Below are 115069 nucleotides of genomic sequence, written 5' to 3'. Positions count from 1 at the left end.
TCAAACTCAGTGGGCCTAAACAGCCCAAGCATGGCAGCTGAACTCTGTGCCCTCCCCTCCAGTATGTTAAGCTGGGGCAATTGTGTACTGCAAGCACTCTCTTCTCTCAAGCTACCTTTTTGGTTATTTCCCAAATAAGGTGGTCTCAGAGCTGTAGCTGAATGGTCTTGCTTCTTTTTCGATTCCGAAATGGTGATGCCTTTTTCACTGCCTGAACAGTTGTAGCACGACCATCCCCAGAGACGTTGAGAGGCCAAAAAATAGATATTTTTTTTAAAAATCACCCTTCAGGGCTTGTTGCATGGCAGCCTACCCATAATCTAGTTGACTGAACAGGATTACAGTCTTAACGGTGATCCTCCTTTGTTTCTCCAGTTGCCTTGTGGGAAATGTGTCCCTCTCTGAAAAGGTATCACATGGTACACAACTAAGCAGGTAAGGTACACATCTTGGTAGTGATCCCCTTGGGTGGATAAGAGGTTAAAATGGGGGCCAGCTTGCATTTTTACCTTGGGTGGCTACTGTCTTTTGGAATGGAGTGTGTCACCTTTGGGACCAGTGGTTTTTAACATACCAGCGCCAATATTTCTTGTTACTGAGCACAATTAGTCATAGCACTGTATGTGAGTAAGGGCTGGAAACGGTTTGTACAAGAAGCACTTACCTTGCTGCTGGCAGCGGCGGCAGAACTAAAATTGCAGGGGCTTTCTTCTGAATGGGGACTGGCTGAGTTGGTTCCCGTTTGCTATCTAGCCTGTTTGTTAGACTTTCACTTGAACCCTTTGTAGGGAACGTTTAAGCACTGAGCTGAAGTTTACTCAACCCTCGACTGTTCTGCCAAATTGCCCCAAGACCTTTCTGAAACTGCACATTAAAAATATTTAAGTGTCTGTGGTTTCTGTCTTTCTTGCAGATGGCCAGTTTGATGCTGAAAATATTTCAGGACAAAGAGAAGGATAGCTGTAAATGAGGTTTACTTGAATCCCCGTCCGCTTGAGGGGGGTTGTTTCTTAAATCCTGTGTTCTGTGCTGTGCCGTCCTAGGCTTCCAAAGGGAACACACATTTTTAATTCACTTTAGTTTGCCCACAGATGCAAAGTTTTTCTGGAGAATGGCTAGTATTACTGTGATTCTGCAAGTGGTGTTTGACTGCAGTGCTCGGCTAGCCTGCCCCAATGATCAGGGATGAGAGTGAAGCACTGCTGTATGTATGTTACAAAAGGCTCCATTTGCCACAATTGTGGAGCACCTATATGAAACCATGAGAAGTGATCAGATGCTTTGGCAGGCAAATTCCTGATTCTACTTGGTGGTAGCAGCTGCAGCTCAGATGGGGGAAATAAAAAGTTCTATATACCGTATTTTTTGCACCATAACACTCACTTTTATCCTCCTAGAAAGTAAGGGGAAATGTCTGTGCGTGTTATGGAGCGAATGCCTACGGGTGGCAGGGGGGATCTGCAGTCGTGAGCAGAAGATCCATGGTTCCCCTTCCTTCCCTCCTCCGTGGCTCGCTTTGAAACAGCAAAGCGGGAGAAGAGCCGCTGAGTGGGGAGGAGAGAGGGACAGAGAGCCTGCTTCTTTAAAGGAGCAAAGCGGAAGAGGAGAGGAGCCGCTTACACGAGTGTAAGCGGCTCCTGTCCAGTTGGTTCCTTTAAAGCAAGCAGGCTCTCTGTCCCTCTCTCCTCCCCACTCAGCTCGCTACATAGCAGCAAAGTTTTTCAGCTTGTAAAGCCGGGGATGAGTGGGGAGGAGGAAGAAAAGCAGAGCCTGCTTGCTTTAAAGGAGCAAAGTGGGAGAGGAGAGGAGCCTTCTCCCCTTATACCCCTCTTCTTCATTATTAGCAGCATCCTTCTCCGCCCACCCCACACGTGCTGCTTCTCCCCTTAAACCCCTCCTCTTCATTATTAGCAGCATCCTTCTCCACACACCCCACACGTGCTCCTTGTCCCTTGAGTGCTTTTCCTTCCCTCCCCACTTAAAATGTGGTTACAAAGCACGGATCCTCATGGATCCTCAGTATTTTTGCACTGGGTCACCCCAAATTCACCATCAGATCACATAGCATGTCCATGGCTACATCTTGCACCAAAAAAGCACGCACCCACTGTTGCCTGGGGTCACAGTGGTGCAAAAACGTGGTTACAAAGCATGGATCCTCAGGATTTTTGCATTGGGCTGCTCCAAACTCACTGTCAGATCACATGTTTGTGGCCACAGCATGAACCACAAAAATCATACATCCACTGTTTCGTTTAGAATATTTTTTTTCTTGTTTTCCTCCTCTAAAAACTACGTGCGCGTTATGGTCGGGTGCGTGTTATAGAGCGAAAAATACAGTACTTTACAGAGCACCTTGAGGGAATTCCTTCCTACACACATGGATGTTACCCTGTGAAATTATGATGTACTCAGATATGCAATATAGATCACACATTCTCGGGGGGGGGGGGCAGGTTCAGTTTTGAAGCCGCACTTTAAAACATCACACCACAGCTAGTCCAAATTGGGGGTGGACAAATTTCCAGTCCCATCTCCCTTTCACATGTTTTTACCCATAATTCTGTTCCCACCTTAATCCAGTAAATTTTGTTTCAAAACATTAAGGCCCCAAATAATGCATTTAAATGTGTTTTCTCTCCAGCTATGCATTAAATCTGTATTTTTATACACTGCTGAAAATTGCTTCCCAACAACTGGAGAAATGTAAAATTAGTTGGGTAGGTTTGTTGCACCTGTATTCCGAAGACATACATATTAGAATTGAGAGAACAGTAGTCTGACTCAGTTAAGGCAACTTCATTTATTCATTTCATATAAATAGCTACATGTCTCCAAAACAACGCAATAAAAATTTTTCCATACAAAGTCATTTATAATGAAGTTAGCATATTAAATACTTTATCCAGTGTAATACAGTGAGGCAGTAATGTACAGTTTTATGCAGCATATTAAAGCATTAAAAAGTTGTTTAGTTAAAAATGTACACACATTTTAGCTCTTACACCATTCAGATAAGAACAGTGTTTTCACTTCCAATTAATTTCAAAGCAACAACTCTTTTATGCCTTCAGTAGTCAAAAATGAGCCAATATTGACCTAGTTTACACCCAAAAGACAGACTGAAGAATAAACCAGGCTTTTGCCAGAACTCTTCATTTTGCTAAATTTGACCTAAGAAAATAGGGCTCTGCATTTTTATATTAAACTTGTCAGTTACCTTAGAAGAGGTTTGCAACACCAACCCTTTTGCAGAAAAAAGCTCTGAGGCAAGGATGCAGGGTTCGTTAATCAAAGGAAGGGCAACTGAGATTTTCAGTCTGTTCAAGCGCAATGGAACAGTTTGAAAGACCCAGACAACCGATGCTTAGAAAAACCTCCAAAACCCTGTACTATGACTACCAACACCTTGTAGTTCCATCCAAAGATTAGGTCAAGAGTTTAACCTGCCTCTGTAGAGGTCAGGGCTGGTGAACCTGCGGCCCTCCAGATCCCTCCAACAACACTGAGGGCCATAGATTTGCCAGTCCAGATGTAGATTCCGGAAGTCCTGTTCTATTTGTGTGTCTGAGCACAAAAACCCAAATAAAAGCAGCAGTGATGTCACTGGAAAAATTGGGTGGTGCATGTTCACTCTCCCTTGCATGAGAAATACAGGCAGTGTGTATGTGTGTAACTACAGCTCTCGGTTGTTGTAACTTGCCAAACGCTACACTGTGAGCTGCATTTTCCAGTGGATATCTGGGTGCGGAAATCCATGAAGTGATCTTCCCTTTACATTGGAAAAGGGGTAGTCAGGTAAAAGGTAAGTTAGCAGCTTTGAATAAATGGAATGTGTGGTGGAACATTTTCTGCCCTGGTATTGGATATGCCGTTTGATTTTGATGGGAGAAAGGCAGAGAGGAGAGTATTTGCAAATTCAAGGGCATCATCACAGTCCATATGGTATGGTAAGGAGCTGGACTGACCAGCTTGGGTTGCGTTGGTCATCTGAACTCCTGGTTGAGTGAGCTTGAATTGCCATTATTGTGCTAATGGTGATCCAGAGATCACTGACTGCTCACCAGAGCGTTTGGATTACCAGCAGACCGTTGCTGAAACAAGTAAGATTTTGACCTTCCTTCAAATATTTCAATTTCAGTGTGGCTGCCAAAATTTTGCAAAGCCCAAATAAAGTGATCGCACCACAAGCAATGCATTAACTAAAATAACCTCCAGTATGTTTTAGCAGTACACAAGACTGTCTTTTGCAAGATGCTCCATGAATCGTAAACAAACAAGGAAATAATAAACGGTGGTAATTTGACATGAAAGGTTAAAGCACTTGGTTAAAAAATTGCACTGGCCCAAACAAGATTGGTTCTGGCAAATTCCTGGTTTTGGTAACCTTCAAAACACCTTTGTTTCTGGTCCCAGCAGGAGCAGAATTAACCTCTTGCCTCCAAAATGGTAAGTCCTCCTGTCCAGGAATAGAAAGTTGCATTTTGCATGAGGATGAGACACAAGGAACGGGAGTATTGCACCTGGAATCAAGTTGACTTCCTTCTGTCTGCAGCCTTCTCTTCAACGTCAAAGAACCATTCTTTTTCAAATGTCAATTTCAAAGAAATTGTGTCTTAAAAACCAAACATCCTTCCCATAGGAAAGACATACCAAAAAATGAAAAACCCAGCAGCGACAATTTCAAGTTCCTTCTCTTTCCAGCATCCTTTGCTAGGACAATGAATGCTGCTGTGCAACTCTCAGGAACTGTGTAGGACCTGCCAACTTGGGCGGAGTCTTATTTCCTTCTGGATGAATTTATAACACGACTGGAGATGGGAAAAAGAAGAGAAACCTTGAAACAGACTGGCACTCATTTGTAAGATTAAGATCATCCTAGATACACCAGAAATCTTTTGTGGCACCCATGGCAGAGACTCTCGGTGCTATGAAACCTCTCTTGGTTCTATGGTATACTTCTCTGAACCCCTCCCTGCTCTCTGGGGTAGCTCAGTTGGCAGAAAAAGGGACTTAATCTGAAGGTCATGGGTTCGAGCCCCAGAATCAACAAAAAATTGGACTAGATGACGCTTGTGCTCCCTTCCAACTATTCTATGATTCTAGCAATTATAGGAGTGGACCATTGCATTCATGTTTCGCTAGTAGAAGCCCCTGGGTGGCCAGTTTAGGAAATAATGTTATCAATTTTCCATCAATCTGATTTGACTGTTTTATCTACTGTCGCAGTCTACTCTTACTTTTGTCCTTACCTCGAGTGCTGTCAGCAGGAAGTCGTACATGCCTCCTTCATTTGTCGGGTCCATCAGATCTCTGATCAGGTGGATTTCTGCTCCTAAATGTTGTATACTGGTTTGTGGAGGGAAAGGCGAAATTATTCTGTTAGAACAGCAAAGTTTTATGACATATTAAAGACATCTTAAAGCTTTCATGGGCCAGAGTCCATTTCGCCAGATGTATAAAGGCACCATCCTCATTTGTACATACTGTACAGTGGCATAGATGCAGGCAAAAAGTATTCGTATTTTTTGCTCTATAAGACTCACTTTTTCCCTCCTAAAAAGTAAGGGGAAATGTGTGTGTGTCTTATGGAGCGAATGCAGGCTGCGCAGCTATCCCAGAAGCCAGAACAGCAAGAGGGATCGCTGCTTTCACTGCATAGCGATCCCTCTTGCTGTTCTGGCTTCTGACATTCAGAATATTTTTTTTCTTGTTTTCCTCCTCCCAAAACTAGGTGCGTCTTGTGGTCTGGTGCGTCTTATAGAGCGAAAAATACGGTAGTTGGTGAGGTCAAAGCCAACCTCCTCGCCCCCTAAAAAAAACACCCCAAAAAACCCCCCACCAGACTGTTAATTAGGTTAAATGTGCTAAGGATAAAACATCCTAGCATTGGTAACCTAATTAATACCTGTAGTGGAGTTAAAACCCATTATCTTGGTTTAGGCCAGGATTGAACTTCTTGACAAGTTGCTATTTGGTTAGGGTGACCAAAAGCACGAGGAATCCTGTGTCTTTAATAGTTGCACAGAAGCCATAATCTAGCAGGTATATATAGCTTGCATTGACAATCTCTCTTGGTTGCATATAGTATAGTTGCCTCCGACAGTCCAACAACCTTAGTGCAGGTAGCAGCTTACATTGTGTTTTGATCCAGGTTCTCCATCACATTCTTATAATAATTCTAAGGTCTCAGATATGGAATAAATGTTCATAAATGCACAAGGCAGACACATACGTAAGTATATAAACCACGTGTCTGAAATAGTACAGGAGAACAATCCAGAAGCCATTTTGTCTCTCCCAAATTGACCTCAAACATTTCTCTGCAAGGAGGAAGGAAATGGGGAAAGCTTTCCAATTGTCTTTGGACTGTTAGGGGCTTACACCTCCCTTTTCGAATACAGTCTGGCAAGTATCTGTTAAGCTGAGCACACTATCAATATACAGATAGGTAGCCGTGTTGGTCTGCCATAGTCAAAACAAAATAAAAAAATTCCTTCCAGTAGCACCTTAAAGACCAACTAAGTTAGTTTTTGGTATGAGCTTTCGTGTGCATGCACACTTCTTCAGATACACTGAAACAGAAGTCACCAGACCCTTCTATATAGTGAGAAGGTGGGGAGGGGTATTACTCAGAAGGGTGGTGGGATTGGGTGATTGGCAGATAGCTGTGATGAGCCTGTTGACGACTCTTAACGACTGCAATAGTGTGCATGCACACTTCTTCAGATACACTTCAGATACACAACTTAAGTTGGTCTTTAAGGTGCTACTGGAAGGAATTTTTTTATTTTGTTTTGACTATGGCAGACCAACACGGCTACCTATCTGTGACTGCAATAGGTCTTACAGGAAAAAGCAAGGGGTGAGAAGGTGAAAAATGGCTTTGTCATGTATAATGAGATAAGAATCTCATGAGATAAGAATTTTGCTTTTTCCTGTAAGACCTACTGCAGTCGTTAAGAGTCGTCAACAGGCTCATCACAGCTATCTGCCAATCACCCAATCCCACCACCCTTCTGAGTAATACCCCTCCCCACCTTCTCACTATATAGAAGGGTCTGGTGACTTCTGTTTCAGTGTATCTGAAGAAGTGTGCATGCACACGAAAGCTCATACCAAAAACTAACTTAGTTGGTCTTTAAGGTGCTACTGGAAGGAATTTTTTTATTTTGTTTACACTATCAATATGCGTAAGAGATTCAGGAACTAAGTATTTACCATCTCAAAGGAATGGCCAGGCTACCCAGAAAAGGCAATCAGATAAGGCATTATCAGGTATTCTGGCAGACAGGAGAGAAGCAACACACTCAAATTTCTGGTGGGGACCACCTCTTTCTGTGATGTATGTATGGTGTTTTTTTTTGGGGGGGGGGGGCTTGTGCGGGTGGCGCTGTGGGTTAAACCACTGAGCCTTGGGCTTGCCCATCAGAAGGTCGGCGGTTTGAATCCCTGCAACGGGTTGAGCTCCCATTGCTCAGTCCCAGCTCCTGCCAACCTAGCAGTTCAAAAGCACGTCAAAGTGCAAGTAGATAAATAGGTACTGCTCCGGCGGGAAGGTAAACGGCGTTTCCGTGCATTGTTCTGGTTTGCCAGAAGCGGCTTAGTCATGCTGGCCACATGACCCGGAAGCTGTACGCCAGCTCCCTTGGCCAATAAAGCGAGATGAGCGCCGCAACACCAGAGTCATCCGTGACTGGACCTAATGGCCAGGGGTCCCTTTTCCTTTACCTTGAGCTACAGGGGAGGCAATTTCAAAAGTCAATATAAGAGCTTGCACACCAATGTTCTGGGTTCCTCCTCCCTCCTGCATTGGGGGCAGGGCGTGCGCACCCTGTTGCAATCGATTAATAAATATCAGGCTTACTAGTTGGCCTCTGTTATTTTTCTCCTACCAATAGAGAACTTACATAAGGACTCTATATCGGCTCTTGGGTACCCCATAAGGAAAAAGGAGCAGTTTTTTTTCTTTTAACATCCCCAGCTCCCCAGCTGGGAAAAACCAGAATAAATTTACGATGCTAAGCTCCAAAACAAACCAGCAACTAATTTGAAAACAGGACAGTTCCGGAGCTATTTACACTCCGGTCTGCAAACACGGAAACGGACCCTCCTGAGGACCTGATCCAGCCACATTGGAAAGGATGAGCAAGGAGGAGACCGGGCTTTCCTTACCTTGCCCTCGTCACAACATACATCAGCAGTGGCAAGAGGTCGTCCATTGGCAGGCTATATTCCTTCTCCAGCACCCGGTTCACTGTCTTCTCAATTTCCTCATATGTCTTTTGGAGGATGTCCAGTTTTTCCCGCGGGTCAACAGTAGTGCTGCAAAAAAGGGAAGACCTGGTGAGCATCAACGTAAGCCCTAAAACACACAAACCAGAAAGCGTATGGAAATCCTTGGGGAGGTGGCTGCAAGGATACTTCTGGCTCAGAAACGGAAATCACAGGTGATGGACTATATGGAACTGGCTGAGATGACTGGCAGAATCCGAGGCCAAGGAGAAGAGTTGGTGGAAGAAGAGTGGAAGAAATTTAAAGTTTATCTACAGAAACATTGTAAAATTAAGGAATGTTAGAAAGATGTTGGGGGGGGGGAATTATGTGGTTTTAGCAGAAAGGATATAAAGGATTAAGTAAAAATGAATTGGTGAAAGAGAGAAGGTAAAATTATAATATGTTAAGATAAATTATCAGGATAAAAACAAAGTTGGAAGGATTTGCTGGAATATTTAACTGAATTAGAATACAAAAATGGGAGGCGTGAGGAAGTCAAGGAAATAAGTGAATGTCAGTAAGTGAGTTAAAGGTTCGACTTGTTTTTTTATCTCTTTTTTAGGTTTTCTGTTTTTTGATATGTATTGTTTTCTTTTCTTTTTTTTTCTTCTCTGTAACCTTTAAAATCTTAATAAAATTTATTTATTTATTTTAAAAAAACCAGAAACGGAAATCACAGGAGATTCCAACACTGGAAGAATGGTGGACTAAGATGGTGGAATACATAGAGTTAGCAAAGCTGACGGGGGAGATCTGGAATCAGCGTGACGAACTGTTTCAAAAGGACTAGAGCAAATTCATCTTCTATACGAAAGAACATTGTAAACATCTGAAAACATTTGTAGCTTTGAGTTGAAATGTTTTGTAATGAGAATATAAGGAACTGATTTACATTTAACAAGGGGAAATATAAAAATAAGAGAATATAAAAATAAGAAGGTAAAGGTAAAGAAGGTAAAACAGTGGTTATAGAAATGCCAAGAATAAAGCAAATATGTATGGAAGTCAGAAGGAGGGGCGGGAGGAGGTCGATGCTAGGATAGAGTGATGTTTGAGTTTATTGATTTATGTATGGAAATTGTGATTATGACAAAACTGAAAATGTAATAAAAATTATTATTGTTTTTCTAAAAAGGAAATCCTTGGGGAGGCGAGTGTGGGCTTAGTCCTCCTTGATTTGGATAGGACCTATGATCTGGTGCCTTGGGAATCTCTGCTTTCCTTTTGGTGAATGAGCAAGTCGCTAGTCCCTATGGAGGAATGGGGAACTTTGGTCAACCCGCAGTCATGCTGGCACGGATAGAGGGCAATAGGGGTGGGGGCGGCTGAGTTAAGAGAATCATGGCCCAACTGAGCTCATAGGAAGTTACTATTTCTCAACCGAACCCACCTCATAGGGTTGTTGTGAGAATAAGGAGGTGCAGAACCATGCAACCTGCCTCCAACACCATGGAAGGAGGAAAAATAAAATTAAAATTGGTTAAAGCTGACCAAAAGTCCAGAGGTACCATTATTATTATTATTATGGGACGCAGGTGGCGCTGTGGGTTAAAGCCTCAGCGCCTAGGACTTGCCGATCGAAAGGTCGGCGGTTCGAATCCCTGCGGCGGGGTGCGCTCCCGCTGCTCGGTCCCAGCGCCTGCCAACCTAGCAGTTCGAAAGCACCTCCAGGTGCAAGTAGATAAATAGGAACCGCTTACCAGCGGGAAGGTAAACGGCGTTTCCGTGTGCGGATCTGGCTCTGGCCAGAGCAGTGATGTCACGCTGGCCACGTGACCCGGAAGTGTCTCCGGACAGCGCTGGCCCCTGGCCTCTTAAGTGAGATGGGCGCACAACCCCAGAGTCTGTCAAGACGGGCCCATACGGGCAGGGGTACCTTTACCTTTACCTTTACCATTATTATTATTATTGCAGTCACAAAATTAAAAGATGCCTGCTTCTTGGGAGAAAAGCAATAACAAACCTAGACAGCATCTTAAAAAGCAAACACATCACCTTGCCAACAAAGGTCCGTATAGTAAAAGCTATGGTTTTCCCAATAGTGATGTATGGAAGTGAGAGCTGGACCATAAAGAAGGCTGATTGCCTAAGAACTGATGCTTTTGAATTATGGTGCTGGAGAAGACTCTTGAGAGTCCCATGGACTGCAAGAAGATCAAACCTCTCCATTCTGAAGGAAATCAGCCCTGAGTGCTCACTGGAAGGACAGATCCTGAAGCTGAGGCTCCAAGACTTGGGCCACCTCATGAGAAGAGAAGACTCCCTGGAAAAGAGCCTAATGTTGGGAAAGATGGAGGGCACAAGGAGAAGGGGACGACAGAGGACGAGATGGTTGGACAGTGTTCTCGAAGCTACCAGCATGAGTTTGACCAAACTGCGGGAGGCAGTGGAAGACAGGAGTGCCTGGCGTGCTCTGGTCCAGGGGGTCACGAAGAGGCGGACACGACTAAACAACTAAACAACAACGTCCTCCTACAGATTAAAAAAATTAATGGGTGGCAACTTACATCAGCTTCTGTAGACATTCAGTAGCAGAAAGAAAGCAGCGGTCTTTGACCAGTGATCGTCTCTAAAATATATACACACACATATATAGAATTATTGTTGTTCCTATTTATTTATTATCCACTTGCACTTGAGACCTTGTGCTTGAAAAGCAGATGTTCTGCTCTACAGCTGTGGTCCCTTCCCACGCTTGGAAGTAAGGAAGCTTCGTTATGCTGACTCCAGAACATTAGTCCATCTAGCTCAGTATTGCTTCAGACAGAATGTCTCCCTGCTCCACCCAGAGATGCCATTGAGGACTGAGCTTGGGACCTTCTACGTCAGGCATAGGCAAACTCGGCCCTCCAGATGTTTTCGGACTACAACTCCCATCATCCCTAGCTAACAGGACCAGTGGCCAGGGAGGATGGGAGTTGTAGTCTCAAACATCTGGAGGGCCGAGGTTGCCTGTGCCTGTTCTGCGTGCAAAAGATGTGCATTACTAGGAAATTGGAAAGCTCCTTTGTACCACCAGACCCTCTAAGTTATCTATATTAACTGGCTGCAGCTCAAGAAACCACAGAATTAAATTCCAAATATCGCTGAATTTGTCAATAACAACAACAGCAACCAGAGCTTGTTTCTAAAAAAATGTTTAGGGGTACTCTCATTTTCCTACTCATATTGAAATGTTTAGGGGTATGCGCCCCCCTGTGTCCCCCCAGAAAAAAGCACTGATGATGATGATGATCATAACAATAATAATAATTAATTTATTATTTATACCCCATCCATCTGGCTGGGTTTGCTGTTTTAGGGGTTGTTTTTAAAAGTCTGGAATGGATTAATCCATTTTGCATTACTTTCTATGGGAAAGCTTGCCTTGGTTTTGGAACACTTTGGTTTCGGAACAGACTTCCGGAATGGATTAAATTTGAGAACCAAGGTACCACTGTGTGTGTGTGTGTGTGACCACAGAAATGACCCTGGTTCCTTCTCCCTTCAAGGCAGCTCCTTCTCCATTGAGCCACGCCTGTGCTACTCAAATGAGTTTTACACGAGGGATCTGTTTCTATATTTTTTCAAGGAATCCTCTCGCTGTCATCTGCAGCGGTCCAGTCCCAGCTTACTGCATACGCAAACCAGAAGAGAACTGAGAGTAGACTTACCTGGTTACTTGTGAGCGTCAGATCTTTGAGGGGCCACAAATATCTGAAATGAGAAGAGGCCGGGGTCAAAGGGTGGAAGAGGGATTTGCGTCTGGAGCAGCAAGGCTTGCTTGTGGGCTTGCCAAAGGCATTGTGGGAAACAGGATAAGAACAAAACACAAGCCTTTTGGTATGAGCCAATAGCCCATCTAGTCCAGAATCCTGTTTTCACAGTGGCCAGCTAGATGGACTCAAGGGCATCCTGATCAAATTTGCAGATGACACCAAACTGGGAGGGGTGGCTAACACCCCAGAGGACAGGATCACACTTCAAAACGACCTTGACAGATTAGAGAACTGGGCCAAAACAAACAAGATGAATTTTAACAGGGAGAAATGTAAAGTATTGCACTTGGGCAAAAAAAATGAGAGGCACAAATACAAGATGGGTGACACCTGGCTTGAGAGCAGTACATGTGAAAAGGATCTAGGAGTCTTGGTTGACCACAAACTTGACATGAGCCAACAGTGTGACGCGGCAGCTAAAAAAGCCAGTGCAATTCTGGGCTGCATCAATAGGAGTATAGCATCTAGATCAAGGGAAGTAATAGTGCCACTGTATTCTGCTCTGGTCAGACCTCACCTGGAGTACTGTGTCCAGTTCTGGGCATCACAGTTCAAGAAGGAGACTGACAAACTGGAACGTGTCCAGAGGAGGGCAACCAAAATGGTCAAAGGCCTGGAAACGATGCCTTATGAGGAACGGCTAAGGGAGCTGGGCATGTTTAGCCTGGAGAAGAGGAGGTTAAGGGGTGATATGATAGCCACGTTCAAATATATAAAAGGATGTCACACAGAGGAGGGAGAAAGGTTGTTTTCTGCTGCTCCAGAGAAGCGGACACGGAGCAATGGTTCCAAACTACAAGAAAGAAGATTCCACCTAAACATTAGGAAGAACTTCCTGACAGTAAGAGCTGTTTGACAGTGGAATTTGCTGCCAAGGAGTGTGGTGGAGTCTCCTTCTTTGGAGGTCTTTAAGCAGAGGCTTGACAACCATATGTCAGGAGTGCTCTGATGGTGTTTCCTGCTTGGCAGGGGGTTGGACTCGATGGCCCTTGTGTCTCTTCCAACTCTATGATTCTATGATTCTATGCCTTATGGGTAACCCTGAGCATAAGAACTCCTCTCTCGCAGTTTCCAACAACTGGGACTCAAAAGCAATGCTGCTTCCAGCCGCAGATGCGCATTCTTCAACAACAACTTCGTTGGACTGGTCATGTTGTGCAGATGACTGATTATTGTCTTCCAAAGCAACTACTCTATTTCCAACTTAAAAATGGAAAGCGTAATGCTGGTGGTCAACAGAAAAGGTTTAAAGACTGTCTCAAGGCAAATTTAAACACCAACAATTAGGAAACACTGGCCTGCGAGCGCTCCAATTGAATAACAATACAGTGGAACCTTGGTTCTCAAACGCCTTGGTACTCAAACAACTTGGAACCCAAACACTGCAAACCCAGAAGTATGTGTTCCGGTTTGCAAACCTTTTCAGAAGCCAAACGTGCTCCCTTTTGAGTGTTACGCTTCCGATTTGAGTGTGACGCTGAGGTCTGTCTGTTTTTGCTATTTACAGTATTTTGCGTTTTTGTTTGTGTGGCTCTTTTTTTAAAAAAAAATGTGACTGTGTGGAACCCAGCTCAGCTACTGGTGGATTGATTGGGTGACTGCAGCACATTGTTTATTGCTTTCATTTTATGGATCCATGGTCTCGTTAGATAGTAGAATTCATGTTAAATTGAATTCATGTTAAAAGTCTGGAACGGATTAATCCCTTTTGCATTACTTTCTATGGGAAAGTGTGCCTTGGTTTTGGAACGCTTTGGTTCTGGAACGGACTTCCGGAACGGATTAAGTTTGAGAACCAAGGTGCCACTGTAATAAATTATTATTGTTATTGTTATTGTTATTGTTATTGTTATTGTTATTGTTATTGTTATTGTTATTGTTATTGTTATTGTTATTGTTATTATTATTTTAGGGTGTGGACAATACTCTGCTAGACTGACTGACCAAAGGTATGACGCGAAAGGGCTTTAGCTCAATGGTAGAACATCTGCTTTGCATGCAGGAGATAGAAAGGGAGGGAGAGAATTTCTACAGCATCCACAACCACTCACTTTTGGACCTCCAGGAATTCAAGCAGCTTAACATCGGGAAACAGGCTCAGATCCACAATCCCTTGGCAATACAGGTCATCCTCTTTCTGGTGGTAAAGCATGTAGAGCATTGAGAGTTCTGGGTAGAAACACGGCAGGATGAGGGGCAGCACGAGGGCCGGTCCGTTGAGGTCACTGAGGCAGAGGAAGCGGAAAGGGAAGTTTGTACAAAGGGCTGCAATCCAGATTGTGGCAGCAGTCTACACATAACAGCAGTCTTGAAAGACCTACATTGGCTCCCAGTACATTTCTGAGCACAATTCAAAGTGTTGGTGCTGACCTTGAAAGCCCTAAACGGCCTCAGCCCTGTATACCTGAAGGAGCATCTCCACCCCCATCGTCCAGCCCAGACACTGAGGTCCAGCACCGAGGGCCTTCTGGCAGTTCACTCCCTCCGAGAAGCCAAGTTACAGGGAACCAGGCAGAGGGCCTTCTCGGTGGTGGCCCCCACCCTGTGGAACGCCCTCCCACCAGATGTCAAAGAGAAGAACAACTACCAGACTTTTAGAAGACATCTGAAGGCAGCCCTCATTAGGGAAGCTTTTAATGTTTAACAGACTACTGTATTTTAACACTCTGTTGAAAGCCGCCCAGAGTGGCTGGGGAAACCCAGCCAGATGGGTGGGGTATAAGTAAAAAATTATTATTATTATTATTATTATTATTATTATTATTATTATTCACAGAGGACCTTGGGCTTGGTGCTTGCTTTTTGCAAACCAGCCTTGGGAAACAGAGCAGCGTAAAAAGGATTTTTTAAAAAAAAAATGCAGAGTGTCTATTTTGTAAAGACACCGCTTGATTGAAAACAAAATCTCAAATCGGATTAATGCATTCTAATCAATTAGCTGGGTCAGTATGGAGCCAACCATTGAGGGTAGGTTAGTGGGAGAGGGTCTTTTCCTGTAGGATCATAGGGGCAGGGACCTGTTTTCGATCAGAATCCCCTGTTGCTAAGCACACGGTGGGGTTTGATGGAACTCTAGAAGGAAAATAAAGTAGAATCTAAAAAGGTAAAGAACCCCTGACAGTTAATTCCAGTCACAAATGACTCTGGGGTTGTGGCGCTCATCTCGCTTTACACGCCGAGGGAGCCAATGTTTGTCCGCAGAGAGTTTTTCTGGGTCATGTGGCCAGCATGACTAAGCCACTTCTGGCGAACCAGAGCACCGCACGGAAACGCCATTTACCTTCCTGCCACAGCGGTACCTATTTATCTACTTGCACTTTGACATGCTTTCGAACTGCTAGGTTGGCAGAAGCAGGGACCGAGCAACGGGAGCTCATCCCGTCGCGGGGATTCGAACCGCCGACCTTCTGATTGGCAAGTCCTAGGCTCTGTGGTTTAGACCGCAGAGCCACCCGGCTCCCCAAAGTAGAATATAATTGCAAATAAATAGATTGCAATGCACTTTAAAATAGGACTAGGATGTAACCCACAATGGTGATTATTAACTGGGAGGGCAGGGGCTATGCCCATATTATAAGGTTTGTGGGTCAATGGTTGGGCATGTTCAAGGGTATCCTCAAGGGCATCCAAGTAGGGCTGAAAAACCTGGCAAGCTGCTGCCAGCCAGTGTCGACAATACTGAACTAGCTAGACCAAGGATCTGACTCAGTGCGAAGCAGCTTCCTGCATTCAAGAAGAAAGAAAACCATTCCATGCCACTACCTCTCCTCCATGCCTCCAGCAGACGGTTGACCTTTGACCTCCAACGCAAGACACAGCAAACCCCTGAATGGCAAAAACAGCAAATAAAAGGAAATTAGGGCCACTTAAAATCAGTGGGTGCTCACAAGCCAGACAGGATTGCTGAACTCAAATGGTTCTAACAAATCTATCAGCTAACCTCCTGCTTTGTACAAGGGAATGTGCTTTGCTACTAGCTTATTTCACTAGCTGGAATTAAGATTGCCGGAAGAAATATCAACAACCTCAGATATGCAGATGACACAACCTTCATGGCAGAAAGTGAGGAGGAATTAAAGAACCTTTCACTGAGGGTGAAAGAGGAGAGCGCAAAATATGGTCTGAAGCTCAACATCAAAAAAACGAAGATCATGGCCACTGGTCCCATCACCTCCAGGCAAATAGAAGGGGAAGAAATGGAGGCAGTGAGAGGTTTTACTTTCTTGGGCTCCATGATCACTGCAGATGGTGACAGCAGCCACGAAATTAAAAGACGCCTGCTCCTTGGGAGAAAAGCAATGACCAACCTAGACAGCATCTTAAAAAGCAGAGACATCACCTTGCCAACAAAGGTCTGTATAGTTAAAGCTATGGTTTTTCCAGTAGTGATTTATGGAAGTGAGAGCTGGACCATAAAGAAGGCTGATCGCCGAAGAATGGATGCTTTTGAATTCTGGTGCAGGTGGAGACTCTTGAGAGTCCCATGGACTGCAAGAAGATCAAACCTCTCCATTCTTAAGGAAATCAGCCCTGAGTGCTCACTGGAAGAACAGATCCTGAAGCTGAGGTTCCAATACTTTGGTCACCTCATGAGAAGAGAAGACTCCCTGGAAAAGACCCTGATGTTGGGAAAGATGGAGGGCACAAGGAGAAGGGAACGACAGAGGACGAGATGGTTGGACAGTGTTCTCGAAGCTACCAGCATGAGTTTGACCAAACTGCGGGAGGCAGTGGAAGACAGGAGTGCTTGGCGTGCTCTGGTCCAGGGGGTCACGAAGAGTCGGACACGACTAAACGACTAAACAACAACACTAGCTCACTAGCGTGAGCGAGGAAGGATAATATTTAATCTATATAGCCTCTCCTACTATCCTCAACATTCCCACCATTAGCTACCCGTGAAAAACTTTAAAGACTGGTCTGGTTTGCACCCAAGAATACTGGGAATTGCAGTTCACCAGCCAGGCTCTCCCAAGGGTGCCCCATTTCATACTCTCTCCCTCTGCCACCCAAGACTCAGCACCTATTGGCTACTGAGGATGCTCATTGGATTTGCTTCCTGTGAATTATTCTATTAAAGATTTCTTGTGCTTCTGCGAAACCCCAGGATTCCAATACTTTCTGAACCCTGTTTCTATCTTCGCTAAACACCTGCATTGGCTATGACAGGAACCATTATCACTCCCTCTAAACGGCAACCATATTCCAGGGCCCCATCCTTACTTATCTGCATATTGAAACTGAAATACTTTATTGTCACTTGTACAACTTGTATATAGTGAGATTACACAAGCACCCCCCACTCAGCTCTCTTAGTCTTAATTCCCCTTGTTTACTGACACACGCACACCAAACCCGAAAGTCAGTTGTCCTGTTGTTATATTTCCATTCAGCAGCCTAACAGCCCAGGATAGAAGCTGTTCTTTACCCTGTTGGTGCGACTAATCCTGCTTCTATATCTTCTGCCCGGGGACAGGAGATCAAGAAAGTGCCGGCCAGGGTCTGAATCATCCCTGAGAATTTTCCTCACTCTCCTGAGGCAACGTTCTTCCGCTATTTCATTCAGTGGACTCACGGGACAGCCCATAATATCTTGTGCTGTATTCACCACCCTCTGTAGGCACTTCCTATCAGATGATGTCAAACCAGCGTCCCACACTGTGATGCAGTAGGAAAGGACACTTTCTATTGTGGACCTGTAGAAGGAGATCATCAAATGTTGTTTGACATCGTTCTTCTGCAATACTCTGAGGAGATGGAGTTTCTGCTGGGCTTTCTTAACCACCTGGGTTGTATTTATTTTCCAAGTAAGGTCTTCACTGAGATAAACTCCTAGGAATTTAAAGGAAGAGACTCTCTCCACATATACAAAAGCCCTGGGGGTTTGGATTTCACTAGCACATCCTTGAAAAGAATCCCCTGGCAAAATTTGCTGCAAGGTAAGCTACGTAAGAGGTCACCTGCAAGGTGGATCCTCTTTGAGTTTCTCGGAGCAAAAACGACGATCCCAGAGGGGCGCCGCAGCGTGCAAATACGTACTGGTAGAATTCCCAAATCTTCTTTGCGTAATGCTTGACCTCCTCTTGCGCCATGCGGAGAAGATGCTTGTTTGCTCCGATTCCAGAGTAGCTGGCTTGGAACGCCAACGTCAGAGCCTTCAGGAATTTCCCTAGCGGGTGCAGAGAAGATTGCAGAGCCTGCGAAAGCGACAGGAAAACATAGCCTCTTCAGATTCAAGGCAAGATTCAGCTATTGGGAATTGATTTACAGTGGTACCTCTGGTTGCGAACGGGATCCGTTCCGGAGCCCCTTTCGCAACATGAGCAGAATGCAACCTGCACCTGCGGGTCGCGATTCGCTGCTTCTGCGCAAGCACATGACATCATTTTGAGTGTCTGCGCATGCGCGAGTGGCGAAACCCAGAAGTAACCCTTTCTGGTACTTCCGGGTCGCCGCGGGACGCAACCTAAAAAGACATAACCTGAGCCAAACGTAACAAGAGGTATGACTGTACAATGAAATGAAAAACATGTTTAAGACGTTTGTTAAAAAAAACAACCAGAAGCCTTTTTGTTAGGTATTACAGGACAGGACTTGCCAAAAGACTGGAAGAAGTTTTTCATGCATGCTACAACAGCGGCTAGGATCTTGCTAGCCCAAAAATGGAAAGATGAAAAGACACGAAAGAAGAGTGGCAAGCAAAACTTATGGAATATACCAAAATGGAGAAGCTTATTGGTAAACTTACAGATAAGGAAAACAGAGACTTTAAGAAAGATTGGGAACCGTTTATGTTGTACATAGAAAAATATTGTAAAGAAGTGGAGTCACTAGCAGGGTTTGAGCAAACACAATTAAGAAAACAAGTGTGAAAGTTAAGGAGCGATAACTGGGAAAATAAAGTGTAAGAGGTAATTTGGAAAGAATTGGTATAAAAATGATAAGAATATAAGAAGATTTAGTTAAAAGATTTCAGAATTAAGGTAAAATAAAATAAGCAGAAGAAGCAAATATTTAAAGAACCAGAAGAGGAATTTGAGAGAAGTCAAGGGTGGGTGTGGGTGGGTGGATATTAGGATTAATATATATCTTCTTGTGTTGGTGATGATTATGTTGAATATAAAATTGTACAAACAATTTAAAAAAAAAAAAGATTCAAGGCTAGGTTTGCAGGTTGGCAGAAGCTGGGACCAAACAAGGGGAGCTCACCCTGTCGCGGGGATTTGAACCGCCGACCTTCCAATCGGTTTAGACCACAGCGCCACCCGCATCCCCAATTTTGACATAAGGCATAATAAAAGTTAATTTGGGGGCTAAACTAAATTTGGGGGTGTTGGGTGGATATGCTAAAGATGGCCTTACTTGGGGTTATCAGGATCACACTCTAACCCAGTGTTTCCCAACCTTGGGCCTCCAGCTGTTTTTGGACTACAATTCCCACCATCCCTTGCCACTGGTCTTGCTAGTCAGGGATGATGGGAGCTGTAGTTCAAAAACAGCTGGAGGCCCAAGGTTGGGAAACACTGCTCTAACCAACCAAGCTATTATGCAAACAGCGTGGGACAAGTTACCTGGTGCAGGTAATCTTGCAGGGCATCCTTCTCCTGGTGTTCAATGAGTTCTTCAAGGTAGTCAACTTTCCTGGGAGCCTCTTCGGTCCCTCTGAGAGGACAAAGATTAACAGAGCGCAGTAGACCATCACCACTCAAAACGTCTCCTAATATGATTTGCCTCCCATTTTTTATTCTTATTTTTTATTTGGTTTTTCAGATTAATATTTTACAGCCACATAACCAACCTAAAAAACAAGATTCCAAGCAATCTCCTGGACTTCCCTCCTCAGCAGAAGTTTTATCATTAAGTTAGCTTGCTAGTTTATCTTTAACCAATCGATTATCGGGAAGGTTTTTTTTTATTTTCTCATTTTTGTGCAATGCACTGCTTTGCTGCTGTTAACAATCAGCAGTAAATTGGTATTTGTGACTTCAGAATCAAGTAGCCCAGAGTATGCAGAAATGGTGAAAGTTACCGGAAGATTAAGAAATCAAGAAGGGAGACTTTTTAAAAATTCAGAATAGGGACGATTTAAGGACTGTTTGAAGAACCATTGCCAACAGCTTAAAACACTGGCGGGATTGAATTAAAAACGAGCCAGGAAGCAATTTAAATTGAGTATACAGGATAAACAACAAATGGATTTAAAATGGATATGCAGTGATAAAAGATATACTGGTAACATAAGAGACCATAGAAAAAGGTGTGTGTGTGTGTGTAATTATTTTTGTTTGGTAATTTAAATTGGATGAGTAGATTTGTACTGTTTATAAACAAGAAAATGAGAAATAAAATAAAACAAATAAATAAATAAATAAGAATCCAGTAGCCTAAAGAGGGATACAGTGGTACCTTGGGGTAAGTACTTAATTTGTTCTGGAGGTCCGTTCTTAACCTGAAACTGTTCTTAACCTGAAGCACCACTTTGGCTAATGGCGCCTCCCGCTGCGCCTCCCAGCTGCGCGATTTCTGTTCTCATCCTGAAGCAAAGTTCTTAACCTGGAGCACTATTTCTGGGTTAGCAGAGCAGAGTCTGTAACCTGAAGCGTCTGTAACCTGAAGCGTCTGTAACCCGAGGTACCACTGTAGTTGTTTGTTTCCTTGACATATGATGGGAGGGTGTGTTGAATGGTCTCTTTAAATTTCAAGGTTCATTATTGTTCCACAAGATGTGCATGTGTTTAAGGGCCAGAGCAAATAACATGACCTAGTTTTACAGCTGTGAAACAGTATAGCAGGTGCTGCTAAGTTGTGTTAATGAAACTGTGTCAGCAATTAGGTATAGTATATAAAGAGCAGCACCATGCCCTAGTGTATGGGTCATGCTTGTTGATATGTTTAGTGCAGTGGCGTAGCGTGGGGGTGCAGGGGGGGCCAGCCGCACCGGGCGCAACATTTGGGAGGGCGCACGCTCGCACTTGCAGCTCTCTGCCCCTACCTGGCTCACTCACTTTCTCTCACTGCAGTGCTGGCTGTGCAAATCCGATCCGAGCTGCCGGGTCGCCGCCCACTGTGGAGGGGGAGGGTGCCAGGCGTGCGTTGCGGTGCGGAGCGGAGAGAGAGCGAGGGAGGGACTATCTGGCGGAGGGACAGTGCAGCGGCCGCCCAGCGCAGCACTGAGCGCGGGAGAGAACCACACCCGACCAGCCCAGGCAGCAGCAAGAAGAAGCTGGCAGCAGCGGCAGGTTAGGTGTTAGGGGCGCAAACTACTTGCCTTGCCCCGGGTGCTGACAACCCACGCTACGCCGCTGGTTTAGTGTAAAAGGAGTTTTTGTTTTTGTTATTAAAACCTAGCTAAAGTTATTTTGCGTTCCTTGTAATGTGTGGTCTCCCCAGCGTGCTTTCTGCAGCGCAACTAGTCTGCAAATAGCCAACAGGGTGTTCCACAGTGTGGGCACCACCACCGAGAAGGCCCTCTGCCTGATTCCCTGTAACCTCACTTCTCGCAGGGAGGGAACCGCCAGAAGGCCCTCGGAGCTGGACCTCAGCGTCCGGGCAGAACGATGGTGGTGGAGACACTCCTCCAGGTCTATTGGGCCGAGGCCGTTGAGGGCTTTCGAAGTCAGCACCAACACTTTGAATTGTGCTTGGAAACGTACTGGGAGCCAATGTAGGTCTGGACTGGGGTTATATGATCTTGGCTCCCTTTTCAAATGTGACCTGAGTTCAGGTTTCGCTCCAACCCCTTCTGCTCACCTGTGGCAGAAGAGATACTCCTGGGACTTCCTCAGCTCTTTGCTCGTCTGAACGTGGAAGCCCATGAAAGCCTCCTCTGTTTCCCCTTGACCGCCTGAGCGGATGAACTCCAGGAAGGGGCTGTAGAGGCCTTCCCATCTTTTCTCTACCGGGAATACTTCCTGACCCAGCTGGCTGAACAAGAAGAGAGAGGTTTCTCAGACGAGGTCTCCAAGAATCACAGAGTCGGAAGGGACACCGAGGGTCATCTAGCCCAACCCCCCGTTACCAGGTTAAAAACAAAAGAGGAATGCAAATGGGTAAAACCGATGGTAATTGCAGCCAGACAGGTTATAGCGAGTAATTGGGAAAATGCAGAAGAGCTAGGGGTGAACCAATGGAGGGAAAAACTGAATAATATTATAATTTTGGAATAACTAACTGTGCAGATACATAAAATGAAAGGGTTTAAGGTCAGCGAGAAAGAGGAGGTTTGGTTTGAGAAGATATTGAATTATTTGAAGAATTTGGGGCAATTAAAATGTTAAAAGTTAAATAAACCTTGTGGAAGGAGGAGTGTAAAGGTATATAGAACTGTACCTATGGTTGATTTGAATATGTTATTATTGAATAATATTAAATATGTATATTATTGAATATTGTATACTCAATGTATCATCTGCCTGGGGGTGGGGTTTCACTGTGTTTTGGTGGTTGGTATATATATATATATATATATATATATATATATATATATATATAATCTAGTCCAACCCCCTGCTATGCATTCAAATTCACACAAACTTCTACATTCCCGTCCCTTGACGGCTGCAGAGTAACGGAGGCAGCATTCCTGTGTGAATGAGCCAAGAGAGGAAGCATGGTGCAGTGGTTAGAGCAGCCTCTCTCAGATGTTCTTGAGCTACAAGACCCATCATCCCTTGACCACTGGCCAAGCTGGCTGGGGTGTGTGAGATAGGAGTTGTAGTTCAATGGCATCAAAGCTTGAGAAAGGCTGGATTAGGGACCTGGGAGACCCGGGTTCGAGTCTCCACCTTGGGTCAGTCACTGCCTTCTCCCTTTCTCCCTCTTAGGGTTGCTGTTGTCGTGGGGACTGAATGAGGAGGGAAATGGCCGTGTGTGCCATTTTAAGCTCCTCATTGGGGAGGAGAAAGGTGTGGTGTAAATGCAAGAAATAAATTAAGATCAAATCGCCACAAACGATCCATCACCCCAGGCAACGCTTCTCCATTCCCACATTTGTTGTCTTCTTTTAATTATATTTATTCCTCGGCCTTTCCTCCGAAGAGCTCAAGGGGGCAGCAAAAGCACAGACTCTAAACGTGTTTCCGTCGTGGTAAAACAATAACGAAATAATTGTAATAACCACGGTTCCCACTCGCCTCCGTTTTCACCCCCACAAAAACAACCTTGTGAGGGAGGTTAGGCTAAGAGGGAACGGCTGGCCCAAGATCTGCTGCAATTCCTGTGTGGAAGGGGGTTGGACTAGATAATAATAATAATAATAATAATAATAATAATAATAATAATAATAATTATTTATTTATATCCCACCCTCCCCAGCCGAAGCCGGGCTCTGAGCGGCTAACAACAGTAACAGGTTCCCTCCTGACTCGACAAGCCTATTAAATGGAGGCAGAAAGTTGCCCACGCTTTAGGCCAAAGCACTGGTACTTAAGAGGTTAACCAGGTTCTCTTTTTATTAATCAATCTGTCTATATAATTTTTATTAAATTTTCTGTCTGCGATTCAAAGTCTGGGGCTGCTCTAGCAAAATAATCAAAATATAATTTTGATTACGTTTTCTGTTTTACCATTTAGAATATTCATTTATACAACCTTAAAATATCAGTTACTTCTTCCCTTTCCGTGGTTCATTTTACATATCATAAATCCCTGCAGATTTTCCATAAACGAAACCATTCAATATTCCATTATTACTTCCGTCAAAACTTATTTGCACTGTTGAATTTATCCTAAGCTGCCAACATTTTCAAGTATACACAAATCCCCCCATATAGTCCATAAACATTGTCCAATCTTCTCCAAACATGTTCTTCTTGTCCTTTTATTCTATATGTTATGCTCGCAAGCTGCGCATATTCCGTCAGCTTAAATTGCCATTCTTCTTTGGTTGGGACCTCGCTCGTTTTCCATTTTTGGCCCCGGGCCGCCATAGTGGCATACATAAATAACCCTTCTTGACACCTGAGAATTTCCATCTGAATTATCCCCCACCAAAAAAAGGACTCTGGCTTTTGGGGGAAAGCTGCTTTTAAACATTATTTTCACTTCATTATAAATTATTTTCTGGCCCATGTAGGACCAGTCTGGATAGTTAGCCTTGGTGAAGACTTAACGTTTTAATGCCCCAAAAGGTTTTTGAGTTTCTGCTGAAATGAGGATGCATTTTAATGTTGTATTTTAATCTTTGTTTTTTAAGTTGTATTTCAATCAATTGTTTTATATCTGGTGTCAGCCGCCCTGAGCCCAGTCTTGGCTGGGGAGGGCGGGCTATAAATAAAATTATTTACAGTGGTACCTCAGGTTAAGTACTTAATTTGTTCCGGAGGTCCGTTCTTAACCTGAAACTGTTCTTAACCTGAAGCACCACTTTAGCTAATGGGGCCTCCTGCTGCTGCCGCGCCACCGGAGCACAATTTCTGTTCTCATCCTGAAGCAAAGTTCTTAACCTGAAGCACTATTTCTGGGTTAGTGGAGTCTGTAACCTGAAGCATATGTAACCTGAAGCGTATGTAACCTGAGGTAATACTGTATTATTATTATTATTATTATTATTATTATTATTATTATTTCCCAATACTCCTTTACCCTTTTACAAGTCGACCACATATGAAAGAACCTTATTTCAGACGTAAACCACGCTATCGACTCCCACTCACAGTTTCTCTGCGGTGTCATCCTGTTCGCCGGACGTGTCCAGGATTCCTTGAGTTTGCAGCCCGTGGGTTGATTTGCTGCTGAACGTGCCCTCCAGGGTGAATCCGTTTGGGAAGGTCAGCTTGCCCTGAAAACCATCCCCAAAAGCCAGAGTTAATTTTTCATTCATTCATTCGAAACCATTCATACCCTGGATTGTATAGCGGCAGCAGAATTACAGGTAGCCTAGAATTATTGACAAGGAGCAGGCGGGTTAATCGACGGATGGCATTTCCCCTGGCAAATTGAGATTCCTGCTTTGCGGAGGGAATGGGAAAGCCTTATCTAAATCATCCCTATTGGGCCATGGTACGCGCACCTCTGCCCCCACTGTTCTCCAGGCAGAGTAACTCCAAGAGCAGGGGTTGTCAAGACCTCGTCCTGCACTCGAGTAGGACCCTGGCAGAGACACATGCCCAAATGGCATGTTCTCTCCCTCCTGGTCGATCGTTCGGGAGCTTCAAAAGCTTTCTTCAGCCTGAACATCCCAGCGACTGATGCCAACAGACAATGCACACTTAGGGATCTGCAGAGTCTTCGCAGTTGCATAACAGACCTCAGCAACTCAGCATTTTGGCTAATATATTTTATTTACCATATTATTTGCTCTATAAGACTCACTTTTCCCCTCCTAAAAAGCAAGGGGAAATGTGTGTGCATCTTACAGAGTGAATGCAGGCTGCGCAGCTATCACAGAAGCCAGAACAGCAAGAGGGATCGCTGTGCAGTGAAAGCAGCAATCCCTCTTGCTGTTCTGGCTTCTGAGATTCAGAATATTTTTTGTTGTTGTTTTCCTCCTCCAAAAACTTGTGGTCTGGTGCATCTTATAGAGCGAAAAACACATATAAACACACACGGAGCACTGCAACATGGCTCCCTCTCTCTCTAGCATCAGACAGCAAAGAGAAAAAGAACAAAGGACAAGAGTCCCACTTCACGGAACACAGTAACACAAACATCCTGTCTCCGTCACTTCCCACTCTGTGGAGTCAAAACATACATTGTCATGTGATAGACAAAAATCCCATGACTGCAATCATGGAGCAAGAATTCTAACAGGGGTCAGCAATTTTTTTCAGCACGGGGCCGGCCGGTCCACTGTCCCTCAGACCTTGTGGGGGTCAGACTATATTATTTTTTGGGGGGGGGGATGAACAAATTCCTATGCTCCACAAATAACCCAGAGATGCATTTTAAATAAAAGGACACATTCTACTCATGTAAAAACACACGGACCATATGTGGGCCGGATTGAGAAGGCGATTGGGCCGGATCCGGCCCTCAGGCCTTAGTTTCCCTATCCATGTCCAAGAGCAAAACAGGTCTCCATGTGAAGCTTAAATACCCCAAGGAAGTGACACGGCAGCAAAGGGGAAAAGGTAGAGGAAGGAAAAGGAAAAAGAAGCAAACACGAAGTTCTTCATGTTACGAGGTTCTCATGATGACCAGAGAGCAGTGTCGGATTTACATATAAGCTAAACAAGCTATAGCTTAGGACCCCACTCTCCTGGGGCCCCCCAAAAAAATTAAAGAAAAAAAAAACCACTGGATGTACATTTCCAAAATATAAGATAAAAAAACAAATAAAATGTCTGTAGAAACCTATTAGGTCCATAAATTACCATATAGCATATATTCAGCACAAAAACAGCGACAAATTGTTGTTGACAAAGGACAGCTGGACATCGAAAGGGCCCCATGACCTTCAGTAGCTGAGGGCCGCATCAAATCTAAATCCAGCCCTGCCAGCATCTTAAAAGCATGGCTTTAGGAATATATTCCAATCAGCACACTGTTTCCCCGCTCAAATGTGGTCAGTCAAGCTCAGTTTGCAGCTTTTAAACCCAGAGCAATCGAAAAGCCGAGCCCGCAACTCACTTTGCCGACAAAAGTCAAGTCTCTTGTGAAGTTTCCCACAAAGATTGAGTCGTCTTCCAGGAGGAGCGTCCCAGGTCCCTGCAGATCGTAGGAGAGAAGGGGAGGTAAATTAGCAAAATATGCCTCCTAACCATAGCTGTCAAGTGTCCCTTATTTGAAGGGACAGTCCCTTATTCCAGCGCCGTCCCGCTGCTGTCCCTTATTGATGGATGTCCCTTAAATGTCTCTTAAATGATGTCCCTTAAATTTCAAAGGAAGCAGCTCCTCTCCCTCCCTCCCGGCCAGGGAGGAGGGAGGCTCCAACTGTGTTGCTTGGCTGTGTTGCTCACCCAATAATAAGTCTAAGAACGACTGGGGGATGGAGCTTGCATGCCTTGTGTGTGGCTAGTTAATGCAAGCTGAGGAGGTTTTTGAATGCTGGACGCCATTTTGTTGCATGTGCTGCTGCAAACTTTGCAGTGCAAAGCCAGGCCGGGGAGCCATCTTAAGCTGAGGCTGCATAGGCCTTGTGGTGCATGTGATTCAGATTCTATTCAGTTGAACCACTGGTTACAAAGTTGGTTGGACAGTGTTCTCGAAGCTACCAGCATGAGTTTGACCAGACTGCAGGAGGACAGGAAGACTGGAGTGCCTGGAACAGGTGAGGCTGCAGGTCCCTTATTTTGGCTGCTAGTCCCTTATTTTCAAGGCTGCTGGTCCCTTATTTTCAAATCTGTAAGTTGACAGCTATGCTCCTAACTGTGCATACTCAACAAAGGAAGGTGGAATTATGAAACCCATACAACACTGTGCAAACTTGACGAACTCAAATGACTTTTTATTTTGCAGAAGTTATTCTGATGGAACTCTTGAGTCCAGACAATCCTCCGCCTCTGCAAGCGTCTATTTGCACTCATATGGGCTAGAAACTTTTCTTCCCTTTTAAAAATAAAAAGTAGAAGGAAGAGTGAGGTTCTGCTGGTTCAAATTTCTCCTAGGTCCTTGTCTCTCAGCTTCCATCCTTGCAATGATACTGGACCGCCTTGCAGGGATGTTCATAAGACTTGCTTTGGCACAGCACTTGAGTAAATTGGCAAAAATCCAAATCAAATACAGTAGTACCTCAGGTTAAAACCTTAATTCGTTCTGGAGGTCCGTTCTTAACCTGAAACTGTTTTTAACCTGAGATACCACTTTAGTTAATGGGGCCTCCCTCTGCCGCCGCACAATTTCTGTTCTCATCCTGAAGCAAAGTTATTAACCCGAGGTACTATCTCTGGGTTAGCGGAGACTGTAACCTGAAGCGTATGTAACCTGAAGCATCTGTAACCCGAGGTACCACTGTAAGTATAGGAAATGTAAAGAGAAAGAAGGTTCTTTTTATCATATGTGATGGTCTTGTAGAAAGGGTAAAGCTCGCTGAGAAATGATATAGAGTGGTACCTCGGGTTACAGACGCTTCAGGTTACATACACTTCAGGTTGCAGACTCTACTAACCTGGAAATAGTACCTCAGATTAAGAACTTTGCTTCAGGATGAGAACAGAAATCGTGCTTTGGCGCCGCAGCAGCAGCAGGAGGCCCCATTAGCTAAAGTGGTGCTTCAGGTTAAGTACAGTTTCAGGTTAAGAACGAACCTCCGGAACGAATTAAGTACTTAACCCGAGGTACCACTGTATAATGAATTGGAAAATGTGTTTAAAATAACATTTGTAAAAAACAAAACAAAAAAACCAGAAGCTTTCCTACCCAAACTGTATAGAAATTTATTCATTTGTGCAGCCACAGTGGCAACAATGACCGCTCCCCACTTAAAACGGGGGGCGCCTTTTGCGTGGACGCGTGCAGCCCTGGATCTGGAGTGGCCCCGTCAGCATAGGCTTTGCCTTCCCTCAGGTGGGATACCTGGAGGTCCCCGCCTACCCCAGTGAGTTGTCCAATCCCACCTGGGGGAAGCGTTGCCAGGGAAACCAGGCCAGGTAGGGGGAGGGATTACCTGCCCACACAATAGAGGGAGGATCTTACCTGGTAATCCTCACTTGGCTCCAGAGCTTCTCCCACCCTACCCACCCTCAGTTAATGTCTTCTTTTGCAGGTTAACTTTTCTTCATAGGTTTTGCAGGTTAACCTGTCTCCACAGGTATGCGGGCGCTGCTACGATAAGGTCGCTGTTAAAGGGCCGGAAAGGAATTTCCCTGCCTTGGCAGGTTTCGCCTTTCCCGTAGCAAAACGTCACAACTTTGGCGGTATCAGGCCTTGGGCGGAATCCTTTAGTCCATCTTCCTCTTTGCGGCGGCGATACCAGGGTTCCCCGTTAAAGGGGTTTCTGAAGGGAGGCTTTGGCCGTACGCCGAAAGGTCGTCATTGCTCTCCCCTGCGGCGGCAGTGGCGTAACGGGGGCGGCTATCTCTGCTTGAACATATGCTCTCCAGAGCCAGCCCATCGCCCCCCACACACACACTGGATAACCCTGATGCTCCCTAGGTCCACGGCTGGGGACTGGGGAGGGAGAACGCCCAATGCCTGAGCCAAGGTCTACCCACATTTGAAATTTAATAAAGTTGTGGCCAATTTAATCCCATAGCACGTTGTCTAGCGTCGTTATTCCACATGACGGGGGGGACCACTCGGGATCTGGGGACTCCGCCTGTCCATGCAATGCTACTCGCCCCAAAATGGAAGGAAGCAGAAGTCACAGCACAGGAAGAACGGATACAAAAACTTATGGAATATGCAGAAATGGCAAAACTTACCAGAAAAATAAGAAATCAAGATAACAAACTTTTTTATAAAAGAATGGAAATGGTTTGTTGAATATTTACAAATAAACCATAAACGGATAAGAACATTGGCAGGATTCTTGTAATAACCTGCAGTTTTATAAAAGAGTATATATTTAAAGTGGATGAATATATGAGCAAATTAAGCTAATTTGCATATGCAGAAACTATGAAAAATAAATTGAAGGAACCGCAGAGAGAGGGGGAAGGAAGTCAAGTTTTGAAATATCAAAATGACTGTAAAATTATCGACATGTATAAAATTGAAAATCATTATTTATTTTTAAAGAAAGCACTTGATGAAGGCTACCTGAGAAGCCTACATGAGAGTTCAAACATTTTATTTCCTGGTGATCCTTACCACCATTTTATCCATGTGGAAAGTTCTCTGATAGCAGACGCCTGATTGCATGAGCACAAGCCCCGGTCCATGTCTCTGGTCTTCCTGCCACATCCCAATGTACCTCTCTCCTCTGAAATAGAATGAGAGGAATCACAGAATTGTAGAGTCAGGATATGCCCCTGCCAGAATATCAGGATGAAAGCTGAATAAATCATTCCAAACATATTCTCTTTCTGCAAACCTCATTACAGTGGTACCTTGGTTCCCAAACTTAGTGCATTCCAAAACCAAAGCGTTCTAAAACCAAGGCACGCTTTCCCATAGAAAGTAATGCAAAACGGATTAATCCGTTCCAGACTTTTGAAAACAACCCCTAAAACAGCAACTTAACATGAATTTTACTATCTAACGGGACCACGAAGGGGATGGCAGAGGACGAGATGGTTGGACAGTGTTCTCGAAGCTACCAGCATGAGTTTGACCAAACTGTGGGAGGCAGTGGAAGACAGGAGTGCCTGGCGTGCTCTGGTCCAGGGGGTCACGAAGAGTCGGACATGACTAAACGACTAAACAACAACAACGAGACCACTGATCCATAAAATGAAAGCAATAAACAATGTACTGCAGTCACACAATCAATCCACCAGTAGCTGAACTGGGTTCCACACAGTCACAAAAACAAAAAACAACAGAGCCACAAAAACACAAAATAAATAGCAAAAACAGACAGACCTCAACGTAATACGCAAAACGATGAAAAGTGAAATGCAATAATCAAGGTAAAGGTAAAGGGACCCCTGACCATTAGGTCCAGTCGTGACCGACTCTGGGGTTGCGGCACTCATCTCGCTTTATTGGCCAAGGTAGCCGGCGTACAGCTTCTGGGTCATGTGGCCAGCATGACTAAGCCGCTTCTAGCGGACCAGAGCAGCGCATGAAAATGCCATTTACCTTCCCGCCGGAGTGGTACCTATTTATCTACTTGCACTTTGACATGCTTTCAAACTGCTAGGTTGGCAGGAGCAGGGACCGAGCAACGGGAGCTCACCCCGTCGCGGGGATTCGAACCGCTGACCTTCCGATTGGCAAGCCCTAGGCTCTGTGGTTTAGACCACAGCGTCACCCACATCCCTAATAATCAATGTACTGTACTATAAAATAAATAAGACAGTATTGTAGATGATAATGGTTTTTTTAAAAAAAAAATCTTACATGCACTGATGGTAGTCATTGTTTGGATGGAGGGCTTTTATCCATTTCTTCAGTCACACAAACAATCAGTCAATTAGTAGCTGAACTAGGTTCCACACAGTCACAAAAACAAGTCACAAAAACGAAGTCACAAGCCGCAGTCACAAAAACGAAGACACAAGCCACAGTGACAAGTCAGTCCCATAAAACAAAGAACAAGTCACAGTCAAAAAAAATGAAAAAGCCACACAAACAAAAACGCAAAAATAAAATAAAATGCAAAAACTAAAGCTCCAAATATCACCTCTGCGTTGCATGAGTGCTCAGGACTCAGCAGCTGACAGCCTCAACAGGAAGCCTCTGATTCATAGCTGTCAACTTTTCCCTTTTCTTGCGAGGAATCCTATTTGGAATAAGGGAATTTCCCTTAGAAAAGAGAAACGTTGACAGCTATTATGCTCTGATTAGCAATGGGGGACTCAATTTAATAATGGAACACACTCAACAGAAAGCAGAACATGTTCAGCTTCCAAGGCAGATGTTTGAGACTACAATTCCCATAATCCATGACCACTGGTCCTGTTAGCTAGGGATGATGGGAATTGTAGTCCCAAACATCTGGAGGACCGGAGTTTGCTTATGCCTGTTCCAAGGCAAAGTTCACAAACCAGAACACCTACTTCCAGGTTTGCAGCATTCTATTTCAAAGTTGTTCACAAACTAAGCTGTTCTAAAACCAAGGTACCACTGTATATCAGGTGGCTTAAAGAAACACGCTCCAAATATATGGGTGACTTACCTCTCTTTGTCGTCCCAGACGCCATAGCCGTGTTTCTTGTCATTTTCCCAGTGCCCGGAGTACTTAAACGGCTGCTCAGCATCCGAAGCATTCTCCAAGATGCCAAACCCCTGGCGTACGTTGTCCTTGAAATACCCTTTGTAGACCATCTCGTCGCCATACCTGGGAAAAATGCACGCAACATCTATTTTGGATGATATTTTGCAACTTTGGAACTCCCTGCCAATTGATTCTAGAGTTGTAACTGCTTCTGGTGCCAGCTAAAAGCTTAAGCAAGCCTACCCAGACATTTAAATGGGACATGCATTTTAATACATAAATTTCAATTCATAGTGTGCATTTTTGAAACTGCTGGTTTTATTTTGAAAAATTGGGAGGGGGTCAACTCATCGTTAGCGTCTGATTCCACTGGGAATTTGCATGTATAGTTTCTATAAGATGCTTAAGGATTGTGATGATTATGCAGAATAAAATCATGGAATTGTAAAATTGGAAACAGCCAATCCACTTGCAGATGTGAGCATGGAGGAGGTGGAAACAACCTCTTTTGCAAGGCTTAAAAAAGGTAAAGATGCTGTCTAGGTTTGTCATTGCTTTCCTCCCAAGAAGCAGGCGTCTTTTAATTTTGTGGCTGCTGTCACCATCTGCAGTGATCATGGAGCCCAAAAAAATAAAATTTCTCACTGCCTCCATTTCTTCCCTTCTATTTACCAGGAGGTGATGGGACCAGTGGCCATGATCTTAGTTTTTGGGGTTTTTTTTTGAAGTTCAACAATTACTTTCATAAAATACATATCTTGTTATGTGCAATCGGCTTTAGATACCTGTTAGGTCCATAAATTACCATATAGCGTATATCCAACACAAAAAACAGCAACAATTTGTTGTTGACAAAGGACAGCTGGATGTATAAAGGGCCCCATTACCTTCAGTAGCTTAAAGGTAAAGGGACCCCTGACCATTAGGTCCAGTCATGGCCGACTCTGGGGTTGCGGCGCTCATCTCGCTTGATTGGCCGAGGGAGCCGGCGTACAGCTTCCGGGTCATGTGGCCAGCATGACTAAGCCGCAAACCAGAGCAGCACACGGGAATGCCATTTACCTTCCTGCCGAAGCGGTACCTATTTATCTACTTGCACTGGTGTGCTTTCGAACTGCTAGGTGGGCAGGAGCAGGGACTGAGCAACGGGAGCTCACCCTGTTGCGGAGATTCGAACCGCCAACCTTCTAATCAGCAAGTCCTAGGCTCTGTGATTTAATCCATAGCGCCACCCGTGAACCCCATAACCTTTGCAAAGCTTACTCACTCGCAAATCCCATAACCGCTCATCTTGCCTTCTCGCCAGTGACACTTGTAGCAGTCATAGCGGTCCTCGGAGGCGCGAGGGATGAGGCAGATGCCAAACCTACAGCCAGGAACAAGATGATCATAGAACCACAGAACTGTGGGGCTGGAAGGGACCCCCAAGGCTCATCTAGTCTAACCCCCCTACAATGCAGGAATGACAGCTCAAGAACCAACCCTTGAGATATTTCCATCCAACCTCTATTTTAAAACCTCAAAGGAAGGAGAGTTCACCATCTTTCAAAGGAGACCGTTCCACCGCTGAACAACTCTCACCCTCAGAAAAGTTCTTCCTGATGTTTAGTTGGAATCCGGGTGGATAAAAATCAATGATTTAAAAAAACAAAACAAAAAATGGATGTTTAAAATTTAAATTCGATTTTTAAAATTTAAATTGGATTTTTTTTATTTAAATCGGAGGAAAAATCTTTTTCTATTTAAGTTACATTATAGTCCAAAGGCTATTCATCAGGAAATAAGGATTTGTTTTAAGATTTTCATGCATGCTAAAACTCAGTCTAAGTTTAAAAATAAAATAAAAAATTGTTTAACCACATCGGTTAACAAACATGGATACATATGCTATAACGTTATTGTTTTAGTTAAATAAAATGTTTAAATTTTTATTAAGTAAATGATTGTTTTTCTCCTTCCAATAAAGTGCAGCAGAAAAGTTGTCCAAATATAAACACTAATTTCATAATTATCTATGTATTTCTGATAGTATAACCAAATCAGTAATTTTTGACACACCTGTAAAAACTACTCTGAAAATTTATTACCCCGAAAACGAAACCTTCATCTGGGTGTAAATATTAAGAAGATGCCAGCAAGGTTGAACCTTTATGTAAAAAATAATGATTTAAATCAAGTCTTACTGACTAGTGTTTTAAATCAATTTGATTTAAATCAAATCCACCCTGGTTGGAATCTCCTTTCATGTAACTTGAGGCCATTTTTTCGAGTCCTACCCTCCAGAGAAAACAAGCTTGCCTCTATGTGACAGCCCTTTCGATATTTGAAGATGTCAGTCCTATCTCCTCGCAGTCTCTCCTTTCCAGGACAAGCAAACCAGACACCCTCAACTGTTCTGCTTAGTTTCCAGACCCTCAATAATCTTCATCTCCCTCCTCTGTACACCTTCCATCTTGTCAACCTCCTCCTTAAATTGTGGCGCCCAGAACTGGACTCAGGACTCTGGGTGGGGTCTGACCAAGGCAGAATAGAGCAGTACCATTTACACACCATCGAGATGTGCAATTCAGGGTGGACCAAAGCTCTTTCCTCTGCACACCTGACAGGTGAGCCCGGGAGCACCCTTACCCATGTTCCATGCCTTCCTGGAAGTCCCCGACATAATTCCGACCATCTGGCCATGTCAGCGTCCCTCTGTAAAGAAGATAAACCCATTATGGCCAGAGGAAAGCCAAGGTCTGACTCAGTTCAGGGAAGCAATCTCTGTGTATTGGAGCAGGGTCAGCAACTATCGGCCTGCAGGCCCAATTCCGCCCATTTAGCTGGCTTGTCTCTCTCCTCCCTTTTTTTTACAAGTTAAAAGTGTGATGTAAAATGGAAGGATCGGAGGGAGGGAGGGAGAACACAAACGGGGGTTATGGACTTACTTGCCGTGGGGTTTACTCAGCCGCCACTCTCCCTCGTAGGTCGCACCCTTCAACCTTCCTTCCTCCCGGAAAGTGAAGCTGGAGAAGCGGCAGACCGGCGGGTCTCTGCCTCGGCCGGCCTCGCCCCACAGAGGGAAGTCTCGCTTCCCGCTCAACGCCTGGCGCACGGCCTGGTTTAGCTTCCACTGCCACACGGCCTGCGGGAGGGAAAGAGGAGGAGAGCAGGGAGGACGAGGGGATTAAGCAAGGAAGCAGAGATAGAGGAGGGGGCTTCAGTTGCAAAGTTTGCATCAACCCATTGCTGGGAGGCACAAAAGTGCCCGCTTCACCTTCTCATTTTTCCAGCCTTGCATTCAGCTCTCTGCAGCTCCATGCCTGTTTGCCTGTCAAAACGCACCCCGCAGTTTGCCAAATTGCCAGTGCAGACCCCTTGCTCTCATTATATACAGTGGTACCTCGGGTTACCTTCGTTCCGGAGGTAAGTTCTTAACCTGAAACTGTTCTTAACCTGAAACACCACTTTAGCTAATGGGGTCTCCCGCTGCTGCCACGTGATTTCTGTTCTCATCCTGAAGCAAAGTTCTTAACCCGAGGTACTATTTCTGGGTTAGTGGAGTCTGTAACCTGAAGCGTCTGTAACCCGAGGTACCACTGCACACTCATACCTCAGGTTAAAGTACATTCAGTTTAATTCTTTTCAGGTTGCGACCTGGAAGTAACGGAACGGGTTACTTCCGGATTCTGCCACTCGCGCATGAGCAGGCGCAGACGCTCAAAATGACGTCACGCGCAGAAGCGGCAAATCGCAACCCATGCACGTGCAGTGTGGTGTAGTGGTTAAGAGCGGTAGACTCGTAATCTGGGGAACCGGGTTCGCATCTCCGCTCCTCCACATGCAGCTGCTAGGTGACCTTGGGCTAGTCACACTTCTCTGAAGTCTCTCAGCCCCACTCACCTCACAGAGTGTTTGTTGTGGGGGAGGAAGGGAAAGGAGAATGTTAGCCGCTTTGAGACTCCTTAAAGGGAGTGAAAGGCGGGATATCAAATCCAAGCTCCTCCTCCTCCTCCTCCTCCTCTTCTTCCTCTTCTTCTTCTTCTATTCAGGATGCGAACAGGGCTCCAGAACAGATCCCGTTCACATCCAGAGGTAAAGGTAAACTTAACTCTGCACGGTTAAGTCCAGTCAAAGGCAATTGCTCATCTCGCTTTCAGGCCCAGGGAGCCGGTGTTTGTCTGCAGACAGCTTTCCGTGTCATGTGGCCAGCAGGAATAAACTGCTTCTGGCGCAACGGGACACCGTGATAGAAACCAGAGCGTATGGAAACGCTGTTTACCTTTCTGCCGCAGTGGTACCTATTTATCTACTTGCGCTGGTGTGCTTTCAAACTGCTAGGTTGGCAGGAGCAGGGACCGAGCAATGGGAGCTCACCCCGTCGTGGGGATTCAAACCACCAACCTTCTGATCAGCAAGCCCAAGAGGTTCAGTGGTTTAGACCACAGTGCCACCCGTATCCCATGCATTTGTCTACACATTCCTTGACAGGAGAACTGCATTGCCAAATTTGGAGAAGTGTGAATCTCAAAGGACGACTGTGCTTCAGTTCATGTAAAAAGGTAAAGGGACCCCTGACCATTAGGTCCAGTCGTGGCCGACTCTGGGGTTGTCTATTGGTAGGAGAAAAATAACAGAGGCCAACTAGTAAGCCTGATATTTATTAATCGATTGCAACAGGGTGCGCACGCCCCGCCCCCAATGCAGGAGGGAGGAGGAACCCAGAACATTGGTGTGCAAGCTCTTATACTGACTTTTGAAATTGCCTCCCCTGTAGCTCAAGGTAAAGGAAAAGGGACCCCTGGCCATTAGGTCCAGTCACGGATGACTCTGGTGTTGCGGCGCTCATCTCGCTTTATTGGCCAAGGGAGCTGGCGTACAGCTTCCGGGTCATGTGGCCAGCATGACTTAGCCACTTCTGGTGAAGCAGAGCAGCTCACGGAAACGCCATTTACCTTCCCACCAGAGCAGTACCTATTTATCTACTTGCACTTTGATGTGCTTTCGAACTGCTAGGTGGGCAGGAGCAGGGACCAAGCAACGGGAGCTCACCCCGTCGCGGGGATTCGAACTGCCGACCTTCTGATCGGCAAGTCCTAGGCTCTGTGGTTTAGACCACAGTGACACCCGTGTCCCTTCAGTTCATGTAATTAGGTCCTTTAGAGCCAAATTTCTCCCTCGCATCCCAGACTGATCTGTTATGTACCGAAGTTCTCACCCTGGGCCAGCAGGGGGATACTGTAGATAGTTATACAAATGAAGGATCGAAAGTGACGTTCAGTGATTGGATAGTTTGTATGCAAATGAAGGATCGAAAGTGATGTTCAGTGATTGGCTAGTTACAGAAAATGGTTACTATTGCATTGTAGTGGAGCTCTATATAAGCAGGCTGACTGAGCTCCTTAGTTCAGTTCTGTTCCAGCTTACAAATAAAGAGCTGCTTTGGAAGAATCGCTGCGTCGTCTGATATGTTCGCCCACAACTTTTAACCACCAACATCTACTCCTGGGCAGTGAGTCCCACACAGCTACATACCCGTGACTCTGGTTCTTTGGCCAAGAGGAAGAACATGCCTTCTGGGGTGTTGATGCGGAGGGTGTGCCTTGAGAAACAGCAAGCAAAACAGAGAGCGGAAGGAAAAATATTTCTCAAGATTTGTATTTAAGTTACATTATAGTGCAAAGGCTATTCATCAGGAAATAAGGATTTGTTTAAAGTTTTTCATGTGTGCTAAAACTCAGTCTAAGGTGGTTTTTTTTTACATTGTTTAACCACATCAGTTAACAAACATGGATACATATGTTATAATGTTATTGTTTTAGTTAAATAAATTGTTTAAATTGTTATTAAGGAAATGATTATTTTTCTCCTTCCAATAAAGTACAGCAGAAAAGCTGCCCAAATAAACAATAATTTCACAATTACCTGTCTATGTATTTCTAACAGTATAATCAAAACAGTAATTTTTGATACAACTGTAAAAACTACTCTGAAAATCTATTATTCCATAAATGAAACAGTCATCTGGTTGCAGATATTAAGATCATACCAGCAAAAATGAGTCTTTCTGTGAAAAAATGATTTAAACCAAGTCTTACTGACTAGTGATTGAAATCGTGATTTAAGTCGTGATTTAAATCGATGGGATTTAAATCAAATATACCCTGTTTGGAAATACAGTCATACCTCGGGTTACAGACACTTCATTTTCGGGTTGCGCACAGCACTGAACCCGGAAGTACCGGAACGTGTTACTTCCAGGTTTCGGCGCTCGCGCATGCAAAGCACTAAATCGCGCTTTGCGCATGCACAGAAGCGCCGAATCGTGACCCGCGTGTGCACAGACGCGGCGCTGAGGGTTGAGAACGTGCCTCCTGTACAGATCACAACCCGAGCATCCACTGTAAATCCACTTCTGAGCTAGGGAGGAGATGGGGTTGCGGGCTTCACGCCTCTCCCCACACTCACGGCTCCAGCCCCACGCGATAGCAGGGAATCCTCAGCTGCGTCATACCCCGTGCCAGCCAATCGGCTGGCGCGGGGGGCGTGGCCTCGCCTACTTAGGTCTGGCGCGGCCGAGGACCTCTCTCTTTCCCGCGCCGCAGCTGACCTGGTTTCCCCTTCCCTCCCACCCGTTAGACTAGGTTCTTTGACGTTGCTATGAATCTCGGTTGGTCGCCGTCAAGGGGCCTGGTAGGAATTTTTCCATCTGGCAGATTGGCTCCAGCCATTTGTAATTCGCCTACCTCGTAGCAAACCGTCACAACTCCACGGTATTGGCAGTAGGCATTGGTGGGGCTACAGTCTATTGTTATGCAGATGAAGGGGGAGAAGGAGCGCCGTCACCTTCTCCCAAATAAAGGGTAGTCCGGTAAAGGATTCCGGGGGGCGTGGCCTCGTCCTAAGCCTATGGAGTGTGGGCCCACGGCACGCCCCCACGCGGTGACCCCGGGGGAGGTCCTAGTTGACGTGCCTCAGCGGGACTCCTCCCACTGGTAGTTAACACTCATCGGCCTATGAGCCGGTTAGTAGTTAGGACCAATGCCTAAGCCAATAATAATAATAATAAATAATAAATTTTATTTATATCCCGCCCTCCCCAGCCGAAGCTGGGCTCAGGGCGGCTAACAACAATCAAAATAATCCAACGATTCTAAAAACATTTCATTATAAAAATTAATTAAAATCAAATTTATGGCAACCAATAAGCAAAATTCTGTGCAGATTGCAAGAGGATGGGGGTCAGGCTGCGCCCTGACCAAAGGCCTGGTGGAACAGCTCTGTCTTGCAGGCCCTGCGGAAAGATGTCAAGTCCCGCAGGGCCCTAGTCTCTTGTGACAGAGCGTTCCACCAGATTGGAGCCGCGGCTGAAAAGGCCCTGGCTCTAGTTGAGGCCAGCCTAACCTCCCTGTGGCCTGGGATCTTCAAGATGTTTTTATTTGCAGACCGTAAGTTCCTCTGTGGGACATACCAGGAGAGGCGGTCCCGTGGGTACGCTCAATTCCTGTAATCATAGAATCCTAGAGTTGGAAGAGACCACAAGGGCCATCGAGTCCAACCCCCTGCCAAGCAGGAAACACCATCAGAGCACTCCTGACATATGGTTGTCAAGCCTCTGCTTAAAGACCTCCAAAGAAGGAGACTCCACCACACTCCTTGGCAGCAAATTCCACTGTCGAACAGCTCTTACTGTCAGGAAGTTCTTCCTAATGTTTAGGTGGAACCTTCTTTCTTGTAGTTTGGATCCATTGCTCCGTGTCCGCTTCTCTGGAGCAGCAGAAAACAACCTTTCTCCCTCCTCTATGTGACATCCTTTTATATATTTGAACATGGCTATCATATCACCCTTAACCTCCTCTTCTCCAGGCTAAACATGCCCAGCTCCCTTAGCCGTTCCTCCTAAGGCATCGTTTCCAGGCCTTTGACCATTTTGGTTGCCCTCCTCTGGACACGTTCCAGTTTGTCAGTGTCCTTCTTGAACTGTGGTGCCCAATAAAGTTGTGGCCTAATTTGACCCATTAACTCGAATTCTTGTGTCCTGTGTCTTTATTTCTATGGGCGGAGGCGGGAACTCGCCAAGCAAACAATTTGCCAGCAGCAGAACACAAGGAGAGCCTTCTGGATCAGGCCAAGGGCCCACCTAGTACAGAATCCTGATCTCACATCGGTCAACCAGATGCCTTTGGGAAGCCTGCAAGCTGGACATGAGTGCGAGAACACTCTGTTCACCTGCGATTCCCCGGCAACAGGAATTCGGAAGCATTTCTGCCTCTGAGAGCGAAGGCAGAGCCATTGTGGCTCGGGGTGTTATGTACTGAAGTTCTCACCCTGGGCCAGCAGGGGGATACTGTAGATAATTATGCAAATAAGGGATCGAAAGTGACATTCAGTGATTGGATAGTTTTAGAAAGTTGTTACAGTAACGTTGTACTGGAGCTCTATATAAGCAGGCTGACTGAACCCTTCAAGTTCAGTTCTGTCCTGGCCTGTGAATAATCAAGAGCTGTTTGAAGAATCGCTGTGTTGTCTGATATGTTCACCCACAACTTAACACGGAGGAAGTCCACTTACTTTCCTGTTTCCTTGAAAGTCGCGTCCACCCAGGTGAGCTTCAGGTCAAAACTCTGGAAGGTGTTCCCCTAGAAAACGTTGAAATGCAGAATTAGATAAATTAACAGGAAGGATTCGAAACCTGCGGGACCAGAGATTTTTAGAGGACTGGAGTAAATATCTGAACTATTTGAAAAGTAATTGTAAAAAACAGATCACGCTAGTAGGACTGCAAGAAGTTCTGTAAGGAGGACTATGCAAAATATTGCAAGGAAGACTATGAAAAGAATTATTTGTTAATGATAATTAAAAGTAATAGAGAAATTAAGAAAGGCAGAATAAGTGATTAAGAATGGAAAATTTTCAGAGGTTGATGGAAGTCCAAAATATTGTATAAGGTAAGAAAGTATGTTAAAGGACTGTTGGAAATGACATGTTAAAAATCAATAAAAATGTATATAAAAAAGAAAGAAAATGTTTAAATAATTTTCATTGTGGGGGAACTGAGGACTTGCTCACAAATTTATTGACAGCTGCAGAAATTATGATAGCTAGGAATTGCAAGGGGCAAGCAGTATATAAAATGGAAGAATGGCATAAAGAGGCGTGGGATATAGCTACTAATGCTAAATCAACATGTGCCATTAAGAAATAATTTTGAAGCAATATGGAGGGTGTTTGTAGAATTGGTACTGTTAAAACGGAAAGGGTTCAAACCATCGCAAGAGGGGTTGAAATTTTGGGAGATTGGATAGTTACAATGGAACGGTCTCGGTGGTGGGGTGCACATTTTTATTCTTATTTATGTATGATTATTTCTTTGTCAAAAATATAAATAAAGAAATAAATAATAAGGGGGGGGGACCACAAGAGCAAGCACAGCATTGGTCTCAGCGAGGCAAAGGGCCAAAGAGATTTGATCACAGAGATACTCAGCTCTAAATGTGGTTTTTTTAAAAAAATAAAACGGGGGGGGGGGGAGTTGTGTAAGCAATGGAGTGACAACTTAAACTGTAAAATATATAAAAAATTGATGATTGGAAAAGTTGCTTTTTACATAATGGACATGTTTGTAGAATGTTGCACTATTTTATTGTTGTTAGCCGCCCTGAGCCCGGCTTCGGCTGGGGAGGGCGGGATATAAATAAAATTATTATTATTATTATTATTATTATTATTATTATTATTATTATTATTAGCATCAGTTCTTCAACACGCCCTCAGCAACATCAAGGGCGCTTTATAAATTTAATAAATAATAATAATGAGAGGCAAAGCTGGTGTTGTGTGTTGAACCATGGGCGATTTGTTCCAGGAGCTCTGCTGGATACTCAAGATAACCCACAACTGGTGGAGCAGTCTCCCTTGAGAGGTTCCTTGGAGGTTTTTAAGCAGAAGATGGATGACTGTCTATCAGGGGTGCTTTTAAGTTGAGATTCTTGCATTGCAGGAAGTTGGAGCAGATGATCTTCCAATTCTATGAGAAATTGGAATTCCACCTAGCTGCCTTGAAAACAGCACACCAGAACGCAGGGAATGCAAAATATGAATCCCATTGACCAGGCGAAGGATGCAGAATCTTTGGCCCTGTAGAAGTTGCTGAACTATAAAATGCAGGAAGTATCAACAGTGGAAGAATGATGGAATTCTTGGAGCTAGCCAACCTGATTGGAAGAGTCCGTGACCAGAAGGAGGAGGAGTATCAGGAAGAATGGACGAAATTCAACGACTATTTAGTTAATTGTTAATTGATTCAATATGTTGAATACTGAACTGGTTAGAAAGAAAGATGTTAAGTGATTAAGTAAATTTTATAAGAATACTGAATTGGAAAACTGTTAAAATGATATTCATTGAAACCCAAACATGGGGATACGAGGAAGTCACTTAACAATGTTCATTAGATTAAGGCTCAAAAAGGCTATGATTTATGTTTCTTTATTTGTTTATGTGTTTGTTTATCTGTTTGTGTGCTTAAATATTTGTGAAAAAACCAATATTTTTTTTCAAAAAGAAAAGAAAAGAAGTTGCTGAACTATAACTCCCATCAGCACCAACGGACATGGTCAATGGCCAGGGATAACGGGAGCTGTAGTTCAGGAACATCTGGAGGCCCAAAGATTCCCCATGCCTGGGTTAGGACCATCGTTCCCTCCATTTCCAACGTTCAAGTTGTGGGTGCGAATCCTTACAGAGAGGAAACAGCGCCACGTGAGCATAGGAAGAATCTCACTCAGGTTTGTAGGAGGGCAAAAAAGCTTTAGCAAAAGCAACGTTAAGGAGAAGGAGGGCACCAAAACACTGGCAACAACCAGTGGCTTCAGAAATCTGACTGGGAGGGAATGGAAAAACAAGATGGAGGAGAAGGGAATGGGAATGCTGAATGGGGAACGCTCCACACGGCAGCAATGTTTGGCACAGGTCAAAGTACACCTGGACTCCTTACTTGAATCAACACAAGGATGTCGTTGAAGAGCAGAACCCGGTCAGATCTTCCTGTGCTGGGATAGAGGGCAAGATTCCGGCTGTCTTCCAGCAGCCTCCTCTCAGAAACACAAAGAACATCCTGGAATGACAGAGTTATTTCATCATTGCACAGTATACTTAAAGGAGCGTCTCCACCCCCATCGTCCAGCCCAGACACAGAGGTCCAGCTCCAAGGGCCTTCTGGCGGTTCCCTCATTGTGAGAAATTTCAGGGAACCAGGCAGAGGGCCTTCTTGGTAGTGGCGCCCGCGTTGTGGAACGCCCTCCCTGTTAGAATTCCTGCTCCGTGATTGCAGTCATGGGATTGTTGTCTATCACATGACGGTGTATGTTTTGACTTCACAGAGTGGGAAGTGAGGGAGACAGGATGTTTGTGTTACTGTGTTCTGTGAAGTGGGTCTATTGTCCTTTGTTCTTTTGCTCTTTGCTGTCTGGTGCTAGAGAGAGAGGGAGCCATGTTGCAGTGCTCCGTGTGTGTTTATATGTAAATAAAGTAGATTAGCCAAAATGCTGAGTTGCTGAGGTCTGTTGCGAAAGCTGTGAACACTCTGCGGATCCCTAAGTGTGCCGATGTCTGTTGGCGTCAGTTGCTGTGATGTTCGGGCTGAAGAAAGCTTTTGAAGCTCCCGAACGAACGACCAGGAGGGAGAAAACATGCCAGTCGGGTCCTACTCGAGTGTAGGCTGAGCTCCTGACACTCCCGTCAGATGTCAAAAGTGCAGGACTAGTGGCGACATGTAAAATAGTAAAGGAATTCTGGGAAATGATATATAATGAATTGAAAAAAGTTTCTGAGCCGTTGAAACTTTGAAATGTTTTGTGTAGGGGAGCCCTTAGACCTCTCCCAACCGTTTTCCCCTCTGTGACGCACCGTGAACTTGTGGCCCAGGGACTTCCAGAGGTTCCGGGTGAGGTTGGCTTCATCCAAAGCTTGGCAAATGAACAAGTGAAGCTTTGCAAACCCTTCAGCAGCTTCGCTCACTTCTTTAACCAGGTTCTGTGAGGTGGGGATAAAACAACAACAACATAGCTCTTCAGAAATCTTTCCTTTTTTAATAAAAAAAAAAATCACCAAAAAGGCAGATCTATGCCCCCAGAAAAGTGCATGTTATTCATATTATATTATATATTATATTATATTATATTACATTATATTATATTATATTATATTATATTATATTATATTATAGTTGTTTGGTTTGCATAGTAGCATATAACTTCTATCACACTCCTTGAGAATCTAGTGTACATCTTTGTTGGAAGCCGCCCAGAGTGGCTGGGGAAACCCAGCCAGATGGGCGGGGTACAAATAATAAATTATTATTATTATTATTATTATTATTATAGCTCAGGAAAGATGCTGAGAATTGTTAGGAAGTACACTGAAAAGGATATACCAAGAGCTCTGGCCAAAAGTTTCAATACAAGGAATAATTCCTACTCGAGAGTTGAAAAGAAAAACGTGTATATTCTGCTAAGAATAACAGTTTTAAACTAATAGTAAATTTAAACACAACGTATATGTGCGACAGTTTTAAAATAATAGTAAATTTAAACACAACGTTTAAGTGCAGAAATAATGTAGTTTCAAATATGCAATAATATAATATAAAATACCAGTACACAACAATTGTTTTATACAAGTCTCAATGGCAGTCAAAAAGAGTCCATGTTATATAAAGTCAGAATAAAGAATCAAATAGGGCCAAAAAGAAGATCCGGAGTATGAATTAGATGTACGACTCAGTCGTGGTGACCAGGACAGGGCCCTGTTTCGGAGTAAATGCCTTCTTCAGCTCGGTTTTTTAAGGAATATAAATCTGTTGGAAGTCTGTATCATTCAATTCTTTTGTGTTTCTTTTTCAACATGCATCTTAGATAAATGAATCCAAACTTCTTTTTGGCCCTATTTGATTCTTTATTCTGACTTTATATAACATGGACTCTTTTTGACTGCCATTGAGACTTGTATAAAACAATTGTTGTGTACTGGTATTTTATGTACCTTTATATTATATTATTGCATATTTAAATCTACATTATTTCTGCACTTAAACGTTGTGTTTAAATTTACTATTATTTTAAAACTGTCGCACATATACGTTGTGTTTAAATTTACTATTAGTTTAAAACTGTTATTCTTAGCAGAATATACACGTTTTTCTTTTCAACTCTCGAGTAGGAATTATTCCTTGTATTGAAACTTTTGGCCAGAGCTCTTGGTATATCCTTTTCAGTGAGAATTGTTAGGAGACATCCCACCACCAGTCCTCCACTTTTGGCACCATGCATAAAATTGCAACCTATCCATTCCTCACTTACAAGAAATCAATTTTTTACCCTGTGGAACTCCCTGCCCATTGACATTAGGCAGGCATCTTTGCTATACTATTTCCCAGCACCTGCTGAAACCTTTTCTGTTTTGGCAAGCCTACCCCGGATGCATAAGCTAAATACAATTTAGTTTTTTACTGCTATTTCTAACTCCTTGTATTATTCATATTATGATTTTTCTTAGGCCACATCATTTTAAACTGCTGGTTTCTGTCCAAAAAAAAATGTACATTATGTAAACCATTTGGCAGTTTATTTACAAATACAGTGGTACCTCGGGTTACGCTACCAAAATAAAATAAAATAAAATAAAATCATTTGCACAGACAAGTCTAACAGCTTATTTTTAATTATTTTTATATATCCTTTATTTATTTATTATTGAATTTCCTCCACGGAGCTCAAGGTGATGCGACGTGGCTCTCCCCCTCCTCAATTAAGCCCCCAAACTTGCAACGCTGACCCTGCGAGATGGGAAAGGCTGAGAGGTGGTGACCGAGCCAAGCTCACCCAGTGAGCTTCAGGGCCAAGTTGGGCATGCGAACCCAGGTCCCCTGAATCCTAGGTCCCAGCGCTCTAACCACTATGCCACACTGCCTAGTGGAAGGCGTGCAGGATCCGCTACCTGGCCATGAGCTTCCTTGAGCTGGGAGAAGACCAGGCTGTACTTCTGGAGGTGCTCCCAGAAGGGCTTGTGCAGCACAGTGTGGAGAGCGACAGCGATGGACGTCCCCGGGGAGAAGTCGGTGAGGAACTGCTGCAGCGACGGCTTGTGGCTCTTCCAGAAATCGCTGCAACGATTCAGAATTGGCAAGACAGAAACAAGCTGTGAGTGGTGTGGGATGTGAAACACAACAGCAGTCAAGTACAACACTCCTAGAGTGAACATGTTTACGCATGGGGAGGAAAGTTTGTCCAGCCAGCAGGTAAACTTCCTGTTTCCTTCTGGGCTGCGACAGACTTCCTCTGCATGTGACTAGAGGTGGGCGTGGCCTCACCTGTGCAGGTAACGACAAAAGCACAGGGCAGGGCAGCCATCTCTCTCTCTTTGACTACATACATTGAAGAAGCAACATCTGCTTAGCCAAAGATGCTCTCTTGGCCTCCAGCCAAGAGAGGACAAAGGGACTGTCTCCTTATGAGATAGTTTCCATGTGTATGTTACTTTTCTAAGCTACCGGTAAGTCTGCCTTCTGGGATCCAATTGTGAACTGAATGATGTGTGAGTAAACCTTTTTATACTTTTATAGAAGACTGTGTCGTGTCTTAAGTTTTATGAGGGAATAAGACACCTGCTTCTTGGGAGAAAGGCGATGACAAACCTAGACAACATCTTAAAAAGCAGAGACATCACCTTGCCAACAAAGGCCCATATAGTTAAAGGGGAATCCTAAGGCTTCTTCACACAGAATGCTTTTGTAAGAACATAAGAATAGATCGGGCCAGTGGCCCATCGAGCCCAGAATCCTATTCTCACAGTGGCCCACCAAATGTCTGTGGGAAACCAGCAAGCAGGATTTGAACACAAGACCTCTCCTCTCTTGTGGTTTCTAGCAACTGGTCTTCATAAGCATCATTGTCTACCAGCTCCATCTGGTACGCAGGCTGAGACCCTCGCTGCCTGCAGACTATCTCGCCAGAGTGGTGCATGTTCCGATTATCTCCCGCCTGGAATACTGCAATGCACTCTACGTGGAGCTACCTTTGAAGGTGACCCGGAAACTACAACTAATCCAGAATGCGGCAGCTAGACTGGTGACTGGAAACGGCTGCCGAGACCACATAACACTGGTCTTGAAAGACCTACATTGGCTCCCAGGACGTTTCCGAGCACAATTCAAAGCCCTAAACGGCCTCAGCCCAGTATACCTGAAGGAGCGTCTCCACCCCCATTGTTCTGCCCGGACACTGAGGTCCAGCTCCGAGGGCCTTATGGCGGTTCCCTCCCTGTGAGAAGCCAAGTTACAGGGAACCAGGCAGAGGGCCTTCTCAGTGGTGGCACCCGCCCTCTGGAACACCCTCCCATCAGATGTCAAGGAAATAAACAACTATCTGACTTTTAGAAGACATCTGAAGGCAGCCCTGTTTAGGGATTTTTTAAAATGTTTGATGTTTTATCATGTTTTTAATATTCTGTTGGGAGCTGCCCAGAGTGGCTGGGGAAGTCCAACCAGATGGGCAGGACATAAATAATAAATTTATCATCATCATCATCATCACCACTGCCTCCAACTGCAGAGGCAGAGAACGGCAATCCTGGCTAGTAGCCATCATTAGACTTCTCTAATAAATAATAATAATAATTATATATATATTACTACTTATACCCCGCCCATCTGGCTGTGCTTCCCCAGCAACTCTGGGTGGCTTCCAACAAAATATTAAAATACAGCAATGCATCAAGCATTAAAAGCTTTCCTAATTAGAATTAGAATTGACTAATTCTCTTTTAAAGTCATTTAAAGTGGAAAGAGAAAGGTCTTTCTCCCTCTTTCATTACCCTAGAACTTGTGGACATCCGATCAGGCTGAATGTAGGATTATTCAGGACAGATAAAAAGAAATTACTTCTTCGTGCACTGCAGAGTTAAAATATGGAACTCCCTGCCACAGTGATGGCCTCCAACTCTTGCGCTCAGATCCTATTGGTGGGTTTCCCATAATGGGCATCTGGTTTACCACTGTGAGAACAGGATGCTGGACCAGATGGGCCATTGGCCTGATCCTGCAGGCTCTTCAAGCACACTACAAGCCACACTCACCTTTTATTCCTGGCAGCATGGTCAAAGACTTGGGTCACGACACAACTGGCGAAAGTGGAGAAGTACCTGTTTAAAATAAATTGGGACAAGCATTAGGCTGTGTGTCTGAGCTCCCCGGGACTGAAGGAACTTTGCAGACGTTTTGCAACGCTCTTTTACCAAATTTTGATGGGAAGGTCAGGGCAAGCGAACAGGTATCTAAAGCCATTTGCACATAATAAAACATGTATTTTATCAAAGTAATGCAGCGAAGAAGTATATTAATAGTGAAATACAATGAAGAAGAAGTATATTAATACAAGTGGTACCTCGGGTTACATACGCTTCAGGTTACAGACTCCACTAACCCAGAAATAGTACCTCGGGTTAAGAACTTTGCTTCAGGATGAGAACAGAAATCGTGCGGCGGCAGCAGCGAGAGGCCCCATAAAGTGGAGCTTCAGGTTAAGAACAGTTTCAGGTTAAGAACGGACCTCCGGAACAAATTAAGTTCTTAACTTTAGGTACCACTGTAGTGAAATAATTATTAAGCTCTTATTTAAAATGATTTTTATTCATAGCAAACTTAATAATGCAAACACATTGGCATTTGGCAATAACAAAAGTTATTTTGATAAAATATGTATTTTGTTATGTGCAAATGGCTTTAGATACCTGCTAGGTCCATAAATTACCATATAGCATATATTCAACACAAAAACCAGCGAGTTTGTTGTTGACAAAGGACAGCTGGATATATAAAGTGCCCTATTACCTTCAGTAGCTAAGGGCCTCATCAAACCTAAATCCGCCCTGGTCTCACAGGTCCTAGTCCGACACTCTTAACCCAGAACTTTCCAAACTCTGTGTCACGACACGTTAGTGTGTCGGCTGCGTGTGCAGTCGTGCAAACGCCCTTTGTGCTCCTCCCGGGGCTGGAAAGAGAGCGGGCAGCCAGCCGGTTTGCTAGCCAAACTGAATTCCTGCGTTGCAAATTGATATACGTCTAAAAAGTGTGTCGCCAACAGGAAAAGTTTGGAAAGCTCTGCTCTGACCACTATGCCACGCTGCCTCCACGGGTTTGCGGTTGTACTCACTGGATGTAAGTGTCAAGGAACAAGTCGGCTTTCTGGGCAAGGTACAAGTCTTGGATGCTGACGGATTCTGACACGCCGAAGGTTTGCTTCAGAGTTCTGTAGCTCTCCTCCGTCAGGTCCCAGATGACTTGGAAGCGGTTGTTCAGCTCGTCCAAGAGCTTCGCGTTCTCAAAAGACCCTTCGGCGCAAGCAGGGAAGGTAGGGCAAGGAGCAAACGTTAAATCAGGGGTCAGCTAACTTTTCCAGCAGGGGGCCGGTCCACTGTCCTTCAGACCTTGTGGGGGGCCAGACTATATTTGAAGGGGGGGAAATGAACGAATTCCTATGTACCATAGCTGCAATACCCTGCTGTCCGTACGGCATACATAGCAGTGCACACGCATGCGATATACATAGTGGCAGTGTGCATGCGCTGCTGGGTGGTTTGCCCCGCCCCTCGACACACCGCACCGGGTGCCGGAGAGCCTTCCTTCGCCCCTGGCACAGAGTGTGAAATTTCTTATTATATATATATATATATATATATATATATATAATATTTTATTAAGTTTTAACAATAATGAGGTTATAAAACAACAAATAAAAAAGACACAAGAAAAATACATAAATACAAAAATACAAACATTTAACATAGGAAAAAGAGGGAAAAAAACAAAAAAACAAAAATCCCTCTTTTTAATTTCTCCTCTTTAGTTAACTTATTTTCCTGACTTCCTCACGCCTCCCTTTTTTGTATTCCATTTAAAAATTGGTTCAGCAAATTCATATCCTGTTAGTTTATCCTTAATTATTTTTCTTCACATATTATAGCTTCAGGTTTTCATCTAATATCACTCCAATCTTACATTTTACCTTATTACTAGAACCCCTTCATTTCATTTCAATGTCATCAACATTCAAACATTTTACAATATTTCTGTAAGTAGATTTTAAATTTCTTCCAATCTTCTTCCACCATCTCTTCTCCCTGGTCTCGGATTCTGCCAGTCATTTCCGCCATTTCCATGAAATTTCAAGGCCAGGATGCCTATGCCACGTTCGCCCTCTGTGCTCACCTGACTGCAGGAGGGGCTGGAGCACGACGCTGTTGATCCGAGCAAGGCAGGAAGAGAAGGAATCCTCTGTCCTAAGCAGTGAGGCAGCGACGTCTGTGATGCTCATGTCCTGCCAGGGATCAGGAAATAGGAGAGAACACAAAAGACTCCAAATTAGACCGGAGCTGCAAAATGAAAAGAAAAAAAAACAGCCACCCAGCTTGCTGTTTATGAAGCCCCAATCCCAACCCAAGCAGCCTGAAACACGTTGAACAAATCAAATTCGCAAATCTTTATTGGCATATACAGTGGTACCTCGGGTTAAGTACTTAATTCGTTCTGGAGGTCCATTCTTAACCTGAAACTGTTCTTAACCTGAAGGACCACTTTAGCTAATGGGGTCTCCAGCTGCCGCCAGAGCACAATTTCTGTTCTCGTCCTGATGCAAAGTTCTTAACCCGAGGTACTATTTCTGGGTTAGCGGAGTCTGTAACCTGAAGCATATGTAACCCGAGGTACCACGGTATACCAGATTCCAGCAGGGTTCGGAGCAATAAAAGAACTCAGCATAATCTGCATTGGACACTTAAGTTAACGTTGTGTAACATTCACAAATCCTCATTGCGCGTTGCAGAAAGCTCCATTTTTCAGAGACACGGTTGATGGACTCTTTCGAGGAGTTGGAGATGGCGTTTATAAGTGGTCCACGTTTCACAAGCATACAGTAAAGTTGGTAGTACAATAGCTATGTAAACAAGCATTTTGGTTTCCCGGCGAATGTCCCGGTCCTCAAACACGCTGCACTTCATTCGGGAGAAAGATGCAGTCGCAGAGCTCAGGCCAGGCATAGGCAAACTTGGCCCTCCAGATGTTTTGGGACTACAACTCCCATGATCCCTAGCTAACAGGACCAGTAGTCCGAAAAACATCTGGCGGGCCAAGTTTGCCTATGCCTGGCTCAGGTGATGATGGATTTCGGCATCAGTGTTGGCCCTCGTGGAAAGATAACTGCCCAACGAGTTGAGGAAGGGGGACCTTCACATTTTCCATCTGGCACAGAGCCACTTCCTTTGTTACCTTAATCGCCCATTGCCTCACCAGGAAGCTAACATGGCTATTCCAGGGATTTCTATCCCTGCTTAGATTTTAACACTTGCTGGATACAGGGATTAGAAGGAGCCCAAGCATACAACCTAAACACCCTTTTTAAAAAAGAACAACAATAAGGACTGGCAACACTTTTTCAGAAATGAATATTTTCCTATTTCAGTGTTATAAGCCTAGCTCCCCCAATTTGGCGCCCTCTGGGTAATGTTGACCCTTTGACCGTGCTTACTGACAGCTGATGGCAGTCATAGCTTGACAAAATCTGTAGGGGAGAAGGCTACTGGGGAATCCTATTGCAAAACCCAGCTAAAGAAATACCGCTGATTCAGTGCCATTTTTAGAAAGCTTTTTCTCCAGAAGTGGTATGATTAGTGTGGGAAACAGGAAGCCGCAGCTATGATGGTCAGCTGATAAATTAACTTTCATTCTCCCCCACGGTTTGCCACCGAAAGGATATCGGGAAGGCCTTTGGGGTGAGCGAAGGCAAATCTAACAGGATGGGAGGAGAGATATTTTTGCATATTTAGGGTACCAGTAAAGGAAATGAACTACAATGCCATGATTTCCCCCCTCCCTGCTTGCTTCTACTTAGTGGGTTCCCAAATTAGTCCTCAGTAGCTGCAGTTTCTGTGTGCAAAAGCCTTTGACTGTGTCGACCACAGCAAACTATGGCAAGTTCTTAAAGAAATGGGAGTGCCTGATCACCTCATCTGTCTCCTGAGAAATCTCTATGTGGGACAAGAAGCTACAGTTAGAACTGGATATGGAACAACCGATTGGTTCAAAATTGGGAAAGGTGTACGACAAGGCTCTATATTGTCTCCCTGCTTATTTAACTTATATGCAGAATTGATCATGCGAAAGACTGGGCTGGATGAATTGCAAGCCGGAATTAAGATCTCCGGAAGAAATATCAGCAACATCAGATATGCAGATGACACAACCTTGATGGCAGAAAGTGAGGAGGAATTAAAGAACCTTTTAATGAGGGTGAAAGAGGAGAGCGCAAAATATGGTCTGAAGCTCAACATCAAAAAAACGAAGATCATGGCCACTGGTCCCATCACCTCCTGGCAAATAGAAGGGGAAGAAATGGAGGCAGTGAGAGATTTTACTTTCTTGGGCTCCATGATCACTGCAGATGGTGACAGCAGTCACAAAATTAAAAGACGCCTGCTCCTTGGGAGAAAGGCAATGACAAACCTAGACAGCATCTTAAAAAGCAGAGACATCACCTTGCCAACAAAGGTCCGAATAGTTAAAGCTATCGTTTTCCCAGTAGTGATATGGAAGTGAGAGCTGGACCAAAAGAAGGCTGATCACCGAAGAATGGATGTTTTTGAATTCTGGTGCTGGAGGAGACTCTTGAGAGTCCCATGGACTGCAAGAAGATCAAACTTATCCATTCTGAAACGCTGAATGCTCACTGGAAGGACAGGTCCTAAAGCTGAGGCTCCAAGACTTCTTCATGAGAAGAGAAGACTCCCTGGAAAAGACCCTGATGTTGGGAAAGATGGAGGGCACAAGGAGAAGGGGACGACAGAGGACGAGATGGTTGGATAGTATTCTCAAAGCTACCAGCATGAGTTTGACGAAACTGCGGGAGGCAGTGGAAGACAGAAGTGCCTGGTGTGCTCTGGTCCAGGGGGTCATGAAGAGTCGGACATGACTAAACGACTAAACAATAACAGCTGCAGTTTCACCTGCCCTGCACCGAAAGGGTGTCAGAGAATTGCATCAGAAACAGAAACAGGGGTGGAAATCACTTATGTTCCCTAACTCCTCCTATTTCTGGAATGCAAGTCAGTCCAACAGATCTGCTGATATCTGATGCTTTTTTTTCTTCCCTTCTTTTTTGGTCTTGTTGACTTGTTAACAGAAGAAGCGTGCAAACGTTACAAAAAGAAACAGAAAACAAAGATTCGATCTTTTAAACCAGAAAGCCCCACCGCCTGGAAGGACAAATGTACAAAGCAGAAGGGATAATGAAATATTGATTCATAACCATTTTTTGTTGTTGAAAAATTATCCAAAGAGTGGGGTATTTGTAGAGTTCATGTAATAAGAACACTCCGTCTTGATTGAGCTGCAGTGTGTTAATAGGTTAATGGTACAAAACAAAATTTATAGTAACTCAAATAATATGGAGAAAGCAAAGTTTAAGTGCGTGTTTAAGGGATTTAAATCGAGAATGCAAGGGGAAGATCAGAGGTCTTGACAAATTTAATTACAAATGGATGTACAAAGCAAGTATTAAGTTAAAGCATGGGTAGGCAAACTAATGCCCGGGGGCTGGATCCGGCCCAATTGCCTTCTAAATCTGGCCTGCGGACGGTCTGGGAATCAGCGTGTTTTTACATGAGTAGAATGTGTCCTTTTATTTAAAATGCATCTCTGGGTTATTTGTGGGGCATAGGGATTTTTTTATTAATTTTTTCAAAATATAGTCCGGCCCCCCACAAGGTCTGAGGGACAGTGGACCAGCCCCTTGCTGAAAAAGTTTGCTGGCCCCTGAGTTAAAGAATGAATAACTGTTTATTTTTATTTCTCATTTTGCCTATAATATCTATTGTAAAAGGTAAAGGGACCCCTGCCCATTAGGTCCAGTCGTGGCCGACTCTGGGGTTGTGGCGCTCATCTCGCTTTATTGGCCGAGGGAGCTGGCGTACTAAGGACTAAGCCGCTTCTGGAGAACAGAAACGCCGTTTACCTTCCCGCCGGAGCGGTACCTATTTATCTACTTGCAGTTTGAAGTGCTTTCAAACTGCTAGGTGGGCAGGAGCAGGGACCGAGCAACGGGAGCTCACCCCGTCGCGCGGATTCGAACCGCCGACCTTCTGATCGGCAAGTCCTAGGCTCCGTGGTTTAACCCACAGCGCCACCTGTGTCCCTTAATATCTATTGCACACTTCTGTTATAAAGTTTTCCATCAGTAAAGCACTCAAAAGACTCATAACAAAGACTCATAACAAAGATTCCCTTTAAAAATAACCAAGATATAGAAAAAGAAAAGTCTCATCCACTTGTGAGTTCCATCATTCTTGAGAATACAGGTTCTATATAGTCTTAAATGAGACAGGCATTTGCTTATACTGGTGGCCTTGAACGACCAGAGGGGACCAGGTTGGTGATACTAGGTTGGCTATTTTTCCCTCTCCCTTTTCCTGCTGGGGAAAAAAAAAAAGCATCACCCATTGTTAAGGCACAAGAGACTTCTCTTCCAGGAAAGATAAAACAAAAAACTCAACAGGTATTCAATCTCATTCAAGTCTGGTTTGAGTTTTAAACACAGGAAACCAAACAAAGCCAGGTGTGATGTAACAGGAAAAAATGTGCAACAAGCCCATTCATAAGAAGCAGCTCAATGCGTACACCGGCCTTTCGCAAAATGGGGAACTTTCACAGCGGCCGTCATTTCATTCATTCACTTGTTCCATTCTTTCAGCCTTCCGCTAGCCGGTCCCAGTCAGATGTTGCTGGAAAACAACTCTCATCATCCCCAACTGTTGGGTCATGCTGTCTGGGAGCTAAACAGGGTCACTAACAGTCCCTGTCGGCAGGCTAGCCATCTAATAGATGCAGCACAAAAGGAAAACGGAACTGGGAGGGAAGAGGTGAGAAAGCGAATTCAAGCTAAAAGAAAAAAGAAAGGGAAATGATGAAAGGATGATCTGCATCTACAGGACAGAAAGGGAGAAAGAACAAAGTCTTTTTAGGAAGAAAGAGACCTTGGGATGGTGGAGCTGGAGGAGCGAATATTCTGGGCAGTGAGCTTAGCACGAAGTAAGTAAGTTTGCCTGCCATGTAAGGGATCTGGCACCCTCTCGACTGTGCTGGACCACAAATCCCATTAGCCCTGACCATTGAGCATGCTGGCTGGGGGCTGGGGGGAGTAGGGACCCAAAATCTGGAGGACACCAGGTCAATGAATGTTGAATATTTCAACAGTCACTGTTCAGACTTGACAGCAGAAAGTCACCCCCAGTCCAGTATGTGACAATTTTTTTTGGGGGGGGGGGATCCCGTGAGTCAAGTTTCAGGGGAATGATCGTCAATTGCCATATTTCGAAAAGTAAAATTCCTGACACCCGCAAAGTGTTGAGCTTTTTGGGGGAGACCACCCCTCAATATTACTTTTACTTTGGGAGCTGTTCTCGCTGCTTTTTCCATTGCATTGCCATACACCCGGGTTTCCCCTGACATTTTGCCAGCAAGATTCCCCCCCTGACCCCATTTACACACCCGAAAACCAGAACATTTTTCTTATTCTATATTAGACCCATAGCAGGAAGGAATATTAAGTTGGCTCTTGTAACAGCTGTTGGCTAAAATCAGGAAACATGCCAGATGTTAACCATGTCGCTAGAGTTGGTGAGACCCGTCTATGGTCCAGATCTTTATTTCTTTAACATTTTTTTTTGGGGGGGGAACCCTCAAGAAATTCACCTCCCCATCTCAACTAAAAGCAGCTTACAATAAATGGGTTTTCAAGGCCTGCTTTAAAACGTTAATAGTGATGGAACCAAATGGGTATCACTTGGGAATCTGGAGCCAATACCACTGACCTTCAAAGTGCAATCTTTACAACAACCCTGCAAGGTAGATGGGCATTCTTCCTCCATCTCCAGTGGTAGGCAAAAGGCTGGGGGAAGCCACAACCTCACAGCCTAAGGCCAAAAGCAACTTCATGGCAGAAGACAGATCTGCCACTGGGGACCTCTTGAATCAGAACTAGCCTTGAACACCACTCCGGATGATATCTTCCTATATGCATAGAAATGTAAGGCTGTCGTCACGCAACACCCATTTGAGCATCTGTAGTGCATCTTCTGCACTACTCTGGCAAATAGAAGGGAAAGAAATGGAGGCAGTGAGAGATTTTACTTTCTTGGGCTCCATGATCACTGCAGGATGGTGACAGCAGTCACGAAATTAAAAGACGCCTGCTTCTTGGGAGAAAAGCAATGACAAACCTAGACAGCATCTTAAAAAGCAGAGACATCACCTTGCCGACAAAGGTCCGTATAGTTAAAGCTATGGTTTTCCCAGTAGTGATGTATGGAAGTGAGAGCTGGACCATAAAGAAGGCTGATCGCTGAAGAATGGATGCTTTTGAATTATGGTGCTGGAGGAGACTCTTGAGGGTCCCATGGACTGCAAGAAGATCAAACCTCTCCATTCTGAAGGAAATCAGCCCTGAGTGCTCACTGGAAGGACAGATCCTGAAGCTGAGGCTCCAATACTTTGGCCACCTCAGGAGAAGAGAAGACTCCCTGGAAAAGACCCTGATGTTGGGAAAGATGGAGGGCACAAGGAGAAGGGAACGACAGAGGACGAGATGGTTGGACAGTGTTCTCGAAGCTACCAGCATGAGTTTGACCAAACTGCGGGAGGCAGTGGAAGACAGGAGGTTTTAGGTTATGCTATGCTTCTAATAGGTTGTGTTATATTCTGGATTATGTATGTTTTAATAGATTATGTCTGAATAGGATGAGAGTGTTGGAGATACGTGCAAATGTGTATGTGAATCCGGTCTTGGGTGTTTGATTTTCGTTGTTGTGTATACTGTGTATATACGGACAATGACAATAAATTTATCTAATCTAATCTAATCTGGTCCAGGGGGTCACAAAGAGTCGGACACGACTAAACAACTACACAACAACAACAAAGTGCATCTTTAGAATCCAGGATTTGCATGAAGTCAGGCAGGGGAAAGGAAAGGGGGGAAAGGCAGGTTGCAAAGTGGGTTAATGTAGGGTAAAACATAGGGGGCTGGTGAATAGAGCAGACAGGGGTGTAGCCGTGTCTTTGTTTGTGTGTTTAGCTGCCGTTCTTGCATTGCCATGGGTTGGTCTAGAATGGGGTCAGCAAACTTTTGCAGTAGGGGGCCGGTCCACTGTCCCTCAGACCTTGTGGGGGGCCGGACTATATTTTGTGGGGAAAATGAACAAATCCCTATGCCCCATAAATAACCCAGAGATGCATTTTAAATAAAAGGACACATTCTACTTATGTAAAAACAAACTGATTCCCGCACCGTCTGTGGGCCGGATTGAGAAGGAGATTGGGTTGGATTTGCCTACCCATGGACTAGATGACTTTCAGGGTTCCTTCCAGCTCTCGTTTTTATTACACATTTTGTATTTCTGTCTTGTATTTTTATGCTGTGAACTGCCCTGAGACAGAATCCTAGAGTTGCTGAAATAAATGAACTCTCCCACGATATTCTAATTTTTCGAGTTTCACCTGTAGAAACCTTCACATACTCCTATCATACGGCTTGCAATCTTCAGTCTAGGATCCCAGATATTATTTTTCCACTTGCAGGAAGTTTTATATAAGTATTAAGAAGTCGTTCTTCCATCCCCATGCAGTCTGACTTGGTACACTCCTCTGGGAGTTTCCCCCCCACACACACCCCTCCACCTACAAGTATAGGCTGGTCCCCACTTATAACCCCAAAGTGAATCCTCGAGTCTCTGGCGAATGAACAAGCATTTCTCCCAGCCTTCCGGCTTAAGCCTCCCACCTGGTCCAGCCTTCCAGGGACGCCAGTCCCTCCCCATGACTAACTCTCCTGGCATCTGTTTATGCTGCAAGAGTTAAGGCTGGATTCCTTGGCCTAGCCGACCGCTTCCATTCAAGCCCAAGGAAAGAAACGAAAGAGGCAAAAGGGAAGAAAAAGCAAGTTTCAGCACAAACAAAAACTGCCCCTTTCCGTTGCCAGGAAAACCTCAGAGTTCAAGCCCAAGGAGGGCGCCCCGCTGTCTCCCGGTTCTGAATGGGAGTTTCGCCGCTCCGGCACGATTCACATCGTAGGGAACGAAATGCAAAACACAGAGAGTTTCAGTCCTGCCACAGGTTTCCAGCAGAAACATTACTGCCTCCAACCTGGGCGGCACAATAGAAGCGATCGATAGCGCTCTCCTCCTCCATTAATTTGTCTAAACCTCTTTTAAAGCCATTCAGGCCATCACTGTTTCCAGTGGCAAGGAGTTCCATAGTTTGACTGCACTGCATTAAGAACGACTTTCAGTTCACTGTCCTGAATCTTCCAACGCTCATTGTCCACAAGTCCTAGTGTTATGAGAGGGAGAAAAGAGTTTCTCTATACAGTGGTACCTGGGGTTACATACGCTTCAGGTTACATACGCTTAAGGTTACAGACTCCGCTAACCCAGAAATAGTGCTTCAGGTTAAGTACTTTGCTTCAGGATGAGAACAGAAATCGTGCTCCGGCGGCACAGCAGCAGCGGGAGGCCCCATTAGCTAAAGTGGTGCTTCAGGTTAGGAACAGTTTCAGGTTAAGAACGGACCTCCGGAACGAATTAAGTACTTAACCCAAGGTACCACTGTATCCGCTTTCTTTGTGCCATGCATAATTCTATAAACTTAGAGTACATCCCCTCTGACTCCAATCCCCCCCCCCCGAAAAAAGCTGCAACTTTTTTCATAGAGGAAACTGCTTCATCCCTGTGATTGTTTGGGCTGCTCTTTTCTGAACAGAAAGCGTCGGTGCCCACCAACTGAACCCAAACGTCACAGCAGCACACTTCCTATTTGTGATTCTCAGAAAGTGCAGTCCAGAGGAACGCCGCCTTCAATTGACTGAGAGACTACTGCAATGTGCTCTACGTGGGGCTACCTTTGAAGCTGACCCGGAAACTGCAACTAATCCAGAATGCGGCAGCTAGACTGGTGACTGGGAGCGGCAGCCGAAACCACATAACACTGGTCTTGAAAGACCTACACTGGCTCCCAGTACATTTCCGAGCACAATTCAAAGTGTTGGTGCTGGCCTTTAAAGCCCTAAATGGCCTCAATCCAGTAGACCTGAAGGAGTGTCTCCACCCCCATCGTTCTGCCCGGACACTGAGGTCCAGCTCCGAGGGCCTTCTGGCGGTTCCCTCCCTGCAAGAAGTGAGGTTACAGGGAACCAGGCAGAGGGCCTTTTCGGTGGTGGCACCCGCCCTATGCAGCGCCCTCCCGTCAGATGTCAAGGAAATAAACCACTATCTGACTTTTAGAAGACATCTGAAGGCAGTCCTGTTTAGGGAAGTTTTTAATGTTTGATGTTCTATTGTGTTTTTATTATTTTGTTGGGAGCCGCCCAGAGTGGCTGGGGAAACCCAGCCAGATGGGCAGGGTATAAATAATAAATTATTATTATTCGAAGGAAAAACACACAACAACAGTTCCACCCGACCTGTCAGGAATTGCTTTCTGACTTCAGATATTGGCGACCCCACACCAAAGAATCAGAGGAAAACCCACCCAACTCAATCATCTCAAACAGGGAACCTTCCTAATTGCAATGCCACACTGCTCAGTTCCTTGAATGCCGCTGTCCCCGATGCCTCAGAGGAAATGGGGGAAATCTATTTGGTGCTCCAGTGAGCAAGGCGCAAAATACTCGTCAAAACCAGGGTGTAAGTTGGCGTACACAAGGGATCCTTGAAAAGGTTGTCAAGGCTAGCTTGTGAGGTTTTCTGCACGTATTTTGTTTTAGAATTTGTAGTTCTCACAGGCAGAAACCCAGACATACAACCAAGTTCCCACACTGCAAATACACATCCTTTGCTTCACCAACTCTGCATTACCCCATGTGTAAAGGTAAAGGTAAAGGGACCCCTGACCATTAGGTCCAGTTGTGGACGACTCTGGGGTTGTGGCGCTCATCTCGCTTTATTGGCCGAAGGAGCCAGCGTACAGCTTCCGGGTCATGTGGCCAGCATGACGAAGCCGCTTCTGCCGAACCAGAGCAGCTCACGGAAACGGCGTTTACCTTCCCGCCGGAGCGGTACCTATTTATCTACTTGCACTTTGATGTGCTTTTGAACTGCTAGGTTGGCAGGAGCAGGAACCGAGCAACGGGAGCTCACTCCGTCACGGGGATTCGAACCGCCGACCTTCTGATCGGCAAGTCCTAGGCTGTGTGGTTTAACCCACAGCGCCAGATGGCCTAGAAATGGTGCTTTAGATGTCAATAAATTAATTGTAATAATAATAATAAATAACTACTACTACTACTACTTTACAACACATCAGGTGCAAATGTAAGATGCATACATACCATATATTCAGAGCACATTTTTCACCCCCAATAATCTTGGGAACGGTAGTTTACCCCCACAGAGCTATAATTACCAGCACCCATGATTCTTTTTTTTTTGGGGGGGGGGTTGAAATGTATGATGTAGATGCATCCACAGGGTTAGGGGGGCAAATCTGCCAATTTCCATTTCTTTTAGGTCCGTCCCCCCATTTTTCCAGTCTTAAATTTAGTGTTCCACACTGCTGCAGCAGCTTGCAGATTTTTAAACGCGTCAGCATTTTCCAAGCACACACATTTGTGCTAGCAATTCCCCCTCGTACAATACATTTCTGCTTATTATTTTACCATACTCTCCCATAACATATCCATTTTGGCACACATTTCCTGGCCAAACAGCTGCACTGCAAAATGGAGAGGGAGGGCACCTGTAGTTTCATGTTACGGTGCAAACAGAATTGAATTTCGACCCCCTATCCCCGTGTAGATGCCAGGCACAAGGTAGGGTGAAATATCACATGCTTCAAAAATAACAAAATCCAATAGCAATAGATGGAGAGCGTGTCCTTTTCTCCCAGAATCCTAGAAACTCAGCAAAGCTGATGGGCAGAAAAAAGTCAAGGACTCCTCTGCGCAATGCAGAATGTGCGGAACTCACTGCTACAAGGTGCGCAGTTGGTGACGGCTACTAGCTTGGAATGCTACAAAAGGGGACGAGGCAGAATTCACAGAGGAGAGAGTATGTTCCATCTCCATGCTCAAAGTCCACTGAATTCCAGGAAGTTTGTTGCCTTCATGTCCTGCCAAGGACATCTATAAGGTCTTGGTGGTAAAAATAAAAAAGTAAAGGACCCACAGACGGTTAATTCCAGCCAAAGGCAACTATGGGGTTGTGGCACTCATCTCTCTTTCAGGCCGAGGGAGCCGGCGTTTGTCCACAGACAGCTTTCTGGATCATGTGGCCAGCAAGACTAAACTGCTTCTGGCGCAACGGGACACCGTGACGGAAACCAGAGAGCACAGAAATGCCGTTTACCTTCCCGCTGGAGCGGTATCTAGTTATCTACTTGCACTGGTGTGCTTTCGAACTGCTAGGTTGGCAGGAGCTGGGACAGAGCAACGGGAGCTCACCCCATCGCATGGATTTGAACCGCTGACCTTCTGATCGGCAAGCCCAAGAGGCTCAGTGGTTTAGACCACAGCGCCACAGTCTTGGTGGATGAGGCCAATGGCTCCTCTATTTCAGCATCCTGTTATTGCGGTACCCAACGAGATGCCCATTTCCAAGAAGGCAGCAAGCGACAACCAGCTCTTCTTAACGCTTCGCTCCCTCTGGAATAGCCATACAGCCAGACTCCTCCTTTAACAATGCAATCCTCTCTGTGAGTCTACTCAGGAGCAAGTCACCTGAATCCAATTGGAGGAGGTATACTCCCAAGTAATTATCCTTGTTCCCCTCGCAAGCACTGGTTAAACTGGGATACACATTTAAGCCAATTCGGTCAACCTAGACTGCATCATCCCACGCTTAAAAATAACAGGAAAACCGTCTTTGATTTGAAATAGCGCATTGTAAAAGTTTTTAAGAAAAGGAACCAGCTAGGCAAACCAGCCTCCTTTGCGTCCACATCCTAGGTGGCTCCTATTTCAAGCAGTCTGCAGGCTGCCTGTTCATCAGAAAGCAGTCTGCGCATGCTCTACAGTCCTGTTACTTCGGAAGAAGACAGGCTTGAATCAAACTAGGGCTCCTTGCCTTTGAGAACAGAGGGCAGTCTAATTCACAGATGGCCCGATTTCACAGGCCGAGGCAGTGAGGGGTCTCAGTTGCTACTGAAAAATCCCAGCTGGTCAAAAGGGGGTTGGACTAGATATCCCCTGGGGCCCAACTCTACCATTCGAAAAAAGAAGACGGAAAAACAACTTGCCTTATATTGAAAGCAACATAGCTTGCGTGGTTCGTTGCCGGCGGCACCTCTGAGCAATTCTGGGCTGCTTTTCATGCCTGGCTGTTTAAGAACCTGCGATGCCACTCCCGCCTGCCTCCCACTGCCAAATTTCCTTTTCTGTTCAGCTGCAGATCCTGCTTCCTGGATGACACACACACACACAACACACACCCGTCGCAGCCCAGAGGTACGATTACAAAACCATCCCAGGCAGAAGGTTTCAAGCACAATTCGTTTCCTCCTTCGTCCCGCCTGTTTACAAACAAGCCCTACTGTCTGCAGCCTGGCGAAGGGCAAGGATTTAGTTTTAAAAGATGGGGAGCCTGGGAGAAAGATTTAGGCCACGGGTCAGCAAACTTTTTTTTTTAAAAAAGAAGAAGATTGGAACATGTCCAGAGGAGGGCAACCAAAATGGTCAAAGGCCTGGAAACGATGCCTTATGAGGAACGGCTAAGGGAGCTGGGCATGTTTAGCCTGGAGAAGAGGAGGTTAAGGGGTGATATGATAGCCATGTTCAAATATATAAAAGGATGTCACATAGAGGAGAGAGAAAGGTTGTTTTCTGCTGCTCCAGAGAAGCGGACACGGAGCAATGGTTCCAAACTACAAGAAAGAAGATTCCACCTAAACATTAGGAAGAACTTCCTGACAGTAAGAGCTGTTTGACAGTGGAATTTGCTGCCAAGGAGTGTGGTGGAGTCTCCTTCTTTGGAGGTCTTTAAGCAGAGGCTTGACAACCATATGTCAGGAGTGCTCTGATGGTGTTTCCTGCTTGGCAGGGGGTTGGACTCGATGGCCCTTGTGGTCTCTTCCAACTCTAGGATTCTAGGATTCTATGGGGGTGGGGTTGTGTATATTTGAAAACATTGACAGCATTAAGATCAGTTCCGTGTAAAGAAGTTCTGATGGATGTAATAATGGAATACTGAATGGTTTAGTTTATGTAACATATGCAGGGATTTATGTTATGCAAAACAAACCATGGAAAGAGAGGAAGGGAGATCATTTATATTTTAAGGTTGTTTAAATGAATACTCTAAATTGCAAAACAGAAAGGGAGCTAGTCCACTGTCCCTCAGAACTTGTAGGGGGCTGGGGGGGGGAATTCCTATGTCCCACAAATAACCCAGAGATGCATTTTAAATAAAAGCACACATTCTACTCATATAAAAACACCAGGAGGCCCCACAAATAACCCAGAGGTGCATTTTAAATAAAAGGACATATTCTACTCATGTAAAAACACGCTGATTCCCGGACCATCCGCAGGCCGGATTGAGAAGGCGATTGGGCCGGATCCGGCCCCCGGGCCTTAGTTTGCCTACCCATAATCTAGGCTGTGGCTAAACTGCCAAGCCAAGGCGACTGAGGAATTTACAGAGGGGTGCATCTCGAACAAAGGAGCTTTGAAAACAGAGGCTGGCATTTTAAAAAATGCCAGTGTGAAAAACGCTGAATTGAAACTTATCGAGAAGAGCAGTTTTGTCAACTCTGGCCAGAGAATCGGGCCAATGGCCCGTCTCGTCCGGTATCCTGTTCTCAAAAAGTCATCCAGAGAGGGAAACCCGCAAAAAGAATCCCAAAACAAATGCACAGTCTCCTTCTGCAGTTTTCAGAAACTGGTACAGTGGTTCCTTGGTTCTCAAACGCCTTGGTACTCAAACAACTTGGAACCCAAACAATGCAAACACGGAGGTAAGTGTTCCGGTTTGCGAACTTTCTTCGGAAGCTGAACGTGCTCCGTTTTGAGTGTTTCGCTTCCAATTTGAGTGCCACACTTCTGTTTGGAAGTCTTGTCTGTTTTTGCTATTTATTTTGCGTCTTTGTTTTTGTGGCTCTTTTTTGTTTTGTTTTTGTGACTGTGTGGAACCCAGTTCAGCTACTAATTGATTGTTTGTATGCCTGCAGTTCATTGTTTATTGCTTTCATTTTACGGATCCAGTGGTACCTTGGTTTTCAAACTGCAAACATGCATTTTATATCTAACGGGACCACTGATCCATAAAATGAAAAGCAATAAACAATGTACTGCAGTCACGCAATCAATCCATCAGTAGCTGAACTGGGTTCCGCACAGTCACAAAAACAAAAAACAAAAGAGCCGCAAAAACAGAAATGCAAAATAAATAGCAAAAGCAGACAGACCTCAGCGTAACACTCAAAACGGAAGCATAAGACTCAAAACAGAGCACATTCGGCTTCCGAAAAAAGTTCGCAAACCGGAACACTTACTTCCTGGTTTGCAGTGTTTGGGTTCCAAGTTGTTTGAGTACCAAGGCGTTTGAGAACCAAGGTACCACTGTAGCCAAATTCGTGGGCTATCAAGAGCAAGAGAGGGCTATCTAGAGCAGGGGTCAGCAAACTTTTTCAGCTGGGGGCCATTCCACTGTCCCTCAGACCTTGGGGGGGTACTATATTTTTTTTTGGGGGGGGGGATGAACGAATTCCTATGCCCCACAAATAACCCAGAGATGCATTTTAAATAAAAGGACACATTCTATTCATGTAAAAACACTCTGATTCCCGGACCGTCCATGGGCCGGATTGAGAAGGCGACTGGGCCAGATCCGGCCCTCGGGCCTTAGTTTGCCTACCCATGATTAAGAGCTACAGTACTAGCCTGGATGGCTGTTCTCTGTCTCCACAGTTAGGGGCAGCAATGCTTTCACTTGCGGGAAACTGCTGAAGGAAAGAGTGTTGAAGAACTAGGAGTTCCTTTGATCTTAGGTTTTTATTTCTTGCAAGCCAATTACGGTCCCACACAAATCCATTCCAGCTCCACAAACCCGCTTTGCCAGAGCACCCCGAGGGCAAACCGTGTTCTGTAAAACTGTAGGCTAAATGTTTAAAATGACATTTGTAAAAAAAAAAAAGAAGAAGCATTTTTGTTAGGGATTGTTGGACAAGACCTGCTAAGAAAAATAAAGGATTTGTTTATGTAAGCAAGGACGGCGGCAAGAGTCTTGATAGCACAAGGATGGAAGAACGAGAAAACCCCGACAAAAGAACAGCGGCAAGAGAAATTAACGGACTATGCAGAACTGGCGAAACCGACGCGTAAATTGCAAGATAAAGACAACTGTGACTTTAAAGAAGAATGGGAACTTTTTACAACCTATTTAAAAAGACAATAAAATGAACTGGACTCCTTCGCAGGTTTTGAATAAACATACACAAATTTATTGGATTAATATGGTGGATAGATAATATAAGGATGTATACCATTTTTTAATATGCGGAGAACAATATGGGATAAGAAATCAGAGAGCAGCTGAGGGAAATCCTGGGGGGGGGGGGCGGGGGAGGGAGGGTATGTTGGGGAGGTGGGAGGGGAAAAATGGGAGGGGGAAACAATGAAGATGATTTGTATTGTTGATTTGTTATGTTGAATTTGTTAATATATATTTTTTAAGTAAAACTATAGGCCAAACCTATAGGGACACGGGTGGCGCTGTGGGTTAAACCACAGAGCCTAGGACTTGCCAATCAGAAGGTCGGAGGTTCAAATCCCCGTGATGGGGTGAGCTCCCATTGCTCGTTCCCTGCTCCTGCCAACCTAGCAGTACGAAAGCACGTCAACGTGCAAGTAGATAAATAGGTACCACTCCGGCGGGAAGGTAAATGGCGTTTCCGTGCGCTGCTCTGGAAGCTGTACGCGGGCTCCCTCAACCAATAAAGCGAGATGAGCGCCGCAACCCCAGAGTTGGCCACGACTGGACCTAATGGTCAGGGGTCCCTTTACCTTTACCTTATAGGCCAAACCAGTTAGCCAAAGAATGCAAAACCCTCTTCTCATGTGCTGTAGCCGCCAGGCGTTTGGTCTCTGGCAAGAATGCAGCTCAGCAAAAGCATCCTAGAGACTCCCTCTGCTTCAGGGAAGCGCTAAAGGAGTCCTAACAAAAGCCTTTTTCTATTCTCAGGCGCTCTTTGCTCTCCGTAGGCGAGGAGATGCCAAGCCGATCCTCCTTTGCTTAACGGACCAAGCCCAGCGACCTGGGACAGAACATTCCAGGCCCAGCCAGCCAGAACCGGAGCTTAGGTGGGAGACGGAGGAGGGATAAATGATGCACACAATTTATTCTAGGGCTCGGAAACCTCCAGCAGCTCTCCAAGGACATATAAGAGCATGGCGGCTAACAGATTGAGGTTGAATCTTGACAAGACAGAAGGACTGTTTTGGGGGGACAGGAGGCGGGCGGGTGTGGAGGACTCCCTGGTCCTGAATGGGGTAACTGTGCCCCTGAAGGACCAGGTGCGCAGCCTGGGAGTCATTTTGGACTCACAGCTGTCCATGGAGGTTCAGGGGAGTTCTGTGCCCACTGTACTGGGAAAATGAATTAGATAGCACGCTGTAAATTTTAAATTGCTTTTCCATAATTCCTCCCATTTTTGTAGCTCTATTGAGTATCCAAAATCCTGGTACACATCACCACGTCTATCAGCAAACCACAGATCTCTGGCATTCTCCCCAGAGCTCCAAAGCTGCTCTGTGTGGGACACTTGGGTGAATGTGACACAGCTCAAAGCAGTCTTAAATTTTCCAGGCAGCAATGAGTGTCTTCTAACTTCCTGCTAGATGCACAGAATTGATGAGTGGCATGGCTTAGGAACTGCTGAGGTGGCCATTTTTCGGTCAGTGACCAGGAACAGCTATTTAACTCGTGACAGGGAATAACCTTGAGAAGTTATGGAAACCTTAGATGCTTGGTGCACAACTGCCTGTTCTAATGGTAGCTTCTTGCAGCTGAAAATGGAGAACACCAACTGCAGGGTGTGTGGGGTTTTAGGGAAGGGGTAGTATCTGGATGGGACGCAGGTGGCGCTGTGGGTTAAAGCCTCAGCGCCTAGGACTTGCCGATCGAAAGGTCGGCGGTTCGAATCCCTGCGGCGGGGTGCGCTCCCGCTGCTCGGTCCCAGCGCCTGCCAACCTAGCAGTTCGAAAGCACCTCCGGGTGCAAGTAGATAAATAGGGACCGCTTACCAGCGGGAAGGTAAATGGCGTTTCCGTGTGCGGCTCTGGCTCGCCAGAGCAGCAATGTCACGCTGGCCACGTGACCCGGAAGTGTCTCCGGACAGCGCTGGCCCCTGGCCTCTTGAGTGAGATGGGCGCACAACCCCAGAGTCTGTCAAGACTGGCCCGTACGGGCAGGGGTACCTTTACCTTTACCTAGTACCTGGATAGGGGATGCGGGTGGTGCTGTGGGTTAAACCACAGAGCCTAGGACTTGCCGATCAGAAGATTGGTGGTTCGAATCCCCGCAACAGGGTGAGCTCCCGTTGCTCAGTCCCTGCTCCTGCTAACCTAGCAGTTCGAAAGCACGTCAAAGTGCAAGTAGATAAATAGGTGCCGCTCCTGCGGGAAGGTAAACGGCGTTTCCGTGCGCTGCTCTGGTTTGCCAGAAGCGGCTTAGTCATGCTGGCCACATGACCCGGAAGCTGTACGCCGGCTCCCTCGGCCAGTAAAGCGAGATGAGCGCCGCAACCCCAGAGTCGTTCACGACTGGACCTAATGGTCAGGGGCCCCTTTACCTTTAGTACCTGGATAGGGGACACGCCGTGCTCCTTCTGGGGTAGTATGTTCACTGTTGGTCCCCATTCTGCACTCAGCTCTCACCTGGGGCTCCTAGAAGCTGTCTGCATGTGACAGCGGCTACATTCCTGGGAAACGGCTTCAACTGGTTGGTTAATCCCAGCGCCGGATTTACGTATAAGCTAAAGAAGCTATAGCTTAGGGCCCCACTCTCTTGGGGCCCCCCAAAAAAAATTAAAGAAAAAAACAACGACACACATTTCTAAAATATAAGATAAAAAACAAATAATATAAAATCCTACATACAGCAACAGTGTTTTGTGTTGTGTAGGCTCCTAGGATGTAAGTCAGGCTTCCTCAAACTCAGCCCTCCAGATGTTTTGAGACTACCATTCCCATCATCCCTGACCACTGGTCCTGCTAGCTAGGGATCATGGGAGTTGTAGGCCAAAACATCTGGAGGGCCGAGGCTGAGGAAGCCTGATGTAAGTCATGGGCCCCACCTGCTAGCCTGCTCCCTAAAATATCACTGGTATGCTCATTTCTATATACAGTGGTACCTCAGGTTAAGAACTTAATTCGTTCCGGAGGTCCGTTCTTGACCTGAAACTGTTCTTAACTTGAGGTACCACTTTAGCTAATGGGGCTTCCCGCTGCTGCTGCCACATGATTTCTGTTCTCATCCTGAAGCAAAGTTCTTAACCTGAGGTAATATTTCTGGGTTAGCGGCGTCTGTAACCTGAAGCGTCTGTAACCCGAGGTACCCCTTTATGGGGTGCCTACATTATGCATGGGCAAATGGCTTGAGATACCTATTAGGTCCATAAATTACCATCTAGCATGTTGTTAGAGCTTAATAATTATTTCACTATTAATATTCTTCTTCTTAATTGTATTTCAGTTCAATAATTACTTTGATAAAATACATATTTTATCAAATGCAAATGGCTTGAGATACCTATTAGGTCCATAAATGACCATCTAGCGTATATTCAACAGAAAAAAACAGCGACAATTTGTTGTTGACACAGGACAGCTGGACATATAAAGGGCCCCATTACCTTCAGTTGGGACGCGGGTGACGCTGTGGGTTAAACCACAGAGCCTAGGACTTGCTGATCAGAAGGTCGGCGGTTCGAATCCCCACGACGGGGTGAGCTCCCGTTGCTCGGTCCCTGCTCCTGCCAACCTAGCAGTTCGAAAGCACGTCAAAGTGCAAGTAGTTCTCCGGCGGGAAGGTAAACGGTGTTTCCGTGCTCTGGTTCGCCAGAAGCGGCTTAGTCCTGCTGGCCACATGACCCAGAAGCTGTACGCCGGCTCCCTCGGTCGGTAAAGCGAGATGAGCACCGCAACCCCAGAGTTGTCCGCGACTGGACCTAATGGTCAGGGGTCCCTTTACCTGTTTACCTTCAGTAGCTCAGGGCCTCATCAAACCTAAATCCGGCACTGGTTAAACCAAATGAGCACAGCCAGTGGTCTCAAGCCCTCAGTGAATTAGGGGCTTCCTATGGAGGCAGTGGAGGACAGGAGTGCCTGGCGTTCTCTGGTCCATGGGGTCACGAAGAGTCAGACACGACTAAACGACTAAACAACAACATGTGTGCAAAGACAGGATTGGGTAGACTGAGCAGACGAGACAAATCGCGGTTCCAACGGTCAAGAAGGCGGTCTCTGCATATGCCATAGAGAGAAGTGAGGGGCAGATGGGGTTTGTCCACCTGGGAAAGGAACTGCTCTAGAAGAAGGAAAACTCTGATCCTAAACCTCCACTGCCTTGAGGGATATCTTCGGGAGAAGAAAAGGCTCACTATACAAATCCAAAATGGAGTTCCACCTGCAGCCAAGCTGGGGCCAAACATCTTCCTCTGCTTTCCTATGGACCCCATCAGCAAGGCTGAGGGGGGGGAGGTCTTGTCATCTGGGCAGCCCAGACACACTGCTAGGGGTTTAATTGCTGTACCACCGGGCGTATCGGTTGTCGGACTACAACTCCCATCATCCTTGTCCATTGGTTAAACCAACTGTGGACGATGGGAGTTGTAGTCCAACAACATTTGGGCACCCGAGGCTGGTGAAATCCCTGTTAGAAGGCCGGTGTGGGAAACAAGAGCTTGGAAAGCAGAAGCAGCAGTATGACAAGATCCTGGAAGGTCAGAGCTGGTCCTGAATGGGGCAACTGTGCCCCTGAAGGACCAGGTGTGCAGCCTGGGAGTCATTTTGGACTCACAGCTGTCCATGGAGGCGCAGGTCAATTCTGTGTCCAGGGCAGCTGTTTATCAGCTCCGTCTGGTATGCAGGATGAGACCCCACCTATCCGCAGACTGTCTCACCAGAGTGGTGCATGCTCTAGTTATCTCCCACTTGGACTACTGCAATGCGCTCTACGTGGGGCTACCTTTGAAGGTGACCTGGAAACTGCAATTAATCCAGAATGCAGCAGCTAGACTGGTGACTGGGAGCGGCCGCCGAGACCATATAACACCGGTCCTGAAAGACCTGCATTGGCTCCCAGTCCGTTTCCAAGCACAATTCAAAGTATTGGTGCTGACCTTGAAAGCCCTAAATGGCCCTGGCCCTGTATTCCTGAAGGAGCGCCTCCACCCCCATCATTCTGCCCGGACGCTGAGTTCCATCTCCGAGGGCCTTCTGGCAGTTCCCTCACTGCGAGAAGCAAAGCTACAGGGAACCAGGCAGAGGGCCTTCTCGGTAGTGGCACCCGCCCTGTGGAACGCCCTCCCATCAGATGTCAAAGAGAACAACTACTACCTGACATTTAGAAGTTTATAATGTGTGACATTTTAATGTATTTTTAATCTTTGTTGGAAGCCACCAGAGTGGCTGGGATTACCCAGCCAGATGGACGGGGTACAAATTTATTATTATTATTATTATTATTATTATTATTATCAGAGATCATCCAATCCAGCTCAATGCAGGATGCAACTGCAGTCTTCAGTTGCAGGTGAGCACCCAGCTGAACATCAATGTGTCCATTCAAGGAGGGCCCACAACCTCACAATTTCCACTTTCCTTCCCTGCTTTGGGGCCAAATCATCTGTTCTTTGCAGAGAACCACATTCTTGAGAAAACCGTAATGGGGACACCTAGTGGCCAAATGGCACAACTACATCGGAGCATTGGAATCAGGCTTACAGACACACTTCAAGCCCTTTCCCCAGGGGCACCGTATTTTTCGCTCTATAAGACGCACGAGACCACAAGACGCACCTAGTTTTTGGAGGAGGAAAACAGCAAAAAAAATATTCTGAATCTCAGAAGCCAGAACAGCAAGAGCGATCGCTGTGCAGTGAAAGCAGCGATCCCTCTTGCTGTTCTGGCTTCTGGGATAGCTGCGCAGCCTGCATTCGCTCCATAAGACACACACACATTTCCCCTTACTTTTTAGGAGGGGAAAAGTGAGTCTTATAGAGCAAAAAATACGTTTAGAGTTCCCAGGATATATATTTTTGTGTGGGGGGGGTGCTTTAAATGCATGGTGCGTACACAGCTGGAGTCAGACTATCTAGCTTAGATTCACCAATAAAGAGCAAAACTCGGGATTCATAGGATTGCGAAATTGGAAGGGACCCAGTGGGTCATCTAGTCTAACCCTCTGCAAGGCAGGTGGGGCATTCGCAGCCCCACCTTGAGCTCCTGGGCTTGGGGTTTTTCCATGCAAAGCATTCCATGCCGCCTTAGAAAATGCACATGAAATGTGTTCTCATCACCAAACATGGCAGGCAAGCTTATTGCCAAAGGATTTTGCCCTTTCTCTCTTTTTTGCCCTGCTTGGACCATCCTCCTACCATTTTTAAAGTTTTAAGACTTGGCATCTGATCTTGCTTTTTTCCTCATCCCTCCCAGTTCTGCTTTCCTTTGCTGCTGCATCTCTTAGACTTCAAGTAGGGACTGACTCGTTTTTTACTTGTCTGCACGCAGGCCGATCTGGGAGTCTTGTTTGGCTAAATAATAATAATTTATTATTTGTACCCCGCCCATATGGCTGGGTTTCCCCAGCCACTCTGGGCGGCTTCCATAGAAACCAAAAATACAGTAAAATATCACAGATTAAAAACTTCCCTGAACAGGGCTGCCTTAAGATGTCTTCTGAATGTCAGGTAGTTATTTATCGCTTTGACATCTGATGGGAGGGCGTTCCACAGGGCGGGCGCCACCACCGAGAAGGCCCTCTGCCTGGTTCCCTGTAGCTTTGCTTCTCGCAATGAGGGAACCGCCAGAAGGCCCTCGGCGCTGGACCTCAGCGCCCGGGCAGAATGATGGGGGTGGAGACGCTCCTTCAGGTGTACTGGGCCGAGGCCATTTAGGGCTTTAAAGGTCAACACCAGCACTTTGAATTCTGCTCAGAAACGTACTAAAGAGCAGGCTGCAATTGCAAATAAACAAATAAGTCAGCAGCAATGCCACACCTCTGACTTCTCTCAAACACCTCCTCAAAAGATCCATCTTTAACCTCAAGCCTTCCACGGGCAAACTCTCAGTCTCTATGTCCTACTGTAACTAAATACAACAAGGCATTACGTCCCTTGCCTCCACTCCCTGCTTTTCTCTGTTGTTGTCTTTCATGCTGTAATCTCCTGGGGATAAAAAAGCTTTTAAAAATTAAATGATCAAACCCAGCAGTTATTTCTCACTTTCTTCCTAACACAACTTTCTGCCCTAAAACGGCCATATCTACACAAAACATTGAAGGCGCATTACAATCCCCAGAAATCTTTTTGGTTTGGGGGGCTGCTTTACCCCCTGCAGAACTACCACTCCCAGCACCCTTAACAAACTACAATTCCCAGGATCCTGGGTGTGATGGGGGAGCCGTGCGCTTTAAAATATGTTCTAAATGTACAGTGTGGATTTGACCGCACAGGAAAACATCCAGTCCTTTGCTAACACAGTATCAAGTCGAGAAATTTCTGTACCTTTGACAAGAGTAAATCAACAGCTCAACACAAGATCTACCCACCCAGGAAGAATGGCAGACGAAGGTGATGGACTATATGGAACTGGCTGAGATGACTGGCAGAATCCGAGACCAAGGAGAAGAGTCGGTGGAAGAAGACTGGAAAAAATTTAAAGTTTATCTTCAGAAATATTGTAAAATTAAGGAATGTTAGAAAGTTGTTGGAATAGAATTATGTGGTTTTAGCAGAAAAGATATAAAGGATTAAGTAAAAATAATTTGGTGAAAGAAGAGAATGTAAAATCACAATATATTAAGATACCGGTAAATTATTAAGATAAAAACAAAGCTGGAAAGGATTTGCTGAAATATCTAACTGAATTAGAATACAAAAATGGGAGGTGTGAGGAGGTCAAGGAAGTAAGTGAATGAAAGTAAGTGATGTAAAGGTTGGATTTGTTTTTTGTTTTGTTTTTTCAATTGTTTGTATTTTTTCTGTACTTTCTATTTTTCTTTTCTCTTTGTAATTTGTAAAATGTGAATAAATATCATTTTTTTTAAAAAAAGAGTAAATAAAGAGCTCAACAGCCACATCCTCCTAAAGTTGAATCTCAGCAGATTGTGCATAGCACAGAGCTGACCCCTCTCTGTCTCTTTGCATGCTCTGTTCTTTCCCTGACACTTTTTGGACAGCAACGGGCAGGGGAGAAATTTATAGAGAACGTTACGATACGATAATCTTTCTTGACATTGTCCCATACAGAACAACGAAATTGAAAAAAATCTACATCAGACATTCAAAAACCAACAAGCCTGCTATGGTTAACCCCCTAAAAACTCTGACACCCCATAATTAAATACAATATACTCCCATAGAGACTACCTTACACTGCGTTTAAAACCAAAATCGCATTTGGATAGAAAATGTTTCTCAGGCGGCTAGTCCTAGTCTTTATAACCCCGTATCTTCTTCCAGAGGGACGCGAGTGGCGCTGCGGTCTAAACCACAGAGCCTAGGGCTTGCAGATCAGAAGGTCGGCAGTTCGAATCCCTGCGACAGGGTGAGCTCCTGTTGCTCGGTCCCTGCTCCTGCCAACCTAGCAGTTCGAAAGCACATCAAAGTGCAAGTAGATAAATAGGTACCACTGTGGCGGGAAGGTAAACAGCATTTCCATGCGCTGCTCTGGTTCGCCAGAAGTGGCTTAGTCATGCTGGCCACATGACCCGGAAGCTGTACGCCGGCTCCCTCGGCCAATAAAGCGAGATGAGCGCCGCAATCCCAGAGTCGTCTGCGACTGGACCTAATGGTCAGGGGTCCCTTTACCTTTACCTTCTTCCAGAAGGCAGAAGCTGAAAGAGATCATTTCCGGGGTGCGCACTATCCTGCACTATCCCTGCAGTTTTCTTATGACACCTGGAAGCATAGATTTGATCCAAGGTGGGAAGAGTGCACCCAATTATTCTCTCTGCAGTCTTTACAACCCTGGACAGCATTGTTTTTCCCCTGACCGTGCAGCTCCCAAACCACACACACAGACCATAAGTTAACACACTCTCCATAGTACAATGGTAAAATGCCATCAACAGGTCCTTTGAGAGATTGTTTTTCCAGAGGATTCTCAGAAAATATAACCTCTGCTGTGCTCTCTTCATCAGGTCTTTGCTGTTTTTCTCCCCAGGTTAGGTCACCTCTCAACTCCATTCCCAGAAATCGAAACACCGAGACCTGTTCCACACACTTCCCCTCAATAATGAGTTTCGAGTTTCGTTCAGTCGCCCACAACTCACCCGCAGGGAAGACAAAGACTCATTCTGCTAGAAGGTGGGGTCAGGCGATACCAGCAAGGCACGGCCACAGGGCAAGGACCTCAGCTGAGCTGCGCATCGTTTTCCTCTGTAAAACACCGATGGCCTTTGCTCCCCTGTCTGGCCCTTCCCCAAAGTCCCAGCCCTTCAGGAGAATTCTCAGGCTCACATGGTCTCCTGTTGACGGAAGTCTTCCAGGCCAACCCTTCGGATTTGCTCTCCAAAGGAAGAAAAAAAAAGAGAGAGGCACATCTCTGCCTCCCAGGATGCACTGCGAGCGCATTCCTGGTGCTCATGGAAACTGCTTGAACGGCAGCCAAGATCTGTACGCCTTGGCAGAAGGCCGCAGCGGCTAAGCTAGCAAGCATTTGAGAGAATTAAGCAGCAAGGATACATACATCACGGCTGACAGCTCTAAACTGGAAAGCTGACACCAGGTTCAGCATCCGGGACAGGAAAAACAAGACATTGTTCTGCAGCAAGGATAGGAATGGTCCTTGCCCCCAAGGAGCTTACAATCCAACTGGCAGAGGACAGGAAGTTTGGATGGTTACACAACCGCACACTCAAACTTGACATTTTGAAATGTGAAATTTAATTGCGAGGGATCTGTTTGGCATCCACATTGTTCCCTAAACTGAGTTTGTGGCCTGCCCCGGAGGAATGCAAGGCAGAGGATATTACTGAGGGTGCAATAGCGTTTATGGAGGAGTACATTTTGCTCTAGGGACACGGGTGGCGCTGTGTGTTAAACCACAGAGCCTAGGACTTGCCAATCAGAAGGTCGGCAGTTCGAATCCCCGTGACGGGGTGAACTCCCATTGCTCAGTCCCTGCTCCTGCCAACCTAGCAATTCAAAAGCACATCAAAGTGCAAGTAGATAAATAGGTACCACTCCAGCGGGAAGGTAAACGGCATTTCTGTGCGCTGCTCTGGTTCGCCAGAAGCAGCTTAGTCATGCTGGCCACATGTACGCCGGCTCCCTTGGCCAGTAAAGCGAGATGAGCGCCGCAACCCCAGAGTCGGTCACGACTGGACCTAATGGTCAGGGGTCCCTTTACCTTTACCTTTACCTTTACATTTTGATCTGCTCCTCAATGCAAATCAAAACTCAGCATCCCACCACGACTGGTCACCCCACCACCACCCCAGAGTTCTCTACCCTGGGGAAACCCAGCCAGATGGGCGGGGTATAAATAATAAATTATTATTATTATTATTATTATTATTATTATTATTCCCTACCCTTTTTCAAAAGAGGGAAATTGGGTGGTGTTGGTGATGGGAGAGATAAGCAACCCTCTTCCAGCGTAAATCAGCTTCTGCGTCTGGTTGCCTGGAGGACGTCGCTGCTCGTCATAGGCGAGCGGCCGTTCCACAGCTTGCACAGCCCAGGCAGGTGCCCTTCTCATTTACCCATCTGTGCAATCAGGAGGAGGAAACCAGGCGATTCAGACCCGGTTCCTCCGCCGGAGAGAAAGCAGGCCTGGGATAAGTTAATAAGCCGGGTCTCCGGGGAGCCAGGCAGAAGCAGCCAGCGATATCATCCCGCTGCCAACCTGGGAGATCGCACCCATCCATCCCGGCTGCTCCCCGGACCAAGGCTGCAGAGTGTAAACGAACCCAGCCTAATGAATTAATTAATGCCTCCCCAGGGCTGCCTTTGTGGCTGCGAGGGAAGCGGCCGCAGATTGCTGGAGGGTGCAGAGCCATCGCCGGCAGATGTTGGGGGGGGGTGGCTGGTGGCAAGCAGGCGATTGACAAGACAGCTAGCAGCCAGCTAGCCGGACCATCCATCAGCCGCCCTTCTCAGGCTCCGCTTCGCAGAGAGACAAGACGAGCAAGACACAGACAGGGGAAAAGATGGCGCTGGACCACCCCATGAGACCGACACTTTGTCCCTTCAGCGGGTCGCCCTCCTTGCTGTTATGCTACTCCCGGACCGCTCTGAGTCAGCTGATAGAGGTAAGGAGAAAGACCCCTCAGAAAAAAAAAACCCTGGACAGAATGGAATTATTATCCTTTAACTGTGTCTGGCACCAGGGCAACTCAGAGACCTTGTTTGGGTTTCAGGTGGCAGCAGCAAGCCAGAGGGGCTTGGTTAAGTTAGTTTTCTTCCTATGATGATCCGGACTCTGAATTTTGCACCCCGAGAGAGACAGCTGGTTTGTCTGTACCGGGGGAGACCTAGGGGAGAAAAATCAAGTTTCTAGCTCTCATGGCCGAGGTTTAATAATAATAATAATAATAATAATAATAATAATAATAATTTATTTATACCCCGCCCATCTGGCTGGGTTTCCCCAGCCACTCTGGGCGGCTTTCAACAGAACACCAAAATACAATAACCTATTAAACATTAAAAGCTTCCCTAAACAGGGCTGCCTTCCGATGTCTTCTAAATGTCAGGTAGTTGTTGTTCTCTTTGACATCTGGTGGGAGGGTGTTCCACAGGGCGGGGGCCACCACCGAGAAGGCCCTCTGCCTGGTTCTCTGTAACTTGGCTTCTCGCGGCGAGGGAACCGCCAGAAGGCCCTCGGAGCTGGACCTCAGCGTCCGGGCTGAACGATGGGGGTGGAGACGCTCCTTCAGGTATACTGGACCGAGGCAATTTAGGGCTTTCAAGGTCAGCACCAATACTTTGAATTGTGCTCAGAAACGTACTGGGAGCCAGTGTAGATCTTTCAAGACCGGTGTTATATGGTTTGTAAGAAAGCTTGCCCAAGTCGGAGAAATGTGGTGCTGTCGTTTGTTTGGGGAATGCACAGCGCATGTAAGAGAGAACTTATTTTGAAAACGTGCAAAGACTACTTCTATCATCGCCATGTAACTAAAGCTCCCCCCCCCCCCCATATAGAGTGTGAGCTGCCAAATCAGTGGGTATTTTCTTCCAGATAGGGTTAAGCCTCGGCGGTTGTGTATTTAAAGATTTGCCCTGGACCCCATAGAGAGGGCAGGTGCTGTCCTCCCTCTTTGTCCTGGGGCAAGTCTGTCTGTCTTGAACGGAAGGAAAAAGGAGGGGCGATCCTCAATAATTATATTTTCTTTCAAATTAGTGTGCTGTTCTCCAGGGGTGGAGATGCCCTGGTCACTAAGGCTGTATAGAGAAGAGGGCTATTAATGGATATTTGACACAAATGCAGATGACACAACCTTGATGGCAGAAAGTGAGGAGGAATTAAAGAACCTTTTATTGAGGGTGAAAGAGGAGAGTGCAAAATATGGTCTGAAGCTCAACATCAAAAAAACGAAGATCATGGCTACTGGTCCCATCACCTCCTGGCAAATAGAAGGGGAAGAAATGGAGGCAGTGAGAGATTTTACTTTCTTGAGCTCCATGATCACTGCAGATGGTGACAGCAGCCACGAAATTAAAAAACGCCTGCTTCTTGGGAGAAGGGCAATGACAGGCCTAGACAGCATCTTGAGAAGTAGAGACATCACCTTGCCAACAAAGGTCCGTATAGTTAAAGCTATGGTTTTCCCAGTAGTGATGTATGGAAGTGAGAGCTGGGCCATAAAGAAGGCTGATCGCCGAAGAATTGATGCTTTTGAATTATGGTGCTGGAGGAGACTCTTGAGAGTCCCATGGACTGCAAGAAGATCCAACCTCTCCATTCTGAAGGAAATCAGCCCTGAGTGCTCACTGGAAGGACAGATTGTGAAGCTGAGGCTCCAGTACTTTGGCCACCTCATGAGAAGAGAAGACTCCCTGGAGAAGACCCTGATGTTGGGAAAGATGGAGGGCACAAGGAGAAGGGGGCGACAGAGGACGAGATGGTTGGATAGTGTTTTCGAGGTTACCAGCATGAGTCTGACCAAGCTGCGGGGGGCAGTGGAGGACAGGAGTGCCTGGCGTTCTCTGGTCCATGGGGTCACGAAGAGTCGGACACGACTAAACGACTAAACAACAACAACAGTGTTAGAAACTGAGATAGAAAAGCTAATCGCCAAATAACACCTTAAACCTGGGTTACGGTCAGCACAACAGAATGTCTAGGTGCCTTTTCCACTTCAGTGAGAGTTGCTGTTGTTGTTAATTTTATATACTGTTTTGTATTTTAAAGAAAAAAATCCCCTTGCAGTTTACAACACATTAAAACATCAAATACAACAATCCAGAATTAAACAAATTCAAGCTTCAAGGAAAATATTTCGGATCCTTCTCTAACGGATAATTGGCTTTCCCTTTATAGTGGTACCTTGGTTCTCAAACTTAATCCGGAAGTCCGTTTCAAAACCAAAACGTTCCAAAACCAAGGTGCACTTTCCCATAAAAAGTAATGCAAAAGGGATTAATCCATTCCAGACTTTTAAAAACAACCCCTAAAACAGCAATTTAACTTGGATTTTAGTATCGAGACCATTGATCCATAAAATGAAAGTAATAACCATTGCATTGTAAATAAGACAGTATTGTACAGTGGTACCTCAGGTTACATACACTTCAGGTTACAGACTCCGCTAACCCAAAAATAGTACTTCAGGTTAAGAACTTTGCTTCAGGATGAGAACAGAAATTGTGCTCCGGCGGTGCAGCAGCAGCAGGAGGCCCCGTTAGCTAAAGTGGTGCTTCAGGTTAAGAACAGTTTCAGGTTAAGAATGGACCTCCGGAACGAATTAAGTACTTAACCTGAGGTACCACTGTAGATGATAAAAATTAAAACTTTTTTTCCCCTTACCTGCACTGATGATAGCCATTGTTTGGATGGGGGGGCTTTTATCCATTTCTGCAGTCACACAATCAATCAGTAGCGGAACCGGGTTCCACACAATCACAAAAACAAATTAATTGAAAAAGCCTCAAAAACAAAAATGTAAAATAAAAAGCAAAAACAAAAGCACCAAACTTTATCCGTTCCAGAAGTCCGTTTGACTTCCGAAATGTTTGAAAACCAAGGCGCAACTTCTGATTGGTGCAGGCGCCCCGGAAACAATAGCCGACAGCCACATCGGACGATTGGCTTCCGAAAAACATTACAGTGGTACCTCGGGTTAAGTACTTAATTCGTTCCGGAGGTCCGTTCTTAACCTGAAACTGTTCTTAACCTGAAGCACCACTTTAGCTAATGGGGCCTCCTGCTGCAGCCGTGCCGCTGGAGCACAATTTCTGTTCTCATTCTGAAGCAAAGTTCTTAATCTGAGGTATTATTTCTGAGTTAGCGGTGTCTGTAACCTGAAGCGTATGTAACTTGAAGCATATGTAACCCGAGGTACCACTGTACTTACTTCCAGATTTTCAGTGTTTGAGAACCAAAGCGTTTGAGCACCAAGGCATTTGAGAACCAAGGTACCACTGTATTTGTTTACCTGCTTAATTTTTAGAGCTGCCCTATAGCAGAAGAAGGGACGCAGGTGGCGCTGTGGGTTAAAGCCTCAGCGCCTAGGGCTTGCCGATCGAAAGGTCGGCGGTTCGAATCCCTGCGGCGGGGTGCGCTCCCGCTGCTCGGTCCCAGCGCCTGCCAACCTAGCAGTTCGAAAGCACCTCCGGGTGCAAGTAGATAAATAGGGACCGCTTACCAGCGGGAAGGTAAACGGCGTTTCCGTGTGCGGCTCTGGCTCTGGCCCTGGCCAGAGCAGCGATGTCACGCTGGCCACGTGACCCGGAAGTGTCTCCGGACAGCGCTGGCCCCTGGCCTCTTAAGTGAGATGGGCGCACAACCCAAGAGTCTGTCAAGACTGGCCCGTACGGGCAGGGGTACCTTTACCTTTATAGCAGAAGAACTCTAGGGCGGAAGTGTGGTATAGTGGTTAGAGTGTGGGATTAGGACCTGGAAGATCAGCGTTCAAATCCCCACCCGGTCCTGAAGCTCACTGGATGACCTTGGAGTCAGTCCCAGTCTCTTCACCTACCTCGCAGGGTCGCTGTAGGGATTAACTGAGGAGGGGGGTGAATAAGGTGGGAGATAAAGGCAAAAAATGAGCTCTTCTGCTGACCTGCTTAAGAAAGCTGGAGGGGTCAGCCAGATGGAGGGGTCAGTCACAAACCAGGCATCCCGAGATCTCAGCCCTACTTTTGATGAACAGGTTCTCTCTCCAGCATATTGGCTTGGTTATGTACTGAAGTTCTCACCCTGGGCCAGCAGGGGGATACTGTAGATAGTTTTCACTCAGGTCCACATATGCAAATAAGGAATTGAAAGTGGCGTTCATTGATTGGATAGTTACAGAAAGATTGTTACTGTTGCCTTGTAAAGGTAAAGGGACCCCTGACCATTAGGTCCAGTCCTGACTGACTCTGGGGTTGCGGCGCTTTATTGGCCGAAGGAGCTGGCATATAGCTTCCGGGTCATGTAGCCAGCATGACTAAGCCGCTTCTGGCGAACCACGGCAGCACACGGAAACGCCGTTTACCTTCCCGCTGGAGTGGTACCTATTTATCTACTTGCACTTTTGTGCTTTCGAACTGCTAGGTTGGCAGGAGCAGGGACCGAGCAGCGGGAGCTCACCCAGTCACAGGGATTCGAACCGCCGACCTTCTGATTGGCAAGTCCTAGGCTCTGTGGTTCAACCCACAGCGCCACCCGCGTCCCTACTGTTGCCTTGTAGTGGAGCTCTATATAAGCAGGCTGGCTGAACTCTTCAGTTCAGTTCTGTTCTGGCCCGTGAATAAACAAGAGCTGTTTGAAGAATGGCTGTGTCGTCTGATATGTTCACCCACAACCTAACAGGCTTCATGTTTTATTGTTGTTTTCGCCCACTTGTTGATTTTAAAATGAATTGATTTTAGAATGCTGTGTTTTATTGTTGTTAGCCGCTCTGAGCCCGGCTTCGGCTGGGGAGGGCGGGATATAAATAAATTTTTATTATTATTTATTATTGCTTGCATTTTATTGTTTGCTGCCTTGATTAATTTTTTTCTTTTATGGGAAAGGAGGAGACAGCTGTTGAAAATAAGTAAAGGAATAACCAAACACGCATGTCTGAATTAGCTCTTGTCCAATTTTAAAACTCCCAGAACGCCAGTTCCCTAGTGCTCCCTTAGTACCAAAGGAAAAAAAACAAGGACATTTTAGCAAATTCAAAAAACCTGCCAGAACAGAAAACTTACCCCTGAAAAAGAGGACATGTCCTGGAAAAAGAGGACGTATGGCAACCCTAGGCCAACTTGCTCTTAACTCCGGGTGAATAAAAAGCTACAAATCTGCCCATGAGCTTGCCAACTTGGGCAGGTAAAGCCCCTCAGTTATTTGAGGCAAATTCAGGCCAGTTCTTAATCCAAGCATATCCCAAACTTCCCATCTCAGAAGCAAGTTTGCAAAACCTGCTCCAGATTCAGACCATCATTTACAGCAATTAGCTCCGCCCATCGGCTCACCATCGCTGAATATTTAAAGCAAGCACCAGTTGCAAACACAGAAGGGGAAATTGGAGGTACAGTGGAACCTCAGGTTAAGTACTTAATTCGTTCCGGAGGTCCGTACTTAACCTGAAACTGTTCTTAACCTGAAGCACCACTTTAGCTAATGGGGCCTCCTGCTGCTGCCGGGCCGCCGGAGCACAATTTCTGTTCTCCTCCTGAAGCAAAGTTCTTAACCTGAAGCACTATTTCTGGGTTAGCGGAGTCTGTAACCTGAAGCGTCTGTAAGCTGAAGTGTATGTAACCTGAGGTACCACTGTATTGTTCAAAATATCATTATCACCACCATTATTTCATAAAATTGATACACCTCTTGATGGTAAAAGGAATAAAACAATATAGTTACCACTAAGTAATAATTTAAGACATTTGAAAAATTATAACAACAACACGCTAAAAAGAGGTGAAAACTCACATCAACTTTCTAAACACCTGGCATATTTAACAAAAATGTTTTTGGCAGGTGCCGAAAACAGTATAGTGATATCAATAGGAAAGGAGTTCCAAAGTGCAGACGCTTCCACACTAAAAGACTGGATTCTTACAACCCATACAGCACTTTTTAAGAAGTTGCCCTCTGAATTTGCTTGCCGGAGACCTTTTGCCATGATTATTAAGACTCCCTGGTCCTGAATGGGGTAACTGTGCCCCTGAAGGACCGGGTGCGAAACCTGAGATTCATTTTGGAGGTGCAGGTCAATTCTGTGTCCAGGGCAGCTGTTTATCAGCTCCGTCTGGTACACAGGATGAGACCCTCCCTGCCCGCGGACTGTCTCGCCAGAGTGGTGCATGCTCTGGTTATCTCCCGCTTGGACTACTGCAATGCGCTCTATGTGAGGCTACCTTTGAAGGTGACCCGGAAACTACAACTAATCCAGAATGCGGCAGCTAGACTGGGGACTGGGAGCGGCCGCCGAGACCATATATCACCGGTCCTGAAAGACCTAGATTGGCTCCCAGTACATTTCCAAACACAATTCAAAATGTTGGTCTGACCTTGAAAGACCTAAATGGCCTCGGCCCAGTACACCTGAAGGAGCGTCTCCACCCCCATCGTTCAGCCCGGACACTGAGGTCCAGCTCCGAGGGCCTTCTGGCAGTTCCCTCATTGCAAGAAGCCAAGTTACAGGGAACCAGGCAGAGGGCCTTCTCGGTAGTAGCACCCGCCCTGTGGAACGCCCTCCCACCAGATGTCAAAGAGAAAAATAACTACCAAACTTTTAAGGTAAAGGTAAAGGTACCCCTGCCCGTACGGGCCAGTCTTGACAGACTCTGGGGTTGTGCGCCCATCTCACTTAAGAGGCCAGGGGCCAGCGCTGTCCGGAGACACTTCCGGGTCACGTGGCCAGCGTGACATTGCTGCTCTGGCGAGCCAGAGTCGCACACGGAAACGCCGTTTACCTTCCCGCTGGTAAGCGGTCCCTATTTATCTACTTGCACCCGGAGGTGCTTTCGAACTGCTAGGTTGGCAGGCGCTGGGACCGAGCAGCGGGAGCGCACCCCGCTGCAGGGATTCATCTAAAGGCAGCCCTGTTTAGGGAAGCTTTTAATGTTTAATAGGTTATTGTATTTTAGTGTTTTGTTGGAAGCCACCCAGAGTGGCTGGGGGGACCCAGCCAGATGGGCAGGGTATAAATAATAAATTATTATTATATTATTATATTGTTATATTATTATATTATTATAGACAAAGCACCTCTGTCTACCAGGTCTTAAGAGGCAAACAGGGAAAGATGGGTTGCAACACACACTTCTTGTCTCAGAGAGCAAATATTGTCTTAACCCAAGTCCCAGATCTGACTCCCAGAGGCAGTGCTTAAGTAACACACAAGCTGCCTCCAAAAGAACACATTTTAACCACAAGTTTGCATGCAAGACATCTTCACATCTTGCTATCCAGGTGTCACACATCCTACCTGACCTTTGTCCTGGGTCCCTGGTCAAATCTTGGAAGCCTCTTCTTTTCTAGGCCACTGTGTCCTTTTGAAAAGCTTGTTTTCCCCTTCCTTCCCTTTCCCTCTTTTTGCTTCTTCAAGAAAGACTTTGCTTCAATTTCCTCTTTTTATAAAGCTCCCATTTGGAGAGGAGGCGGGTCTAAAAAGCAGCAGCTCTGCCTCCTAGCCAAACTGACTGACAGTGGAACTTTGCAAAAGATGGAGGCCAGTGAATGGGGAGAGGAATTCTCTTGCATGAAGCTAGATGCCTACATTTACCTGGGAGTAAGTCCCATTCAACTGAATGGGGCTGAATGCTGAGTAGAAAGTGCAGTGTAAAGACTTCCTCGTGGGCTAGAGGTTCACTGGGGTTTGAGAAATGAAGAAGAAGAAAAGGAGAACTGTTTACTCCCACCCACCACCAAGATCTGCAGAAAAGAATGTGTGTTAAAGATTCCTGTAAAATTCCTAAGGTTGCATAACTAGCAATAGCAAGGTTGCCAGCTGCTTTTAACTGGAGAGCTCCTGTCCCTTTAATATTTGGACACTGGGAGGAAAAGCGGCTTTTCTACTCAAAGGGCTGGGAATGGACTATTGGACGCCTAAGGAAGATGAATGTTGGAAGATTCAGGCCAGAGAAAGAAATGATTTATTCACACAGTGCTTTGTTAAATCTGCAAGCGCAGCTTTCTCCCGATTGAAACGCAGAGTGTTTGAGGACCAAGGCAGGGAAACCAAAATGCTTGTTTGCAAAACTATTGTACTACCAACCTTACTGTACGCTTGTGAAACATGGACCACTTATAAATGCCATCTCCAGCTCCTCGAAATATTCCATCAACGGTGCCTCCGAAAAATCTTACACATCACTTGGGAAGACAGGTGAACTAATACCAGTGTACTGGAAGAAGCAAAGATCACCAGTGTTGAAGCAATGATTCTTGAACATCAGCTTCGTTGGACTGGTCATGCTGTGCAGATGCCTGATTATCGTCTTCCAAAGCAGCTACTCTATTCCCAACTTAAGAATGGAAAGTGAAATACAAAAGAGAACAAAAGAGGTTTAAAGACGCTCTCAGGGCAAATCTTTTAAAATGTAGTATGAGCACTGATAACTGGGAAACACTGGCTTGCGAGTGCTCCAGTTGGAGAACAGCGTTTATTGAAGGTGTCATGGGATTTGAAGACACTCGAACTCAGGACGCAAGGGAGAAACGTGCTAAGAGGAAGGCATGCCTGGCAAATCCACACCGTGATCAACTGCTGCCTGGAAACCTATTGTCCGCACTGTGGAAGGACGTGTGGATCCAGAATTGGCCTCCACAGTCACTTTCGGACTCACTGTTAAAACAGTGTTTTATGGAAGACAATCTTACTCAGGTCCAGCTCCGAGGGCCTTCTGGCGGTTCCCTCCCTGCGAGAAGCCAAGTTACAGGGAACCAGGCAGAGGGCCTTCTCGGTAGGTGGACCCGCCCTGTGGAACGCCCTCCCACCAGATGTCAAAGAGAACAACTACCAGACTTTTAGAAGACATCTGAAGGCAGCCCTGTTTAGGGAAGCTTTTAATGTTTGATGCATTACTGTATTTTAATATTCTGTTGGAAGCTGCCCAGAGTGGCTGGGGAAACCCAGCCAGATGGGCAGGGTATAAATAATAAATTATTATTATTATTATTATTATTATTATTATTATTATTATTAAAAGGTAAAGGTACCCCTGCCCATACGGGCCAGTCTTGACAGACTCTGGGGTTGTGCGCCCATCTCACTTAAGAGGCCAGGGGCCAGCGCTGTCCGGAGACACTTCCGGGTCACGTGGCCAGCGTGACATCGCTGCTCTGGCGAGCCAGAGCCGCACACAGAAACGCCGTTTACCTTCCCGCTGGTAAGCGGTCCCTATTTATCTACTTGCACCCGGAGGTGCTTTCGAACTGCTAGGTTGGCAGGTGCTGGGACCGAGCAGCGGGAGCGCACCCCGCCGCAGGGATTCGAACCGCCGACCTTTCGATCGGCAAGCCCTAGGCGCTGAGGCTTTAACCCACAGCGCCACCTGCGTCCCTGCTATTATTATTATTACTGATCGCCAAAGAAGAAACTGCAGAACTCCCTCCAACAGGAGGCAGTGATGCTACCAAAGCAACTTCCGGCCTGCCCAGGAGGTGGGGTTGTGGGCTTCACGCCCACCCCCACGTGAGCGGGGGCTTGTTTCAGCCCCCGCGAGAACAGGGGAATCCCGGCCGGGTCTGCCCTATTTAGGGCCGGCGCAGAGGGGGCTCGCCCTCTTTTCGCCGGCTAGCCCTCACGTTTTCCCACCCTCCCTCCCTTTAGGTATGCTTTAGGTAGGTCTTTGATTTTGCTATGGACTTCGGTCTGTCGCCGCAAGGGGCATGGTAGGAATTTTTCCCAACTGGCAATTTGTAGCCTTTTGGTTTTTCGCCTACCTCGTAGCAACTCGTCACAACTTTTCGGCATTGGCAGTAGGCATTGGTAAGAAGGGGTTAAGAGGATGTGGGGGGGGGAGGAACACCATCACCTCCCCCCAGTGAGCGAAGGGTGGTCCGTTAAAGGACTCCGGGGGGTGCGGCCCTGTCCGAAGCCTATGGAGGTGTGGGCCAAAGGCACGCCCCAGAGCGGTGACCCGGGGGAGCTCCTAGTCGATGTGCCTCGGCAGGAGACTCCCCCGATAAAGTGTTAACCCTTCCCCGTGTCTCCAGCAAATGGGCTGGAGCCGGATAGTCGTTAGGACCAATGCCTAAGCCAATGCCTCTCATTCCTGAATTCAATAAAGTTGTGGCCTAATTCGCCCAATTAACCTTAATTATGGTCCGTTCTTAACCTGAAACTGTTCTTAACCTGAAGCACCACTTTAGCTAATGGGGCCTCCCGCTGCCGTCACGCCGCCGGAGCCCAATTTCTGTTCTCATCCTGAAACAAAGTTCTTAACCTGAAGCACTATTTCTGGGTTAGCGGAGTGTGTAACCTGAAGCGTATGTAACCCGAGGTACCACTGTAGATATAAGACCTTAATATTTTTTTATTTTAATATACTGAGGAAAATGTAAATAATGTAACACAATTTACATCTTTTTACGACTGGGTGTCCCATCTCTTGGGGTTTATTGAGATGTGATTCCTGCGCTCTTGCCCACCTGAAGAGTCACCCATCACTGGGAGGACACCAGGTGAACCTGGAGGGATAACAGCCCTACAAGGATGTGATCGGCAAGGCTGTGTTTCAGCAAACCCCATGCACAGTGGCTGCTCACATGGATTCTGCCTTTTAACAGCAGACACACTGCCTTCCGAGGGGGAGACAGAAATGCAAGCCTCCCACAATGGATTGTCAAGGGAGTTTGTTTTGTGTGGATGCAGCGAGAGGCTGAGCATGGCTGAAAGATGGGCTTCTGCTGCCCAAAGATCCATCAGCTGTAACCCGAACCTTGCTAACCCTCTTCCCTAAGAATTAGCTGGCAGCAACTGAACAGGAGATCAAATAACAGGCATTAAAATTCCCTAGAAAGCAAGTCTGCCTAGCAGAACTGCAGCTTATCTTCTTCCCTCTGGTGTTGGTGCTGACCTTGAAAGCCCTAAACGGCCTCAGCCCTATATACCTGAAGGAGCATCTCCACCCCCATCGTTCTGCCCAGACACTGAGGTCCAGCTCCGAGGGCCTTCTGGCGGTTCCCTCCCTGCGAGAAGTGAGGTTACAGGGAACCAGGCAGAGTGCCTTCTTGGTGGTGGCACCCGCCCTGTGGAAAGCCCTCCCGTCAGATGTCAAGAAAATAAACAACTATCTGACTTTTAGAAGACACCTGAAAGCAGCCCTGTTTAGGGAAGTTTTTAATGTTTGATGTTTTTAGCAGTCCATGGGTGGCGCTGTGGATTAAACCACAGAGCCTAGGACTTGCCGATCAGAAGGTTGGCGGTTTGAATCCCCGCAATGGGGTGAGCTCCCATTGCTTAGTCCCAACTCCTGCCAAACTAGCAGTTCGAAAGCACATCAAAGTGCAAGTAGATAAATAGGTACCGCTCCAGCGGGAAGGTAAACGGCGTTTCCGTGTGCTGCTCTGGTTCACCAAAAGCGGCTTAGTCATGCTGGCCACATGACCCGGAAGCTGTACGCTGGCTCCCTTGGCCAGTAAAGCGAGATGAGCGCCGCAACCCTAGAGTCGGCCACGACTGGACCTAATGGTCAAGGGTCCCTTTACATTTACCATTTAAAACCCAGCCAGATGGGCGGGGTATAAATAATAAATTATTATTATTATATTTATATTATTAAAAGAAACAAAGCAAGCAAGTTCCTAGCCCTCATGGGTTTGCAGAGAAAGGGTTAAAATGGGCTCCGCTGACCCCAGCAGAGGGCTGAATAAGCAGAGGGAGCTGGTCACGTTTCGGCTATTTGGTGACATTATACAAGCCGGCTCCCAATTTGTGTGTACGCAAATGCACATAGGGAGGTGCCAAACTGGGTCTTTGACCCGGGTGAAATACAGTGCTACCTTGGTTCTCAAACTTAATCCATTCCGGAAGTCCGTTCCAAAACCAAAGTGTTCCAAAACCAAGGCGTGCTTTCCCATAGAAAATAATGCAAAAGGGAATAATCTGTTCCAGACTTTGAAAAACAACCCCCCCCAAAAAAACAGCAATTTAACATGAATTTTACTCTCTAACGAGACCATGGATCCATAAAATGAAAGTGATAAACAATGTGCTGCAGCCGCACAGTCAATCCATCAGTAGCTGAACTGGGCTCCACACAGTCACAAAAACAAAACAAAAAGCAGCAAAAACAAAAAGGCAAAATACATAGCAAAAACAGACAGACCTCAGCATAACACTCAAAACGGAGGTGTTGTACTAAAATCAGAAGCGTAAGACTCAAAACGGAGCACGTTTGCCTTCCGAAGAAAGTCTGTAAACCAGAACACTTACTTCTGGGTTTGCAGTGTTTGGGTTCCAAGTTGTTTGAGAACCAAAGTACCACTGTAAAGCCTAATTTCGCCCCTTAAACATTAAAAAATGTTTTAATGAGCTTTTAATGGACTTTCTCCTCTTTATCTTGTAATTTCATATTCAAATAAGAAAGGGGAGAGAGTAAAGCAATGCAATAAGTGTTTTGCAAAACCCTCACGTTCCTTTTGATCCCTTCGAGGACTGCACCAAGCGATTGCAACTTGCCTGCCAATGGGAGTATGAATTAAAATGCATTGGGGAGGGATTTCTTTTTGGGGGTGGGGCTTGTTTTTAGAAATACCGTTTTGCTTTTTAATTTCTCTTTGGATTTACAATTGCACCAAAAGTTCAGTCAGCTAGAAAGTAACTGTTTAAAATCAAAAGCGAAAATGCATCTTAAATTCCGATAACCTGCCCCTCCCAGTTTGCGTTTCCTCAGTTGCAGTACGCACTCTGAACAGCAAGCGGCGCTGCAACACAATTTAATTGGCATCACAGACTGTTGCTAGCAACATTATTTGCAAATGCAACCGCGTATTCCAGCAAGATACGGCTGGAAAAAATATTTTTATTAGCTTGCTCTGAGCTTGATTCCGTCTTGAATCCTCACTTGTGCAAAGATCTAAGGGCCTTCAAAGGGTTTGCTGCCTTTGAAGTTGCTTTTTTAAAACATTAATTACGGGGCGCTCTAATCTTCCTAGGGATTGCCAACTTATTTGCTTCGCTCTCTTGTTTCTGCTCCTCTGCTCTGCTTTTCCTAGCAGCTTTTCCTCTACCAGTCATGCTTACTTCCAGGTCGGGAGAGTTGCTGCTGTTTAATTTGTAACCACTGAGTGCCCAGATTGACTCCTAAGCCGCTTACAAAATTTTAAAAAAGAATTGCACAGCATTGTCAAAATACAGAATCTCGTTTCCTAAAACAACAACAACAACAAACCTCATAATTAAAATACATGTAAAAAAAGATTGCAATTGAAACTTTCAGGTGTAAACGACCACGATTAAAAGGTGCAGAGGAACAACACCATTCAACCGTCGCAGTGATAGAAACCAGAGACACTGGTGGAATCTAGACGCATATAAAAAACACTGTGAAAATGCTTTGGGGGAAAAAGGGGGGGGGGGGTGTTGAAAAATATATTGAATTTGCCATAAGCTCATCATCGCCATCTAGTGTCACATTTGTATAAAACTTAGGGAACAAGCTGTACTACCAAAATGACTGAGGTTTTAAATGACAATTTTAGGTTATATTTTAGTGATCAAGATTTTATATATATATATATTTTTACTGCTATATCTGTATTGTCTCTATTACAAAGTAAAGGGTAAAGGGACCCCTGACCATTAGGTCCAGTCGTAACCGACTCTGGGGTTGCGGTGCTCATCTCGCTTTACTGGCCGAGGGAGCCGGCGTGCAGCTTGCGGGTCATGTGGCCAGCATGACTAAGCCGCTTCTGGCGAACCAGAGCAGCGCACGGAAACGCCGTTTACCTTCCCGCTGGAGTGGTACCTATTTATCTACTTGCACTTTGACGTGCTTTTGAACTGCTAGGTTGGCAGGAGCAGGGATCGAACAACGGGAGCTCACCCCTTCGCGGGGATTCGAACCGCCGACCTTCTGATCGGCAAGTCCTAGGCTCTGTGGTTTAACCCACAGCGCCACCCGCATCCCTCTGTTATACCCAATTGCAATTCAATGTATTCCTGTTGTGTTTTACGATTTCCCTGATATTGTAAGTGAGACGGAACTGGTCTGTGACCGTAATAATAAAATTCACTTATTCAATGCGCTTAAAATGTGGTATTTGCAGCTGTATAGCTGAGTCCTCAGGTTGAGAGATGAAAGGAACTATGTATGCAGATACATCTTCAGAAGCCAGAATTGGTGGAACCTTTATAATATTGTCTTCACTCGGCGCCAGAAAGCCACCAGATGGCCACACACTTCATCACCTTTCCTCCCACAAACTCAAAGTGGTGTCCATAATTCTCTTCCCAATCCTTGTTTTATCCTCCCAACAGCCTTGCGAGGTAGACAATCTTAACGGCCGAGTGGAGATTTGAACCCGCATCTCCCAGATCCTATTCTGACCATCAAATCGCTACATTGCACTGGCATTTAAAGACACTGCAAATCTGGCCTCTTAATATCCAACATGCAATTTATGGTTTATTTGTGCGCTAAACTGGTTTGACCTCTTTTCATGCAGCAAAATAAGTTTTTATGTTGCGGCTGATTGTATTTTATTCTTGTGAGCTGGAGAGAGAACGTTATCCGATAGTTCAGCCGATATAACGGTAGTATAATACTAGATTTCGGAGCCGTGCAATGAAGCTGCAGGTTGAAAGATTCAGGGCAGACAAAATAAAGCTTTTGTTCCCGAAGCGCATAGTGAAACTGTGGAACTCACTGCCACAAGATGTAAGGCTGTGCGCATGTAAGAACATCCCCCCATTTTATTTCATCTCTGAATTCCTTTTGCGCAGTTAGAGCTCTGCAATCTGAAATCTGTGTACGAGCCTTACTAAACCCATCTAGTTTTTAATTTTCAAGTTTGCAGATGATACTACCATAATGGGTCTAATTCCAGGAGGAGATGAATCAGTGTACAGAGGAGAGGTTCAAAAAGTATCTACATGGTGCTTAGAGAATAACTTGCACCTAAATATTAGCAAGACAAAGGAGATGGTGTTGGACTTTCGGAGGAAGAGAGGGGAACTAGCCCTGTTGTATATTGGTGTGTGTGTGTGTGTGTGTGCGTGTGGAGAGAGAGAGAGTCTCTTCCTTTAAATTCCTGGGAATTTACCTTAGTGAAGACCTCACTTGGAAAAACAATATAACTCAGGTGGTTTTGTTGTTGTTTAGTCGTTCAGTCGTGTCCGACTCTTTGTGACCCCCTGGACCAGAGCATGCCAGGCACTCCTGTATTCCACTGCCTCCCGCAGTTTGGTCAAACTCATGTTCATAGCTTGGAGAACACTGTCCCACCATCTCGTCCTCTGTCGTCCCCTTCTCCTTGTGCCCTCCATCTTTCCCAACATCAGGGTCTTTTGCAGTGAGTCTTCTCTTCTCAGGAGGTGGCCAAAGTACTGGAGCCTCAGCTTCAGGATCTGTCCTTCCAGTGAGCACTCAGGGCTGATTTCCTTCAGAATGGAGAGGTTTGATCTTCTTGCAGTCCATGGGACTCTCAAGAGTCTCCTCCAGCACCATAATTCAAAAGCATCCATTTTTTGGCAATCAGCCTTCTTTATGGTCCAGCTCTCACTTCCATACATCACTACTGGGAAAACCATAGCTTGAAGTATACTGACCTTTGTCGGCAAGGTGATGTCTCTGCTTTTTAAGATGCTGTCTAGGTTTGTCATTGCTTTTCTCCCAAGAAGCAGGCGTCTTGTAATTTCGTGACTGCTGTCACCATCTGCAGTGATCATGGAGCCCAAGAAAGTAAAATCTCTCACTGCCTCCATTTCTTCCCCTTCTATTTGCCAGGAGGTGATAGGCCTAGTGGCCATGATCTTAGTTTTTTAGATGTTGAGCTTCAGCCCAACAGATACTTCATTTCCTCAGGGTCTTGTGAAAGAACAATGTTAAACAACAACTGATGAACTCCTTTTACCGGTCCACAATTGATAGTGTCCTCTCGTATTGTATCACAGTGTGGTATGTTGGCTTGACAGCCATGGACAGAAAGTCTTTACAAAGGGTGGTGAACACAGCGCATGATATCATGGGCTGTCCCCTGAGCCCGCTAGATGACGTTGCAACGGATCGTTGCCTTAGGAGAGCAAGAAAAATTCTCAGGGACGATTCACACCCCTGCCAGCTCCTCTTTAATCTTCTACCCTCAGGCAGGAGATATAGAAGTATAATCAGTCGTACCAATGGGCTACAAAACAGTTTCTATCCGTGGGCTGTTAGGCTGCTGAACAGAAAATAATATAGTGCAACTGACTTTCGGGGTTGGTGTGTTGCGCGACAAGCACACAGAGTGCAATGAGATTGAGTGTTTTTTTTGGGGGGGAGGCTCGGTTAATTTCATTTTACACAGGTTGTACATTGACAATAAAGGTATTAGTTACAGGTAGGTAGCCGTGTTGGTCTGCTGTAGTCAAAACAAAATAAAAAAATTCCTTCCAGTAGCACCTTAGAGACCAACTAAATTTGTTATTGGTATGAGTTTTCGTGTGCATGGACACCTCTTCAGATAATAAAAGGTATTCTTATAACATTAAGCATTAGCAATTAACTCCAGCAACGCTTCTGATGTTTGATCACACGGCATTAGCCACAAGCCACAAGTATCCTGCATTCCTCAAGAAATACCACAGTTTCATCAACCAGCTTTCATCCAATATTAAAATATAAGTTGCAATTAAGCTGAGGTGTGTACGCCGAGGATAGTAATTGCACATGCTCAGAAGATAGGAGTTTGGTCCATCCGGCCCAGGCAGGAAGTTAAGACTATATCCTTCCACAGCGGTTAGTTGAGAACGATTTTTAACTTTTCTATATGGTTTGTATTATGCTTTTATTGCTGTAAACAGCTTTGGTCTATACCTTTAATGGCCTCAGCGGCCTATGTATGAGACCTGCGACCTGCAAGTGTAGGGCAGTATATCTTTATATTTATATATTTTTTGTTGATTAAATTTATATACTTCCCTACACACACAGGTCGCAGATCTCATTCATAGGCCACCTGGGCCATTAAAGGTATTGACCAAAGCTGTTTAAGTTGTTGTTGTTGTTGTTGTTGTTTAGTCGTTTAGTCGTGTCCGGCTCTTCGTGACCCCCTGGACCAGAGCACGCCAGGCACTCCTGTCTTCCACTGCCTCCCACAGTTTAGTCAAACTCATGCTGGCAGCTTTGAGAACACTGTCCCACCATCTCGTCCTCTGTCGTCCCCTTCTCCTTGTGCCCTCCATCTTCCCCAACATCAGGGTCTTTTCCAGGGAGTCTTCTCTTCTCATGAGGTGGCCAAAGTCTTGGAGCCTCAGCTTTAGGATCTGTCCTTCCAGTGAGCACTCAGGGCTGATTTCCTTCAGAATGGAGAGGTTTGATCTTCTTGCAGTCCATGGGACTCTCAAGAGTCTCCTCCAGCACCATAATTCAAAAGCATCAATTCTTCGGCGATCAGCCTGCTTTATGGTCCAGCTCTCACTTCCATACATCACTACTGGGAAAACCATAGCTTTAACTATACGGACCTTTGTTTAAGTTAATGATATATTAATTCCAATGGGTCTACTCTGAGTAGGGCTTAGCTGCGTATGATCCCTTGACCCTTCCGCCTGTATGCGCTAACACTTCCTGTTCTTTTTTTTTAGGCCACCACCGAGCCGCCGAAAAAGAAACCAGACCCCATCACATCGGAGACTGTGGTGATCTGGGGCTTGCGCCTCTGGCAAGTGGTTGGGATCTTTGCCCTATTTGTCATGAGTGTCAGTAAGTCTCACCTCTCTGCCTTCCATCCTAACCCCAAGAGCCTCATTCCAGCATTAGAAACTCAGCTATACAGTGGTACCTTGGTTCTCAAACTTAATCCATTCCGGAAGTCCGTTCCAAAACCAAAGCGTTCCAAAACCGAGGCGCGCTTTACCATAGAAAGTGATGCAAAATTGATTAATCTGTTGCAGACTTCTGAAAGCAAGCCCTGTAACATAACTGTCTACTTTTCCCTTTTCTTGCGAGGAATCCTATTCAGAATAAGGGAATTTCCCTTTAAAAAAGGGGAAAGTTGACAGCTATGCCCTGAAACAGCAGTTTGACATGAATTTTACTATCTCATGAAGCCATGGATCCGTAAAATGAAAGCAATAAACAATGTACTGCAGTCACACAATCAATCCATCAGTAGCTGAACTGGGTTCCACACAGTCACAAAAACAAAAAGTGTTAAGTTGTGGGTGAACATATCAGACGACACAGCGATCCTTCAAACAGCTATTGTTTATTCCCAAAACAGAACAGAACTGAACTGAAGGTTTCAGCCAGCCTGCTTATATAGAGCTCCTCTACAACGCAACAGTAACCACTTTCTGTAACTATTCAATCACTGAACGTCACTTTCAATCCCTTATTTGCATGTGTGGACTTGAGTGAAAACTATCTACAGTGTCCCCCTGCTGGCCCAGGGTGAGAACTTCAGTACATAACAAAAAGAGCTGCAAAAAGAAAAATGCAAAATAAATAGCAAAACCAGACAGACCTCAGCATAACACTCAAATCGGAAGCGTAACACTCAAAACGGAGCATTTCCGGCTTGGAAAAATTTTGCAAACTGGAACACTTACTTCTGGGTTTGCAGTGTTTGGGTTCCAAGTTGTTTGAGTACCAAGGCATTTGAGAACCAAGGAACCACTGTATAAGCTAGGCGCCAAAGGACTCCTTAAACCAGGGTTACAGTCGCCAAAACGGAATGTCTGGTTGCCATTTTGGGGGACGGTGGCTTAAAATTTATATTTTTCAATTTTTGGTTCCTGAAATTCATTCTGATGGCGTAGATAAAATAGAACAGATAGAATTCTGCAGGATGCGTTCCTAGTGTGTGAAAACAGCCAAGATCCCCAGGCTTGTATCTCAGGATGGTGGAAAGGTCAGGCGCGATCCTGGCAACTGGGCATCTTTACTTGGTTGCGAGTGGCTGATAGCCGGGTGCAAAATGCGCCTGGCGAATTTCGAAAGCTGAATCATTCACACAACAAGGTGTGAATAGTGCACAGAGAGGGGCGTGGTCTTGCTGGTGGATGGCCCCGCCCCTGGCCCCACCCCTTGCTCATTCAGAAGCATAGCTGTCAACTTTTCCCTTTTTAAAATGGAAATTCCCTTATTCCAAATAGGATTCCTCGCAATAAAAGGGAAAAGTTGACAGCTATGTTCAGAAGAAGCTATGGTTTTCCCAGTAGTGATGTATGGAAGTGCGAGCTGGACCATAAAGAAGGCTGATCGCCGAAGAATGGATGCTTTTGAATTCTGGTGCTGGAGGAGACTCTTGAGAGTCCCATGGACTGCAAGAAGATCCAACCTCTCCATTCTGAAGGAAATCAGCCCTGAGTGCTCCCTGGAAGGACAGATCCTGAAGCTGAGGCTCCAAGACTTTGGCCATCTCATGAGAAGAGAAGACTCCCTGGAAAAGACCCTGATGTTGGGAAAGATGGAGGGCACAAGGAGAAGGGGACGACAGAGGACGAGATGGTGGGACAGTGTTCTCGAAGCTACCAGCATAAGTTTGACCAAACTGCAGGAGGCAGTGGAAGACAGGAGTGTCTGGCGTGCTCTGGTCCAGGGGGTCACAAAGAGTCGGACACGACTAAACGACTAAACAACAACAACAGAGGAAGTCCTGCTGATGCACATCAACTAGGAACTCCCCTGGGGGTCACCGATAGGGGGTGTGCCTTAGGCCCTCACCTCCCCAGGCTTCGGACAGAGCCACCCCCCCCCCCGGAATCCTTTATCGGACTTCCCTTCAATATGTGGGGCAGGTGATGGCGCTACCTCCCCTATTCCATCTACAGAACAATGCCAATGCCTAACCGCCAATACCGAGGAAGTTGTGACGATTTGCTATGAGGCTCACTGAGTGCTCACTGGAAGGACAGATCCTGAAGCTGAGGCTCCAATACTTTGGCCACCTCATGAGAAGAGAAGACTCCCTGGAAAAGACCCTGATGTTGGGAAAGATGGAGGGCCCAAGGAGAAGGGGACGACAGAGGACGAGATGGTGGGACAGAGTTCTCAAAGCTACCAGCATGAGTTTGACCAAACTGCGGGAGGCAGTGGAAGACAGGAGTGCCTGGCCTGCTCTGGTCCAGGGGGTCACGGAGAGTCCGACAAGACTAAACGACTGAACAACAACAACAGCATGTTCAGAAGACCGGACAGGAATGAACCCATGGAGGTTAGGAGACCGTGGCTGCCGATACAATCCTGCTCACAGAGGCCCTCTCAGCAGAATGTAAATGTCATACTGGATCAGGCCCAGGGCTCAGCTAAGTCCTGATTGGCCGTCCAAAGTGGCCAATCAGAAGGCCAAAAGCAGTACCTGAGTGCAACAGCAACTCTCCCCCCATTGGCAGTTCTGAGATGCATGTTACTCATAAGTAATTCCCTGGTTTTAAGTGGCATTTGCTTCCCAAGCAACAGCTGCAGAACCGTGAACAAAACTTATTCTTCAGGTTAGCTCAGAAATCATCTCTGCTCTCAAGCAAGAAGGCTTAGGCCCCTTCAGGCAGCCAGCATAGGCAGGTCTACTCGGGAGTAGGTTTCCAAGATGCTCAAAGACCAGGGTTGCCTATCGCTCCCTTCTTCTGAGAGGTGATTCACGGACACACAAAAATACTTCTTCATATAGAGGTTTATAAAAATGCATGGCATGGGGAAAACACATACAGTGGTACCTTGGGTTAAGAACTTAATTCGTTCCGGAGGTCCGTTCTTAACCTGAAACTGTTCTTAACCTGAAGCACCACTTTAGCTAATGGGGCCTCCTGCTGCCTCTGCGCCGCCAGAGCACAATTTCTGTTCTCATCCTGAAGCAAAGCTCTTAACCTGAAGCACTATTTCTGGGTTAGCGGAGTCTGTAACCTGAAGCGTCTGTAACTCGAGATACCACTGTAGTTAAATAGTGCTATTTTTGCAAAACACAATAATAGGAATGTCATCACAAGCATAATAATCTCTAGAACTTGCGGAGGCCCAATGAAGACGAATGTTGGGAGATTCAAGATGGATAGAAGAAAGTTGTTCTTCACGCAGCACATTGTTAAACGGTGGAACTCCCTGCCACAAGAGGCAGTGATGGCCACAAAGCTGGAGAGGTTTAAAAGAGGATTAGAGGAGAGGGCTATCGATGGCTGCTAGCCAGGGCTGGGCCATGTCTCCACAGTTAGATACAGTGATGGTTCTAAATCCTACTTGCTGGGAACTACAGGAGGGAAGAGGGATCCTGTGTTCGAATCCTGCTTGCTGGTTTCCGAAAAAGTGCATCTGGTTGGCCGCTGTGAAAATAGATGGACTAGATGGGTCACTGGCCTTACCCAGAAGTTCTGTTTACATTCTTAAATTACCTCAGAGGGCTGCCTATCGCTCTTTTATTCTGAGAGCTGATTCACATTTTTAAGCACAATATTCAGAGTCCACTGGATCCCAGCAAAACTATACCAGAAGAAAATAACAAGGGCAGACAACTGCTGGAGATGTGGGAATAAAAATGCGAACTTAGTACATATGATGATTAACTGCCCGGTGATAAAATCATTTTGGTGCGAGGTGAGGATGTTTATAGTAAGAGTAATAAAGAGAAATTGTTATTTAGGGGAATTGAATTTAATTCTAAATTATATTCCGGATACGTGGGAGATTTCAAGGGGTAAAAAAAATAAAAATGGATGTACCGTGCTATATTAGAAGCAAAAAAAAAACTTGTTTTGATTAATTGGAAGAGCCACAAAAAGATTCCATTGAGCACATGGAATGATAATATTGACAGATTAGCTACATATGAACGAATTGCATGTCGACGCAAATTAAGAATGGATAAATATGAAGAAATCTGGAAGGAATATTTAAGCGATAAGGCAGACAATACTGGGAGGAGAGAGAGGTGGGAAAATATTGTTCAAAGGGTGCAGTCATAGGTATATCAGTGTATTTAAATCTGAATTGTCAAATTGTGTTATTGTTACTATGACTTTTGTTGTAGTGTTTTTTGCGGTTGTTGTTTGTATTGAAAAAATGATTATTATTATTTTTTTTTAAAAAAAAGCATGCGTCACCCCAAAAGTAACATGGGTATAAGAGACAACCTCACGCCTTTACTCATTTCGCTCTCAAGTCAGCAATCGTTTGGTGCAGCAAACAGAGTGGAAGGATCTTTTGGCTAATTTCATTTACTGTTTTCCCACCGACAATGCTATTTATCTCCAGGAGCAGAAAGGGAATCTATCATTTTTAGAACAAGCCAGCTGAAGGCTGACTTTGGAGAATACTTGTAATTGTTTTCAAAATAAAGTGAGGTTTGTGTGTGATCTATAACCTCAGAGTAATGGCAATGGTATCCAAAAAGCCAAACTTCCATTAATTCATACCCCCCCCCCCAACATTTCTCCTGTGAAAATAGGGATGTCCCATTCCATTGTGATTATTTTACTCTTTATACCCCACACATCTTACTGGGTTGCCCCAACCACTCTGGGCAGCTTCCCACAGATGTAAAAACATAATAAAATATAATAAAAAAAATAACATTCCCTATACAGGATTGCCTTCAGGTGGTTCGGGAGGTCAGATAACTCTATACCCTCTAACATTTCTCCGATGAAAATAGGGACGTCCTAAGGAAAAATGGGACATTCCAGGATCAAGTGGCTTCTCAAAATCAAGGACGTCCCTGGAAAATAGGGATCCTTGGAGGGTCTGTTAATTTTGGCAGCCATAATGAAACACAAAGAGATACATTGGTACCTCAGGTTAAGTACTTAATTCGTTCCGGAGGTCTGTTCTTAACCTGAAGCACCACTTTAGCTAATGGGGCCTCCCGCTGCCACCACACCGCCGGAGCATGGTTTCTGTTCTTATCCTGAAGCAAAGTTCTTAACCTGAAGCACTATTTCTGAGTTAGCGGAGTCTGTAACCTGAAGCATATGCAACCCAAGGTACCACTGTAATTTTATCTTTATCATCACCTCCCAAGGAACTAGTTGATACAATTCAACAGCACAGCACTGAGTTCCGACTTGCACCCCAACTGACTTTGGAGGAGACCCCTGACTTGCACGCCTGATGTGGCTCACTGTGCCATTTTTGGTCAACTTGGCAACCCCGGCCAGGCCTTGGGTTTGACCCTGATGCCTTGCGATGATCAACTTACCATCTAGAACAGGGGTTGGCAAGGTTTACCAGCCATGGGCTGAGGGCCTTCTGGAGGTTCCATCGCTGCGAGAAGCCAAGTTGCAGGGAACCAGGCAGAGTGGCACCCGCCCTGTGGAACGCCCTCCCACCAGATGTCAAAGATAAAAACAACTACCAGACTTTTAGAAGACATCTGAAGGCAGCCCTGTTTAGGGAAGCTTTTAATGTTTAATAGGTTATTGTATTTTAATATTCTGCTGGAAGCCGCCCAGAGCTGGACCTCAGTGTCCGGGCAGAAAGATGGAGGTGGAAATGCACCTTCAGATATACTGGACCGAGGCCATTTAGGGCTTTCAAGGTCAGCACCAACACTTTGAATTGTGCTCGGAAACGCACTGGGAGCCAGTGTAGCTCTTTCAAGACTGGTGTTATTTGGTCTCGGCGATCGCTCCCAGTCACCAGTCTAGCTGCCGCATTCTGGATTAGTTGTAGTTTCTGGGTCACCTACAAAGGTAGCCCCACATAGAGCACACTGCAGTAATCCAAGCAAGAGTTAACTAGAGCATGCACCACTCTGGCAAGACAGTCTGCTGGCAGGTAGGGTGTCATCTTGCATACCAGATGGAGCTGATAAACAGCTGCCCTGGACACAGAATTGACCTGTGCCTCCATGGACAGCTGTGAGTCCAGAATGACTCCCAGGCTGCACACCTGGTCCTTCAGGGGCACAGTTACCCCTCCACACCTGCCCGCCTCCTGTCCCCCAAAAACAGTACTTCTGTCTTGTCAGGATTCATCCTCAATCTGTTAGCTGCCATCCATGCTCCAACCGCCTCCAGACACTCAAACAGGACCTTCACCGCCTTCACTGGTTCTGATTTGAAAGAGAGGTAGAGCTGGGTATCATCCGCATACGCAAAATAACTGAGCAAGTATTAGAAGTCACCCCAGAACTGGCCCTACTAAGATAATAGAACAAGGATGGGGAATTTATAGTCCTCCAGATAAAACTGGACTCCAACGCCCATCAACCCTGAGCATTAGCCATGCTGGCAGGGGCTCATGGGAATTGGAGTCCAAGGACGTCTGAAAGTCCACAGGTCCCCCGCCCCTGAATTTATGCAAAATTTGCACGACAGTATTGAGCCTCACAACTTACCACCTGTCCGCGCAGAGGAGGGGACCCCATCTTCTTAGGGCTCGAAGCTCACCGTCCCCAGGAAGAAAGGTAAATAAATGGCAGGACTTTGCGGGTGAAAAAAGGTGGCTCTTTGGCTGAATGCAGAGTTCCTTCCTCCAGAATGCATAACCAGGATTTGCCCAGCATCAGATCTGGAGGGCTAAGAAATTCTTGAGACAGGCCTGTCTGGCCTGAGAGGTCCTGGTTTCAGTTCAGAGCAGGGAGATAAGGCAAGAAATTTCATGGCGACAGGATAGTCCTCTTATCTTCATCCCTGAAATGCTTTGAAGTTTTCCTGAAGGCGGGATCCGAGAAAGGGGCTGTTCTTTGACCATTCATGGGATGACCAAACCCTAATTCTGGAGGAGATCAAAGACCTCTGAAGGCAGCAGTAGAGGTGTAGATTCACAGAAAGCCCAGCCAGGTAAAGGACCCTTTTCTGTGTTCCCCACCAAGCATTCCTATGAGGGTGTCTGAAGACCTCAGAGCCTTGTTCGTTTGCACTGTCCTTCAGGTAGTCTGTGCCTAAGCTTAAAGCCATAAAACCATGCGTAAAAAGAGTGGAAAACAGCTTTTTTAAGCATGCGAATGGCCGTTTAAATCAGTGATAAGCTAAGAGCAGCTTGAAACGCATGCAGATAGTCTACATATCTGGGTTGGTATGCAGGGATTGTCCGAAGACCTTTGCTCAGATAGGAAGAGGCAGGTCAAACATTGTTTAAGAGTGATTCATGCTGTTTTCTGACGGATTTCAGGAAAGAAAGAATTTGATACTCCAGGGAACTTCCCGGTCTCTGCAGCCTATGATGAAAAGAAGGAGTTAATAGGATCTGGATCATTTTAGAGTCAGGGTGGGCTGGCTTTAGCCTGTAGAATCATAGAATTGTAGAGTTGGAAGGGCACCCCCAAAAATCATCTAGTCTGTCATCCACAAAGGCCGACATTGATGCTAAAATCCAGCATCGCCTGAGCTCTGTGAGTGCGGCTTTCTCCCAATTGAAGCGCAGAGTGTTTGAAGACTGGGACATTCGCAGGGAAACCAAAATGCTTGTTTACAAAGTTATTGTACTACCAACCTTACTGTATGCTTGTGAAACATGGACCACTTATCAACACCATCTCCAACTCCTCGAAAGATTCCGTCAACGGTGTCTCCGAAAAATTTTATGCATCACTTGGGAAGACAGACGAACTAATATCAGTGTACTGATCAAAGATCACCAGTGTCGAAGCAATGATTCTTCAACATCAACTTTGTTGGACTGGTCATGTTGTTCGGATGCCGGATGATCGTCTTCCAAAGCAACTACTCTATTCCGAACTTAAAAACGGAAAGCGTAATACTGGTGGTCAACAAAAGAGGTTTAAAGACTGCCTCAAGGCAAATCTTAAAAAAGGTATTATAAGCACCAACAACTGGGAAACACTGGCCTGCGAGCGCTCCAGTTGGAGAACAGCCTTTACCAAAGGTGTGATGGGCTTTGAAGACACTCGAACTCAGGACGCAAGGGAGAAAAGTGCTAAGAGGAAGGCACGCTTGGCAAATCCACACTGTGATCAACTCCCACCTGGAAACCAATGTCCCCACTGTAGAAGGACGTGTGGATCCAGAATTGGCCTCCACAGTCACTTACGGACTCATTGTTAAAACCGTGTTTATGGAAGACAATCTTACTCGGCTATGAGGGATCGCCAAAGAAAGAAGAAGAATGCAAGGCAGCCCTGTTTAGGGAAGCTTTTAATGTTTGATCCATTACTGTATTTTAATATTTTGTTGGAAGCCGCCCAGAGTGACTGGGGAAGCCCAGCCAGATGGGTGGGGTATAAATTATTATTATTATTATTATTATTATTATTATTATCATCATCATCATCATCATCATCATCACAGCTAAAGAAACCCTGGCATTGATGCCATCCAACCTCTGCTTATAAACCTCCAGTGAAGGCGTATTATTATTATTACCTTTGAGTATTTTCCTTGTTTTACCACTCCCTGCATGTTTAGCTTGATGGGTTTTTACATTTGTAAAGGAGCAGGGGATTTGATTCCTGGGGAGAGAAATGTGCGCTGTCACGGGCACTTTAAAATGGCAAACATTCAATTGCTCGGGCCATTAAATTCACGCTGGGATGCACCGTTCCAGCATTATGGCTCTAATTTCACCGCTGGCATCTGAAGTAGGAAGGAACAGAGCTGTGTTTGGTGTGGAGAGGATTTGCACGGTTAAATAAGCACAAATGCTTCTATCTGTATGCCTGTCTATCTCTATCATCTATCTATCTATCTATCTATCTATCTATCTATCTATCTATCTATCATCTATCTATCTATCTATATCTATCTATCTATCTATCATCTATCTATCTATCTATCTATCTATCTATCTATCTATCTATCTATCTATATCTATCTATCTATCTATCTATCTATATCTATCTATATCTATCTATTTATCATCTATCTATCTCTATCTATCTATCTATCATCTATCTATCATCTATCTATCTATATCTATCATCTATCTATCTATCTGGGACGCAGGTGGCGCTGTGGGTTAAAGCCTCAGCGCCTAGGGCTTGCCGATCGAAAGGTCGGCGGTTCGAATCCCTGCGGCGGGGTGCGCTCCCGCTGCTCGGTCCCAGCGCCGGCCAACCTAGCAGTTCGAAAGCACCTCCGGGTGCAAGTAGATAAATAGGGACCGCTTACCAGCGGGAAGGTAAACGGCGTTTCCGTGTGCGGCTCTGGCTCGCCAGAGCAGCGATGTCACGCTGGCCACGTGACCCGGAAGTGTCTCCGGACAGCGCTGGCCCCTGGCCTCTTAAGTGAGATGGGCGCACAACCCCAGAGTCTGTCAAGACTGGCCCGTACGGGCAGGGGTACCTTTACCTTTTTATCTATCTATCATCTATCTATCTATCATCTATCTATCTATCTATCATCTATCTTTATCTATCATCTATCTATCATCTATCTATCTATCTATCATCTATCTATCATCTATCTATCTATCATCTAATCTTTCTATTTTAAAACCACCCTCTTGCCTAGCAGCTAGAAAGGGGGAGGGCTTCAATGTATCGTATTTTTTGCTCTATAAGTCTCACTTTTTCCCTCCTAAAAAGTAAGGGGAAATGTGTGTGCGTCTTATGGAGCGAATGCAGGCTGCGCAGCTATCCCAGAAGCCAGAACAGCAAGAGGGATTGCTGCTTTCACTGCGCAGCGATCCCTCTTGCTGTTCTGGCTTCTGAGATTCAGAATATATTCTTTCTTGTTTTCCTCCTCCCAAAACTAGGTGCGTCTTGTGGTCTGGTACATCTTATAGAGCAAAAAATACGGTAGTATTTTCCGTTTCATACGGCAGACAGACTGACAATTGCAAGGGAATTACAGTGGTACCTCGGGTGAAGAACTTAATTCGTTCCGGAGGTCTGTTCTTAACCTGAAACTGTTCTTAACCTGAAGAACCACTTTAGCTAATGCAGCCTCCAGCTGCCACCGTTCACAAGAAGCACAACAGCCACCCAGGACACAAAACCCCGTCTCTGAACGGTGATTAAGCATCCAAGCTTTCTGCGAGGTTTTCAAACTACAGTGGTACTTCGGGTTAAGTACTTAATTTGTTCCGCAGGTCTGTACTTAACCTGAAACTGTTCTTAACCTGAAGCACCACTTTAGCTAATGGGGCCTCCTGCTGCCGCCGCGCCGCCGGAGCCCGATTTCTGTTCTTATCCTGAAGCAAAGTTCTTAACCTGAAGCACTATTTCTGGCTTAGTGGAGTGTGTAACCTGAAGCGTATGTAACCTGAAGTGTATGTAACCCGAGGTACCACTGTGGTACCTTGGTTCTCAAACTTAATCTGTTCCAAAACCAAAGCGTTCCAAAACCAAGGCGTCCTTTCCTGTAGAAAGTAATGCCAAAGGGATTAATCTGTTCCAGACTTTTAAAAACAACCCCTAAATCAGCAATCTAACATGGATTTTACTATCTAACGTAGGGGTCAGCAAACTTTTTCAGCAGGGGGCCAGTCCACTGCCCCTCAGACCTTGTGGGGGGGCTGAACTATATTTTGAAAGGGGCGGGGGAATGAACAAATTCCTATGTCCCACAAATAACCCAGAGATGCATTTTGAATAAAAGCACACATTCTACTCATGCAAAAACACCAGGCAGGCTCCACAAATAACCCAGAGGTGCATTTTAAATAAAAAGACACATTATACTCATGTAAAAACATGCTGATTCCCGGACCGTCTGCGAGCCAGATTTAGAAAGCGATTGGGTCGGATCCGGCCCCCGGGCCTTAGTTTGCCTACCCATGATCTAATGAGACCATTGATCCTTAAAATGAAAGCAATAGACAATGTATTGCAGGCACACAACCAATCCATCAGTAGCTGAACTGGGTTGCACACAGTCACAAAAATAAAAAAGAGCCGCAAAAATGAAAAATTAATAGCAAAAACAGACCTCAGTGTAACACTCAAACTTCGGAAAAAAGTTTGCAAACCGGAACACTTCCGTGTTTGCAGCGTTCGGGTTCCAAGCTGTTTGAGTACCAAGGCGTTTGAGAACCAAGGTACGACTGTATAGCATGGGAATAGATCTGCAGAAATCACCCACATAATTAACCATGGGATGATATTTTCATTTGTTAGGACAACCGCAGCCTTCCTTAAAGGCTGATTAAATGCTTTGCTATCTTGTCTCCTCAGCTCGCAGCAAGGCTTTTTATTTTTTTTAACTTCCTCTAATTTATGGTTTCCAATTCCATCGTTGCTGAACGATAGCAAATGCTCTATCATTTCCTTCCTGCCCGATCCGTTCCTCATTTTTCATCCTCTCCTGCCTCCTTTTTTTCACCTCCCAAGTTGAGGCTTCTCATTACCCCACACATCGGACACTGAGATCCTCCTTAACATTCCTGGATATGTTAATCCCAGATGGGGCAGAGCTGCTTGGGGTTTCTCAGCCATCGGCGAAAGGCACTCTGCACGTGCTCAGGGGATCTTTTCCCTCTGTTATCACGGTGTGCAATTCAGTGAAGGGAATCCTTAACATACACAGGCTCTGAAGCTTAAACAAGCTTTGCCAGAGAACTAAAGGAGGCAGTGATCGCCTTCAACACACTGAAAGATCTGTGCCCATAAAGGAGGGCTTGAAATGGATTTTCAGAAGAGAGAAATAAATCATTGTCCATTAACAGAAAGCTAGAACTGAGGGTTTTAATTTCTCTGGAGATGGTTCATGCCTCTTATCTGAGGAATGAGCCCTCATTTTCGTCTTGGTTGAAAGCTCAGTTTCATCCGGTCATAAAAGGGCAGCAGAGTATATTACTGCCAGAAGCTGTTTGATATATTTAGTTTTTTTAAAATATGCTTGAATGCTGTTCACTAGGGATTGGGGAAGAGTTCTCTGCAGAATGAGCATGTCAGGGGAACCTGGACTCCTCTCCCTGAGGTGCTAGATTTCTACCTGCAAGGAGGCTTTACAAAAAAATCCTCAAGGTGTATTTATATAAACTGCCTTAGGAGGAGGAGCTTATCTTACACGCCCTGCCTGCTTTTTAAGTGCCTTCCTCTAAAGAATATCGGTGGAAAATGCATTGTGGGACAGTTCACGGGGTCAACACATTCCAGTTGCTTAAAATGCCTCTAGATTGCCTGGGTGGAAAATGGGCACAAGCCTGTCGAGAAACCTCTGGCTTTTGCATGGTTGTAAACCGTTTTGCAAAGGTAGAATTCGCACCCATAGCTCTGCTCCCTTTTGCCTCTGGCTCCTGAAATTCTGAATGCCTCTGAAAGAGGCTTTCCCACCCTTGATTTTAGAGTCATAGCACTGCAGACTCAGAAGAGAAGCGGTTTAGTCCTGCTGGCCACATGATCCGGAAAGCTGTCTGCGGACAAACACCAGCTCCCACGGCCTGAAAGTGGGATGAGCGCCACAACCCCATAGTCACCTTTGACAGGACTTAACCATCCAGGGGTCCTTTAAAGGTAAAGGTAAAGGACCCCTGACAGTTAAGTCCAGTCGCGAACGACTCTGGGGTTGTGGCGCTCATCTCGCTTTACTGGCTGAGGGAGCCAGCGTTTGTTCGCAGACAGTTTTTCCGGGTCATGGGGCCAGCATGACTAAGCCGCTTCTGGCGAACCAGAGCAGCGCACGGAAATGCCGTTTACCTTCCCACGGGAGTGGTACCTATTTATCTACGTGCGTGGCGAGTTCCTCCCCCAGTGGAAATAAAGATACATGACACAATTATTTAAGGTTAATGAGCTAAATAAGGCCACACCTTTATTGGTTACAGGTGATGAGCAGTATTGGCCCGTGCACTTGAAGTCGAGGAAGGGTTAACCACCAGTAGGGACCTTGCTGACAAAGGTCCGTATAGTTAAAGCTAAGGTTTTCCCAGTAGTGATGTATGGAAGTGAGAGCTGGACCATAAAGAAGGCTGATCGCCGAAGAATGGATGCTTTTGAATTATGATGCTGGAGGAGACTCTTGAGAGTCCCATGGACTGCAAGAAGATCAAACCTCTCCATTCTGAAGGAAATCAGCCCTGAGTGCTCGCTGGAAGGACAGATCCTGAAGCTGAGGCTCCAAGACTTTGGCCACCTCAGGAGAAGAGAAGACTCCCTGGAAAAGACCCTGATGTTGGGAAAGATGGAGGGCACAAGGAGAAGGGGACGACAGAGGACGAGATGGTGGGACAGTGTTCTCGAAGCTACCAGCATAAGTTTGACCAAACTGCAGGAGGCAGTGGAAGACAGGAGTGCCTGGCGTGCTCTGGTCCAGGGGGTCACAAAGAGTCGGACACGACTAAACGACTAAACAACAACAACAGAGGAAGTCCTGCTGATGCACATCAACTAGGAACTCCCCTGGGGGTCACCGATAGGGGGTGTGCCTTAGGCCCTCACCTCCCCAGGCTTCGGACAGAGCCACCCCCCCCCCTGGAATCCTTTATCGGACTTCCCTTCAATATGTGGGGCAGGTGATGGCGCTACCTCCCCTATTCCATCTACAGAACAATGCCAATGCCTAACCGCCAATACCCAGGAAGTTGTGACGATTTGCTATGAGGCAGGTGAAAACCAAGCGGCTGGTGCCAATTTGCCAAGTGGAAAAATTCCTACCAAGCCCCTCAATGGCGACCCACCAAGGTCCATAGCAAGGTCAAGGAACGAAAACCTTATAGGGCGGGAGGGTGGGAAACCGGAGCAGCTGTTAGCGGCAAAAGAGGGAGATCCCTGGCCGTGCCTGAGTTAAATAGGGCAGGCCACGCCTCCCGAGCCAGCCGATTGGCTGCCCAGGGGATGACACGGCCGGGGATTCCCGCCGCCATGCACGTGTTGGGGCCATGATGCCCACAATCCCACCTCCTCTGCAGGGTGGAAGTGGCTTTGCACTGTGTGCTTTCGAACTGCTGGGTTGGCAGGAGCTGGGACTGAGCAATGGGAGCTCACCCCATTGCAGGGATTTGAACCCGCATCCCGAGGGGTCCTTTCCCTTTCCCTTTTCGAGAAGATGAGTTTGGCAGGTGAATCCCTTGCCCAGACTCTTTTGAGCTCTCCAAAAAGAGGCTAGATAGTCTTCTGTTGAGTATGACCTACAGTCTTGCTCTCCCCACCAGCTGCTGTGTGGTTTTAACCCCTTGCAGCCCGTGCTAAACTCCCCCTTGTCTTTCTCGCTGCCTGCAGTCATCACTCTGTGCTGCATCTTCAAATGCCGTATTCCTCGGACCAAGAAGGAGATTGAGGCTCGCTACGCCAAACGCCAGGCTGCCAAGACCTACGCAGACAAGCTGGATACCGTTCCTCCACTCAATGAGCTCACCGAGATCCCAGGAGGTAGTTTATTATTATTATTATTGTTGTTGTTGTTGTTGTTGTTGTTGTTGTTGTTGTTGTTTGGTTTTTCAGATTAAAATTTTACAGTCATCTATCAAACATAGGTCATAAAGACAAGATTCCAAGGAATCTCGTGGACTTCCCTCCTCCCCTTTGTGGGTCCCAATGTTAACCCTTTCCTCCATCTTTAATCCAAATCTTTTACCTCTCCATTGGGTCCAAAATTCACCACTAAACTACATGTGTTATTCCTACACTTTGTAGAGATGGCGTTTATGTGTGTGATTTGGTGGGACTTGTCAGCGACACTTCCGTGCCTTTCCTTTCATAATTCAAACACTGTTGTGTGCAGGGTGTGTTGTGTGTGTTCACCTGCTACATTCCATCCCCTTATTGGTTTGTTTTTGTTCTTGTTTTTGTCATGCATTTTGTGTGGTTTTTTATCTTATTTTTTTGCATCGTGAACCGTATCGCTATCTGTGGCTGGAGAGCAGTACAGTGGTACCTCGGGTTAAGTACTTAATTCGTTCCGGAGGTCCGTTCTTAACCTGAAACTGTTCTTAACCTGAAGCACCAATTTAGCTAATGGGGCCTCCCACTGCCGCCGTGCAATTTCTGTTCTCATCCTGAAGCAAAGTTCTTAACCCAAGGTACTATTTCTGGGTTAGCGGAGTCTGTAACCTGAAGCGTATGTAACCTGAAGCGTATGTAACCCGAGGTACCACTGTATACAAATAATGTTGATGATGATAATAATAATATTTCAAGTCTAAGCATGTCGCTGGTCCTCAAAGGTTCTCCTTCATTTCCCTTCCCTTTGCTGTTGCACAGTTCTCTATCCCTCTCTCATTCTCTCTTATATCCTTTTCTGATTCTCTGCCCCTTTCAGGCTCCACTGAAAACCTCCCAACTCTCTCTGGGCAAGTCGACTCCCTTCCTCTAAGTTCTCTGCCGGTGGTGAAAGAGGAAGATGAAATAGCACTGCCGATCCACTAGGGGGCACCCTCTGCCTATGACTTCCCTTTGGCTTGTTCTTGCTTTCTTTGGAGAAGGACTCTGTTGCAGAGACTTTTGAGATTCTGCCGCCTCCCTCTGCTTTCGACCTCCTCGTTCCAGATTTTCCTTCTCTGATTCTGCCGTTTTCCTCTTACCGCTTTCTCTCTCACTCGCTACATACAGAGGATATTCCAGCCACAGAAGCAGGAAACGCGTAACGCTCAATTTATTCAGCAATCCCGTAGCTCTATTGAACTCAAAGGTGCTCCCTTCAGATTGCAGTCAATTTAATTTGCTTTAAAACAAAAAACCTGCCAAGTTTCAACAAAAGGTCTCCAGCCATCTGGAACAATAGCATTAGCTTTTAACCGGAAATTCACCTTGCGAAAGGAAAGCGTTCCCATTCAAATGGCTTGCATGAAATAGGAACCTCGCCAAAGAAAAGAAGAAGACGTACCTAGCCTCTGCTGGAATAAAGATCGCCGGAAGAAATATCAACAACCTCAGATATGCAGATGACACAACCTTGATGGCAGAAAGTGAGGAGGAATTAAACAACCTTTTATTGAGGGTGAAAGAGGAGAGCGCAAAATATGGTCTGAAGCTCAACATCAAAAAAACAAAGATCATGGCCACTGGGCCCATCACCTCCTGGCAAATAGAAGGGGAAGAAATGGAGGCAGGTAGAGGTTTTACTTTCTTGGGCTCCATGATCACTGCAGATGGTGACAGCAGTCACGAAATTAAAAGACGCCTGCTCCTTGGGAGAAAGGCGATGGCAAACCTAGACAGCATCTTAAAAAGCAGAGACATCACCTTGCCAACAAAGGTCCGTATAGTTAAAGCTATAGTTTTCCCAGTATGGAAGTGAGAGCTGGACCATAAAGAAGGCTGATCGCCGAAGAATGGATGCTTTAGTGCTGGAGGAGACTCTTGAGAGTCCCATGGACTGCAAGAAGATCAAATGTATCCATTCTTAAGGAAATCAGCCCTGAGTGCTCCCTGGAAGGACAGATCCTGAAGCTGAGGCTCCAAGACTTTGGCCACCTCATGAGAAGAGAAGACTCCCTGGAAAAGACCCTGATGTTGGGAAAGATGGAGGGCACAAGGAGAAGGGAACGACAGAGGACGAGATGGTTGGACAGTGTTCTCGAAGCTACCAGCATGAGTTTGACCAAACTGCGGGAGGCAGTGGAAGACAGGAGTGCCTGGCGTGCTCTGGTCCAGGGGGTCACGAAGAGTTGGACACGACTAAAAGACTAAATAACAACAACAAAGCCTCTGCTGGATCATTTCCCTTGTTTTCTATGCTAAGCGCCCATTTCAAAGATTCATGATCACCTTGTTCACTTAGCCGGAGGAAGGATTGTCCATCAGTAACTTTGACACTCTGGCAGATGAGACCAGTCCAGAGGACCTCCTGTGGCTTTCTCAATGCGATGGGAAGATTCAAGGACAATCAAAGAAACATTTCAACATTTCAGTCTGGCATAGTGTAGTATCAAGAACAGAAAGAACAAGGCTTCTTTGGGCTGATGAGGAGATGAGGAGTTAGACCTAAAATAAAATGAGATTACCCAGCAAAAGCATGCTCACACCTCTCTCTTTTTTAAAAAATATATCTTTATTAATTTAAAATAAATGCATTTATGAAAAACAGACATACATACAAGTAAACAAACAAATACAGTGCTGCCCCACAAGACGAATGCCTCGCAAGATGGAAAACCCGCTAGACGAAAGGGTTTTCCGTTTTGGAGGTGCTTCGCAAAACGAATTTCCTATGGGCTTGCTTCGCAAGACGAAAATGTCTTGCGAGTTCCTGCGGGGTTTTTTTCCTTCCCCCCTTTTTTCTAAGCTGCTAAGCCGCTTATCAGCTGATCCGCTAAGCCGCTTATCAGCTGATCCGCTAAGCCCCTAAGCCGCTAATAGCGCTAATCCGTTAAGCCGCTAATGGTCTTGCTTCGCAAGACGAAAAAACTGCAAGACGAAGAGACTTGCGGAACGGATTCTTTTCATCTTGCGAGGCACCACTGTAACAGAAAAATCAAACAAACTACCACACTATAAGATATAAGAAGATTAATATAATTATCATCATATACACTCCTGGTATTGAACACAATAGTAAAATTGATAGAGAAGAAATTTAAAACTGACTTCCAATTAATCTCACTGTACTTTGTCTATCCATTACTTTATACCACACAGTTACATATTTCTTACATAATTTCTTTTTACCTCCCTACAAACTTGTATTTATACAATACAGGGATCAGTCTAATTTTGCCAAGATGTTTCCTTTTATTCCATAGTTTTCTAAATATTCTTTAAAGATTCTCCAATCCTTATAGACTTTTTGTTTTGGTTGGCCTCTTACTCTTCCTGTCGCTTTCGCTAGCTGCAGATATTCTACCATTAGAGCATGCTCACAGCTCTCATTGAGTTTGTAGGTACAAATCCAAGAGGATTGCCTGTAATTACCGTATTTTTCGCTCTATAAGACGCACAAGACCACAAGACGCACCTAGTTTTTGGAGGAGGAAAACAAGAAAAAAAATATAAGATTAAAAAACATTTTGTTATGTGAAAATGGCTTTAGATACCTATTAGATCCATAAATTACTATCTATCTATCATCTATCTATATATCTATATCTATCTATCATCTATCTATCTATCTATCATCTCTATCATTATCTATCTCTATCATCAACCTACCTACCTACCTACCTACCTACCTACCTACCTACCTACCTATCATCTATCTATCTCTATCATCTACGTATCTACCTACCTACCTACCTATCATCTATCTATCATGTATCTATCTATCATGTATGTATCTATCTATCTATCTATCTATCTATCTATCATCTATCTACCTACCTACCTACCTACCTACCTATCATCCATCTATCTATCTATCTATCTATCTATCTATCTATCTATCTGTCTATCATATCTCTTCCTACCTACCTACTTCTATCATTATCTATCTCTATTATCTACCTACCTACCAATGTACAGTGGTGCCCCGCAAGACGAATGCCTCACAAGACGAAAAACCCGCTAGACGAAAGGGTTTTCTGTTTTGGAGGCGCTTCGCAAAATGAATTTCCCTATGGGCTTGCTTCGCAAGACGAAATGTCTTGCGAGTTTTTCCGACTTTTTTCCCTCCCCCCCCCTTTTTCTAAGCCGCTAAGACGCTTATCTGCTTATCCGCTAAGCTGATAAGGCGCTAAAAGCTGCTAAAATCCGCTAAGCCGCTAATAGCGCTAATCCGCTAAGCCGTCAATGGGCTTGCTTCGCAAGACGAAAAAACCGCTAGACGAAGAGAATCGCGGAACGGATTCTTTTCGTCTTGCGAGGCACCACTGTACCTACCTATCTATCATCTATCTATCTACCTATCTATCTATCATCCACCTATCTATCTATGTATCTTAATTTGCTCATTTAATTACAGTATCTAGTTTAAATATAAACTCTTACGAAACCGCAGGTTATTACAATAATCATGCCAATGTTTTTATCTGTTTACAATTGATCTGTAAATATTCAATAAATCATATATTCAACACCAGAAACAGTGACAATTTGTTGCTGACAAAGGACAGCTGGACATATAAAGGGCCCCATTACCTTCAGTAGCTTAAAGGTAAAGGGTAAAGGGACCCCTGACCATTAGGTCCAGTCGTGGCTGACTCTGGGGATGCGGCGCTCATCTCGCTTTACTGGCCGAGGGAGCCGGTATACAGCTTCCGGGTCATGTGGCCAGCATGACTAAGCCGCTTCTGGCGAACCAGAGCAGTGCACGGAAATGCCGTTTACCTTCCCGCTGGAGCGGTACCTATTTATCTACTTGCACTTCGTGCTTTCGAACTGCTAGGTTGGCAGGAGCAGGGACCGAGCAATGGGAGCTCACTCCGTCGTGGGGATTCGAACCACCGACCTGCTGATCGGCAAGTCCTAGGCTCTGTGGTTTAACCCACAGCCCCACCCGTGCCCCAATTTTACAATATGCAGAAATTAATATGGGTAGAGAAATCAGAGAGAGGAGCTGAAGGAAGTCTTAGGGGGAAGGGTTTGCTGGGGAGGTGGGAGGTGGGAAAAGGGGGGGGAATAATGAAGATGATTTGTTTTGATAATTTGTTATGTTGAAATTGTTAATAAAAATAAAAAAAAATTAGGATTTAGGTGGGGGGTTGTTTGTTTTTTGTGTAAGAGTTTTCATTTTTGCTCCCCCCCCCTCTCTCTCTCTTTCTCTCTCTGGTCCTTCTTTGACAGCTGCGACCCCCGGGGAAAAGAAAGAGGAAGAGGAGGAGGTGCCCACGGTCTCTGGAAAGGTTGATGCTAAGAAGAAGAAGAAGTCAAAGAAGAAGGAAGGAGAGGAGGGGGAGGAGTCCCAGAAGGAAGAGAAAGGGGGGAAAGAGGGGAAGAAGAAGGGGGGAAACAAGAAAGATGGGGAGAAGGAAGACGAGAAGAAGAAAGGGGAAGAGGAGGGTGGGGGCAAGGACAAGCCCAAGGGGGGCGGTGCCAAGGGAGGGGGGAAAGGGGCTGGGAACCCCAAGGGAGCTGGGGCCAAGGGAGGTGGGGGCCCCAGAGCTGGTGGTGCTGCCAAGGGAGGGGGGCAAGGGCCTGGGACCCCCAAAGCTGGCGGTGCCAAGGGAGGTAGACAAGGACCTGGGACCCCCAAAGCTGGCGGTGCCAAGGGAGGGGGGCAAGGGCCTGGGACCCCCAAAGCTGGCGGTGCCAAGGGAGGGGGGCAAGGGCCTGGGACCCCCAAAGCTGGCGGTGCCAAGGGAGGGGGGCAAGGCAGCGGGACCCCCAAGCCTCCAGCCAAGAAGCCCCCACCGAAGAAGTGAGCTGGGGGGGGGCAAAAGAGGGATTTCCCCACCACCACCCAAAGACAGGGTCTTCAAACGCCGTTTTCGTCCTCTGCACATAGCTATGCAAACTTCATGCCTTTGCTTGACCCAGAAGAGTCAGACTCAGAAATTGAGCTAAATGAAAGAAAGACTGACTCTGCAAATCGGAGCTGGCTGTCCAACCCCCCTTCTCAAGATAGACACTGTTAGCTCTCAAGAAGAGGAAGAGGTAGATGGCAGTCAGAGTGACGCTAGGCAACCAGCAGATAGGCAAAGGTCTGAGACTGTGTCAAGTGAAAATGGGGAGGGTGAAGGCCAGTCTCTCAGTCCCCGTTCTAGGAGATTGGATGAGATCAGAGGGCTACGGAAGGCCAAGAAGGGAAAGGTGGAAGTTTGGCATCCTTCCTGCTGTGGGAGGGGCAAAGATTCAGACTGACCAACTATCGTCAATGTGAGGAGGCAGGAAGCCATGCTCTGGATGTGTTTGGTTGTAAATAAATGTACATAAAACTGCCAGAGAGTCAATACATGCTTGCCTACCAGAGATTATTACAGTTGTGCTCAGACGCAGCTTGAGACTGTGTAGCTAAGACCCTGCAGAGGAGGGGTCCTAATGGACACGGGGACAGCAGGGATATTCAGTCCTTGCAACTGTTTTATTGGGGCGAGACCTCCTAGTCTCTGTCTTGCCTGTCTCGCCAGAGTGGTGCATGCTCTAGTTATCTCCCGCTTGGACTACTGCAATGCGCTCTA

At 45.7% G+C, this 115069-nt stretch overlaps 2 protein-coding genes across 7 annotated transcripts; one reads left to right on the top strand and one right to left on the bottom strand.

The window, feature by feature from the left end:
* Positions 1-2784: 2784 nt before the first annotated feature.
* Positions 2785-100622, bottom strand: ALS2CL (ALS2 C-terminal like). 6 transcript variants are annotated; one of them, XM_079996444.1, is made up of 26 exons: positions 100578-100622; positions 49976-50084; positions 48921-49098; positions 47845-47910; positions 45709-45874; positions 43621-43746; positions 42710-42829; positions 40285-40352; positions 37249-37336; positions 34662-34858; positions 34363-34428; positions 33002-33100; positions 31696-31857; positions 29724-29835; positions 26604-26681; positions 24689-24813; positions 21786-21959; positions 19607-19697; positions 18075-18232; positions 15798-15860; positions 14087-14260; positions 11931-11973; positions 10785-10846; positions 8176-8325; positions 5253-5349; positions 2785-4811 (listed from the first exon to the last, which is right to left on the bottom strand). In XM_079996444.1, the coding sequence occupies exons 1-26, from the start codon at positions 100605-100607 to the stop codon at positions 4743-4745; spliced, it is 2871 nt and encodes a 956-aa protein (XP_079852570.1). In that variant the 5' UTR covers positions 100608-100622; the 3' UTR covers positions 2785-4742. The 6 variants fall into 6 exon arrangements, with proteins under 6 accessions (XP_079852570.1, XP_079852571.1, XP_079852573.1 ...); XM_079996445.1 differs by having other exon boundaries at positions 37249-37315; XM_079996447.1 differs by lacking the exon at positions 100578-100622 and adding an exon at positions 83590-83723.
* On the top strand, positions 76050-110161 carry TMIE (transmembrane inner ear). The gene is made up of 4 exons (XM_079947102.1): positions 76050-76278; positions 93895-94012; positions 108300-108449; positions 109339-110161. Exons 1-4 carry the CDS (start codon positions 76177-76179, stop codon positions 109443-109445), a joined length of 477 nt encoding a protein of 158 aa, XP_079803228.1. The 5' UTR covers positions 76050-76176; the 3' UTR covers positions 109446-110161.
* Positions 110162-115069: the final 4908 nt, after the last annotated feature.

The sequence above is a fragment of the Podarcis cretensis genome, assembly GCF_951804945.1.
Source record: "Podarcis cretensis genome assembly, chromosome: 12".
NCBI classification, from domain to species: domain Eukaryota; kingdom Metazoa; phylum Chordata; class Lepidosauria; order Squamata; family Lacertidae; genus Podarcis; species Podarcis cretensis.
The sequence above is the reverse complement of the archived record's forward strand: the minus strand, read 5'-3'. Positions and strand labels throughout refer to the sequence as shown.

Bases quoted from the DNA above. Each gene is read 5' to 3' on its own strand.
- TMIE (XM_079947102.1), top strand. From the start codon at position 76,177: ATGGCGCTGGACCACCCCATGAGACCGACACTTTGTCCCTTCAGCGGG. The intron at 94,013-108,299 runs GTAAGTCTCACC...CGCTGCCTGCAG, and splicing joins CCTATTTGTCATGAGTGTCA to TCATCACTCTGTGCTGCATC. The intron at 108,450-109,338 runs GTAGTTTATTAT...TGCCCCTTTCAG, and splicing joins GCTCACCGAGATCCCAGGAG to GCTCCACTGAAAACCTCCCA.
- ALS2CL (XM_079996442.1), bottom strand. From the start codon at position 62,116: ATGAAAAGCAGCCCAGAATTGCTCAGAGGTGCCGCCGGCAACGAACCA. The intron at 47,911-48,920 runs GTGAGTACAACC...TATTTTAAACAG, and splicing joins TTCCTTGACACTTACATCCA to GTACTTCTCCACTTTCGCCA. The intron at 26,682-29,723 runs GTAAGGATCACC...TACGATCTGCAG, and splicing joins TCCACATGGATAAAATGGTG to GGACCTGGGACGCTCCTCCT.